This window comes from Patiria miniata, unplaced genomic scaffold (assembly GCF_015706575.1).
Source record: "Patiria miniata isolate m_02_andy unplaced genomic scaffold, ASM1570657v1 HiC_scaffold_14, whole genome shotgun sequence".
Lineage (NCBI taxonomy): Eukaryota > Metazoa > Echinodermata > Asteroidea > Valvatida > Asterinidae > Patiria > Patiria miniata.
The window spans coordinates 11,475,807-11,586,684 of NW_024037052.1; the positions used below are offsets into that span (position 1 = coordinate 11,475,807).

Sequence of the window (110,878 nt, forward strand, 5' to 3'; positions counted from 1 at the left end):
GTCAAGATGACGTCACCCTTTTTTTCTTTTTTTGTGTGCAAATACCTATTAACTAACGAACCAAATACAAAAAGAATTTCGAATTTTGCATGTTGCGTTCATGAGATATGGCTAAAAGGTCCAAAATTTCAAATATTCATATAAAATCGCATGATGACGTCATCATGACGTCACCATTTCTTACCTACAACACATCCCGGTCTACCCACATACCAAGTTTCAACCCAATCAAACTTACAGTTCTGTAGATATAGGACTTCAAAATATGCACGTTTGTGATGACGTCACGTGACCCCTGATGACGTAATCATGACGTCACTCTTCGGGACACAACTTTGCCATAAGGACAATGCATTTGCTTAATTTGAATGATGTATGACAAAGTTCAATGCCAAAACTGTCGTGTACTAAAATCGTGCACAAAGTCTATGGGTTTTTTGGAACAAAAAGAAGGGAGAAAAAAAAAAAAATCAGAACAAAAACAAGACTTTTTAGCAAATTTGCGAAAAGCCAAACTAGATTTATGTTTGTGGACAAACACAGGGCTGTTTCGATATTTTTTTGTGACGTGTGACATATAAAGTTTTAAGCATAAGTTCCATCAAGGAAGGATGTGTAGCTATGTTTATAATAAATGGTGGCATATTATATGTGATTACATTCTCATAGGGCTTTGAATTATGATGTCACATACACGTGATGACGTCATGATGACGTCACATCAATTTTATGTATGACTGTAATTTTATAGTAAAGAACAACTTAGCCAGAGCATACATCGTTGAAAGCAAGTTCACATCTTTCACCAATTTTAAATTACGAGGCACTTCCGGTTTCAATCGGAAGGAAGGGTCACGTGATTTTGCACATAATATAAAAAAATTAAGACCCTGGATTATTCTATCCATTCCTGCAATCGTCAAGTTCAGGTCGCTCACGTTTGATTTTATAGTGATTTTGAAAGATTAAATCTAATCATCTTTAACATGAAGACACGTGACCCATGATGACGTCATCGTGACGTCACTTCAATTTTCATCCATAACACATCCCTGTCTAGGTACATACCAACTTTCAACCCAATCGGACCTGAAGTTCTGTAGATATAGGTCTCAAAAATCTGCACTTTCAATGTGACGTCACATGTCGCGTGATGACATCATTGTGACGTCACTTCAATTTTCATCTATAACACATCCCGGCTTAGGTACATACCAACTTTCAACCCAATCGGACCTGAAGTTCTGTAGATATAGGTCTTAAAAATCTGCACTTTCAATGTGACGTCACATGTCGTGTGATGACATCATCGTGACGTCACTTCAATTTTCATCTATAACACATCCCGGTCTAGGTACGTACCATTTTTCCACCCAATCGGACCTGTAGTTCTGGAGATATAGCCCAATCTGTCAGATCTAGCCGAATTCTGCTAGAAAATGGTCACAATGAAAAATTGCATATATTGTGACGTCACGTGACTCGTGATGAAGTCATGATCAAGGGCGGATCCAGAACACACTTTTGGAGGGGGCCAAAAAAAATTTGGTCCCCCAAAAAAGTGGGTCAAAAAAATTACGGCGTGGGGTTCGGGGCCCGCTTAAGGGCCCCGAAAAAAATTTGGATTCTAGATGCTCTGTGGTGCGATCTGAGGCAATTTCTGACCACTTTAACCAATGTTTTTTGAGGAAAAGATGGTGGTGTACTCATTGCCTGCCTTTATTGCGATGTCACATAAAAAAAAAAAAAAATTGATTTCGTTTTGGGGGGGGGCCATGGCCCCCATTGGCCCCCCCCTGGATCCGCCCTTGGTCATGATAACGTCAATGTTCGGCACACAACTTCAGATGCTGGTCTAAGTGTGTTCCAAGTGTAAAGTCAATCGGATTGATTTTATTGCCCATAGTGCCTTCCACTGTAAAAACGTGTACAAATGCTATGAGGAATGGCTGAAAAGAAGAAAAAAAACAACAACTAGAGCTATGTCTGTTTGATAAACAGAACATAGGGCTTTTCCGTATTTCTTTTTTCTTGTGTCCATATGCAAGAACATACCGTAGTTACAGAACTATCTTCTCCACATATAGGATTTTAAAATATACACCTTTTAACCTGATCCACGTCACATGTCCCGCGATGACGTCATCGTAACAAAACTTGTCAATGCACGTTTTCATTGTGGTCTTGATGTGCACCAAGTGACGTCAATCCCATGAAAGAAAGTGTAAAATTTTGTAAGCGGAATAAAATATTAAATATTAAAAAAATCATAAAATATCAACCAATCACGTCAGGGTGACATCATTTCAAATTCTGCATACTTGTGACATTATCTACCTATCCACAAAGTTTCATAACGAAGGGACCTTCTGTTATATGTGTTTGGGAAAATCGCGTTTTTGATGACGTCATCGTGACGTCACACATTTTAAAAAATTTGTGCACATATCTATTACCTGACAAACCTACTACAAAAGCATTTTTGAAATTTGCATGTTGCGTTCGTGAGATACGGCTTAAAGGTCCAAACATTCAAAAATTCATATAAAATCACACGATTACGTCATCATGACGTCATCTCAATTTTTACCTTTAAAAATGGGGGGGGGGGGCCCTCATGCCATATTTTCAATGGGGAGCGTCAATAAAATCCTAAAATCATTCACACTATATTAACTACAAATGCACCCTTGTCATGACTATTTCTTTAGGGGGAGACCGTTTGCATGTACATCACAATCCTTCTTTTGCTAATGCAATTTTTTTTTAACGGAATTTATTTTGGAGGGGGGCTTGACAAAATTTGGGGGGCTAAAGTCCCCCCTAGCAGCCCCCCCCCCCCCCCCCCCCCCCGTAGAACCGCGCCTCAACGTCACATACGACAGAGCTTTGTCAATGGTGCCATCAAGCCTTTACAATATCCTGGCTTGTGTACTGTCTGACAATGCAGCCTTTGATAAAAGAGATGAAAAGGGCAGAATTCTCCTGGATGAAGATGGCACCAGAATGAATTTGCAAATGAGCACTCATAAGAAGGTTTTGAATCATGCCCAAGATATTCTATTCACAGCGACAGGCTTGCAAACTCCACAACATGTTGGTTTGGCAGTCTATGTGTACCATAAGACAAGAAGTAAAGATATTATCAACGTACTAAACAGGCTTGGCTTGTGCATCAGTTAGGCTGAACTGCAACATCTTTTAACCTCAGTTGCAAATCAGATCACTGACGAAGCCAGAGATGACAACGTGTTCATTCCCTCCAACATAATACCCAGGAATTTCACACAGTTCGCCATTGATAACCTTGACTTCTCAGAATCAACATTGGATGGATCAAGTATGCATGTAACAAGCATGGTGATGTACCAGCCATCGTCACGAGACACAGTACGAGAAGCATTATTTGGTGCAATTCCAGCGTGCATTGGCAGGGAAACAAGTCTCCGTGGTAACAAGTAGAACAACTTCAATCTGAAGATAGTCACCAGAGTCCTTACATGAAAACGCAGAATGCACTCTGGCGACGAGCTTCACATTGACTCATTGCTACAGATGGATGCTTTTGAATGGGAATGAAATAGTCCTTTATTTGCACATACAGTTCCTGGCAACCTTCATCGGCAAGTCTTTGATAGAAATACACTGCCATCACCACAGTATCTGTATCAGATGCTCTTATAACAACCCGTGTATTTTTACACACCGCCGCTTGCATACACAGAGGATGTACTCGGGTTGTTATAAGAGCATCTGATACCGATATTGTGGTGATGGCGGTGTATTTCTATCAAAGACTTGCTGATGAAGGTTGCCAGGAACTGTATGTATGTGCAAACAAAGGACTATTTCATTCCCATTATGATGGTGTCACCTCTTTCAGTGTGAATGAAGCAAAGATGTTGCCTCTTCTTCATGCAATCAGCGGCTGTGACACAAACAGCTTTTTCTTTGGTAAAGGCAAATTAAAATTTGTCAAGGCTTCACCCAGTGTCGCTGCTGACTTCGTTAACATATGTGACCAGCTGGAACAGCAGAGCAATGTTTCTGAGGACTTTGTTGTGCACATTACAACAGTTGCTACCGATCTTCTAACTAAGGTGTATGGGCATAGTGATTTCTCCAGTTTGGACATGTTAAGACGCCACCTTTACGCAAGGGTCCAAGACATAAAGTCATTGCCTCCGACAAATGATGCCTTCCAATAACATGTCCTACGTGCCATTTTCCAAACGAGTGTATGGGTTAAGGCTATGCAGGCAAGACCGTCCCTTCCTGACCCCTTCAAATTCCGATAGAGAGCAACATCTTCTGGGGTTGAACCTGTGCTGATGCAATGTAGTTATCTTCCACCCCACCTTCGAAACAAGCTATTCTGCATCTGGGTCATTCCATGTCAGACCAACGCACTTTTTTACCTCATGTCTTCCGATTTTGATAAAAATTGCTGTGCTTGTAGGTCCTGATGAGCAATGAATTGCACACCAATTTTTAGCCCGATCCGACCTACCATGTGGTCTGGGCAGAAACCACAAAAAACAGACATTTTTAGAGTAAAATACCACCCTTTTGGTAGAAATATGTCAAAACCGTGTCAATTTTCATCAAATATATGCAAATTTGGTATTAAAATAATAAGCATGCATGCTCAAATCAACTCTTTTGTCAAAATTAAATTTTGTGAAAAGGAGGTCATGTGACCTTTAATATGTTATTGTGACCTTTGACCCAATTTATGTAATAATGTATCATTTCGAAAATCAACGAATTAAAAATGACTTGATAGAGCATGTCTTCCTCTATCAGAATCCACTAAAAATCAATTGGGGTCTTTAAAATTTACAACTTTATGACTATTTTTGTACAGTTGTTAGGTTACAAATTAGTCAATTTATAGACTTTACATTAGAAATCCACCCACCCAACTTACTATTCTGTTTGTAAAGGTACTTAAATTAATCTTGGTTTGGGAATTTCTCATTTTTAGAGCTGATGAGGTATAACCAGACTCATAATATAAATTATCAGCAGTGGCGCACCCAGGATTTTGCTTTGGGGGGGGGGGGGGGGGGCTCAAAGCTTTTTGTTGTCAAATTTCTGTAGAAGATTGAAAAAAAAATCAAACAAACAAATTGACAACCTTGGAGGGGGGTGGGTTCAATTAAGCCCCTCGATCCACCCCCCACCATCCCCCCCCCCCCCCCCCCCCCCCCCCGGTGCCACTGATAATTAGTTATCCCACGAGTGTGCTTGGAAAATTGGAATATGGAACAATGCAATGCTGCTGTGACCCATATGCCACCCGACGCACTACATTATTCCGTGTTCCACGAGCCATAACGAATTTATCTTCAAGGAAACTTGACGTCGAATGCGTACATTGCACGTGGCGAGGGATGTAGTTGCATAGTAGATCGGACCGTTCACCAGCAAATAAAAAGAACACAATAGATACATGTACATGTACATTCGATATCTGGGGCGAAATATAGCTGTGCAGTATTATATCAAATCAAACTGTTGTTGCTATAGATGGACTAATCAGGGTCTAGGATTCAAAGTTACCTTACTCATTCATCACTACGCTTCTTGAAATTTAATGAGTCTCACAGAATTTCAACTGGATGTGTGTCCACTGTACTGGGTCCGGGTAGAAAGCATAGAGCTGTTGCGTACCCTAAACAGTAACGGGGGGGGGGGGGGGGGGGGGGGGGGGGGGGGGGCTCGAGGGGCTGGAATCCACCACCCCCCCCCAATCTTTTACAGAAATTTGAAAACAAACAAATTATGAGCCCCCCTCCCCCACACAAAAAAGCAAAATCCTGGGTGCGCCACTGCTGATGATTTATATTATGAGTCTACTCATCAGCCCTCAACATGAGAAATTCCAAAACCAAGATTAATTTAAGTACCTTTAGAAACAGAATAGTAAGCTGTGTGGGTGGATTTCTAATGTAAAGTCTATAAATTGACTAATTTGTAACCTACCAACTGTACAAAAATAGTCATAAAGTTGTAAATTTTAAAGACCCCAATTGCTTTTTAGTGGATTCTGATAGAAGAAGACATGCTCTATTAAGTCATTTTCATTTCGTTGATTTTCGGAATGATACATTAGTACATAAATTGGGTCAAATGTCACGATAACATATTAAAGGTCACATGACCTCCTTTTCACAAAATTTAATTTTGACAAAAGAGTTGATTTTAGCATGCAATTCTTATTATTTTAATACCAAATTCGCATATATTCGATGAAAATTGACACGGTTTTGACATGTTTCTACCGCACAATCATGCATTCTCACACACAATCATGGGTTGGGGATAACCTGAATTAACTGACACAACACTCTTTGTTTAGTGAACTGGGATATTATATTTTTAAAAAAAACCTGGGATATTCCAATACAAATGCTATGAAGCCAACATAGGCGCATAACAAACTAGTCAGTGAACTGCCGGTTTAGCTGCCACTTGGGCAACATTCATCAAATTATCCTATTCTTTCTAAAATAAGTCAAGACTGTACTTGAGGAGGGTTTGCAATGTAGACTTAATTCACTATTGGCCACATTTCACTTAAATATGCGGTGAACCCCGAAATCATTAAATGTTATTAAGCAAAAAATAAACATATTTGCTTTTTTTAAAATAACATTTGGACAGTGAATACAGAAAATTATGTTTGAGCAAAATGGGAAAGAAGTATTGGATTTTACAAATTTTGTTGTGGCCATTATGTAGATTTTGGTGAAAGAAACATGCAGGCAAAAATTTAGGAAAATCAGCCGTAAACATTAAAAATACATAGGGGTTTCTCCTACCTTCTTAGCTATGAGACAAAGCCATAATGCGGTTAAGATTTAAATAGGAGTGTTTTTTCCCTTGTGTAAAGGGGGGGGGGCAATGTTAATATCTGAAAATCATTTGGGGCCAAGTTTGAAAAAAAAATATACCGTTTATGAAAAGAAAAATAATTAAAACTATGTTTTCTCGTTTTTATTACGCAAAAATGGCCGCCATTTTGGATTTTGTCGAAATCGTAAAATAGCCCGAATGTGAACTTTTGCTCACATGCTTATCTATCGCCAGTCACATTCTGAGCCAAATTTCGGTTCAAACGGTCGATTAATGTTGAATTTATTCAAAAGTTCATAGTTAATATGTTTTTTTGGGGGGGGAAAATGGCGGCCATTTTGGATTTTGACCTAAAAATGCATTTTCGCCGGGTTAAATTTTAATCCACCGTCCAGATTCTGAATCAGCAGGTCTTACTGCGTAAAAAAATGTAAAAATTTTGTGGGGAGGGAATTGTGTAGGGTTAACTCATTTTTAGGGGTCTGGATCCCAGACTATAAAAAAAAAAGCCCATTTGGGCTCTTTTGCCAGCCCAACTGTTGAGTCTCATATGACATCATCCAAAATCAAAAATGTGCTTCCGTCAACAAGTTGTCATATGTACAAAACACTAGTAAACACTTAATAATTTGATTGGTTCATCAAACAGCCGTTACATGCGACTCAAAAGTAAATATGAAACAGTCGTAAAACCAGACACACACAATAGGCACTTCCTGTTTCGACCAGAAGGAAGGGTCTTGTGATTTTGCACTTAATACCAAAAATGAAGACCCTGCAATATTGTATCGATTGCCATACAAAACAACAACAAAGCTTTAAAAACAGTTGATTTTATATTGATTTTCAAAGATGAAATCTAGAAATCTTTGGTTGCTTGTATTATGATACTTGATGACGTCATCATGACGGCATTGCCAGAAAGCTCAAGATCCATGTTAAATGTGCTATTTATAGCCAAACCTTCATTACATCTGTCAGGGTTGATTTTCAGCAATTTGTTTAAGTTGAAAGGGTCTTTTTATTATAACTTTTGGTCTGATGACTTCATCAAGTTTTTTTGCGCTCAGGTGTTGTCTGCATTAAGGTCATCATATATACGAATTGGAAGCAATAACCGCAAATTTCGCCACACACATCAACTGAAAATGTGTTTTTGACATTTGTAACCTGTCGCTAGAGGGCGCTCGAACATCTCATAATCGATAATGTTTTGGTGAATTTCAACATTGGCAGAGACTAACATTGTTGAAAGCAAGTTCACGTCTTTTTACAATTTTAAATTATTATGCACTTCCGGTTTCGACCAGAAGGACGTGTCACATGATTTGATGCGCACAAGATAAAATGAAGATAATGTATTATCATATTAATTCCATTAAATTCAAGTTCCGGCCTCTCATGGTTGATTTTATATTGAATTTCAGTGATTAAATCTAGAAATCTTTAATTGCTTGTAATTTGATACTTGATGACGTTGTCATGACGTTATAACAAAAAAGTACATCTTAAGTGGGCTGTGCATTCATGTATTGACAATTAAAGTTCATAGGTTTTTATTTTGACAAACAGTTCTGGAGAAGAATTTGTCTTGAAGAATAACAAAAACAAACTAGAGGTCTATGTCTGTTTCCAACAGAATATACGGCTTTTTCCGCATTATGTTTTTTTTTTAAACTGAGGTCATGTTTTTCTGTTTTGTGCAAAACTGTGTGCATTTACCTTTTGTCTAACAAACCTAATCCAAAAAGAATTTTAATTTTGGAATATTGCGTTTGTGAGATACGACAAAAGTCTTAAAAATTTTAAAATATATATATATAGCCAATGTATATAAAATCACAAGATGACGTCATGATGATGTCACGTCAATATTTATTTGTAACACATCCCAGCGTACCCCCATACCAAGTTTCAACCAAATCTGACTGTTCATGAGATATATAAGAACTTAAAATATACAAGTTAACAATGACGCCTTATGTCTAATGATGACGTCATCGTAACAATACTTGGCAGTGCTCATTATTTTAGTGTGGTTTTAGTCTGTACCAAGTTTGTAAACAATCGGATTGATAAAGTGTTAAATTTTGTAAGCAGAAAAAAATTGGCAATATTAAAAAAATCGTAAAAAAATCTACCGATGACGTCATTATGACGTCATTCAAGATTTTGTGTACTAGTATTATTATCTACCCACCCACCAAGTCTAATGACGATCAGACGTTCCCTTATATGTTTCAAAAAAGCGCATTTATGATGACGTCATCATGACGTCAGACATTTTTCAAAATGTTGTACATATCCCTGTTACCTAAAAAACCTAATACAAAAAGAATTTTGAATTTAACATATTGGGTTCGTGAGATATGGCTTAAAGATCCAAAGCTTCAAAAAATCTATATAAAATCACACAATGACGTCATGATGACGTCACCTCAATTTTCGTCTATAACACATCCCGGTCTACCTACCGAGTTTCAACCCAATTGGACTTACGGTTCTCTAGATATAGGGTCTTAAAGTTTGCACATTTAAGATGACGTCACGTGACCCATGATGACGTCATCGTTATGTCACTCTTTGGGACACAATGTCACTATGGGGTCTTTACATGGGACAAGTTTCATTAGAATACGAGTTTGTTTTAGGTCCAAAATGCCGCAGTGAATAAACGTGTACAAAGTCTATGGGATTTGGGGTAGGAACAAAAGGTAAAAAAAAGAAGAAAAAAAAATCAGAACAAGAACAATGCTTTTCCGCTTTTAAGTGGAAAAGCAATTAGTAAATTCGTACAATAGCAATAGGTGCCCAATAGCAATAGCCCAACACCTAATTATAGACAGTCAAAATTGGGAAGTGTTAATTGTTAAAGGCAATATACAACATTTGCAAATCTAAAAATTAATGTGGCCTGACGTTGCAAACTTAGCAAGTTCTTCTTCAGAGGCTAAAACAGAAATGACAGAGGTACCTACATTAACATGGGGGTGTACTCAAATATGCAGGGCTGAAAGAAGAAACACAAAAGGAGGATTAGGTGGGAAAGGTGTGGAAAGATGCAGGGGCCACTCTTCTGTCACTACCCACAGAACCATTGGTAACATCACTTGTAACACCTCTAATGTCATATATCTCATTTCTTGCAGGGTCTGTGGAGTGCAGTATGTAGGTGAGACTAAGAATACGCTCAAGAAGCGTTTCTATGCCCACCGGTCAACGGTCAACACCAAGAAACTAGACACCCCTGTTGGTCATCACTTCAACCTGCCTAACCACTTCATTTCTTATATGATTTTGCAGGGCATTGAATCTCTTGGCCATCGCAAGGACTCAATTCGCCTCAGCAGAGAGAAAGTGTGGATGAATCGTCTTCGAACTATTCAACCACATGGTCTCAACATCCAACTTGGAAATGATTAATCCTTTTCTTCCTCCATTGTCTTCTGTTACAGATAATCCTCCTGGTCTTCCTTGTTTGTGTTTACCCATCTTCCCCCACCTTTCATCCCTTTCCACCTCCATACTGTTCCCACCCCCCCCCCCCCCCCCCCCCCCCCCCGCATCATCCCCTTCACTCTCACACTCTTTTGTCCGTTCCCACTCCATGTGACCTTTGATCCTTCCCCTTTCTGGTCCCTCCCCTGTCTATACCAGACCCCTTGTGGTTTGCCATCTCCCTTTGTTTCTTTGTTCTCTCATCCACCCTCCCCTGCATCTTTCCACACCTTTCCCAACTAATCCTCCTTTTGTGTTTCTTCTTTCAGCCCTGCATGTTTGTGTACACCCCCATGTTAATGTATGTACCTCTGTCATTTCTGTTTTAGCCTCTGAAGAAGAACTTGCTTAGTTCGCAACGTCAGGCCACATTAATTTTTAGATTTATATATTTCAGGTCCATCCAGTCAGTAAGCAGTTTGCAGTAGTCTTACTTTTTTTCATTTTTAACATTGGCAAATGTTAAAAAATACACACCAAATCATTGTGAAATAACCTTACTGGACTGTTAGTGAATGACAGTCTGAAGCATCCAGTTAAATCATGGCACCAGGTGTGCTGTCATTTTCACGAAAGGTGACATTTTTGTATCAATTTCAAATGATGGTCAGTCGACCAGTGTTGGATAAAAGTGGCTTTTTTTCAAATACTGCCTCCAATTAACCAAATTTAGTCCACATTTTGTCTACCATCAGTTTTGTATTTGTTTTGTATTTGTATGTGCCAGCTAGACCGGTTCCCTAACTTTACAATTTTCCTGCGTCCACAAGACAACTTTTACAAGAACATAAGTTTTGTTCTTGGTTTTTCTAGCATCTACGAACACAAAACTTTAAACAGGTCAGTGTAACAATATTTGCTGTAAGAATACTAACCCCAAAATCCATGAATTTCTGAAAATTACAGCAAAAGTAAATGTTGTATCTTCCCTAAATACAGCATCTGCTAGTTTTTGTTTGTACTCATTAAAACCCTTTTAATGTTGTCATTTTGTTCCTTCAAGGCTAATGACAATGCATTTGTCACATGATCACACAACGTCACGCAGTGGATTGCAAGGGAGACCACCAGAAATGGTAAGTTTGCTCTTGAGAAAACCTTCAATGTATTCCGAAGGACTATGAAATCAAACTTAAATGTTTGGGTATTGTGGTAGTAGACTAAGGACTTTGTGCCTGGATGATATGATATATACACACTTTCAAGGCAATTCTTAGCTTTGTTGCAAAAGGTCCAAATACCTTTTCTATTGCACTTGTCTCACCCGTACAGAATTACTACATATGCATTATTCCCTTGAGGGTGTTAACCATTTGCTAAGATTTAATTACCACAGTACAGGGTTCTCCCTAGGATTTTTTCAAACCTGTGGGGGAAGTTTTGTTGTGATTCACCAACCTGCGAAGCCACGGCGTGGGGTTCGGGCCCGCTTAAGGGCCCCGAAAAATTTTGAACTTTAGAGGCTCTCTGGTGCATTTTAGAGCAAATCTGGGGAGTCTTTAAGGAATATTTTTCCTTAAAATTTAGAGGAGATCTTGTGATATTTTTTGTAATTAGAGAAAAAAAAATCAACGTTTTTAACTTAAAAAAAAAAATCAACATTTCAAAACCTGTGTTAAACCTTCTTGATCTAGAAAGTATGGATTATATTTACAAGCAAGTTTCAAATTAAGAAATTAAGGTGAAGAAAAAAATCACTTTTGCTTCCGACTACATGGCTTTCAAAATAGCGTCGGTAGGTCGGAAAAATTATTTCGCCATTTTTTTGGGCTGCTGATTGAATCATGGAGGAATAAAAACACATGATTGAATGGAGCATATTGAACAAGGAATCATGTAGTTTTGTGCATGGATTATTTTCCTTTGCACCACGAAAATTATCAAGACTGACCATCAGAAGTGATTAAAACTTGCCTCACCTAATTAAAAATATATTTGAGGAGGTTGATTCCACTATGCTTAACGTACATCGATCACGGCCCCTGGCACTGCCAACATTCAGTCTGGCCGGCCGTGCATCGCGCAGTATCAGTGTGAATTACTGCACTGTGTACGGCCCTACTGCTTCTAAGAAGCACGCTACGATGTTTCGCCACAAGTTTGAGCTTTGCAATCTCGTCATTTTAATGGAAAATACATACACAGAAAATAAAGATCACGTTCTGTGAATTAATTTGCAGAAATTCTCTTTCTCCATCGATGTTTGTTTGGTGTTTTTACGATCCAACTTCGGCCGACATCATCATCATGTATGCACGCACGAGGCAGTAGTCACTGGTTCCGGTCCTTCATCATAGCATTGATACTGTTAGCACGCGAAGGGAACCAGTGTACCGTGCTGTATGCGCTAATATATAGCTGGCGGTTGACGCGAAAGACCCGTCATCGTGTGCATTTTGATCACGCATGCATCAGAAATGCGGGATTTTTGTCAAGATTTTGCATGTCAAGATGAAATAATGGTGTATGAAACGATTATGTTGTGCATTTTAATGGCTTGTATAATAATTATATTGTGCGTATCGGGGGCTGAAAAATGTGATCGGCATTTTTGTCGGCGTGTCGGGCCGCAATTCCAGCGTATCGGGCCGATACGCACGTTTGTACGTGGGGAGAACCCTGACAGTACCTTGCTAGCCATTAATTTTTGGTCAGATTTTATTTCCCACAGTATAATGGTGGGCAGGCCGCCCACCATTATACTCCCAATTTCTCTCAGCCTGCACTACAGGAAAAATATGTGTTTTTCTCTGCTAAGTTCTACTAATAAAACTACCATCTGTTTGTTTCCCCAATTTGCTGAGTTTTGGTTGGTTGTCAGTACTTACGGCTCTAGCTGAGTGAGGTTTTGCCCAGACTGCAAATTGCAGACTTCCGTTACGTGGCTATTTACCCAGCCGTTTGCATGAGGCTTTGCACAGGCTGCAAGTAACTCACGCCATACCGAACAAGTGGGGATTGGCATTTGCTGCAGGCTGCTAGCACCCAAACACAACTATAACATGGCTATGAGAAAGTGACTTGTGCCGTACCGAGCGAGTGACACTTTGCACTGGCTGCAAATTGATCACTCCTTATGTTAGAATTTACCTGTCCGCTAGTGTGACACTTCGCATGGGTTGCAAGTAGATCACGCACAAGTTCGCATTGACTGCATGTTGCTAACGTATGGAGGACCAAAAGTGGACAACTCATTTTCTCAAAAATCTGCTAGAACAAAAACAGAATTATGGTTGAAATGGAGTCCTCTTTCTGAATTTTCATTTTTCCGTTATCAACGAATAAGATTTGGATTTTTATTTTTGTTGTACAAAGGTGGTCAAGAAGTGTACAAACTGTGAATTTCTACTAGCAGAAAACTGGAATTACGTTAACGACTAAACCAAAATTTCGAATTTATCCTAGTAGAATATATGGAACTAGAGGTTCGCGTTTGTTGTTACAAATGCAGAGTGGTCGGGTAGACAACCATTTCATTAGACATTGTCCAGTTAAGTTATGAGTATGTTTATGTCAGAAAAAAAAAGGACCAAGAACTTCAACATTTCCAGTACCAATTATTTTGTACAAAAAGAATGCGTCTTTTAAGGTATGATAAATTTCAGTAAACAGTTGGGTACACGTACAAGTTATTTCCGGTTTGATGGCGTCATCAGTCAAAACAGGGAAGGGAGGACACTTGTTTATCATTAAGTAAAAATAACGCATGGAAATATGGAAATTAAGTGTATGTAATAAAAACAGCTAACTTCCAGTTTGATGACGTCACAGTATTTGGAAGCAAAAGGTCAATATTAAGTGTAGCAGATGTCATTTTGGGGGGGCAAAAAACAAACTCATGTGATAGGGATCAAATGATGGATTGAAATTAAAAAATAAAATGGTCATTGTTGAATTCTCCCTACAGTAACTTCCGGTCTGATGAAGTCATGATTATGAAACCGTACAAATTCATTTGTGGTTACTCACGGGATAGATAAGGGCAATATATCATACAAATTTGATTGAGGGCTTTAACATTAAAAACAAATTCAACTGTTTTCTATGTGCTGCTGGAGGGCGCCCTTTTGTGGATGATGTCAAAATAATGTTTTTGTGATTGGCATTCCTCCATAATGTGTCTACATCACTCTACTTACCTGTAGAGCGAATACTACATATGCATTGTTCCCTATGCCGGCAGGCAATTTGCTAAGAGTTTTACATACAATAGCGCCCTCACGTGTCCTACCCACGACGCCCTGTGACATGCGCACCACGTTAGCGTCCTCTTTTTCTCTTAGCCGCAGGACGAGGTACACGTGAAATTTCAACGACCTGAATTTCGCTATTTTATTGGTACCTCTTTTGCTTAGAGAAAGCTATTTCGAAAAGAAAGTATTGTAGAGTTGTTCTAGTGAAGTATTGTAGAGTTGTTCTAGTGAAGGATTTGAGTGAAAGTGAAAGAAATGAGTAATAGGAAGTTGGGGAGGACCGGGTATGTCGATAATGGAGGGACGTACATCCCACCAGACAAGCCCGAGTTCTCGGGGGACTGCACCGGTGATGGTACGTCACCGCGGCAGCAGTCCCCTAGTCGGCCCCTTCAGCCACTGCCGGCTGTCGGAGCTGACGGACCCGTTGACCAAGCGGGGGGCCGTACAACCCCACCGTCTTCGGTCAATGTTCGCGGGTCCGCCCAACTGAAGGGGAAACGCACCGGCAAGACAAAGAAATTGTCTAACGCCGGGGCAATACCCAAAAAGGGACGTACGGCAAAAGGTGGCCCCGCTACGGGGCGCACCGTGCCTGTCCCTGGCCCGTCTACGGGGCACACGCAGCCGGAGGAAGTACTCCTCCATGGCTCAGTGCACCCAGGCCCACCCAGCCCCGTGATTACCACGATGCCTGGGGATGGGCTGTTATATGGCCGGTTGATTGACCGTACAGCACCCGCCTATGTTACCGGCGTGGGGGCGCTGTCGGCCACCCGGGCTATTGATAGCGTAGAACCGAATCCCTGGGATTCCCCCAGAGATTTAACGCTACGCTCGGAGGGCCCTGCCTCCACATCGGATTTCATTCGTTGTTCGGGCATCCCCGTGTCCCCGCAATCCTCGGCAACTACTCGGAGTCGCTCCTCAAAGAAGAAAAAATCAAAAAAGAGCCGCCGTTCCCGCCGTTCTTCGACGAGTTCCAGCGAGTCATCCGGCCGATCGCACCGTGGGAAACGCCACAAGGGTGGCGACCCGATCTCACGCGATGATTTTTTGGAGGCCTTTCACTCCCTCGCGGCCTCATTGTCGGGCCGACAGGGAGATTACGGTCACAGTTGGCCGACTCCGGGCCAAAGGGACATACCGCACACGGTTAGCCGTGCGCCGGAGTCCCCTCCAGAATTACAGCCCCCACATGCCGGTCATCACGGCCGTGGTGGGGTGACTACAGACCAGCGGACAATGCCGTGCACGGAGGGCCGTGCACCGGCGTCCCCGCCCGGTATTAGTCTACACCCATCGGCGTCACTGGACTCTGAGCGGGGCTCGATACCGGGACGCCGTGACGGCGCTGCTTCGCCCCCGGGGCCTGGTTCCCATTCCCCGGTGGCAACTCGCCCCCCGGACTCTGACAATTTGGCGGACGAGAGCGAACTGACCCGCACCATGCAACGCCTATCGGTGGCTGAGACCGAACTCCGCTTGGTCCAACGGGATATGATCAGAGTTCTAAATCTTCCTGCTGGTACCGAACCTCCTCCTCCTCCTGAGCGTCAGTCGTTCAAGAAGCGATCGGGACCGACGGCAGAACCGGTCCGGGCTTTTCCCACAATGCCCTTGGACCGCGTGTGCGTTGACCACATCGACGGTATAATGCACGCAAAGACTTGGAGTGCCTACGCTAAACGCGTAGACTCATATTATCATTTCCCCCAGGGAGATTTTGAGAAATATTTCTCAACTCCGGTCCTGCCGGACTCGGCCATTGACAAGCTCGCCGCTGACCGAGGGACAGCTTCATCCAAGGTTCCTTTTACAGACAAGACCCGTGGAAAGCTGGAAGATGTCACCCGCAGAATGGACTCGGCGGCACGCATGGGTATGCGTGCGACGTCCTTTCTTCTTCTCCTGTCAGAGTACCTGGCACTGGGATATGAAGAAGATTCGGTGATACCAGCCGACATGATGGTGGCTGCTCTCCATTGCCTCGATCGCGGCCTGTGCTCCACTCTCGACCAGTTTGCTAGAGTGTCGACCTTAGCAACATCGTCACGCCGCGCCAATGTGCTAGATGCGCTTTTCCTCCCTTCACCGGGAGCACGAAAGCGTCTCGACGATCTCCCGCTCTCAGGCCCGGACTTATTTTCTGGTAAGTTCCAGGAGGCCATGGAGGCCGAAGCAAAGCGCCTCAAGGCCACGGAGAAAATAAATCTCAAGGAACCGGTCGAGCCGAAAACCGCGGACAAGAAGAAACAGCCATCTTTTGTCATTCCCCGGCGCCGCCCCCCGGTCAGAGCGGCCCGTGGTGGATTTCGTGGGCGCGCCGATAAGGCGGTCGGCCCGCGCTATTCACAACCACATACCGGACAACAGCGTCCCCAGTCGGGACGCGGTTTCCGTGCGCCCACTCCCCGGTACACCGGGGCGTGGCGCAAGTGACTTATGCGTCTCCAGGCGGCCTCCCACCGCTGGACCCGTGGGAGGCCGCCTTCAGGAGTTCGTGGGGTCCTGGGTGCAGGTGACTTCCGACCGGTGGGTCCTCGAAACAATCAGCAGCGGTTACGCGCTCGAGTTTACGAGGACCCCCCCGTCGGACATGCTAATTCGGACAACGCCCGTACCGCCCGACACAGCAAAACGCCGCTCCCTCGAGGAGGAGATCGACGCCCTCCTTCTGAAGAGAGCAGTTCGTGTTGTCCCCCAAGGGGGGACCCGGGCAGGTTTCACGTCAACCTTCTTCTTGGCCCCCAAGAAGGAAACCGGCGTGTGGCGTCCAATACTGAACTTAAAACCCCTCAACAAGTTCATACGTCCGAAACGTTTCCGCATGGAAACGTTACGGACCATTCTTGCATCGATCATGACACCAGCGTGGGCGGCCAGTATAGACTTGAAAGACGCGTACTTTCACGTACCGATCAGGCCGGAACATCGCAAATTCCTACGTTTCCAATACAAAAATACACTGTACGAATTTGTGGTGCTCCCGTTCGGGCTATCCACTTCTCCGCGGGTGTTCACCCGGATCGTGAAGACGATCGGGGCGGCACTGCGGCGTCGAGGGGTCATGATATTCATGTACCTCGACGATTGGCTAGTAGTGGGCCGTTCTCGAGGGGAGACGGAAGCGGCGCTCCAACTAACGTGGCAACTTGCTTCCGACCTGGGATTTCTCATCAACACCAAGAAATCCCATCCAGTCCCCTCTCAGGTTCCCACCTTTCTAGGTGCATCCCTCGATCTTCGCAGGGGACTGGCCCGGCCATCGGAGGACCGCCTGCTGAACCTTCGGCAGTGCGTGTCCCTCTTCCTCCCGACGGTAGTGGCTCCGGCCCGAGCCTGGCTCAGGCTGTTGGGCCTTATGGCCAGTCTGGTGGACTTGGTGGATTTTTGCAGGCTGAGGATGAGGCCAATTCAACTTCACCTGCTGTCTTTCTACAGACCCCGCTGGCACCCGATCGACCATCCGGTGCCCACTACGTCTTGGCTAGTCCCCCACCTTCGTTGGTGGCTAGTCGAGGCCAATATAACGCAGGGCCGTGTTTTCCGCCCGCCCCGCCCGTCGGTTCTTATCACAACCGACGCCTCAGGGTACGGCTGGGGGGCTACCCTCCACCCGCGACAGGTCGCGGGCGTATGGGGCCCCGCACATCAGTCATCTCACATCAACGTCCTGGAAATGCTGGCAGTCACCAACGCACTAAAACATTTCCAGTCGGACGTCAGAGGGCAAGCAGTCCTGGTCCGATGCGACAACGCCACAGTGGTGGCATACATCAATCACCAGGGTGGCACTCGGTCAGGCCATCTGTGTGCACTAACGTGGGATCTCACCCTCTGGTGCATACATCACGGGATAGCCCTGTCGGCAGTCCACATCCCGGGGGAAGAGAACGTCACGGCCGACGCTCTCTCCAGAGGCTGGATCGCCCCGACAGAGTGGTCACTGCTCCCACAGGTGGCTCAGTCGATCTTCAGACTAATCGACCGGCCGCATGTGGACCTATTCGCGTCGCGAATGAACAATCAACTACCGATCTACTGCGCGAGGGGCCCAGATCCCAACGCGTGGCAGACCGATGCACTGTCGGTGCGGTGGGACGGCCTACTGGCCTATGCCTTCCCACCCATCTCCCTCGTTTCTCGAGTGCTGACCAAGATCGAGCAGGAGGATTGCCGAATTCTCCTCATAGCCCCGTTCTGGCCCCGCCAGCCGTGGTTTCCCCGGCTCGTCCGACTCTTGGTTCACCGCCCGGTAATTCTACCGAAGAGGGCCGATCTTCTTTATCAGCCCAGCTCGGGAATCAATCACCGGGCTCCGGGGGATCTTCACCTGACGTGCTGGGTATTGTCACGCGATCCCTCTGCTCAGCAGGCCTTTCGCGACGAGCTGCAACAATTGCAGCCCAGTCCCGTAGAGCCTCAACCAGAAAGGTGTACGATAGCCGACTACGCCATTTCTTTAAATGGTGTAGACGACAATCCATTCATCCCCCAAATACTTCTGTAGGGGAAGTGGGGGATTTCCTCCTATACCTTTTTGACAGTGGGCTCACGACGGCCACAGTTAAAAATTATCGATCGGCCGTTGCCGCGATCCATCAGGGATTTTCGGACGGTTCCTCCGTTTCCGACAACCCTGCAATTAGCCAACTGATCAAGGGGATGTTTAATACTCGTCCCCCAGTACGCACATTAATCCCATCTTGGGACCTCTTCGGTGTATTATCTACACTGGCGAAGGCTCCCTTTGAACCAATGAATTGCTCAACTTTGTTACAGCTCTCCATCAAAGTAGCTTTTCTATTGGCTGTTGCTACGTCCCGACGACGTAGCGAACTACACTCGTTATCGATACAGACAGGACACATCCGGTGGGAACCGGGGGGTGTCCGCCTGATCCCTACGGCCGGTTTTCTCGCAAAGAACCAGTCGGAGACCTTTATGCCCCCGGACATCTTTGTCCCGGACATCAAGTCTTTTTCGAACGAGGCAAACGACAAACTTTGGTGCCCAGTTCGAGCACTTAAGTGGTATGTCAACCGTACGAAGTCACTTCGTACGGGACACGAAAAATTGTTCATCACGACGACCCCGCCCCATGGGCCGGCGTCCCGCGATACAATCACTCGCTGGATCGTGACGGCTATCCGGTCCGTACCGGGCGGCTGGCCAGCGACCCAGGGACCCATTCGAGCGCATGAGGTCAGGGGAGTGTCCACCTCGTGGGCCTTTTTTAAGGGTGTCCCCCTAGGTGACATCGTCAAGGCAGCCTGCTGGAAGAACCCTAACACGTTCTCCGAATGCTACCTGAAGGATGTCCTCCAGGCAGATGGCAAGGCTGGAAGAGAAGTGCTGCTAGCGGCCAGTCGAGCCTCACAGAAGCACTAACGGGTGAGCATATAAATATACATATATATATTGGTATGGGCATTAAGTTTACTTAGGTGTATCTATCATGTGTTCATTCCCATAATGGTTACACCCCCCTGACTTTTTGCGCACGAGCTCTTTGGGTTCCCCTGACGAGGTGAAACCTAGAGCGTCTGGGATGTAGGTTTTTGGTTTGGCGTTGTTTGCCTTTGGACACGCCTCATGTCCTACACCCCTGTAGACATACGGTAATTTGCGTATACCCACCGCCTTACTCGGTGCGAGTCTATGCATATGTAGTATTCGCTCTACAGGTAAGTAGAGTGATGTAGACTCCCCCCCACAGAAGTGTGGTTGGGGTCTACGAGCGAATACTTACCTGTAGAGCACCCCTCCCTCCTTCCCCACTATACTTGATTCCTTGAGTGCTTACGCAAGTAACACTTGAGAAAAAGAGGACGCTAACGTGGTGCGCATGTCACAGGGCGTCGTGGGTAGGACACGTGAGGGCGCTATTGTATGTAAAACTCTTAGCAAATTGCCTGCCGGCATAGGGAACAATGCATATGTAGTATTCGCTCTACAGGTAAGTATTCGCTCGTAGACCCCAACCACACTTCTGTGGGGGGGAATTTGTCTGTAGTAAAATGCTTCCGTTTAAGAGTTAGATTCAGTTTCTATTGTACTTCCGGTAACACCAGAAGTAAAGGTCAAGCAGTTTTGTGCCCGGGAATAAGAAATGTTGCTTTAGGCACCGTCTACAACCTCACAAAAAAACGAACACGATACTCTATTTAGTTCAAGAGATATAGGTCAAAGTATTTTGTCAAATCGTGCAATCAAATCGCTTGTAATTTGATACCTGATGACGTCATGATAACGTAACAACAGTTATAACATCTTCGTAACATGGTACATGTTCACACTAGGTGTTATGATCATACCGTAAACAGTTTGGAAGAAATTGTGCTTTGTTTCAATTTCAGGCTAATGTATTCATTTGAATTCACCTAAATTTGACCTTCTGGTAGACCCATAAGTAAAGGTCAAGCGAGATTACGTACACGACAAAAAATGTTTATCAATTTATGGTCTATCTGATTACAACGTTGGAGCTTAATTGATCATTTTGTTGAAGAGTTATAGATGAAAGGAGATCGTCATTTTTTCAACGAAAATCGCTTGTAATTTGACACCCGATGACGTCATAATGACGTCAGTGTAACATGCACCACTCGGAATGAGGGTCAATATATGTTAAAAGTTACAAGTTCATATCATATACCGTTTAGGAGAAAACCCGCGAACGTGCTATGCAGAAGAAGAAAAAAAGAAAGAAAGAAAGAAAGATTAATCGCAACAAATCCAAAGAGTGGTCGGGTTGTGCCCGACCACTCAATTTAAGGTTTGATATCCAACAACATTGGAATCATTGGCATGTGTTTTCGTGTTCCGGAACTCCTGTATTGGAAGTTGGGTGTAGAATGGATCATAACTTCCCATATAACTGATGCTGCTTTGTGTGTCTGTGGGCTGGTCGATTGATTGTGTATAATGTGCCAACATTATGGTTCAGTGTTTCTATGGCTCCATGCACAAGTACCCCATCTCTGGCCAGAAAAGGAGAGGCGGGGGTGACCTAGACTGGTTCCTGATCCATCCACTGCATATTTTGAATGTATCCAAAGTTATTGGCGGCAGGGATTAGTCTCAGCGACCATCTCAAGTTGAATTCGAACGCATTCACGCACCAACAACGCCTGACGCTCATGCGAAGACGCGGTGGCTATTACTTTTGCACATACAGGAAATTGTGCGTACTTCACACGCAAACCAGGACAGTACAGTGTGCGTACGCTGTGTGTCCCATGCAAGGCATACAAAATAAAACCTAGACACGACATTAATTGACCTATCGCCGTTCGCGAATGGGTCACGCCCCTTAGACAACCCTATGGAGTTTTTGTACACTATATTAAAGTTTTGTCTGTCTCAGATGTTGCGCGTTCCGCGTCCATTTTGTATATCATGTAATTGGACAATATTTCACAAACCGCGTTGACGCAATTCTAATGCGATTGTACCGCGATAGGTCAATTGCTTTATGTTGTAAATTCTGTGAACAAAACGGGCTGCGTCATGCGGCCTGGCCAGATGCGCGAATGTCATGTGGCTTTGTTTTACGCGCAAACTTTATACATTTTCCATATATGTTCATGCCAGTGTAGCGTGAATATGCGACTCCATCAAATATTGACTCATTGGTAGTATTGCGCATGCGTAAGTACGATAATATGCTATTTTTAGGATCATAATGGGAGAGTGACCTGTCACATGTGAGGGATTAACCAATAAAAGGGAAAAGAGTCAGATTTTCATAGGAGTTGTATTTTCATTTGACACCGGTGTCTATCTATCTATCTATCTATCAGGCTACGTCCATCCGCTGTCGAATGAAGCCCTCCTCATGACGTTTCCAATCACTTCTGTTTCTGGCTGTCCTAGTCCAAGTCGCTGTTCCCATATATGTAGTTATATCATCTCTCCATCTTTTCTTTGGTCTTCCTCTCCTTCGCTTTCCCATTCGTGGTTGCCAATCTGTTAATCTGCATGTCCATCTATTATCCTGAATTCTTGCTATATGCCCTGCCCATCTCCATTTTGCTTCGCTGACTTTTTCTATGACATCTTTCACCCCAGTTTTCTGCCAAATTACTTAATGTTTTACTCTATCTCGTAGGGATAAGTGAAGCATCTGTCTTTCCATAGCTCTCTGTGCTGTTGTGAGTTTCTGTTCAAGTTCTTTAGTTAATGACCAAGTTCCTGATCCATAAGTCATAGTGGATAACACACACTGATTGAATAGTCTCTTCCTTAGTGATATTGGTAATTTGTTGTCTGTTAGCATGTCTTTGTGTTGACCAAATTTCATCCACCCTGCTTTGATTCTCATCATCACCTCTTCTCTCGTGGTGTCCTCCATTTTCAGTGTCTGTCCAAGGTACTTATAGTTGTTCACCTTCTCTAGTTTCCGTCCCTCTATTTCAATATCTTCCTGGGTCTCAAAGTTTGTCATGTACTTTGTTTTGTCTTTATGCATGGTTAAGCCAATTAGCTTGCTCTCTTTGTTTAAGCTGGATAGCTGCTCATCCATACCTTTAACAGTTGTTGAAATCATTGCCACATCATCAGCGAATCGCAGGTCTGTGAGAGGTTCTCCGTCAATATTAACACCATTATCCAAGTCTGTCTTTCTAAACACTTCCTCTATAGTTGTAGTAAATATCTTTGGAGAAAGGGTGTCGCCCTGCCTTACGCCTCTCTGGATGTTGACAGTCCTGGATACATCGTTGTCAATATAAATACGGGCAGTTGCATCAGTATAAATGTCTTCTAGAATTCGGACATATCCTTCATCAACATTCACCTTTCTCAAGGCCTCGAACATGGCAGAATGTTCGACAGAGTCGAATGCCTTCTGGTAGTCGACAAATCCTAGGCACAGTTGGAGTTGGTATTCACAAGCCTTTTCAATCAGTTGATTGATTGCATGTAGGTGATCTGTTGTTGAGAAGCCAGCTCTGAAACCAGCTTGTTCTCTTGGTTGGTTGTCGTCGAGCGCATCTTTGATTCTGTTCTGGATTATTTTTGTGAAGAGCTTATATAGATGAGACAGAAGGCTGATTGGACGATAGTTTTTGACATCTGCTTTATCTCCTTTCTTGAACAGAAGAATCATCTTTGCTTCTTTCCATGATGTTGGTATTTTCTGGGTTTCAAATATCTGGTTGAATAGTTGGGTTAATTGTTGTAAAATCTCATCTCCTCCTTGTTTAATGATGTCGCTAGTGATTTCATCAATGCCCGGTGCTTTGTTGTCTTTCATTGAATTAAGTGCCTCTTCTACTTCTCTTGTAGAATTGATGGAATATCTGTGTTCCTTATTGAGTTGTTTGGAGCTACTTGATGTTGTAGACTCCATGAAATATGGATTCATTAGTAGTATTGCGCATGCGTAAGTATGATAATATGCTATTTTTAGGATCATATATGGGAGAGTGACCTGTCACATGTGAGGGATTAACCAATATTAGGGAAAAGGAGTCCGAGTTTCATATGACACCTGCGCCAATGTTGTGCATCACTTATTATTTTCCCGCATGCGTATGGGACCAAAAGATTTCAAATAACACTTGCGTAGTGAGACTGCTCTCTTGCGCTACGTGTCACGCCCATGAAGGGCGTTTGCGTAATACACACAGCATTTTGCTCACAGGCGCAATAGCAAATGTCGTGTCTAGGTTTTATTGTAGTAGTGCAGTGGTCGTTGAAAATGTGCCTGTTCGGAAAGGGCAAATTGCTTTGCTGCTGGTATTAGTTGCTTGTAGCATTTTTGAGAACTGCTCATTTCACATGTTAAACGCACACTCACGTCACAGGTTGAACGCACATTTTTGACATGTGGTCAGACATACAGAGATTCTTCGAAATATAGTAACAAAACATGAGAAAGAAAAGTGCAATTGTTTATTTACCCATTGTTGATAATGGATTCCCCCCCCCCCCCCCGCGAAGCGCCCATTGGTGATAATGCAATAGCTCCCCAGTGAAGGTCAGCTGTGATGATGTACGTGCACTCTCACACAGGCCAAATCTTTTATGAGACAATGGAGCCAGCTACGCGTCTCTTTGTTTACCAAACTTTACGCACGTTGTGACATCAGTGGCGCCATACTCTTGCGAACACAGGCAAAAATCTTTCATTAAGGGGCCAATTTGCGGTTTTTGCAGCTTTTTTCGAAAAGAATCTCTGTGTGTCTGTCTGTCTGTACTCTAATTATCTCCAGAACCAGGCACTGTATGAAGTAGAAACTTGGCGGGTGTATTGCTCGGGACACCAGAATGTGCAGTGTCAAGTTTGAAGTTGTTTGGATGGAGTGTCAAACTTGACACTGCACATTCTGGTTTATGATATTGGTTTATGGTATCAAACGTTCATATTTCTGCTAGAGGAAATTTGCTCTTGTCCTTTTCGTAGAGCAATACTACTTATGCATTTTACTTATACCGGCAGGTATTTCACGCTAAGAGTTTTATATACTAGCGCCCTCTGGTGTCCTACCCATCATGCGTGCCTCATGAGCATCCTCTTTTCTCTTAGTGGCAGGTCGGGTAGGACGTGTGTAAAATAGCTCCTGTTTTTCCTCGTCAATTTACTACCCTTTTTCGCTTAAGAGAAGTTTATAATTAAAAGAGTTAATCAACAGTTTGTAGAGTTTCTCATCATCTTCTTGTTTTGGGAGAACCAATCTGTCACTAACCGGGGAGAATTGCTCTCGTACCGGACAGACCGAGTTCTCGGGGGACTCTGCCGTTAATGCTGCGTTGTTACCATGGCAGCAATCCCTCGTCCAGCACCCTCAGCCACTGCTGGCTGGGGGCGTTGGCAGTTTCGTTGACCAGTTAAAGGGACCTCGGTCTCCTTCTCCGGTCAATGCAAACAGAACACCCATACAAAATGCATGCTCTGGCAAGGTTTCTATAAAACATACTTCATGTACCGGAGCAAAACCTAAAAAAGGGCCGACAGGGCAGGCGTGGCTCAGGTACGAGCGCCGCTAAAGCCCACGGCCCTTCCTCGAGCACCCGGCAGCCTGAGGGGACTAACCGCCACCCTTAAGTGGGCTCTAGTCAGCCGTACCCTCCCGACACAGTGCCGAGTACCACTGGTTGCCGGGACAGGCTTTTTGCACGGGCTATCGGACCGACCAGCGCTCGCTCAGCCTACGGGGCCTGAGGCGCTTTCGGCCGAGTATGATATGAGCGACACAGCAGGTTGCCCGGGGGTACCCCAGCCCGACGGCCCCATTCTATCTCGCTCTGAGGGACCATTCTGGGCATCGGATTTGGTCACAGTTGGGTGGTCCAAGCACAACAAGATATATTTTTTGTACAATATACATGTACAATGTATACCATACGTGGTTGGTCGTACACCGGGAGGCCCAGCCTACAACGAGCGCTTCACATGCATCGGCCGTAGGCCACGGTTGGGTGGACCAGAGATAACGGGACCTACTGCACACAGTTACCCGTGCGTCATGATCCCGCCTGTGTTGAGTCTTCACCCATTGATGTCTCTTGTCTCCGAGGGAGTTGTCCAGCCATAGCCGCGTGGTTCTGTACAACTCGCCCCTCCAGACGGCTCTCGTTCACCGAAGTCAACTCGGCCCTTACAATCGGCTGATTGATGCGATGATGAGGAATAACCAGACCAATTACAGCGGCTGTCCATCGCCCAAACGGAACTCCGTTTGGTGCAGAGGGACGTGATACGGTAATTACCCTCCGCCGATGAGCCCCCTCCGCCCCATCATAAATCTTTCAAGCGCAGGACGGGCTCCACATTTAACAGTGACAAAGTGTTCCTCATACTCAAGGATGTGTTGGATCAAGTATGTGTGGAACACATCAACAGCAGTATGACAGCGGAAAATATGCGTCCATTTCTCAGGAGGGAACAGGATTACTATCATCAGCCCGCTTCGTTTTTCTCATTTTAATTCGGGCGATTTATTTTTAAAAAGAAGGAAAAAAAAGAAGCACGATCCCACCGTGGAAAATGCTACCGGGATGAGGACTCGGCTTTTTTAGCCCACTCATTGCAAGCCTTGCAATTGTTATCGGCTTCATTGTCGACCCTATGTGCCGATTATATCTGTCGGGCACCGTTGATGAAACGGCCGGTCAGTTGAGTTACAAGCCGTGCTCTGTACAGTAGACACGGTTGGGTGGCTCGAGGACAAAGGGACATGCCGCACAATGCTTAGCCGTGCATCGATGTTTCTGCCTGCAAAGGTACAGTGTACGGTGTACATTTGCATGTAATGTCCATTGTCTCCGAGGGAGTTGTTCAACCACTGACTGTGGCTGTGTGCAACTCGTCCCTCTAGATGTGCTAGACAATTCTCGTTTACAGAGTCAATTCGGTCATTAGATGGCAGCTGCTCTTCACAATGAACCCCAGCCTAAACACAACTTCCATTCCATAGCCTCCATCTTTATCCTGATGAAGTACAGTTGTACGTTAGGTTTAATCTTTTAATCCCAACTCGACAGTATCAGCAGACGTGTTGACCGCTATTTTCACTGTCAATTCCACGGGTTGTACACGGTACTCTTTTAGTTTTCATGAATGCAGACCCTAACGGCCTCGGCCCGCCATTTCACATGCTTGATGAACTGTTTCTCCCGTCGAAGGGCGCCTGCCAAGGATTTGAGTCCCACCTTCTAACGGACAAAAGAATCTTTTTTTTTGCGGGGGATGTCGATGTTTCCATCCATATTGATCGATGACGACTACTCAGATGGTCAATCTCAGAAAGTCGTGAACCCCATGGTCAGGCTAGTGCAGGTGAAGAACAAACTGCTATTTTTTTTCTCAGCTGCATACCTCTTGAAGTTTACCGTGGTGATTTTGTGTGGTCGAGCTATCAACAATTTCCGTGCGCCACATAGACTTGTGCCTTTGCTGGTAACAAAGACTTTGATTTGCCTTCAGTTGTTTTGATGACTTCCATAAGTGACTTACCTAACTCATGACGACTTCCACCTGTCTGTCTCATGGGAGCTCGTCTTGGAGACTTTAAGGCTGAAATTAATACCATCAGGCCAACGCAGTTGGTGCAGGATCTCGTGGAGTGGCTATGTATGTCTCGAACGGAAGTGAAGAAATAAGAGAAGACTTGGGGAAGAAGTCTGGGTTGTTAGTGAACTTATACATAAATATCCCAGTATGGAGTTTGTTAATGTCAGCGATAGTGAGAGTGTGCAGTTGTGAGAAGAGGGGGGCTGAGTGTTCTCTGGGGGAAGAGAAAGTACATATGCGGATAGCCCTTTTTGTGATATGAATAAGGAATTCAATTTAGAGTTACTCACAGATGCCCAGACAATGTTACAGTAGTTTTAATAAGGAAATATGAGGATGTTGTAAAGAAGAACAAGCGTATGAAGCAGGGAGAAAATGTTGAATTTTAGAAATAACACCAGAATTACGACAAATAACCTTATTAACGGAACAGATATGATCCGACCAAGATAGTTTGTGGTCGATGATGACACCTAGGAATTTGGCCAAGTATACTCTTGCTATCGAAGTGTCATCGATGATCACTGGCGGCAAATTGATGTTTTCAGGGCGCTGAGACTTGGAGAAAAAGATGAAGTTTGTTTTGGCATGGTTTATGGAAAGTTTGTTTGCCTTTAACCACAAAGAGACCTGACAGAGTTCAGTGTTAAGTGTGTTGAACAAGGAGGAAAGCTGAGGACTGGAGTAGAAAATAGTTGTATCATCTGCAAACAAAGTGAAAGATAAGAGGGGAGAGGAATAGTGGAGGTCATTAATATAGAGCAGAAATAGAAGTGGGCCAAGAATGGAACCCTGGGGAACGCCATGCTTAATATTTAAACGATCAGAATCGCAGCCCTTTAATAGAAGTAAACTGGTATCTATTTTAGCAAGATAGTCCACAAGCCATTGCAGTGCGACTCCCCTGATGCCAAAATGTTCAAGTTTTAAAGAAGAATAGAGTAATCAATTGTGTCCACTTCAGGGACTCCCTTACCTGTTAAACCTACCATTTGCATATTTCTCTAAGCCTTAGGCTTCCACGCTAGATTTTAATACCACACAAGGGCGCCCTTCGTCGCCCGCTCCCACCTACCGCCAACTCGTCCTCTGTTCTCTAGCGTTCATGGAAGACGGACGTGTTTTCGAATCTCCTACGGACATATCATCTGCTAGAGTGTTTTTTTGTACATTTTGAAAGAAATTTGTGAGTTATTTCTTTCATGAGTTATACTACAAGATTCGGTGCTTCTGGTAGAGTGCCAGGTTTTGTTTTTGTTACGATTACAGGTTAGTGTACGGAATACGTTTACTGTTGATTTGTTAATAAAGAAGTCAAACACGAGGTGTGTCGTTTTCTTCTTGTTTTATATACCGCATGGTGTGCTTGCGTTGTTTTGTATAATACGTTCAGAATAAAATAATACGCACAGAGTACGCTGGTTATCTGTTTATTAATAAAAGAAATACACGGGTTGTGTCAGGTTTTCTTTGACGTTGTTTTGTGAATCTACAGTTTATTTTCACGTTAGTAATGGCGGACACACGTCAATGTTCTTCTAGTCGGCGTATTAAGCCCCGCCCCAAACAAGATTTGCATGATTTATGCCCCCGTTGCAGACCGTGTAACCGGCGAGTGCCGTGCTCGGTTTGTAAGAAGTGGGGGTCAGCAGAGTGGGAGGCCGTAGCAGCATGGATGCGTTCCCGGTCTCCCTCGGGTGATTCGGCAGCCAGTGTGTCTTCCGGGGCACCGAGCAAGGCGACATCGGCGGGACAATCACCGCTTTCTGGGGTCATGACTAAAGGGTCTCTGGCCACAAGTAAAGCATTGGGCAATACTACTAAATCCGTGCCGGTGAGGCCTCCGGAATTTAGTTTAGTCACTGGCACCGAGAGTCCGAGCCTTACCACTCAATCGGGGGACATGCCCGAAGCAGGTTTGAGTGTGGGATCCGACACGGCGCCCCCAGCCGGGCAGCCCGTGCTCGCTTCCAAACGTAAGCCGGGGAAGAAAAAGGATAATTCCCGGGCCGAAGCTATGCCGGCGGGGCATATAGCGACGGGCCACGTTAGCCCCGGTGTGACCAGAACAGCCCCCGAAACCGGTGTGGTTCCCGGTGGGTCCGAGGCAGGGACCGGTGCGACCGACACCGGAGCCCGCCCGAAGATGGCATTGACAATCGTTTAAGCGCCGGACCGCGCCGGTCGAACCGAAGGAATTTTTTCCGGTTCTTCCGTTTGATCGGCTGTGCGTCGATCGCATGAACACACTTTCGGAGGTAAAAAAAATACGTCCGTTCGTGCGCCGTGAAACTCGCCCGTTCAGAGTACCTCAGGCGGACTTCGATAAATTTTTATCAGTACCACCCATGCCCGCTACGGTACGTGATAAAATCGCGGCGGATTCGGGTGGCCGAAGTTCGGCTAAATCACCTTTTCCATCAAAAGATAAGAATATTTTTGAAGAGTCATTACTGAAGATTGACACAGCTTCACGTGCAGGAATTCGAGTGGCATGTTTTCTGACTCCTGTCAGAATACTTGGTGTGTTCTTGTGAGGCAGACTCGCCGGTGTCACCAGAGGCAACTGAGACAGCATTTCGTTGCCTTGACGACGGGCTACGGCTGTGCATGGACCAGTTTATGCGGGTGTCCTTGATGACGTGTTGGATACAATCTTTGTTCCCTCTGATGGTTTGAGGTCCAGCCTGGAATCCCTCCCCCGACTGAGTTCCAACTTGTTTGGAGGGAAATTCCAAGAGATCATGCAAGCTGAAGCGAAGCGGATAAAAGCTATGAACAAGATCAATCTCAATAGACAGGGTCCAAAGGGCAGCACTCGTCCGGCCAGAGGTGGCAGTGCAACGACTAAGGGCAAGACATTCCCCCGTAAACCGTTGAAGCCATTTGCCTCCAACCCATCGGGCTCGTCTTACAAGGCCATTACAACAGTGGGACAGAGTCAGGCCTTTGGGTCGCATACCCGGGGTAGAGTTGGCTTCACCCCCCGCTCCAAAGCTTCGCGCGGAGGTTACCGGGGCGGTGGTTGGCGCCGGTGACGGCACCCTTCCCACGGCCCCCTATCCAGGGCCCGTAGGGGGTCGACTCATTGCAAGGACTTGGGCCCTTTTGTGCAACGACGGTTGGGTACTCAAAACAGTAACTTCCGGCTATGAAATAGAGTTCACAAGTACTCCCTCGTCTGCGTACCTACCGAGAGTAACACCGATTCCATCTGACAAGACCAAGCGTCACGCTCCGGAGTCGGAGATATCTGCCCTCTTAAAGAAAGGGCAATACGCAGAGTGCCGACAGAGGATGCGGCTTGAGGATTTTTCTCGACATTCTTTCTAGCGCCAAAGAAAAAAACGGGAGAATGGCAACCGATTTTGAACCTTCGGCCGTTAAACAAATATGTCCGACCCAAACGGTTCCGGATGGAGTCGCTGAGGACAGTTTTGGATTCATAACCCATTTCAACTTGGGCGGTGTCGATCGATCTCAAAGACGCCTATCTACATGTACCGCTGTGGAACGAACATCGGGCATCCCTTCGTTTTCGTTACAATCAGCAGACTTACGAGTTCCTCACGCTACCCTTCGGCCTTTCCACTGCCCCGAGGGTATTCACACGACTGGTGAAGGTCGTAGCTGGAATCCTCCAACAACGTCAGATGCAAATCTTTGTTTACCTGGACGATTGGCTCATTGTGGGGGAGACAAAGGAGGAAACGAGTTGGGCACTCGAAGTCACCTGCAACATCATTTCAGAGTTGGGGTTCCTGGTCAACGTCAAAAAATCCCAACCAAACCCAATGATGCACCCAGTTTTCTTAGGAGCAAAGTTGGACCTCCAGCGAGGGCTGGCTTTCCCAACCGAGGAGCGAGTCCAAAATCTTGTGGACTGCATCGCCCTGTTCCAGACTGCCAGCGTGGCCCCGGCAATAGCCTGGCTTCGGCTATTGGGCCTAATGGCAAGCATGGTGGATGTACTTCCATGGTGCAGGATGCGGATGAGCCCACTACAATTACATCTACTTGCCCACTACCGACTGTGCATTTACCAAATCCAACGGCCAGTGCCAATCCCAAACATGATTCGCCCCCATCTGGACTGGTGGTCTCAGCGAACAAACGTCAAGGCGGGACTGATTTTTCCACAACCACAGCCTTCTGTGACTCTGGTGACGGATGCCTCCAACACAGGTTGGGGGACACATATTGGAATAGAATCAGCAGCAGGGTCTTGGTCCCAGGCGGACAGACAGTGCCACATCAATATCCTGGAACTGCTTGCGGTCTTTCGGGCTCTGAAGCACTTTGTCGGACGGGTGACAGGGGAAGTAGTCCTCATAAAATCGGACAACTCCACCATTGTGTCTTACATAAACTGCCAGGGCGGGACACGGTCCCCGCAGTTGTGCATGCACACGTGGGAGCTCCTGCTGTGGTGTCAAGCGAAACAGGTTACGCTTACAGCGGTCCACCTGGCGGGGAAACTGAATATCATGGCGGACGCTCTGTCCCGGGGGAAGGTCCTTCCAACGGAGTGGACTCTTCGCCCGACAGTAGTTCAGTCGATCTTCCAAGTATGGGATCATCCTCACATCGATCTTTTTGCATCGGCACTGAACCATCAGTTACCGGTGGATTGCGCACGCAACCAGGACCCAAAGGCATGGGCTGCAGACGCGTTTTCCATCAGTTGGAAGGGCATGCTGGCATACGCTTTTCCACCAATCTCACTCCTGCCAAGAGTATTGACAAAGGTTGAGAAAGAGGAGTGCAGAGTCATTTTCATCGCTTCCTTTTGGCCGTGCCAGCCTTGGTTTCAGAAAATCGTTCGGATGTTGTGCAACCCACCGATAATTCTTCTGGGGCGACCAGACCTACTGCGTCAGCCGTGGTCTCTGATCCCAAGCAAGCAAGAATCGAGCTTCATAAATTTTGCTTTGTGGAGTTCTACCCCTCGATAACGGAAAAGCTTCTCCTGAAGGCCCTAGGGTTCGCAGAAAACTACGAGAACATTAGCAGCAAGGAGAAAGATATCATCATCCACGCGGAACAGACAGTGGTATTCAACGACCAGGTACCGTGGAAAAAGCGTAATGTAGACAGCAAATTCGATGTCACGATGGGCAGTTTCGACGGCGCGGAGTCATGCGAGCTGGTCGTAGCATGTATGCTGTCGATCCTGAATCCAAAGTACAGAAATAGAGTGGGACTATACAGGGACGACGGTCTGGCAGTATTCAAAGAGACCCCCAGAAAATAGAAAACATCACTTTACTTACATGTCCTATCTCTGATTTGGTTGGGCTGATCAGTCGACATGATGGTTTGTTACCGAAGTTGTCCTTGTGGTCCTTCAAAGTAATGAAGACTTCCCTCTCGGCCAATTTATCTATGCGGTCGCCCAGTCCAAGACTTTTAGCAATTCTTTTCACTTCGCGATTTATTTCCGCTACTTCGTTTTGCTCGGTTTTCTTGAACGTTTTGGTGACATTCGCCCTGACAAGATTTACATAGTCGTCTTTTTCCATTTTGTAATAATTTGTAGTCTTATCAGCCTTGACGGTAAGCTTATCATCGTTCCTAATCGTATTGATGTCTTCGTTCAATTTGTGTTGAAACTGGCTAGTGGTCTTCTCAAATTCGACGTTTTGAATCAGACTCACCAAATTGTCTTCGAATTCTCTCAGTTCCGGGATGACTGGTGGTGTTCTCCGCGACTTAAATCCATATGTTTCCTCCTTCTCCGCCTTTTCTTTGTTCAGCTCCGGATTCAGAAAGAAGAATGATCTCCATCTAATCCTTTTGATGAACATTTCCGTTTTCTCGATCAGGCGCTTGAGGTATGTTGTTCTCGATGCTACTGGAATATTCTTCGTCGAATATTCAATGTTCACTCTTTCCATTTTGAAGTGCGACGTCAGGAGAGTGCTCAACTATAAAAAATAGGAGCTAGTATATCCAATGAAATCGTCTTCTATCACAATTCACAGTGCTCGATACATCTCTGTAGAGCTATAACCATGCAATAAATTCAGAATATGAGTTAAACAAACAAAGTGCTCAACCGGAACACAGTAAAGTTATCGTACAGCTGCATGCCAAACATGAAGGCAACGATCCAGTCAATCAACAAACGAAAGGTAAAACAAGAGGACGACGTCGGTGGTAGAACATGCAGTTGCCCCTGCAATGCCGAATGCCCGCTGAACGGGGAGTGCCTCAGCAAGAACATCGTGTACCAGGCCACCGTCACGAGCGAAGGCAGGAAGGAGGCATACGTCGGGCTGACATCCACAACCTTCAAGGCGAGACTGGCGAACCACAAGCAGTCATTCAGATTCGAGAGCAAGAGGGCGCAAACAGAGCTAAGTAAACATATATGGGACTTAAAGGACGAGGGGAAAGACTATGAAATTAATTGGGACATTGTTCTGAAAGCACTGCCATACTCTAACGTAAACAAGAGATGCAATTTGTGTATAGCAGAGAAGTACATAATCATATGTAGGCCAGATCTAGGTACACTGAATAAGAGAAGCGAAATCGTCTCCAAGTGCCGGCATCGAGACATATGTGTTCTTACTTCAGTGACGTAAACGCGTACTAACTTCAATGACATAACGCGTGCGCGCGCGCTTGATTCGAAATAAGGTAAGATGCTACTTGTATTCTATTTTTCGTCATTCTGCTGATGAGTGCCTTATGGTACGAAACAGTCTGTCCAGAAGAGAGATATGCCAAAGTTTGTTTAACTCATATTCTGAATTTATTGCATATATATAAATATATATATATATATTTATATGTATATGAATAACACAAAGAAAATATGGCAATGAAATGGGAACAAAAAATGAAGCATTGCAAACTTATATGAAAACAACAAAAAGCAAAAAAAATTACTGTAAATTAAAGCGAAATAAATTAAAGCAAAGCCAAGCACAGATGATGATACCGAGACGAAACGGAGGCATAATACAGGAACAATGCTGAACATAGAGATGGCCATGGTGAGATAGCGGTTAGTAGGACTTATACCACCCGCTCAGGATAGGTAGAACTCAGCGAGGGCCCCGGTGTTATTCCGCCACTTACCGGCTACTTACCGTCTTGATAGCAGCGTCTCACTCGTGCAATATTTTCAATGGGGAGCGCTGATAAAATCCTACAATCAGGCACACTATATTAGCTAAAAGTGTACAAATGCACCCTTCTCACGACTATATATTTAGGGGGAGACCGTTCGCATGTACATCACATTCTTACATTTGGCTTGTGCAATTTTTTTTTATGGAATGTGTTTGGGGGGCTAGACAAAATTGGGGGGGGGCTACAGCCCCCCCCCCCAGCCCACCCCCCTGTAGAACCTCCTACCCCACCCTTCTCGGTGCCATGAGTATTTGACTTAACGCTTGAGAAAAGAGGATGCTCACGAGGCACGTATGCCGCGGGATATTATGGGTAGGACACCAGAGGGCGCTACTATATAAAACTCTTAGCGGGAAATACCTACAGGTATAGGGAATATACATAAGTAATATTCTACAGGTAAGTATTCGCTCGTAGACCCAAATCACACTGCTGTGGGGGGGGGGGAGAGATTTGGTTTGTACACTTTTCAACTGCCCATATACAAGAGAATTAAAAATCCAATTTTGTGATAATATCCAAAATGTATATATGCATGCTTTTTCTTACAAGATGTCCTCAAACGTTTGATAAGATGATTTGGTCATCCAAGTCTCTGTCAATAGGCAACTCATCTGATGAGAAGGGTTCTGGATAGGTAGATCCTTTCAATTTTTTTTTTTTTTGACTTTGTGGGGCAAGGGGGGGGGGGTTCATTATTACAAACCGTTAAAACATACCGCAAAACTTGTTTTTCCATTCCTCTAATTGGAATGCTTTGACGAAGACAAAGCAAGTCTTCCTCAGAACCTCTGACTTTTTGCGGGTATTTCCAAGTCAAAAGGATTGCTACACTCAAACAACAAAACAAAAAAGTCCTTTTACAATGTAGTACATTTTGGTGTAACTCCAAAATAAAATACTGAGCACCTCTGGATCAATTAACGACATAAATTTGCTCAGGCATCCAACAATACTCTTTTTTGGGGTCCAAAACGATGAAAACATGTACAAAAATCATGCAACTTATGAAAAATTATGCCGAAAAAAGTTGTATTTATGTGTGTGAACATCTCGTTTTTTAAGCAATCTTCCAACAACAAAAAATCTCAAAAATAATATTTCTTTTTCTTTAACCTTTTCCCTTACTGTATACTTTTCATGTTCTTTTAAAGGTTCAGTGAACAAATAAAAGGTTTTTAGCTAATGTCTTCATTTTGAATTCACCTAACTTTGACCTCCGGTAGACCCAGAAGTAAAGGTCAAGCAAATTCACGTACAAGACAAAAATGTTCAGCAATTAATGGTCTATCTGATTACAGGGTTGGAACATAATTGATCATTTTGTTCAAGAGTTACAGATGAAAGAAGATTGTCATTTTTTAAACGAAAATCGCTTGTAATTTGACACCCGATGACGTCATAATGAAGTCAGAGTAATATGCACCACTTATGATGAGGGTCGATATATATTGAAAGTTACAAGTTCCTATCATAAACCGTTTAGGAGAAAACCCGCGGAAACGTGCTGTACGGAAAAGTGGTCGGGTTGTTCCCGACCACTCAATAATAGGTTGGTCCATCCTCTTCGCTCATACTGTTTGTCAAGATGCTGTCCACATTTGACCGAGAGTAGTTTTTGAGTTACACTAAAATGGTATACGGAGGCTGCCTTTATTGCGACACCAAAAAAAAAAAATTGGGGTTTTTTTTTGGGGGGGGGGCATGGCCCCCATCCCCCCCCCCCCCCCGATCCTCCCTTGGGAAGGCCCTTCTTTTAAAGAAAAAGAAAACCAGAGTTGTTAATTGAGATATTGTGTACTACATTTCGATTTGCAGTAACACCATGTGGTAATAACTACCGTAATTTCCTGCGGATAAGGCGCGCGGCGGATAAGGCTCGCGGCGGATAAGGCTCGCGGCGGATAAGGCGCAGGTCCCTAAAATCACCACAAAAAAATTCAAACGCCAACAGATAAGGCGCACCGCCGCATAAGACGCATGTTTGACCGTACACAGAAGAACACCAGCGTCACCCGGTGTCGGTACATCGCCACAAAGGGGCCATTGTGTTGCCTTAGAACGATCACACTGTTCGGAGGATGAATTAAACCGTAACCACATTGGCTGGTCACATGTAGAGCCATGAAGAAAAGACCAATGTAAATTGATACCGACCTTCATCCATTCAGCCAACGCGCGCTGTGCATGCTTGCTTGCGGTTTCCGATCCTGGCCTTCCTTGGCCTTTTGTTAATGCAGTGCGGCCCAATCAGCGGCCAGAAATGATGGTCCACGCGCTGTCTGAAGATATTGCAACACGCACGCTGGCTCAGATTCGTAGACTTGCCCAGTCCCTCCGAGCCAGATGTTGCGCCCTCTACCGGTGACTAATACAAAAACTTCCGTCGCCTATATGTATATACCATACGAAAATAATCCCGTCACACCGGGGGAGACGTAACAAAAATGTTTTATTATATTTTTTAAAAATTGTTGTAATGTTTTTTTGTATTTAAAGTTCTTTTCCTTTATTTCAAACCTATAATTTGTTAATCACGTTCATAAGATATTTGTTTAATACATCGCTTCTCTTAGTGTTAGTTTTGTTTTCAAGATCATTAAACTTATTTGATATCTTAAAACAAACGAAAGTGCAACAAATAAACATTAGTACTTCATATTATCCTAAGTCTAAAGCAGACTTCGAAGATATCCTGTACAATAAACACCCTCAACGTTCACACAATAGAACTTGAGTGAATGCGATTTCCAAACGTTTAAGTAATGGGAGACTTTTGACTAGTTCTAATTTATCGCAAGAGGGCGTGCTTCAACGGTCCCGGAAGTAAAGAGTTCGTATTTTGTTGTCCTTGATTCGTGCACAAGCAGTGCACCTCATTCAATGAAACCTTGCACCAAATGCCTGGATCTTGCTGTGCCGTGTTCGGATGTTGCCACCGCGGAGGGCACACATTTCCCAAGGACAAAAAAATACGAAACCAGTGGAGACGGGCCATCAAAAGGGATAGTTTCAAACCCATACGACCGTGGTGGCCAACGGCTAGCAGTCTTGTGTGCAAGGCGCACTTTTTGGACTCCGATTACGAAGAGAAGTCAGTGCTGGGTAAGTTTAAAACAAAAACTATTCATAATTTCCCCCGATTTTTCAGCAATATTCAATGATGATCATGGCATGGTATGAACAGGACGACAGTGTAGTACTAGTAGCAAAGACGATATTTCTCTAATGTCCGCGTCTGCAATTGTAAAGTTGCACTGTGTTTCTTTGCTGGACATGATGGATATCCATGCATAAATTTGTACTGGCAAAGACAAAGTGGCATAAATGTTGCAAATACTGCCTGGTTGATTTTCCACTAATGGTCGAAATGAATTGTGGGAAGGAAAAAGGAACACTGTCTGTTTGTTCCTGTTTCCTTCCCATGGTGCCTTTTGTCCATTGTGCAAAATCAACCAACCAGGCAGAATTTGCGATAAGTGTTAGGGAATGTTCATATTAAAAACAATAACAAAGAAACACAGAGTCTCATTGCTTGCTCAGATCTCTCTTTTGCAACATCAACAACATCTCATTCAATGGGAGACTTTGAGACGCTTGGTGGTAGCAAACATACAACATGGTCCAACACGACTGGTCCGCTATTGTTAGCATTGTTTTGAGTACCCGTACCTTTACACTGCACATGTAGTACGACAATACTCGGAATTGAACTTCTAAGAGGGATTGTACTTTCTGGAAGAAGAAGCGCACATTAACTCAAACATGATAAAAACAATAGTGGACAATTGACATGTACGTGGAACCATTACATGTATGTTTGCTGCCACCAAGCATCTCAAAAGTCTACCATTGAATTTGCACAGATTTTTTTAAAAACTTTGCAATGTTATTACACATGTTAAGAGTCCTTAATTAATCAACACAGAATACAATAGGGCCTAATTAAACAGAGATACCTTTACACCCACTTGAAACGCTGAAAACATAAATGTACAGGGATGAGATTACCAAGCCAATTAGAACAAGAGGGCTGAAACTTAGATGAAAGGTCTGAAAGATAAATTGTATTTCAGACAAAAGTCTGTAAAATCTCTTCTATGAATGTTCATGATTAGTTTGAGAGGAAGCTCTTGCCAACCAACCACTTTTGCATTAATGCAACTTATCTAAGTACTTTTATCATGATGTTTCAATTGTTAATTGCAGGTTTCAAAGTGAACAAGAAAAAACTAAAGAAAACAGCTGTCCCAAGCCAGTTTGCATGGAGTAAAGTAGAACCCTCTTCACCAGCACTGTCAAGAGAAAAACGACTGAAGGAACGGAATGAAAAGAGAAGGCTTGAGAAAGAAGAAGTGAAACAGGATGAATGCAGAAAAGGGGAATCAGCTGAGAATGATGCCGTCGTGCAAGATCTTAATCTTGCCATGCAGGTTGACATCGAGAGTGTTCCAGTCATTCAGGAGGTACACATTCAAACTGATCCCCTGCCCAACTATTCTACGTGCACTTCCGAAACACAGACAGAGTCTAATCGTGGGTTTACGATAGAGGATTTCAAGACTGATTCAGCAGGAGTGCATTATTACACAGGTCTTCAAGATTACCTCACATTTTCTGATGTTTTAGCTTCATTGGGGCCGAGTGCATTTAAGTTGACATACTTACACGGTGTACGACCCAGCATCTGTGTACCAGATCAGTTTTTTCTAACTGTTATAAAATGCAGAAGATACACGCCAAACTTTGAACTAAGTCGTATGTTCAAAATAAGTGAGTCAGAAGTTTACTGTATCTTTGTAACCTGGATGAGATTTATGAGTCTTCAGTGGAGAGAGGTGGATATATGGCCCAGCAGAGACTGTGTTAGTTTTTATGCTCCATCAGATTTTAAGAGGAACTTCCCCACTACACGGACTATCCTTGATGGGTTTGAATTTCCTGTAAAGAAACCCAAAGCTCCCACTGCTCAGCAAGTCACCTTTTCTACATACAAAAATCGCAATACAGCAAAGTCAGTTCTTGGAGTGACCCCAGGGGGTCTTGTCAGTTATATGTCTTGTGCTTATGGAGGTTCAACTAGCGACCGACAAATAGCAGAACGCAGTGGACTGACTAGGAGAACAGATCCAGGAGACGCCATCATGGTAGACAAGGGATTTGATATCCAGGACACTTTTGCACCAGTAGATGTCACCATAAACATCCCAACATTCTTCAGGAAGAAGAATAGAATGTCAGGAAAGAGTGTTTTAAGGGATAGGAAAATTTCCAGTAAGCGAGTCCATGTTGAGAGAATTATTGGTCTTGGCAAAACGTACAAAATTCTCACACAGCCACTCAATCAGACAGAGATGACTCTAGCATCTAACATCGCATTCGTTTGTTTCATGCTGCTTAACTTCAGAAAATGCATCATTCCAAGCAGTGCCTAAGGAGGTTTTCCTCAGTAGATTTTGGTAGTCGTACCACCATGGCATCCGCATTTCTCTAATTGGGCGATTCCATGAAAAAGGGGACATGGTTGTAAAATGGAAATTTACTTATATCTTCAGAACTACAAACATCACAACAACAAGTGTGGTATTAAATTAATGGGGACAACAAGATCTTTCATTTGAGTGGCATGCCAGTGGGATGGAATGTAGTTCAGTGTGATTTTTGTCCAAAAAATTGTTTTGGGGCTAAAATGGTGGATTTTTGTGGTCATTTTTGCACCTTGTTTTAACATATGAAACACGCATGTTTAATATTGTGATTTTTTTATTTTAAGTCAGAGAGAAAGCTAGTAGGTGAGTTTTACCAAGACAAATCGCAATTATTCCAACCTAATTTTCCATTGGCAGTGTAGCAAACATTGATGTTTCACAGAGTGTAACGTTTGTCACGGAAATTGTAACGTCCGTCACAGGCTTAAATGGCGGATTTCTTCTAAAACCATGTGATTTTAAAAATTGAATATTTTGTGCAGGCTACCTCAGACCAGCACACACTGATGGAAATACTAGGATTTTTCGCAAGTGTGTAAAATTCACAGGGATTTGAACTGAGTGTCAAGAGTCAAAGGTGCTTGTCTTTTAAATGTAACATCCGTCACAAAAATGTTTTGAAGTTTAATGAAGGTTGACAGAAACTCAATATCTTGCGTTCCATGTAGTTAGTGACTTGTTGTGCTATCATACTGTAACTATTAACTATGGTTAAAAATATGCAAGACAAACTGTTGGCTATTTTCAGTGCGAATGTAACATTCGTCACAATTTGAAAATGAATGTAAATTTTGAAGTGGTTTTTAAATGCTGGCTGGGAACTCATTAATTTTGTCTTGTGCAGATTTAAGCTAGACTTTGCCCAAGTCTTTGTTTTGATGCCTTCAAGTAGAAAAAAGTCAAAATTTTACATTTTTCCCAACAATTGTGTTCATCATATTCACCTTGTGATATGTGATATGTGAAACACCCCTCTAGCCTTATTATTAATGGTATGAGTCTCATGTGTACAGTACTAAAATCCTCAAATGTATGGAAATTGGCATGTGTGAAATGAAATGTTGATTCTATGGAATACGGACTCATTGATTGTATTGCGCATGTCTATGTCATGTGACGATGAATACTGCCTTGTATGATTGTTAGAGTTGATAAAACAGGAGTCAAAATTTCTTATAAAATTATGAAGGTGTTTAAAACAAGTTGGTACCTTTATCATCTTTTGACCAATAGAATTGGTAAACTGTCTGAGGTATTTATGACTAGACTTTATACAAATCTGACATGCTGACAAAAAAACAAGGAGTTTCTGACTTTGAAATACATTTAAATTTATTATAATTTACTATGCACACGTTAGAAGAACATAAGTTATTGACATACATATTTTTTCATTAAATAAAAATACTAACTTTGTATCCCAGAGCATCTAATGTACATACATGTATGTATGTATTGAACTATAATTTATTGTGCACACATGGCAGAAGAAAAAAGTTAGTGACATAGAGATATTTTTTCACCAAATAGAAACACTGTAAGTCTGTATTCCAGAGCATACATATGTATGTATTGCATTATAATTTATTTTGCACAGGTTCGAAGAAAATAAGTTATTGACATACACAATTTTTTATTAAATAAAAACACTAAGTTTGTATCTCAGAGCATCTACTGTACATATGTATACATGTATTGAATTATAGTTTATTGAGCACACGTGGCAGAAGAAAAAAGTTATTGACATACATATTTTTAAATTAAATATAAACACTGTAGGTTTGTATTCCAGAGCATACATATGTATGTATTGCATTATAATTTATTGTGCACAGGTTCGAAGAAAAAAAGGTATTGACATACATAATATTATTTTAAATAAAAACACTAAGTTTGTACCCCAGAGCATCTAATGTACATATGTATGTATTGAATTATAATTTATTGTGCACACATGGCAGGAGAAAAAGTTATCAACATAAGATATAGTTTTTCACCAAATAGAAACACTGTAAGTTTGTACCCAGAGCATCTAATGTACATGTACATGTATTGCAACAGTTTTGTGAGCTAAAACATGTCACTAGTCAAGTTGACATACATTTCGTAAATAATTTTCAATATATTTATCTTCTATTAATTTCTAGTTAATAGGGCCCTTTGCAGACGATTCATGTACATGTATCTACAGGGTTCCTGGCCATGCTGGAAATCAGGGAAAACCTGGAAAATGAGTTTCCCTTTTTCCAGATAGGGAATTTGAGAAAAAATGCCTCAAATCAGGGAAAGGTCAGGGAATTTGATTGGCCCAAAATAGAAAGTGGTCAGTTTGTTATATTATGTCTCATGTCCAAACAGCCAATCCACTGAATGATTGGCTATGGTGGCTTTTTGGTGTGGAAATAGGTCAAAATAAGTATTCTAGAATTGTGAAAATTCATCAGATAAAACACAGGGGAAAATCAGGGAATTTTGTTTTCATGAAATGCTAGGAACCCTGACTTATAACAGGCCATCAAAGGCATTTACATATATAGAATGTTTGATGCCATGCACTTTAGATAAAATATAATACTGTTACATGTACATGACAGTTATATATCAAACACTAAAAAAGGGATGGTCTCAAAAGTTTTCCATTGAATCCAAGTAAAAGAAAAACAGTTCTTGCGTTTGGTCTGGTTAACGAATTTTGTTTGTCATTAGCAGAGAATAAATGAAAGTGTGACAACTACAGTACATGTACATGTATGTCCACTCCATGACTAAAACATTTGAAGCTCAAGAAACCAGGACTTCTTTTCTGTGATGTTTTCTTTTGCCTTTGTCTTAGGAAAAGTCATACTTGTCAGTAACTCTGTACAGAAAAGTTTCAAGCAATGCTGCCTTGAAAAACTGTTCGAAGAAATCCCGGAGTCTGATTTTGAGTTCGTTTATAAACTCATCATCTCGGGGGATGTGCATGATCTTCATATCTTTCGTTGTCCACACAACAAAATCACACCATTTCCTTTTTGTACACAACAAATTCCCCTGTACCTGGTAATAATAGTTGTGACTGTGTTTTAATGCCATTTTTCCAGAGCTGTCCATAAATAAATAGGGCACACTTGTTGGAGTTACTGCACTGTCTTTACATGTGTAAGGACACTTCACTTCAATAATCCTATCATCATCAACAAGGCCATCTGGTGAACATGCCAAATATGGGATTTCCATGCACACATGGATTCCACAACTTTTCACCAAATTACCTGTCTTACTGCTGTAAGCCTCCACAGCTACAGATTCATACTTCAGCCCATGATCTGTGGGTTTACTGGAAAACTCTGAGATAGTTGTCAATGACCTAGCCATTTTTTCAAAGTCTGTTCTAACCCCTGACTTACATATTCGGCCAAAGTTGGAGGCATGAAGTCGTTTTCTTCTTTCTTCCTTCCAAAACTTGTTTGTGCTTTGTCCCCTTGTAGCTTCTTCAACCTGTTCTAGATCGTTCTCTGTGATGTTGGTAACATTAAGACTCTTAAGAAAGTATTCTTCATGAGTTAGTTCCAGGTAATCATGAGTCACTGCAAAGATATTTGCAGGTGCATATAACTGCCGAATTGGCAGATCTTTTGCTTGTGAATTTATCCACACATTTCTGAAGTGATCATTATACTCTCGTGTATTTCTATATTGAGCAGGTCTTGGGTCAAAATTATTAAGTCGTTGAAGCCCCTCAGATTTACGAAGTTTAATTTGAGACATCTGCAAAGGGGAGCCATCATATTTCTTGCTCTGATGATGGGTTTGCAGGACTTCTGTACAAGTTTGCATTGTCAAAACCCCTTCTTTTTGTTTATTTAGTAAGGGCAAACAGAGCCAGACCGACATGCTTACAGTGAGCATTAGGGCCAATACCAACAGAACACTCACACTGAGTTTCCTGCACTACCCCATACTTGTCTAACTTTACATCTACTTTGTATACCAACGTCTTCTTCATTTCTGCTGCAACTCTAGCTGCTATGTATATATGGTCACCCTCGCTGCTGTGACGCAATGAGAGAAGAAACCTGTCCCGATACATCGCCTCTGGCTTGCCATCTTCAGACTTCCCAAACTGTTGTATGAAGGCCTTCAGGGTGTCATTTGTTACATGTGGAATCTAAATAAAAGAAGAAAATCCTTAGTAACTTGTGAAAATGTCATCCAAACATATCCAAATTCACTGACACAGTGCTTTTGGGGGTGGGTATAATAATAGCGAGAGTCCTGTAGCCTGTTGAACAGGTACATGTATGCAAGAAAGAAAGAAAAACAAACCCTTGCAAACTCTTTTGAGCTATTCATTTATGTACATAATGATGAATGGGACCAACAATGTCTGAAAGACTCCCAGAAATGTCTCTTGCTAAAATAGTATCTTGGCTGAGTTTGAATTACCTAGACTCAATTGTATGCAAGACTCTGTGGAGACATCAGCAGACCTGAGAAAGTAATTTGATTTCATAGTGGATAGATCACTATGATAATTTCCGAAATTCAAGTGACCTACACACAAGAGCACACATACATGTACATGCACAGCAGGCAAAAACTCTGACACATGGCTACCCAGCACATTTCCTGCTGTGATTTTCATTTTTATCTGTTGATTAAATAAGTCTACTAACCTGGCTGTCTCTATTTACGTCCTTGTATGTTGACAAGTTGGGCATAGAAAAAGTATACACCTCCTCGGACTCCTCCAAATCACATCCTTGGCCGAAATTAAAATTTCTGTCGTAGCACTCAAGTCTGAAAATAAGAACAAATTTAAGAACATTTTAGAGACTCTAAATATTACTAGGCTCTAGCCTATCTAGGTCTGTGTTATAAAAAAACGCAGTGGCTATAGTTACGGTACCCATAACGCAACCCTCAACGGCTATCATTACGGAAGCTGTCTAGTTCCCCAACGTACTGGTATTCAACATCACAGGCACACCTTGGTCTTCTACCAACTGAGCTATCGACACACTCGAGCAAAATGGGGAGTTGTAGGCTAGGCCTAATTTATACGTTCGCCTTGTTTTTTTACAATGCTGTACCGATAGCATTTTTGAAGGCTGCGTTATGTTTACCGTTTACCGTAACTATAGCCACTAGGCCTACGTATAAAAAAAAATAATGGAATTGATTTTTTTAAAAAATCCAAGAGCGCTTTAATTTGAGGAAAATAGGCTAACATAAAAATATTGGCAAAGTAAATACATGCATTATAAATTGCAATTGACAGGGGAACATGTAGACCGGCCGTTTATGCCATGGGCGGAGAAAATCGTACCGCTGTACTTCACACAAAGTTGCAGTGCATGGAGCGACCGACCGCCATGTTTACCGGCCACCACGCAAGCCTGAGCCTGCCGCGCCGGCGGTGGCCATTTCGGACAATCACGCTCACAAAATTGACCTTCGACTTTGACGGTCTACTCAGGACCTTCTGATGGGCCATTATTTCTTCAAAATAACTAGGGCCTAATTTTCTTTGTACGTGCGCTCGAAAGACTTTAAATGTCAAAAGAAATGGTAGGCCTAGCTGACAATAACTGTTGACAAAATAGGAAGCGCTATCTGCACTAGTAAGTAGTATAAAGCCAAGGTTAACAAAGGCTAAGCCAGGCCTAACGTTAGTCCTCGACTTACCTCTCGACGAGTTCCTTTTTTCTGCCAGATGTTTTGGCGTTTCGCCTCCTTAGTTCCTCCTTCAAGAGAGCTATTGTCATAGATCCATAGGCACGGGCTGCACCCTGCATATTTATATATTGGTACGAACCTCGTTAATAAGAGGCTAAATAAAATACTCGAGCAAGATTAGCGCAGCTGCGCCAGCGGCTGATTATTGCAATGAAACTGCAACATTTTCTTCCTCGCGCCAAAAATTGCCTGGGACCGCTATGTTTGCTGCCCTCTACGACACTGTCCGTCAAAAGTCTCCCATTCTGATTGCAGCATTTTCGGAATGAAAAAACGGCCACAAAGAAAAATGTTTGTAAGACGGCATTGTTGAAATGAAAGCACGATCACTAAGGGGGATCAATGCATTGCGGCATTGTTGGAATGAAAGCACGATCATGGGGGATCAACACATCGCGGCATTGTTGGAATGAAAATACGGTCACAATGTCTGGAGAGTTGAGCCTTGGTTGACCGCATTATTGATTGCGGCATTGAAAGAATTCTTCACACAAAGACCGTCACTTTGAACTCAAGTGACACCAGATAAGGCGCACCTGTAGATAAGGCGCAGCGATGTTTTTGTGGTCTAGAAAGTCAGATAAGACAAGTCTTATCTGCAGGAAATTACGGTACTGCTTAGAAGATATTAGTTCTGAGAAGAACTTGTCCTGCTTATTATCAACTTTGCTAAGTAGTTTTGTTCTGTTAAGAACAGTCCTGCTGTAAGTTCTATAAGAACTACCGCAAACCGAAACGATACCGATACCCCACCATGCAAAGCCTCAAATCTTATATTGTGTACTACAGTTGTTGACAATTGTTGAAACAAGTATTCTGTGTCATTATCTTGTTGTTCCAAACAGACAAAACTACAAAATAAACTGTTAATTTTATGTGTTCATGTACACTTTAACTACATCAAACAGCAAAGAACCATGTCACTTATGTTGGTAATTAAAGCTATAGTCCATCATTTGCAGCCATCTGAAAAAATAACTGGCGTATTATTGTTGAAAAACATACTTGGTTGAAAGATAGTAAGTGGACTAAACTCCCTGTGAAATTAACCTTTCTAGCAAGCTATCATTTTGAAGTAATCAACGAAAGAAGGCCTTTTGCAACGGTGCGTCTTAAGACGCACTGTAGGAAAATTTAAATTAGTAGTTCGTTTTGTTATTCGGCGCAGCTTGCGCAAGCATTGGCACGATGCACAGGAGGGCGCAGTTGCTATAATTCGTCGGATCAGTGCGCGACATCGCGTATAGCTGCGATTCAAAACAATTCAAAACATGATTCAGCAACTTTTGATTTGAAATTGAGATCCTAGAATGCTTTTTTTCTCGGAATATACAGCTGAAGCGCACTGAGCTGAAACTTAATCAGGTTAGTTGTTCAGTATCCTTCATTAGATTTGAACACTTTTGTTGCAAAAACAAAATGCACAAATGATGGACTATATCTTTAAGTAATTTGAGTGTCAAAAAAAATAAGTTTTAACGTCAAACATTACCAATGAGGACATTTAGAAATGACAGTGCTGGTGCACAAAAAGAGTCATGAAAATAAGCTTCTCGTTGATTGAAGGTAAAACAAAAGGTCCAATTCTAATCATTGGTGGCTTACTGACATCTTTGGTAATAACCCTCCCCCCTCCCCTATTTACAGGTAGTAACGGATGACAATGGTGCTGTTGATGTGCACATTATTAATAAGCGCTTCACAGTCTGCAGCATCGATGAGATCCAGCAAATGACAGAGTTATTAAACAAATAGATTGGCTTCTACATGTATGTTCAGTTGACCAGCTGCACATCACAGTGAAGTTTTGCGAAGTCAAACAAATGGCTTGTTTAATTTAAATTTGTAAAATGTTATTTTTAAAACGTTCCGACAAAGTTTATAGTTGATAGAGAATAAAAGATATTTTTTCAACATAAAGAGCCAGCAGCCGATTTCACAGAACATTACGTAATGGCGCAACTCCACTTGCGCCACATTTCACACTGATGCGCAGCATTTCATGCTGCGCAACATTTCACTCATGACACATTTCCTAAAGTCCTCGACTTGTAGGGTAGCGACTGCAAATGACCTATTTTACCAGCAAATCGTGATCGTCGTGAAGCCCGTTATCGTTTGAAGTAAAAGAATTTTTATTTTACCAGTGACAATAATATTTTGAGTTGCTGCACGATTCTGAAGAAAGTTTTTTTTTTCCTAGGAGAGTGGGGCCAAGTCATGCATAATTCAGTTTTTCATTTGAATCATTGTAAGGAAACTTAGGTTCTCATTCTCTCTTTTCCCTTCAATTAAAATTTCCTAAACGATAAATTTAGATCAGAAAAATAGTCACATTGAAAATGAGCAGTGACAACATGGATTCAAACCAGGGATCTTTGTATCCATAGCTCATCTCGCTATCCACTAGGGTACTAGGTTACATTATACAACACCTGAATAAATCCCCGTCATCTGATTGGTGAATTGTAGATCACGTGACATATTATTATTCGGTATAATGCACGGTGCGACCATGCGTTATACCCATGCGTTATACCGTTTCACTTTGCGCTTGTTCCGTGACGCGGTATTTGCGTGCAAAATGCATGCTGGTGTGCGCGTTCAGCGTAGCGCGTATTGTTCCAAAGAGCCAGCGCTTACAGCGTTGGGTTCAAACATTTTCGTGAAGGGGTAGTTCAACATCTTTAAAATCAAAATAAATTGTAGTTTATAATTTACCAATCAAATGACGAGAATTTATTCAGGTGTTGTATAAAACAAATAACGAATGTTTTACGTTCGTGCGATGGAAAGAATAATTTCATTCGGTGACAGATTGAATGTTCTATTCCACTCGGCTTCGCCTCGTGGAATAGAACATTCAATCTGTCAACTCATGAAATTATTCTTACCATCGCACTCACAAACATTCGTTATTTGTATATTAACGCATTTTAAAGTACATGTATGAAATTGCGTTTATGTAACTGGTTGATTAATAACAACGATGCTTTTAATATCATTGTTCTGTTCTCATGAATAAACACACTGACCCGATCACTGAATAATTCATGACCTGCTGAATTATTTATTACTTGGCCCCAACCGTCCTGGGAATAAAAAATAGGCTGGTGGGCTGAAGTGATTCAACGACTGTTTCGTGAACAAACTGCTGTTATCCTTGTCCAAGATGTTTAGATTTTTTAAAACGTTGTGCAGCTACGCCACGTTTCGTTAAAAAAAGATCGTAAATTTTTTGCCCATTTGCACTATAAAATTGCACGAGCTACGCAATTTTTCGTGAAATCGGCTACTGACTTTCAAATCCAGACTTTCAAACCGATTAAAGAGACTAAGCATAATTTCAAGTTCAATAAAAGTCAGTGGCAGATAAACAAAATATTATTCCTTATTAGCAGCCAGATTTTCAAAAATAGACTTTCAAATCAAGTGCATGTGTTTTCCAAAAAGTGTTATAGAAATAAATAAAATTCTGTATGAAATGATGTTTATTATGTAAATATAGGTTTTCCTGGACAATTTCGGAAAATGTGTACACGAATTTGTAAAAGAAGCATTCGTTTTTGTGCGAAATAGAATGAACGTTCCAAATCTCTGCTTCTATTTAACAAATGATAATTCTTTTTCCGTGAAAGTGCATTCAGTCGTAAAAAATCAGCGTACGATTTCCCGAATGTGCTCTGCATTTAGTGTATTGACAATTCATTTTAGCGCGAAATCGAAGGCACATCCGCAATCCTGTTTTCCTTTTAATTTATCATCAATCTTTTTCGCTAAATGTGCAGCCGATTTCCCTCGCAGTGTTATTTAACATATGCCTGGTCAAGCATTGGAATTCATTTATGCATTAAATTAACAGTTGTGGAATGGTTGATTGAATGATTGAATTTTTGAACATTCAAAAAGTCCCCATGCAGATCCCATGTAACGTGACACGTGATGTGTCCCTTTACCGTCTCAATAATATGGCTACGGTACAAGATTATTTTGAGTGATTTCATATTGGCCATGTTATATATCATATTCACATTTCATTTGCCTACATTTCACATAGGCGTGTATATAAGAACAAACACATTAATGATCAATAAGGCATACATTGATTAATTAATGAATCAAAGTTGTATCATGATTTGTATAGGCCTGTATAATTTATTTAAATTGAATGCAGAAAATGCGAATTTAAATTGTAACAAATGAAAAAGAATGTTCAATTCAGCCTGTGTCACAATAGACAATCGATTTTCTGCGAATTGGATTGCACATTCGTAATAATCGGCAACACATACGTCAAACCGAAAGCCTAATCCCGTATTTGTAATCCCTTAAATGAAACGTTATGCACATTCGTTCATTTGATTGATGCAAAATGAAATTGAATGCTAGTTATTGCGAAAATGAAACCAGGATGTACGTCGTTCTCAAACTCGGCGCCAAATTGAATTTATGTTTCACAAATTTAATCACACATTTTCCGAAATTGTTCCGGGAAAACCTATACTAATGACCATCAGTAATTGGCTTGCAAAACGAAAAAAAAAAAAATAAAAGTAAGTCACTTGTTAAACTCATTATTTGTTAAATTAATCTACTCTTTTCAACGTTGTCCCCCCCCCCAAAAAAAAAAGTGCCCCCAAATCGGCAAATACTGCATGCAGCAGTACAGCTTGTGTATACAAGTATGCAGTTCTTCACAACCACATGCACCCAGCCCTACTTCAGTTAACTGTACAAAATACGGTAAATTTGTAAGATGCCGAATTGCGCACAATAAGGAGTTTATTGTGCCAAATTAGGGTATTTTTTTAGACATTTGGGTATTTAAACCATCTTTTGAAGTGACACCCCCCCCCAAAAAAGACCGTAGTTTTTCAGATTTGTGTGCCTTATTGTGCGCCATTCAGCATCTTACGAATGGCGTGCTGCAGGCATAATTTTTTTACATTTACATGTGATCTGTAATTTCATTTTTTTTTTTTTATTAATGAAAATTAAGTTGTACTAGAATATTTATCTAGTACAAGTTAATTTTTTCCATTTTTTTACCAAGTAAGGTTAACTTGGACAAGAAAGCTTATTTTCCCTTTATGGTGAACAAACTTATTTTCCCTTTATGGTGAATTCAGCCTATTGTATGTACATATTAATTTATTAGCTTAATTTGTAATTATGGGTTCCAGGTCTTGTACAAGCATATGCTTTTTACCTGGATCCCTCATATCATTGTTTGTCATTCTTTATATAGTTTCCTGTTTATTATGTTGTTTGTGCTATGATATGAAAAATATAAACCATAACCATAACCATAACAATATTCCCAAAACGCCTGTCTCTCAAGATTTTTTTTTTTATGCCCTGCCGGCGAAGCCGAAGGGGCATACTGTTTTCGCCTTGTCCGTCCGTGTGAGCTTGTCTTACATACGCAGTGTGGACTTCCGAACAAAAGACGTCCACATAATGTAGGTAGCACCGACGTTGTGTGGACTTGCCCCACGTCCACACAGTGTTTCCCCATTTCTGGAAAACAGGTTTAGAGGCATTTTTGGGTTAGGTTTATCTGTAGCAGAATGAAGAGAAACACTAAAGGGAATCATAGAAAAAAAATTGGGTTGAAAGAGTTTTCACAGTTTCAGAAAAATGAGTTTTTTCACTGGTTTTTCTTAACTACACGAAAGCAATGGAAAGTCCACACTAGTCATCTGAAACAAGTATGGGTGTGTGCGTGTGTGTGTGTGTGAGCTCAAATTTGTATCCTTGTGGAGACATTTCCACAATAGGGAAAGATTGTATAGGTCTCCACAGGGCAATTTCTATAGATGGGTGTGTGTGTGCGTGCATATGCCTATTGCAGTACTATGTATGGGTTGTGCGTGTGTGTGTGTGACTGGGCGTGTTGGCATTGCAGACCTTGTGTGGACTTGCAAAAGCTTGCACACCAACGTACTGTAGACAAGCCGTTCTTGTGTGGACTTGCACACGTCCACACAGATTTACTGCATATTTTCCAATGAGACTCTATGTAGAGATGAATTAACTGTCCAAAATGAGGTCCACACTTTGAAGCTTAGTTCGCATGAAGTGTTTGGTACAATGTGGACTCTGATAGTTATAAGAAATGTCGCCCTCTATCATCTTATGAGAGAGTGTGGTCCTGTGACCTTCATTGCTGGGCATGCTCAGTGCATAGGTTTGAGGAGGCAGCCATTTTGTTGTCAACACAACTCCAGGGGTAAGTCTCTAGCTCATGTTATCTTTCAAACTCGAAGCATGGCAGGACCTGCTTATTCAGCAAATAGTGTTAGAATTCAAGTGCTACAAACTTATGTGCGAAGACTAATTCTCTCACTTATTTTTCTTTATGTTTTGGTTTTCACTATGACTTTGTATCTGGGTTTAGAGGCATTGTTTTTTCATGCATGTGACTGCCATTCTGATCTGGTGAAACTGATTGATGCTACCGGTAGGCCTTTTGGTTAGCAATTTTTTTATGGTTTTTGTAGGATTTTTGGTGAGAATTCCTTGAGTTTGTACTGAAAATGTTTACAATGTAAGCGCAGAACTTGCGGTTTATTTGTGGTAAACATGCTGCCCGGAGCATGCACAGTTGTGGACACAAGGAGTATGTTAACGGAATTTCCGCTTCCTCCATCACTTGAAAATATGAAAAAAATGTTTTACAATTTGTTTTGCTTTGGTAGTAGAATTAATACCCTGGACGTCAGTTGTAATGCTATGAAGATGTGATCCAACCTGGGCTAACTGCTGGCATATATTTATTCAGTGGCTATCGTTACGGCGATCGTGTATCTACGGGCCTGGTTCCTAAAAGGGAATAAAATCCACTGTTAAATTATTTGACCTACCAAACTAGTTGGCGACATTAAGAACATACAGGTAGCCCTGTGTCATAGATAAGGGCAGGGTTTGAATTTTTGAGGAAGTTTGGCGGTGAAGTGACGATGACAACGACAAAACGCAACACGAAAATAAAGATGGTGATCACCTACTAGCCATGCTAACAATGTATGTCAAACGGGCATCGCCATCATGATCCTAAGAATTGAAACTAGCAACACAGAAGGGGACACGTTTACTTAAAAGTTGGAGAGAAAAAAAAAAATCCTATGAAGGTTGATTTTTTTCTTTCAATATCTTTCATTAATGGCCGTCACAAAATTCACAACATAGCTAAACTGACATCATGCATGACTGTTTGAATATCCTCCTCTATTCAAATGTTATGCAAATCTGCCCCATTGACAGAGGATCGTATGTTTATGAATATATCTACTCAATTGGTGAGGTGAGTTTCATTTTTGAAAGACTAGAGAAAATGGTACAAAACTGGATGGGTACTGGATATAGTATGTCGAAAATGCCCCCCCCCCCCCCCCCCCCGCTATGTTTTGAATGCGTTATGTCCTCGACATAAGTACGACTTACGACAAGATACATTTTAATGAATCCAAATACAAAGTAGGCTATATAAAAACTTGAACTTTTTTTATTTCTGAAGTTTAGCAGGTATGACTTATCGGAATTTACGTAGCTCAAAGAAATGCCTTCCACCACTGGAAGTGGCGCAGAAACATATTGAACTTAAAACTGACCAAGAAGGACTGGAATGTCATTTCATCAATGAGGCTATTGGTAAGAAACACTTTGCTATTTATGTTCAATCGTGTACATGTATGTATGTATGTATGTATGTATACTTTAAAAATGAAGCATTATTGGAAAGATTGCCTTACCTGGACATCACTTCACACCCCTTGTTCAAAATCTATGAGATGTGCCAAACAAATTCTAAGTTTAACCTGCATGCATGTAAAAGTGTCACATATTTTTCTCATCTAAATTTGCATTTGATGCTTGGGAAAAGGTAAAAATTAGAAATGTCCAGGCGAGAAAGTCTTACCGCTTTAGTCAATAAATCACTGACATATGTTGTTTCCAATAAACTTTTTCATCAGTCACATGCAAATTTGCATCCATTCATAAATTTATTTCCAAAAAAGAAGAAGCTAGAACATGTTACATCTGTAGATAAAGTTCAAAAGTTCAACCACTTATTTGGCAATACTCCACTAATGGTAGCTGAACTCGAACTGAACTAATGTGCGGAAGGCTTTTGCAGAACTGATCCCAAACTTGCCATCTTTATAACAGCACAACATAGGCAATACAGCATAAAAAAAAGTTATTTTATCTTTTGTTTCAGGACGAGGTGTTTTCACTCATCGACAATTCAAGAGAGGGGATTTTCTACTTGAATATTGTGGTGAAAACATTGGACTTAAAGAGGCAACCCACAGAGAGGCAAGCTACGCGACGAAGGATGGAAACTTCATGTTTTTCTATAAGGATGGGAGAAATACACGATGGTAAAAATCTCTTATTCACTAGGCCAAAAACAGGAAAAAAATACTTCTGCTTCCGATTGCATGGCATTTGAAAAAAGGGTAGGTACAATGTAGGTAGGGAATTTTTTTTGGCCAATATTGTTTGTGTGTACGATCATATGGAGGCGTCTGCGTGAAGTCAAGGGTAAAACGTAGAAATTAATGGTTTTGGTTGGGTTTTTTTTTCTCATTTTTCCCATAAAGAAATTAGGGTAGGGGCTGTCAGAATAGGGTAGGTAGGGAAACCGGAAGCAAAAGTATTTTTTGTTTAGCCTCACTCCTCTCACCACCAGAACAGATGATGGAGAGTGGACTTGGCTTTCTTTTTAGTGATTTGTTGTGTCATTTCATGGCAGTAAGCTAATGAGCAAACTTTTTTTCACAAATGTTTTCAATGAGCAAGATTTCTCGGGTTCACAATTTCAGAAGAATGAACATCTTACTGCAATGACATCATGGCACCATCACTCCTCGGAAAAAGCATGGCAAATTGTAAATGTTTAAACAAATGCAATTTTCAGTAAAATTAATCAAAAAGGGATTTCAATTATTTCATAAACTTAAGAAGATTACAAAGTATCACAAAATAAGTTCCTTAGAAATATTCACTCCATGGGCCCTTTAAGTAAAAAGAAAATGTAAAAGACTAATGGGCAGTCACACTGGCCTATCAATTCTGAATTAGCTGAGCTGACTTAGATTTGTTGTAACTCGATAACAAATCTGACTCAACCTCATGACTTTTTCACTGGGAACTCTCTGTTTTTTTTCTCAAACTTATGAAACTGCATCTTGCTCGTCATCTCGATTTAAATAAAATGTAACGAGTTGAAGCTATTAAAGTTTATATAAGCGACATAAAGATCCTTGTCATTTGATTAGTGGAACTCACATCCCGTGACATTCGTTATTGCTCCCATTCATGCCGGGCTCAAAAGTCCCATTTGCCCATGGGGAATGGGAAATACTATTCAACAATTAGGAGTCATTCTTGTTCCATGACGCGGTATTTGTGTGTAAATGCGTAGCGCATATTGTTCCAAAGAGCCAGCCCTACAGAGTTGGGTTCAAACATTTTCGTGAAGGGGTGGTTTGGAAGAGAGAAATACATTTTCCACCAGTTTTATGTTGAAATAAAAGTTCAAATATATCAAATGACAAGGACCTATATGTCAGGTATATTATACAAATATTGCGTGGCTCAGAGTGAAACAGGAGGAATATTATCGCAAGGTTAAATCTGGACTTTCCATTTCACGAGGCAAAGCCGAGTGAACTGGAAAAGTCCAGATTTTACAGAGCAATAAAATCCCTCCCATTTCACAATTTAAAGCCACTCAATATTTGTTTTATATACATGACATATAGATCCTTGTTATTCAATATATTTGAATTTTTATTTCACTACAAAATTGATGGGAAATGTATTTCTCTCTTCCAAACCACACCTTCATGAAAAGGTTTGAACCCCACTCTGTAGCGCTGGCTCTTTGGAACAATACTCGCTACGCTGAACATGCGCACCAACATGCCTTTGCACACAAATACCATGTCTTGGAACAAGAATGATCCTGGTGACTTCCCCATGGACGGATAGTACTTTTTGAGACCCCACGTGAATGGGAGTAATAACGAATGTCACGTGATGTGAGTTCCACTAATCAAATGACAAGGATATGTATGTCGATTATATACAAAACAAATATTGAGTGGCTTCAAATTGTGAAATGGGAGGAATATTATAGCTCGGAACACTCTGGACTTTTCCATTTCACTCGATTTCATCTTATGATAATGTTCCTCCCATTTCACTTGAGCCACTTAATATTTGTATAATAAGACTGTACATGTACATTTTGAACAGTTGCAACTTATGAGCTATGTACCTACCTTGCATTCAAGGGTGTAGAAAATGGAGATCAAACCTGAAGAGCCTGTTGCTTTTGTTCATCTGGACATTTCTTTCAATGTTATTATTATTTAAATTGAGCAAAGAAATGTTGACCTAATCAGGATCATTGTTATTTTTCTTATTCAGCGTGGATGCTACAAAATCAAGAGGGCTTGGGAGAATGGTAAATGATGGGTGTGGGAGAGAAATTAACTGCAAAGCCCAGTTAGTTGATGACCATCTGTGCTTATTTGCCACAGAAGATCTGCCCATTGGCGCAGAGCTGCGATATGATTACGGGATCCCCAATCTACCATGGAGAAAGGTTTGAAGTTAATTGGTTTATTTGTTGTACGTATTTCCAATACAACGTAGGTTTGTTTGCAATTCTTTGGCCTGTTCAAATATCAGATGAATTGAATTAGGCATGGAGTTGGCTTCAACAGCATATCAACGTTTGAAGCAAAACCCCATCTCCTCATAAAGACAAAGTTACCCTGTTGCCAAAAACAGATTTGAACAAATCCTGGCAACAGTAAAGGTAATGGTATTATAATGTTACCAAATGTACATGTGTAGGTGTTTACACTATGAACATTCCCATCCCTTAAATTCACATTAAAAGACCACTTTGACATGAAGTTAATCCCTTGGGCTTTTTTATAGGAATATTCCTGTGAGGAGTTTTTCACGTTTATTTTAATACCTTGTATCTGTATTCGCTAATCCCTTCTATTGAGCCCTGCTAGTATGCCAGCAATGCAGTCTATTCACCCTGCACCAGGTAGCGGACAAAGCAATGTATCCTCTTAAATCATTTCAGCTTCAATCCTCACAAATCCTCCAAAACGCCTGGAGGATTGAGGAAGGTTAGGGTTAATAGACAACATAACATTTTGATTCTTTCAGTTTATTGTATACATGTATTGTAACACATGTCCACTACAAAATAAAACACTGTTAAAATCTGTGACTAATTTTTCGTAGTGGAGCACCACACAATCTCTTGATTGCTCATGTATGTATTTTATCTACAGAAAACTGTGAGTACCAAGTCCAAAGATCTAGAGGACCCCTTTCCTCAACTCACATTTTGTGGGTTGATAAAGGTATGTTTTATTGTGAATAAAGTAAACTGAGTAAAGTTTAGGTTGAAAATTAGTTTTTAAAAGTTTGTGGCTCTGAAATCATCTGTCTCACAGCACTTTTTGTAGTTTTTCATGAAGCCTGGTTTGATTTTTCTATTTACATGGGCTACTGCATCTTTGATATCTGTGAAAAATTAGCCTATCATTTGTTCAGCTTTTTATATCGTTTAAGAACTTCAGTGAAGGGCATAACTGTCATTATACCTTTCAACTTACATTTGTTTTGCATCAGTATTGCTGGGGCCTGTAGACCGTGTCTTTCGGTCAGATGCCTGTCACTTAAGATCTGCACATTAGGAAGTGATTCTTCTTTATTCCTTGTGAAATGACTTACATAAATAAGCTGGCAAACTTTGTCTAATGTCTTTGTACTTTTCTTTTCAGGATCATGAGGATGTGATGTCAGGTACCTCAATAGCAACAGGTAATTGTGTGATGATGATGATGGTTTTCACATTCATGTTATTCCAAAGAAAATATGGTTCTGTTTGTTAGGAAAAAAACTTGCAAAAGAACTTTGTATTGTTTAGGAATTAACATTAAATGTACTGGGGGTATTAGACATTATTTAGGGAACAATATTTAGTGGTTATTTGTTTTTCTTCTAAAAGTGGTGTTTTGTTGTTGTGATATGATTTTCTCAAATGCCATATTAAAATTAAATAAACAGGCATTTATGGCAGCTGTGTTCTATTTTTAGAATGCATGAATATTTCAAAGAACAAAAGACAACAAATATTGATTGCTGCCTTAAATCCCTTGAATATTCCCTCAGTAGTCTTTACAGTCCTTGAATACAGTCTTGTGAGTCAAAAAAAGCGGAACCCGAACCCAGAAAATATATTTTGTATTTAAAACGAATATGTAGCACCAAAAATAATAACGACTGGGAAGCCAAATCCAGAAGCTAATTTTAGATGGAAAAAATAATTGAAATTGCTCAATCCGTTCAAAGAATATCACGATTTAAATGCAATGACCCTTTAACGTTTAGAATTGTGACAACGATTCTTGAAATCACATTTTTTGGACGAGATAGGATTTAGGGTCATTTTGTTTAAATGGTGTTATTCCCTAAACGGATTGACAAATTTCAGTAATTTTTTCATCTAAAAGTAGCTTATGAAATTGGCTTTCCAGTCATTATTAATTGGGTGCTACATATTTTTTTGAATATGAAATATCATTTTTGGGGTTTGTGTTCCGCTTTTTTTGACTCACCCCGTAGATGTAAAACAAAAATGAACCTTGGTACATAGTGTTGGATGTGATTCTTTAAAGGAATGTGTTTTATATTGTCCTTGTGCAAAAGCAGACCTCCAAGTTCAGTACGTTATAGTTGACAGATAATGGGTCAATAGTTGACAGGCCACGGGCCAATGACAGCCAAAACTCTCTGAGAGTTGTAGCATTTTTGGCGAGCTGCGAAGCAGATGCGAGCCTATGTAATACCAATTTCCGTCCGTCTGTCCGGGCGCCCGTCCGGACGTCCGGCCGTCCGCGTTCAGATAAAAATGTTGAAGTTTTTGGTTCTAGTTAACTTGGGGAAAAAAATTAAATGCAGTTGTCAGGTATCATCTCTAGGCCTATAACTTCAGTTAGGTTCATATCATTGCAGTAAATTTTATGATTTTATTGAGGAACTTTAATTCAAGGAAATGTTAAAGTTTTTAATTGTTACATGTACACGTATACTGGTATAACATGTACATGTGTGTATACCGGTATAACATGTACATGTACACTATGCATTTTGGGGATGTGCATGAGCTTCTGGTTTGATCTTTTAGTTTATGGGGTTGGAGTAGGGATGGGGTAGGGGAGGGTGGGGTGGGGTGGGTCGGGGGATAGGGTTGGAGTTAGGGTTTGTGTGAGTAGGATGAGTAGGGGAGCTAGGATGGGCGGGGCGGGGCAGGTTGGGGTGGGGTGGGGTGGGGAGAGGAGAGGGGTTGGAATACTGGGTTTGGGTGGGGTGGGGATTTGTAGGGGTGGGGTGGGAACAGGTAGGGAGAGACAGGTAGGGGGAGACAGGTAGGGAGAGGATGGGCATGGATGAAGGGGTTGGGTTAGGAGGGGGTTGGGCAGGGGGCGGGATATAGGATCGGAGTAGGGGTTGGGTTGGGGATGTGTAGGGATGGGTTGTAGGGGTTGGATAAAGGGAGGGGGCAGTATATAGGGATCAGAGTAGGGGTTGCATGGGGTCAGGTGGGGATGTATGGGTGGGGGAATGGGGTGGGCGGGATATTGGAATCGAGTAAGGGTTAGGGTGGGGATGTGTAGAAGTGGGTAAGGACAGATAGGGGAAGATAGGGTAGGTGGGTGTAGGGGGTTGGGGTTGGGGAGGGTACGGGTCAGGGGAGGGGGAAGGAGATAGGGATTGGAGTTTGGGTGGGGTTTGGATGTGTAGGTGATAGGGTGGGGATGATTAGGGGAGGATGGAATGGGTGTGGGTAGGGGGTTGGGTGGGGGAGGGGGGGGGGTGGGGATGGGGTAAGGTTTTGGGATGGGGTAAGGTTTGGGGGAGGTGGTGATGGTGCTGTGTCTACATGTACATGTATACCCATTCTTGTTCTGCATTTGTGGCGACTACACAAGAGTTTTCCCATGGTAATACAAGTATGGGGAGCAGAAGACACTGATGGGGATGCAAAAATCCACAACTGGGTCCTAATTACTCTAACAATGGAAAACTCCCCCATAATACAGTGACGGCTAACCTATATTCACATGTATTTATTAGGTAATCTGTTGACTTTTTATGTTGACATTTAAAAACTGACCCCTACACCTAGGCACATCAACAAGAATCCTGATCCCCTTCCGTCATGCCCATCCCCAACCCTACCTTCAGCCTCCCTTCCTGCCTTGGACAGCGAGCCATGGCGGCTTCGCCGTTCTAGTTTTGTTTGCTTTATGCATGTTGAGGACAGCTACTTACTGTAAGTGATGAAAAAAATCATGCAGTTAGAAAGCATCTTGGAAAATAATAGTGCAGCATTTTATAAATCCTGATTCTCATTTCTGTGTTATTTTTGTACCGTAATCAATTCCAGCTGAAATGATAGGTGAAGAAACTGTACAGTAAGTGAATTTAATATTCACCATGATGCCATATCCTGCACTGCATGTAGACTCAGTTTGTGCTCTTCAGAGTTTGCACTCTCCATAGTTTGCACTCTTCTCTTTAAGATTGCTGTCTCTCTTACATTCCACCAAATGTAGCATCAACATGTATCATATATCCACTCTTACACTGAAACATTTGACACTTAACTTGTCCATCTTGTTAGTGTCGGTTTTGTCCTTATTCGTCTAATAATTTGTGACCTGCTGCAGCAAAATCAGGAATGCCATCATTACAATTGCGTTAACTGGTCTTGGTATCAATAGAAAGCTGAATAATCACTTCTATTTAGGGTTTAGATTTTTAAAAAGTCCTCTCAATCATTCCTCATGTTGCTATGGAAGTCCCGCTTTGAGCGAGCTCAAATGAGGGAAATTCACCCTCTTGTTGCAATCGTGTCCTGAATCTGTTTTCATAGCCTGCTTCCCACTTGCATTCATCTTGCATGCATTTGATACCCTTTCACTTGTAGTGCCCTTTCTTTCACTCCACATTGTAACTGTGTATCTGTTTAGAAACCATATTTAGAAATTAGAATTTAAAGAGCTAACTGATCCCACAATCTAATTTCTTGTTTTATAGTGTCATCTTTGACAACACTTACCAAATTTATTTCTCCAACAGCTCCTGGTCTACCAGTGCCAAATCTGAAGGAACAGGTTAGTGCTTGTAACGTTGTTAACTGCATAATACAGTCAGGTCTGATTGAAAAGAGTTGTGCTGTAAATGCATTTGCTAGTTACAGCTTATGGTTGCACAATGAAGGAAAACACTAAATGCATGCTTCTGCAATCTGATAATTCGGTTAAGGGAAGTCCTTTTTCAGATATGTTGCATTAAGATTAATGGAAACTTATCACTGGATCTTCAAAGTGTACCAAGTCCCTAGCTCAGAAATGAGATAAAACAGAATAACAAACAGTTAACTCTCACCCTAATTGTTTGTCATGTAACGTTATCTTTGACATTCATAATAGGTTTCCGTCACTACCCGGTCGAACTCTAATTCCTAGGTTTCTTTCAGTATGCAATTGAGCCCTTTGTATTATTTTTAACTTGATCATCTAAGAAAAATGGAATTATATGTAACACAAGCAGGATCAACTTCACGGTGAAGGCCCTATGGCTAAGCGCTCCAAACTGTTATTGGCATATGTCTTACTACATGGGTCCACACAGTGATGGTCCTGTGACTGATCACACACCTGTCTGTTATTGGCATATGTCTTACTACATGGTTCCACACAATGATGGTCCTGTAACTGGTCACACACCTGTCTGTTATTGGCATTTGTCTTACTACATGGGTCCACACGGTGATGGTCCTGTGACTGGTCACACACCTGTCTGTTATTGGCATTTGTCTTACTACATGGGCCACACAGTGATGGTCCTGTAACTGGTCACACACCTGTCTGTTATTGGCATATGTCTTACTACATGGGTCCACACAGTGATGGTCCTGTAACTGGTCACACACCTGTCTGTTATTGGCATATGTCTTACTAGATGGGTCCACACAGTGATGGTCCTGTGACTGATCACACACCTGTCTGTTATTGGCGTATGTCTTACTACATGGGTCCACACAGTGATGGTCCTGTGACTGGTCACACACCTGTCTGTTATTGGCGTATGTCTTACTACATGGGTCCACACAGTGATGGTCCTGTGACTGATCACACACCTGTCTGTTATTGGCGTTTGTCTTACTACATGGGTCCACACAGTGATGGTCCTGTGACTGGTCACACACCTGTCTGTTATTGGCATATGTCTTACTACATGGGTCCACACAGTGATGGTCCTGTGACTGGTCACACACCTGTCTGTTATTGGCGTATGTCTTACTACATGGGTCCACACAGTGATGGTCCTGTGACTGGTCACACACTTGTCTGTTATTGGCATATGTCTTACTACATGGGTCCACACAGTGATGGTCCTGTAACTGGTAACACACCTGTCTGTTATTGGCGTATGTCTTACTACATGGGTCCACACAGTGATGGTCCTGTGACTGATCACACACCTGTCTGTTTTTGGCATATGTCTTACTACATGGTTCCACACGGTGATGGTCCTGTGACTGGTCACACACCTGTCTGTTATTGGCATTTGTCTTACTACATGGGCCACACAGTGATGGTCCTGTAACTGGTCACACACCTGTCTGTTATTGGCATATGTCTTACTACATGGGTCCACACAGTGCTGGTCCTGTAACTGGTCACACACCTGTCTGTTATTGGCATATGTCTTACTACATGGGTCCACACAGTGCTGGTCCTGTAACTGGTCACACACCTGTCTGTTATTGGCATATGTCTTACTACATGGGTCCACACAGTGATGGTCCTGTGACTGGTCACACACCTGTCTGTTATTGGCATATGTCTTACTACATGGGTCCACACAGTGATGGTCCTGTGACTGGTCACACACCTGTCTGTTATTGGCATATGTCTTACTACATGGGTCCACACAGTGATGGTCCTGTAACTGATCACACACCTGTCTGTTATTGGCATATGTCTTACTACATGGGTCCACACAGTGATGGTCCTGTAACTGGTCACACACCTGTCTGTTATTGGCATTTGTCTTACTACATGGGTCCACACAGTGATGGTCCTGTAACTGGTCACACACCTGTCTGTTATTGGCATATGTCTTACTACATGGGTCCACACAGTGATGGTCCAGTAACTGGTCACACACCTGTCTGTTATTGGCATATGTCTTACTACATGGGTCCACACAGTGATGGTCCTGTAACTGGTCACACACCTGTCTGTTATTGGCGTATGTCTGACTACATGGGTCCACACAGTGATGGTCCTGTGACTGGTCACACACCTGTCTGTTATTGGCATATTTCTTACTACATGGGTCCACACAGTGATGGTCCTGTGACTGGTCACACACCTGTCTGTTATTGGCATATTTCTTACTACATGGGTCCACACAGTGATGGTCCTGTGACTGGTCACACACCTGTCTGTTATTGGCATATGTCTTACTACATGGGTCCACACAGTGATGGTCCTGTAACTGGTCACTAACCATTTGTTATTGACATACATGTCTCACTGTTACTACAATAAACAACAACAACTCCGAAGACTTCATGCTTTTTGTTGTTGGTTGTTTGTATAGATGAGCTCAACAAGGCACCGAAGGGCAGGCTAGAATATACGAGAAGCGGCAAGCATGCCTTTTTTGTGGCAGTATGGTTTCCAAGGCAGCCAGGCACATGAAAGATATGCACGCTGATGAGTCTGAGGTGAAACATGCCAAGGCCAAGGAGCCCAAGTCAACTAACAGGCGACCTACTGTTGAATTTGAGAGGCTCCGTTTGAAAGGGAATTTCTACCATAAATATGGAGGTGCTGTCATCTGGTGTGGGTCAGATCATCGTTGCCAGAAATCCTCCCTTCGGTCAAGAGGTCCAATCTTCAGATAACCTGCCATGCCCATTTTGCATGTTCTGTCGGCAATGGTCCATCATCAGATATCCATGGTGGTAAGGGGTGACAAGTTAATACTGGCCTTCGGTAGGAATCTGATTGCAAAGGTTTGACCTGGGAAAGCTCAGTACGTATTAATTGTATTGGACAGTTTGAAACATGGGAATGTTTCTTTTTTGGGGGAGTAGCTGAATTAAACCTAAATGTTTCAGGCATTTTTAGTTTAATTTGGCAATATTCATGTGTATGTTATCCCATTGTATTGAAGGGGATAAGAGTTTCTTTGGGTTTACCAGAATTTGGAACTATCCTCTAGTTAACGGATGTATTGCTTATTGTATCATATTTGTTTAGTCATTCAACTAAGTCATTCTTTTTCTGGTGCCATTTGATTTGTTTCTGGTGCCATTTGATTTGTATACAGACTCGACCTGGTACAGATAAGGGGAAAGAGAGGTCGCGCAGTGCCTGTGCTTCTGACCAGTGGAAGTCTTGATGGAAAACCGTGAAGCAGTTGGGGCGCATAATTCGAATCCCTATATATTTGCTCGCACCCGAAACTCCTTGAAACAAGTGAGAGGATGGGATTGCCTAACTGCTGTTGCCAAGCAGGCTAATCTGCAAGAGCCTCCTGCAGAAACGAGCACAAAGCTGAGAAAGTATGTTGCAACGGTGTCTCAGATTATTAGACCTAAACAGCAATGCGCTCGACTGGCTAGCAAGGCACCTGTGCCACGACATAACTGTCCACAGGGACTTCTACCGCCAACACGAGTCGACACTAGAGCTTGCGAAAGTCAGCAAGCTACTTCTTGCTGTAGACAAAGGCAAGATAGCAAAACTGTCTGGCCGAAAACTTGATGATATTGATTTGGAAGGTAAAGAACCATTAGGTGCATTAATTAGGATTCTCGTACTGTGACCTGGGACTTTTCTGGGAATATGGATGGACCTGAGATATTTGCATATTATTGCAAATATGTTAATTTCCTTTTAAATTGTGGTTTCATTTTGAAATATGACAAAAGTGTTCAAAAGCCCAAATTGACACTAAAGTTTGTAGTCCAGAGTGACGATAAGATTCAACAATCTGAATAGGCAATAAAAAGTGATATTTTAAATTTCTATTTATTGGCCCTAATTCATTTTAGAATAATTAGTCTTTGGACAGTAGAAACCTTGTTTTCCATTTGGACAATCAGTCCTTCAGGTAATTAATTGGACTAAATTTGGACTACCAAAGCTTTTGACTGTAATGAAATTTAGGACTAAAGAACCTTAAACACTGTTGTATCAAATGATCAGATAAAAGAACCTTAGTTTATTTTTGGACCAATAACCCCCGGTAGATTGGGGCTTTGGACTATTTGGCAGACCACTACACAAATGTATGGTGTTTACCTTGGAATAATTTCGGGAAGAATGCTGTTTTGAAGTTCATGTCCTGTTGAAAATTTGAAAACAGAGAAAGTGCCAGTTTTAGAAGAGCAAATGTCCACAAAGGGACCTTATATCTGAACAAATCGTCGAAGATACTTTATTATAGTTATATTAATATGTTCTGGATTTAAAAATCATCAAGTTAAAAATTAGCCCACAGCATTTTGGGCCCTTTTTCCATTCAACCTGTACCAAGGTGCATCATCTTTTGTACGAGAAGGTCACATTTTACTTCCTTCGAATGATTCTTTCCAATGCCCACTGTCTATTCCTACATTATGTTTAATAAGAGCCTTCAAAGGGTATTATATGCCACTAATACCAAAGGACAACTTTTATTCTATTTCAAGGTGTTTTGGCTGATGAATCATCAAGTGAAGAGGAGGATGCAGGTACGTAAAATAATTTTGTTATCAGATTGAGATTGCAGATTAATTTTCATAGAATAATTGAGGTATGTGTGGGGGGGGGGGGCGCATTATACATTTAAAGTTGCAGGTTTATACATGTCCACATTCTCTTGTGTTTAAAAACATCATAAATACATAGCCATAAACTAATACCTGGGACAGTTTAGCGGTTCCTATTGGCATATGTCTTACTACATGGGTCCACACAGTGATGGTCCTGTGACTGGTCACACACCTGTCTGTTATTGGCGTATGTCTTACTACATGGGTCCACACAGTGATGGTCCTGTGACTGGTCACACACTTGTCTGTTATTGGCATATGTCTTACTACATGGGTCCACACAGTGATGGTCCTGTAACTGGTAACACACCTGTCTGTTATTGGCGTATGTCTTACTACATGGGTCCACACAGTGATGGTCCTGTGACTGATCACACACCTGTCTGTTTTTGGCATATGTCTTACTACATGGTTCCACACGGTGATGGTCCTGTGACTGGTCACACACCTGTCTGTTATTGGCATTTGTCTTACTACATGGGCCACACAGTGATGGTCCTGTAACTGGTCACACACCTGTCTGTTATTGGCATATGTCTTACTACATGGGTCCACACAGTGCTGGTCCTGTAACTGGTCACACACCTGTCTGTTATTGGCATATGTCTTACTACATGGGTCCACACAGTGCTGGTCCTGTAACTGGTCACACACCTGTCTGTTATTGGCATATGTCTTACTACATGGGTCCACACAGTGATGGTCCTGTGACTGGTCACACACCTGTCTGTTATTGGCATATGTCTTACTACATGGGTCCACACAGTGATGGTCCTGTGACTGGTCACACACCTGTCTGTTATTGGCATATGTCTTACTACATGGGTCCACACAGTGATGGTCCTGTAACTGATCACACACCTGTCTGTTATTGGCATATGTCTTACTACATGGGTCCACACAGTGATGGTCCTGTAACTGGTCACACACCTGTCTGTTATTGGCATTTGTCTTACTACATGGGTCCACACAGTGATGGTCCTGTAACTGGTCACACACCTGTCTGTTATTGGCATATGTCTTACTACATGGGTCCACACAGTGATGGTCCAGTAACTGGTCACACACCTGTCTGTTATTGGCATATGTCTTACTACATGGGTCCACACAGTGATGGTCCTGTAACTGGTCACACACCTGTCTGTTATTGGCGTATGTCTGACTACATGGGTCCACACAGTGATGGTCCTGTGACTGGTCACACACCTGTCTGTTATTGGCATATTTCTTACTACATGGGTCCACACAGTGATGGTCCTGTGACTGGTCACACACCTGTCTGTTATTGGCATATTTCTTACTACATGGGTCCACACAGTGATGGTCCTGTGACTGGTCACACACCTGTCTGTTATTGGCATATGTCTTACTACATGGGTCCACACAGTGATGGTCCTGTAACTGGTCACTAACCATTTGTTATTGACATACATGTCTCACTGTTACTACAATAAACAACAACAACTCCGAAGACTTCATGCTTTTTGTTGTTGGTTGTTTGTATAGATGAGCTCAACAAGGCACCGAAGGGCAGGCTAGAATATACGAGAAGCGGCAAGCATGCCTTTTTTGTGGCAGTATGGTTTCCAAGGCAGCCAGGCACATGAAAGATATGCACGCTGATGAGTCTGAGGTGAAACATGCCAAGGCCAAGGAGCCCAAGTCAACTAACAGGCGACCTACTGTTGAATTTGAGAGGCTCCGTTTGAAAGGGAATTTCTACCATAAATATGGAGGTGCTGTCATCTGGTGTGGGTCAGATCATCGTTGCCAGAAATCCTCCCTTCGGTCAAGAGGTCCAATCTTCAGATAACCTGCCATGCCCATTTTGCATGTTCTGTCGGCAATGGTCCATCATCAGATATCCATGGTGGTAAGGGGTGACAAGTTAATACTGGCCTTCGGTAGGAATCTGATTGCAAAGGTTTGACCTGGGAAAGCTCAGTACGTATTAATTGTATTGGACAGTTTGAAACATGGGAATGTTTCTTTTTTGGGGGAGTAGCTGAATTAAACCTAAATGTTTCAGGCATTTTTAGTTTAATTTGGCAATATTCATGTGTATGTTATCCCATTGTATTGAAGGGGATAAGAGTTTCTTTGGGTTTACCAGAATTTGGAACTATCCTCTAGTTAACGGATGTATTGCTTATTGTATCATATTTGTTTAGTCATTCAACTAAGTCATTCTTTTTCTGGTGCCATTTGATTTGTTTCTGGTGCCATTTGATTTGTATACAGACTCGACCTGGTACAGATAAGGGGAAAGAGAGGTCGCGCAGTGCCTGTGCTTCTGACCAGTGGAAGTCTTGATGGAAAACCGTGAAGCAGTTGGGGCGCATAATTCGAATCCCTATATATTTGCTCGCACCCGAAACTCCTTGAAACAAGTGAGAGGATGGGATTGCCTAACTGCTGTTGCCAAGCAGGCTAATCTGCAAGAGCCTCCTGCAGAAACGAGCACAAAGCTGAGAAAGTATGTTGCAACGGTGTCTCAGATTATTAGACCTAAACAGCAATGCGCTCGACTGGCTAGCAAGGCACCTGTGCCACGACATAACTGTCCACAGGGACTTCTACCGCCAACACGAGTCGACACTAGAGCTTGCGAAAGTCAGCAAGCTACTTCTTGCTGTAGACAAAGGCAAGATAGCAAAACTGTCTGGCCGAAAACTTGATGATATTGATTTGGAAGGTAAAGAACCATTAGGTGCATTAATTAGGATTCTCGTACTGTGACCTGGGACTTTTCTGGGAATATGGATGGACCTGAGATATTTGCATATTATTGCAAATATGTTAATTTCCTTTTAAATTGTGGTTTCATTTTGAAATATGACAAAAGTGTTCAAAAGCCCAAATTGACACTAAAGTTTGTAGTCCAGAGTGACGATAAGATTCAACAATCTGAATAGGCAATAAAAAGTGATATTTTAAATTTCTATTTATTGGCCCTAATTCATTTTAGAATAATTAGTCTTTGGACAGTAGAAACCTTGTTTTCCATTTGGACAATCAGTCCTTCAGGTAATTAATTGGACTAAATTTGGACTACCAAAGCTTTTGACTGTAATGAAATTTAGGACTAAAGAACCTTAAACACTGTTGTATCAAATGATCAGATAAAAGAACCTTAGTTTATTTTTGGACCAATAACCCCCGGTAGATTGGGGCTTTGGACTATTTGGCAGACCACTACACAAATGTATGGTGTTTACCTTGGAATAATTTCGGGAAGAATGCTGTTTTGAAGTTCATGTCCTGTTGAAAATTTGAAAACAGAGAAAGTGCCAGTTTTAGAAGAGCAAATGTCCACAAAGGGACCTTATATCTGAACAAATCGTCGAAGATACTTTATTATAGTTATATTAATATGTTCTGGATTTAAAAATCATCAAGTTAAAAATTAGCCCACAGCATTTTGGGCCCTTTTTCCATTCAACCTGTACCAAGGTGCATCATCTTTTGTACGAGAAGGTCACATTTTACTTCCTTCGAATGATTCTTTCCAATGCCCACTGTCTATTCCTACATTATGTTTAATAAGAGCCTTCAAAGGGTATTATATGCCACTAATACCAAAGGACAACTTTTATTCTATTTCAAGGTGTTTTGGCTGATGAATCATCAAGTGAAGAGGAGGATGCAGGTACGTAAAATAATTTTGTTATCAGATTGAGATTGCAGATTAATTTTCATAGAATAATTGAGGTATGTGTGGGGGGGGGGGGCGCATTATACATTTAAAGTTGCAGGTTTATACATGTCCACATTCTCTTGTGTTTAAAAACATCATAAATACATAGCCATAAACTAATACCTGGGACAGTTTAGCGGTTCCTATTAGTCGAGAGGCTGCCATGTGCGGGTGTTTTCAGCAAGGTTTTAAAACACTCTGCCTAGTGTCTCGCTAAATGTGGAATTTTGTGGGAAAATGCCCATACGGATTTATTGGTTGAAATTTGACACGCACCAGTAGTACGCATGGGAGATGTTACCAGTGAATCCTTTTATGTATGAGTCATATTCACAAGTCACTATCGCTGCTGCCTATCGCCTAACATCACACCACATCACGTGTCAATTCCATAATTATGAGTAAATAGTTAGTGCTACTCAGTACTCACATGAGGTGCAAACCATTAATAGCTGGAATCAAGTTTGAAAAAAAATTAAAGTTTCAAACAAAATCACTGGAAAATTGAAATTATATATATGTTTTGACACTTGACCGAAAACAGTATTTATTTGATTTATTCCTGAGAGAGTGATATATTTTGGAAACGTGATGATTTCTTCACTAATAGATCAGACATGTTTCCGAAAATGTAAAAAAAACTTTGCGATTCATAAATTCTTGCCTTAATTTGTTTCAATTTACGCAGATGTTTGCAAAGACCCGTCATCAGGTGGCAGGAAGCTGGGCACTCAGCAGGTAAGGTTCTGCTTATTTTCTTTCCTTTGGATCTGTCACTGATCTTCATTTTTCACAAGTAGATGAGTTCACTTTATAAAATTGAATTGAATGGGGTAGTTGTTTAAATAAGTGGGGGGAGTGGAATAAATTAACATTAAAAAGTGTCGACTCGACGAAATTCTAAATTTCCAGTGTGAAAAACAGTAGCTTCCATTTCACAATTTAAAGCCGTTTAATATTGTTTTATATATACAGATCCTTGTGCTTATTCAAATAGCCCCTTCATGAATGTGACGTTACCGCAAGACAGGTGCAGTGCGCAAATTCCTTGCGCGCTTTGTCACGTAACTCTTTGTGACGCCATTTCTTATAAACGCCAAGTTGCCTATTCAACTTCATTCTCGGTTGAGCAACCTTATCTCGCTGACATACGCATTTTGTTCTCCGTGCAATATGAATCCTAACCTGATAATGCAAATCAAGAGATACTATCGGCCATCAGATCGTTGGCTAACTCGATAGACAGTAAAGTAGATTCAGCCTTTAAGAGGCAGCGTACCCTTGCCGACAGTCCACCAGACTTTAAAAGCGACGGTAACAAGGACCAGTTTCGCCACGAAGAAAAGCTCTCCAGCCTAATTGACTCGGCCTTAGCATCGTTAGACGCCGGAGACGTCAACGCAGCCAGAGAGGCCCTCAAGCAAGCCAGCACAGAAATCAAACAGCGGCAGAAGCTGATCAGGTTGGCCGATCGTTCTTCCCAAGGTTGGGCCACGGTTAAAGAATACGTCACCGACAATTAAGCCGACGACTCGGACGATGAGAAACGACTTAGAAAGGCGGAGAAAATGGCGACCAGCAAGAAATCAGAAGCCGCTAAGAAGTCCAAGGCCAAGGCTCGCAATCCTGTACGTCCTTACCCTGCTGCGAGTTCTTTTCGTACCTACAGCCGGTACACATATCGTCAAGATTTCCGGTCCTGTTTCCAGTGCGGAATCGCAGGACATATCCGATCCAACTGCCCCTCTCTTCGGGCCCTCCAACAGCCTCAGCGCCGGTCACAACCTTCAGCCACTGATACCACCACAGCATAGGGACTGGGAAGAGCAGGTCTCAACTACTCCTGTCCCATCCGGTGTAAAGGGTAAGCTGAAACCTCGCTTCTTATTTTGGCGAGACATACTTAAGTGTAGTATTTTTGTACAAGAGGTTATTTCAGATGGATACAAGATTCCATTTTATGTCACTCCTCCTCTTGCTGTTTTGTCAAACAATAAGTCAAGTCTATCCCATGCACAATTTGTGGAAACTGCCATCGCGGATTTGCTCGCAAAGAATTGTATCACGCAAGGCACTGTTACCCCATACTGCTGCAATCCTTTGACTGTCGCAGAAGGTAAAAAGTTGCGATTAGTGCTTGACCTACGACACCGGAATAAGTACATTTGGAAAGAGAAATTCAAGTACGAAGATCCCACCACATCGCTCCGTCACTCGATTACAATCAGTACTACTTTTCTTTTGATCTTGAGTTGGGTTACCATCATGTCGATATCTTCCCATCTCATCAAAAATATCTCGGTTTCTCTTGGCATCATAACGATTCAGTCACCCGATATTATACCTTTACTGTTCTTCTTTTCGGTTTAAGTAGCGCCTGTCACTTATTCACCAAATTAAACAGGCCTATAGTTGCACCATTGCCGTCAAAACGGTATCGTGGCCTTTATGTACATCGACGACGGACTCATTGTCTCCCCCGACTTTGAGTCAGCTTCAGCCAATGTTTCCTTTGTGCGCAACCTCATAACCTGCAGCGGATTCGTTCCTAGCAAAACAAAATGTGTCTGGTCACCCACTAAAACAATTCAGTACTTGGGTCTTACCATCAACTCCGACGCATTTCGCTTTCAGGTACCACAAAGCAAAATTCACAAGATTCTCACGTTCATTTCATCCGTGCTGGATTCCCACCAGTCCAACCAAGCCATTCCCGTACGAGACTTAGCGCGATTTACCGGTCACATAATTTCATCCTCATTAGCACTCGGTCCAGTCGCTAGATTTAAGACACGTTGTTGCTACCACGCCATTGATTCGCGTCACTCTTGGTCCGATTAATTTGTTCTCCCTGCTGACGCCGTTTCGGAACTCAGATTATTCTGGCTCACGCAATTACAGTCCCTGAATGGTTTTACCATACGAGGCAGGCTTAGTCCACTCTTTGACTATCTATTCCGATGCAAGCGACACGGGCTACGGTGGTTACGTCGAAGGTCACCCTTACTTTTAAGTACACGGTACCTGGTCCCCAGTAGAGCAACGAAAAAGTTCTACTTGGCGCGAACTAGCCGCAGTAAGTCACGTACTTAAGCAGTTGCAAAAAGCAGTGACAGGCCAGAACGTCAAATGGTTTACCGACAATTCCAGTGTCCCAATTATCATTCAGTGTGGCAGCCCCAAACCCAACTTGCATGAACTCGCAAAATCAATATTTCACATGGCCTTGTTACCTGAGTGGGTACCTAGAAACGAGAACAAACTCGCCGATGAAATCAGTCGATTTCGAGACTTCGACGACTGGTCTATCGACCGGGGATCATTTCGGTTTATAGATAGTCTATGGGGTCCTCGCACTATTGACCGTTTCGCCATCACCTCATAACGCTAAATTCACGCGGTTTAACTCCAGGTTTTGGTGTAAAGGCGTGGCTGAAGTCGATGCATTCTCTCAGAATTGGTCGGGCGAAAATAATTATTTTTGTCCTCCAGTATCCTTGATTATACAGGTCTTCAAAAGAATTCTCTCTGACAATGCCACCGGCACATAAGTCGTACCACACTGGCCCACGTCTTCCTTCTGGCCAATCATTTGCCCAGATGGCATACATTTCCATAGTAGGGTGGTCGATTGGAGATGGATGAATATTTCATTCAGTCCGTCTTCCTTGGGTACAAGTTCAGTGTTTTGCCAAACCCCATCATTCGCTTCCATAGCAATTCATTTTGATCCCTCATTAGCGCCACACACATGGTTAAGACTAGGCACTTGCCCTCAGCGCGACTCTCACCCGTGAGTACTGTTTGCGTATTTAAGCGGACTTCGTTCCGCAATTTTGTACCCGGCCATTCCTGGTCGATGCCAATTTGCGAGCATGAAGTGTAAAAGTATGGTTTATCGTTGTTGGTACAGTAAAACATGATACTGCGACCCGTTTAGTGGTCTGATTGCATACTTAATGCATTTTGTGTAGTATATTACATTTTTGTATTGTTTTGAGATTCCCATATCGTTTTTCCTTTCCCCCTTTTTTGGCGTTCTCAGTGTGGTAGGCGGCTCTTTCTACCAATAGTACTCCAAAATTGTGTACTTGTGTTCTTATTACTCTTCACATGATGAAGATACATGTATAGTAAAAAAAAGAATTTTCTTTCGGAAGAATGAAGAAAGAAAATGTATTTTTTTTAACTTCCATTGCCAAAACTCACAAGCATTATTTGCACACAAAAATGGTTTGGATTAGCCAAATTGTTTACTGTCCTTCAGGTAATTAATTGGACTAAATTTGGACTACCAAAACCAAAACACTGTTGTATCAAATGATGAAATAAAAGAACCCTAGTTTATTTTTGGACCAATAACCCCCGGTAGATTGGGGCTTTGGACTATTTGGCAGACCACTACACAAACCTATTGCGTTTACCTTGAAATAATTTCGTGAAGGATGCTATTTTGAAGTTCATGTCCTGTTGAAAAGTGGAAAACAGACATAGTGGCAGTTTTAAAATATCAAATGTCAACAAAGGAACCTGATATCTGAACAAATCGTCGAAGATACTTTATTATAGTTATATTTATATGTTCTGGATTTAAAAATCATCAAGTTAAAAATTAGCCCACAGCATTTTGGGCCCTTTTCCCATTCAACCAAGGTGCATCATCTTTTGTACGAGCAGGTCACATTTTACTTCCTTTGAATGATTCTTCCAATGCCCACTGATATCTTTGCTGGATTTGATAACTTTCCTAAATCCCCTTGTTCCCACAACAAAGATCAATCCCATTATGAGTTCAATTTTCTCAATTTTGAAAAAGAGTCAAAGGCATCGCCAATAACACTGTCTATTCCTACATTATGTTTAATAAGAGCGTTCAAAGGGTATTATATGCCACTAATACGAAGGACAACTTTTATTCTATTTCAAGGTGTTTTGGCTGATGAATCATCAAGTGAAGAGGAGGATGCAGGTACGTAAAATAATTTTGTTATCAGATTGAGATTGCAGATTAATTTTCATAGAATAATTGAGGTATGTGTGGGGCGCATTATACATTTACAGTTGCAGGTTTATACATGTCCACATTCTCTTGTGTTTAAAAACATCAAAAATACATTGTCATAAACTGGAAAATTGAAATTATATATATGTTTTGACACTTGACCGAAAACGGTATTTATTTGATTTATTCCTGAGAGAGTGATATATTTTGGAAATGTGATGATTTCTTCACTAATAGATCAGACATGTTTCCGAAAACGTAAAAAAAACTTTGTGATTCAAAATTTCTTGCCTTAATTTGTTTCAATTTACTCAGATATTGCAAAGACCCGTCATCAGGTGGCAGGAAGCTGGGCGCCCAGCAGGTAAGGTTCTGCTTATTTTCTTTCCTTTGGATCTGTTACTGATCTTCATTTTTCACAAGTAGATGAGTTCACTTTTATAAAATTGAATTGAATACCCATTCAATTCAAATTGAATGGGTATTCAATTAAACTTTTACAAAAACTTTTTAAACAATTTATTCACTTCTTCCCCCCCCCCCCTGCTTATTTAAACAACTAAGTGGGGGGAAGAAGTGAATAAATTTACATTAAAAAGTGTTTTTTAAAGGGCAAGCGAGGCACGTCAACTGCGGGTACGGTATTTTTGGAATTTTTTTTTTTTTTTTTAAATTAATGTTAAGCAAACAATTTAAAATCATGAAAGCATGTTACCAATGAAGGATCTGGGGGCAAAAGGGACCAACCTCCCAGCCCTCCCCCTGCCAAGAATGAAAGAAAAAAAGCAAAAACACAGGAAAAAAAGAAATGCTTTGGAAATTTCACGAAAAAGAGACATTTTCATTTCCCATCCTTCAAAGCCACAAAGCTCAGATATAGAAATTTCAGATCCCCCCCCCCCCAAAAAAACCCCAAAACACAATGAAAAAAACAAAATCTAAAATTGATGCCCAAACACCCAAAATAAGTGTGCTGGTTTCCCCTTGATTTCCATGTATTTCCTCCCCCAATCCAGCAATTTATTTTCATGTCATTCCTTTGACAGCTAAAAAGTTACAAATGGAGCCCAAAAAGCCTAGTAGTCATGGTCGCACAAAGGTCATGGCTACTACATTTTTAAAAAATGACTTGAAGATTTACAAATATTTGAGTCAAAGCAATTAGTTTGCAAATTACTGATGGTTTCAATATCCCAGAGCACTACGCATGTATGTCGTGTGAAACCTATTGTACCTTTCATTTCCTGTTTGTATTGATGTAATAACGGTACCGTGTGCACACTTCACAACACTGGTCTTTCTACGTTGTTGTTTTTTAAGGGGAAGCCAAGCACATCAACTGCAGGTCTTTCATTTTTCATTTTTATTTTTTATAACATTAAACAAAATTTCAAAAGCACAAAGCAATGTGTTGTAGGGATGGGGGCGCAGCAGGGGCCATGAAACCTCCTCCTTCAACCTTCCCTTTTGCTGAGAAAAAAAAAATCAAGAATCAAAAACACAGACAAAATGAAAAAAGCATGACTGGGTGGGGATAATTTTAATTTCCCATCCTTTTGTGTGCAGTCCAATCCTCAGATTGCTCCAATCCTCAGAAAGCCCACAAAATAAGAAAAGAATTGTTCAAATCCCCCCCCCCCTAAAAAAAAAAAAAAAGGACATAAAGTACCCAATTTTTTGGCCCCACCCAATTTCAAGTGGATTTGAATGCTCCGAAAGGCGTGTATTTGATTGCAGTGCAGAAACGTCTGTCTGTTTTGAATTTTAAACAGTGCGTCTGAAAATACGTAAGCCATGGACAGGAGAAGAGAAACAGGCGATCTACCAGCACCTCGGGGGACACATACGGAAAAATCAACTGCCAGGTAAAGCAGTCTGCGAAAGTGTGATAGCAGCACATCCCCGAACATCCCCGATTTTTTTTTTTTTTTTTTTTTTTTATACTTTCCAATGGCCTCCTGTGAATGTGATAAAATCTGATGCCCCAGTATGAGTTTTCTTTTACTTTGTGGATCATTCATAAGAGAAGAATGAGTAGTTACTGGTCTTTTTAAGTCTCCAGTTGGAGGTTTAGTGATTTGTGACAAGAAACTTGATAGGTTTATGCTTTTTCGATCAGTCTTAAGAGAGGAATTTTTTAAGTAGTGCCTGATCTCTCTAAGTCTGCAGATGGAGATTTATGTAGGTGCGACAACTCCGATACCCCCAGAACATGAGTTTTCTTTTACACTCCTGTCTGTTATTGGCATATGTCTCACTACATGGGTCCACACAGTCATGGTCCTGTGACTGGTCACACACCTGTCTGTTATTGGCATTTGTCTTACTACATGGGCCCACACAAGGATGGTCTTTTAACTGGTCACACACCTGTCTGTTATTGGCATTTGTCTTACTACATGGGTCCACACAGTGATGGTCCTGTAACTGGTCACACACCTGTCTGTTATTGGCGTATGTCTTACTACATGGGTCCACACAGTGATGGTCCTGTAACTGGTCACACACCTGTCTGTTATTGGCGTATGTCTTACTACATGGGTCCACACAGTGATGGTCCTGTAACTGGTCACACACCTGTCTGTTATTGGCGTATGTCTTACTACATGGGTCCACACAGTGATGGTCCTGTAACTGGTCACACACCTGTCTGTTATTGGCATTTGTTTTACTACATGGGCCACACACTGATGGTCCTAGCTGTAACTGGTCACACACCTGTCTGTTATTGGCATTTGTCTTACTACATGGGTCCACTCAGTGATGGTCCTGTAACTGGTCACACACCTGTCTGTTATTGGCATTTGTCTTAATACATGGGTCCACACAGTGATGGTCCAGTATCTGGTCACACACCTGTCTGTTATTGGCATACATGGGTCCACACAGTGATGGTCCAGTAACTGGTCACACACCTGTCTGTTATTGGCATTTGTCTTAATACATGGGTCCACACAGTGATGGTCCAGTATCTGGTCACACACCTGTCTGTTATTGGCATACATGGGTCCACACAGTGATGGTCCAGTAACTGGTCACACACCTGTCTGTTATTGGCAAATGTCTTACTACATTGGTCCACATAGTGATGGTCCTGTAACTGGTCACACACCTGTATGTTATTGGCATATGTCATACTACATGGTTCCACACAGTGATGGTCCTGTAACTGGTCACACACCTGTCTGTTATTGGCATATGTCTTACTACATGGGTCCACACAGTGATGGTCCTGTAACTGGTCACACACCTGTCTGTTATTGGCATATGTCTTACTACATGGGTCCACACAGTGATGGTCCTGTAACTGGTCACTAACCATTTGTTATTGACATACATGTCTCACTGTTACTACAATAAACTACAACAACTCAAAAGACTTCATGCTTTTTTGTTGTTGGTTGTTTGTATAGATGAGCTCAACAAGGCACCGAAGGGCAGGCTAGAATATACGAGAAGCGGCAAGCATGCCTTTTTTGTGGCAGTATGGTTTCCAAGGCAGCCAGGCACATGAAAGATATGCACGCTGATGAGTCTGAGGTAAAACATGCCAAGGCCAAGGAGCCCAAGTCAACTAACAGGCGACCTACTGTTGAATTTGAGAGGCTCCGTTTGAAAGGGAATTTCTACCATAATATGGAGGTGCTGTCAACTGGTGTGGGTCAGATCATCGTTGCCAGAAATCCTCCCTTCGGTCAAGAGGTCCAATCTTCAGATAACCTGCCATGCCCATTTTGCATGTTCCGTCGGCAATGGTCCATCATCAGATATCCATGGTGGTAAGGGGTGACAAGTTAATACTGGCCTTCGGTAGGAATCTGATTGCAAAGGTTTGACCTGGGAAAGCTCAGTACGTATTAATTGTATTGGACAGTTTGAAACATGGGAATGTTTCTTTTTTGGGGGAGTAGCTGAATTAAACCTAAATGTTACAGGCATTTTTAGTTTAATTTGGCAATATTCATGTGTATGTTATCCTATTGTATTGAAGGGGATAAGAGTTTCTTTGGGTTTACCAGAATTTGGAACTATCCTCTAGTTAACGGATGTATTGCTTATTGTATCATATTTGTTTAGTCATTCAACTAAGTCATTCTTTTTCTGGTGCCATTTGATTTGTTTCTGGTGCCATTTGATTTGTATACAGACTCGACCTGGTACAGATAAGGGGAAAGAGAGGTCGCGCAGTGCCTGTGCTTCTGACCAGTGGAAGTCTTGATGGAAAACCGTGAAGCAGTTGGGGCGCATAATGCGAATCCCTATATATTTGCTCGCCCCCGAAACTCCTTGAAACAAGTGAGAGGATGGGATTGCCTAACTGCTGTTGCCAAGCAGGCTAATCTGCAAGAGCCTCCTGCAGAAACGAGCACAAAGCTGAGAAAGTATGTTGCAACGGTGTCTCAGATTATAGACCTAAACAGCAATGCGCTCGACTGGCTAGCAAGGCACCTGTGCCACGACATAACTGTCCACAGGGACTTCTACCGCCAACACGAGTCGACACTAGAGCTTGCGAAAGTCAGCAAGCTACTTCTTGCTGAAGACAAAGGCAAGATAGCAAAACTGTCTGGCCGAAAACTTGATGATATTGATTTGGAAGGTAAGGAACCATTAGGTGCATTAATTAGGATTCTCGTACTGTGACCTGGGACTTTTCTGGGAATATGGATGGACCTGAGATATTTGCATATTATTGCAAATATGTTAATTTCCTTTTAAATTGTGGTTTCATTTTGAAATATGACAAAAGTGTTCAAAAGCCCAAATTGACACTAAAGTTTGTAGTCTAGAGTGACGATAAGATTCAACAATCTGAATAGGCAATAAAGAGTGATATTTTAAATTTCTATTTATTGGCCCTAATTCATTTTAGAATAATTAGTCTTTGGACAGTAGAAACCTTGTTTTCCATTTGGACAATCGGTCCTTCAGGTAATTAATTGGACTAAATTTGGACTACCAAAGCTTTTGACTGTAATGAAATTTAGGACTAAAGAACCTTAAACACTGTTGTATCAAATGATCAGATAAAAGAACCCTAGTTTATTTTTGGACCAATAACCCCCCCGGTAGATTGGGGCTTTGGACTATTTGGCAGACCACTACACAAATGTATGGTGTTTACCTTGGAATAATTTCGGGAAGAATGCTGTTTTGAAGTTCATGTCCTGTTGAAAAGTGGAAAACAGAGAAAGTGCCAGTTTTAGAAGAGCAAATGTCCACAAAGGGACCTAATATCTGAACAAATCGTCGAAGATACTTTATTATAGTTATATTAATATGTTCTGGATTTAAAAATCATCAAGTTAAAAATTAGCCCACAGCATTTTGGGCCCTTTTTCCATTCAACCTGTTCCAAGGTGCATCATCTTTTGTACGAGAAGGTCACATTTTACCTCCTTCGAATGATTCTTTCCAATGCCCACTGTCTATTCCTACATTATGTTTAATAAGAGCCTTCAAAGGGTATTATATGCCACTAATACCAAAGGACAACTTTTATTCTATTTCAAGGTGTTTTGGCTGATGAATCATCAAGTGAAGAGGAGGATGCAGGTACGTAAAATAATTTTGTTATCAGATTGAGATTGCAGATTAATTTTCATAGAATAATTGAGGTATGTGTGGGGGGGGGGGGGCGCATTATACATTTACAGTTGCAGGTTTATACATGTCCACATTCTCTTGTGTTTAAAAACATCATAAATACATAGCCATAAACTAATACCTGGGACAGTTTAGCGGTTCCTATTAGTCGAGAGGCTGCCATGTGCGGGTGTTTTCAGCAAGGTTTTAAAACACTCTGCTAGTGTCTCGCTAAATGTGGAATTTTGTGGGAAAATGCCCATGCGGATTTATTGGTGGAAATTTGATACGCACCAGTAGTACGCATGGGAGATGTTACCAGTGAACCCTTTATGTATGAGTCATATTCACAAGTCACTATCGCTGCTGCCTATCGCCTAACATCACACCACATCACGTGTCAATTCCATAATTATGAGTAAATAGTTAGTGCTACTCACACGAGGTGCAAACCATTAATAGCTGGAATCAAGTTTGAAAGAAAATAAAAGTTTCAAACAAACTCACTGGAAAATTGAAATTATATATATGTTTTGACACTTGACCGAAAACAGTATTTATTTGATTCATTCCTGAGAGAGTGATATATTTTGGAAACGTGATGATTTCTTCACTAATAGATCAGACATGTTTCCGAAAATGTAAAAAAAACTTTGCGATTCATAAATTCTTGCCTTAATTTGTTTCAATTTACGCAGATGTTTGCAAAGACCCGTCATCAGGTGGCAGGAAGCTGGGCACCCAGCAGGTAAGGTTCTGCTTATTTTCTTTCCTTTGGATCTGTTACTGATCTTCATTTTTCACAAGTAGATGAGTTCACTTTATAAAATTGAATTGAATGGGGTAGTTGTTTAAATAAGTGGGGGGAGTGGAACAAATTAACATTAAAAAGTGTCGACTCGACGAAATTCTAAATTTCCTGTGTGAAAAACAGTAGCTTCCATTTCACAATTTAAAGCCGTTTAATATTGTTTTATATATACAGATCCTTGTGCTTATTCAAATAGCCCCTTCATGAATGTGACGTTACCGCAAGACAGGTGCAGTGCGCAAATTCCTTGCGCGCTTTGTCACGTAACTCTTTGTGACGCCATTTCTTATAAACGCCAAGTTGCCTATTCAACTTCATTCTCGGTTGAGCAACCTTATCTCGCTGACATACGCATTTTGTTCGTGCAATATGAATCCTAACCTGATAATGCAAATCAAGAGATACCTATCGGCCATCAGATCGTTGGCTAACTCGATAGACAGTAAAGTAGATTCAGCCTTTAAGAGGCAGCGTACCCTTGCTGGCAGTCCACCAGACTTTAAAAGCGACGGTAACAAGGACCAGTTTCGCCACGAAGAAAAGCTCTCCAGCCTAATTGACTCGGCCTTAGCATCGTTAGACGCCGGAGACGTCAACGCAGCCAGAGAGGCCCTCAAGCAAGCCAGCACAGAAATCAAACAGCGGCAGAAGCTGATCAGGTTGGCCGATCGTTCTTCCCAAGGTTGGGCCACGGTTAAAGAATACGTCACCGACAATTAAGCCGACGACTCGGACGATGAGAAACGACTCAGAAAGGCGGAGAAAATGGCGACCAGCAAGAAATCAGAAGCCGCTAAGAAGTCCAAGGCCAAGGCTCGCAATCCTGTACGTCCTTACCCTGCTGCGAGTTCTTTTCGTACCTACAGCCGGTACACATATCGTCAAGATTTCCGGTCCTGTTTCCAGTGCGGAATCGCAGGACATATCCGATCCAACTGCCCCTCTCTTCGGGCCCTCCGACAGCCTCAGCGCCGGTCACAACCTTCAGCCACTGATACCACCACAGCATAGGGACTGGGAAGAGCAGGACTCAACTACTCCTGTCCCATCCGGTGTAAAGGGTAAGCTGAAACCTCGCTTCTTATTTTGGCGAGACATACTTAAGAGTAGTATTTTTGTACAAGAGGTTATTTCAGATGGATACAAGATTCCATTTTATGTCACTCCTCCTCTTGCTGTTTTGTCAAACAATAAGTCAAGTCTATCCCATGCACAATTTGTGGAAACTGCCATCGCGGATTTGCTCGCAAAGAATTGTATCACGCAATGCACTGTTACCCCATACTGCTGCAATCCTTTGACTGTCGCAGAAGGTAAAAAGTTGCGATTAGTGCTTGACCTACGACACCGGAATAAGTACATTTGGAAAGAGAAATTCAAGTACGAAGATCCCACCACATCGCTCCGTCACTCGATTACAATCAGTACTACTTTTCTTTTGATCTTGAGTTGGGTTACCATCACGTCGATATCTTCCCATCTCATCAAAAATATCTCGGTTTCTCTTGGCATCATAACGATTCAGTCACCCGATATTATACCTTTACTGTTCTTCTTTTCGGTTTAAGTAGCGCCTGTCACTTATTCACCAAATTAAACAGGCCTATAGTGCACCATTGCCATCAAAACGGTATCGTGGCCCATATGTACATCGACGACGGACTCATTGTCTCCCCCGACTTTGAGTCAGCTTCAGCCAATGTTTCCTTTGTGCGAAACCTCATAACCTGCAGCGGATTCGTTCCTAGCAAAACAAAATGTGTCTGGTCACCCACTAAAACAATTCAGTACTTGGGTCTTACCATCAACTCCGACGCATTTCGCTTTCAGGTACCACAAAGCAAAATTCACAAGATTCTCACGTTCATTTCATCCGTGCTGGATTCCCACCAGTCCAACCAAGCCATTCCCGTACGAGACTTAGCGCGATTTACCGGTCACATAATTTCATCCTCATTAGCACTCGGTCCAGTCGCTAGATTTAAGACACGTTTGTTGCTACTGCGCCATTGATTCGCGTCACTCTTGGCCCGATTAATTTGTTCTCCCTGCTGACGCCGTTTCGGAACTCAGATTATTCTGGCTCACGCAATTACAGTCCCTGAATGGTTTTACCATACGAGGCAGGCTAGTCCACTCTTTGACTATCTATTCCGATGCAAGCAACACGGGCTACGGTGGTTACGTCGAAGGTCACCCTTACTTTTAAGTACACGGTACCTGGTCCCCAGTAGAGCAACGAAAAAGTTCTACTTGGCGCGAACTAGCGCAGTAAGTCACGTACTTAAGCAGTTGCAAACAGCAGTGACAGGCAAGAACGTCAAATGGTTTACCATCAATTCCAGTGTCCCAATTATCATTCAGTGTGGCAGCCCCAAACCCAACTTGCATGAACTCGCAAAATCAATATTTCACATGGCCGACGAATTCAATTGCGTCTTGTTACCCGAGTGGCTACCTTGAAACGAGAACAAACTCGCCGATGAAATCATTCGATTTCAAGACTTCGACGACTGGTCTATCGACCGGGGATCATTTCGGTTTATAGATAGTCTATGGGGTCCTCGCACTATTGACCGTTTCGCCATCACCCATAACGCTAAATTCACGCGGTTTAACTCAAGGTTTTGGTGTAAAGGCGTGGCTGAAGTCGATGCATTCTCTCAGAATTGGTCGGGCGAAATTAATTATTTTTGTCCTCCAGTATCCTTGATTATACAGGTCTTCAAAAGAATTCTCTCTGACAATGCCACCGGCACATAAGTCGTACCACACTGGCCCACGTCTTCCTTCTGGCCAATCATTTGCCCAGATGGCATACATTTCCATAGTAGGGTGGTCGATTGGAGATGGATGAATATTTCATTCAGTCCGTCTTCCTTGGGTACAAGTTCAGTGTTTTGCCAAACCCCATCATTCGCTTCCATAGCGATTCATTTTGATCCCTCATTAGCGCCACACACATGGTTAAGACTAGGCACTTGCCCTCAGCGCGACTCTCGCCCGTGAGTACTGTTTGCGTATTTAAGCGGACTTCGTTCCGCAATTTTCTACACGGCCATTCCTGGTCGATGCCAATTTGCGAGCATGAAGTGTAAAAGTATGGTTTATCGTTGTTGGTACAGTAAAACATGATACTGCGACCCGTTTAGTGGTCTGATTGCATACTTAAATGCATTTTGTGTAGTATATTACATTTTTGTATTGTTTTGAGATTCCCATATCGTTTTTCCTTTCCCCCTTTTTTGGCGTTCTCAGCGTGGTAGGCGGCTCTTTCTACCAATAGTACTCCAAAATTGTGTACTTGTTTTCTTATTACTCTTCACATGATGAAGATATAGTAAAAAAAAAGAATTTTCTTTCGGAAGAATGAAGAAAGAAAATATATTTTTTTAACTTCCATTGTCAAAACTCACAAGCATTATTTGCACACAAAAATGGTTTGGATTAGCCGAATTGTTTACTGTCCTTCAGGTAATAAATTGGACTAAATTTGGACTACCAAAGCTTTTGACTGTAATGACATTTAGGACTAAAGAACCTTCAACACTGTTGTATTAAATGATGAAATAAAAGAACCCTAGTTTATTTTTGGACCAATAACCCCCGGTAGATTGGGGCTTTGGACTATTTGGCAGACCACTACACAAACCTATTGCGTTTACCTTGAAATAATTTCGGGAAGGATGCTATTTTGAAGTTCATGTCCTGTTGAAAAGTGGAAAACAGACATAGTGGCAGTTTTAGAATATCAAATGTCAACAAAGGAACCTGATATCTGAACAAATCGTCGAAGATACTTTATTATAGTTATATTTATATGTTCTGGATTTAAAAATCATCAAGTTAAAAATTAGCCCACAGCATTTTGGGCCCTTTTTTCATTCAACCAAGGTGAATCATCTTTTGTACGAGCAGGTCACATTTTACTTCCTTCGAATGATTCTTCCAATGCCCACTGATATCTTTGCTGGATTTGATAACTTTCCTAAATCCCCTTGTTCCCACAACAAAGATCAATCCCATAATGAGTTCAATTTTCTCAATTTTGAAAAAGAGTCGAAGGCATCGCCAATAACACTGTCTATTCCTACATTATGTTTAATAAGAGCGTTCAAAGGGTATTATATGCCACTAATACCGAAGGACAACTTTTATTCTATTTCAAGGTGTTTGGCTGATGAATCATCAAGTGAAGAGGAGGATGCAGGTACGTAAAATAATTTTGTTATCAGATTGAGATTGCAGATTAATTTTCATAGAATAATTGAGGTATGTGTGGGGCGCATTATACATTTACAGTTGCAGGTTTATACATGTCCACATTCTCTTGTGTTTAAAAACATCAAAAATACATAGTCATAAACTAATACCTGGGACAATTTAGTGGTTCTTACGCATGGGAGATGTTACCAGTGAACCCTTTATGTATGAGTCATATTCACAAGTCACTATCGCTGCTGCCTATCGCCTAACATCACACCACATCACGTGTCAATTCCATAATTATGAGGAAATAGTTAGTGCTACTCACACGAGGTGCAAACCATTAATAGCTGGAATCAAGTTTGAAAGAAAATAAAAGTTTCAAACAAAATCACTGGAAAATTGAAATTATATATATGTTTTGACACTTGACCGAAAACAGTATTTATTTGATTTATTCCTGAGAGAGTGATATATTTTGGAAACGTGATGATTTCTCTTCTAATAGATCAGACATGTTTCCGAAAACGTAAAAAAAACTTTGCGATTCAAAATTTCTTGCCTTCACTTGTTTCAATTTACTCAGATGTTTGCAAAGACCCGTCATCAGGTGGCAGGAAGTCGCGGCCCCAGCAGGTAATGTTCTGCTTATTTTCTTTCCTTTGGATCTGTTACTGATCTTCATTTTTCACAAGTAGATGAGTTCACTTTTATAAAATTGAATTGAATACCCATTCAATTCAAATTGAATGGGTATTCAAATAAACTTTTACAAAAACTTTTTTAACAATTTATTCACCTCCCCCCCCCCCCCTGCTTATTTAAACAACTAAGTGGGGGGAAGAAGTGAATAAATTTACATTAAAAAGTGTTTTTTAAAGGGCAAGGCCAGGCACGTCAACTGCGGGTACGGTATTTTTGGAATTTTTTATTTTTTTTTTAATTAATGTTAAGCAAACAATTTAAAATCATGAAAGCATGTTACCAATGAAGGATCTGGGGGCAAAAGGGACCAACCTCCCAGCCCTCCCCCTGCCAAGAATGAAAGAAAAAAAAAGCAAAAACACAGGAAAAAAAGAAATGCTTTGGAAATTTCACGAAAAAGAGACATTTTCATTTCCCATCCTTCAAAGCCACAAAAGCTCAGATATAGAAATTTCAGATCCCCCCCCAAAAAAAACCCCAAAACACAATGAAAAAAACAAAATCTAAAATGATGCCCAAACACCCAAAATAAGTGTGCTGGTTTCCCCTTTATTTCCATGTATTTCCTCCCCCAATCCAGCAATTTATTTTCATGTCATTCCTTTGACAGCTAAAAAGTTACAAATGGAGCCCAAAAAGCCTAGTAGTCATGGTCGCACAAAGGTCATGGTCGCACAAAGGTCATGGCTACTACATTTTTAAAAAATGACTTGAAGATTTACAAATATTTTAGTCAAAGCAATTAGTTTGCAAATTACTGATGGTTTCAATATCCCAGAGCACTACGCGTGTATGTCGTGTGAAACCTATTGTACCTTTCATTTCCTGTTTGTATTGATGTAATACTGTACCATGTGCACACTTCACAACACTGGTCTTTCTACGTTGTTGTTTTTCAAGGGGAAGCCAAGCACATCAACTGCAGGTCTTTCATTTTTCATTTTTATTTTTTATAACATTCAACAAAATTTCAAAAGCACAAAGCAGTGTTGTAGGGATGGGGGCGCAACAGGGGCCATGAAGCCTCCTCCTTCCACCTTCCCTTTTGCTGAGAAAAAAAAATCAAGAATCAAAAACACAGACAAAATAAGAAACTTTAATGAAAAAAGCATGACTGGGTGGGGATAATTTTAATTTCCCATCCTTTTGTGTGCAGTCCAATCCTCAGATTGCTCCAATCCTCAGAAAGCCCACAAAATAAGAAAAGAATTGTTCAAATCCCCCCCTAAAAAAAAAAAAAACAGGACATAAAGTACCCAATTTTTTGGCCCCACCCAATTTCAAGTGGATTTGAATGCTCCGAAAGGCGTGTATTTGATTGCAGTGCAAGAAACGTCTGTCTGTTTTGAATTTTAAACAGTGCGTCTGAAAATACGTAAGCCATGGACAGGAGAAGAGAAACAGGCGATCTACCAGCACCTCGGGGGACACATACGGAAAAATCAACTGCCAGGTAAAGCAGTCTGCGAAAGTGTGATAGCAGCACATCCCCGAACATCCCCGAGATTTTTTTTTTAATTTTTTTTTTTATACACTTTCCAATGGCCTCCTGTGAATGTGATAAAATCTGATGCCCCAGTATGAGTTTTCTTTTACTTTGTGGATCATTCATAAGAGAAGAATGAGTAGTTACTGGTCTTTTTAAGTCTCCAGTTGGAGGTTTAGTGATTTGTGACAAGAAACTTGATAGGTTTATGCTTTTTCGATCAGTCTTAAGAGAGGAATTTTTTAAGTAGTGCCTGATCTCTCTTAGTCTGCAGATGGAGATTTATGTAGGTGCGACAACTCCGATACCCCCAGAACATGAGTTTTCTTTTACTTTTGGATCATTCATAAGAGAAGAACAAGTAGTATGGTCTATCTAATTCTGTGATTGGTTTATTGGAAGTAGCTAACTGCCTTGTCCCTACATTTAAGTCTATAGTTGAAGTTTCAACTAATATCTGATAGCCAGGAATGTGATATCTTTTTTGGGACCTTTTGATCACTCATCATAAGAGAAGAACCTGAGGAGTAGCTAATGGCCTGCTGAGTCTGCTCTTGAAGGTTATTATTGATTAATGACAGAAATCTTGAATGCCCAGAACTTGATTTGCTTTTTGACTGTTTGGATCAATCATAAGAGAGTAGTGCTTCTTGTTCCCTCTAATTCTTCGGTTTGAGATTAAGTGATGTGTGATCTATCTGATTCCCCAGAACATGAGTTTTCATAAAAGAAAAATATTCCGCTTGGAAGTCTTTTGATTTGTGACATGTTTTGATGGCCCAGAACTTGAATTTGTCATTTCTTTTATATCATAAATACGAGAAGAAACGTATTGTTAGGTAACAGTTTTGTCTCTACATGTAAGTTTATTGTTCTATAGTTGGCGTTCAACTGATAGCTTAGAAATCTGATAGCCAGGGACATGATTGGTTTTGGACTTTTTGGATCAATCTTAGGAGAACCGTATGAGTAGCTAATAACCTGTTAAGTATGTAGTTGGAGGTTTAGTGAATTGTGATACAAATTTTAATAACCCAGAGCTTGATTTGCTTTGTGCCTGTTTCAACCAATCATAAGAGAGGAATCTTATGAGTAGTGCCTGGTGTTCTAAGACTGCAGTTGGAGATTTAGTGATGTGTGACAAATATCCTGATACATAATAGCCAAGAACATGATTCACTTACACTTTATCAATCACAAGAGAAGAATGAGTAGTTGTTGTCATTTTCTCCAAGTAATTTGGGTGATATGTGAAAGATCTCATTATAGCCCAAAACTTGATTTCTTTCTTTTTTGCAGTACTCGGACGTATTTGAGTAGGGCTGTGAAATTGTTTGAGATATTTGTTAATAACTATTGTTGCAGATTTTTCTTTGAATTGCTCATAAACGAAATATCTTCAATTTAACGCCTGGTTCATTCGATTTAGGTTGAAATTGAAGATCACGCAGATCGGCATTCGACAATCAAAATGATTCATTCTATTTCACTATACAAGCATTCTAACGCATTTTAGCTTCACTCGTCCCTATCAAAGATGCATTCATATTAAAAGTATCGAGTTGTTCATTCAATTCAAGATGATCGGGCATTCGTTTTCATTAATGGGCAAATATATTTCACATTTTGTCAAACATCTTTTAAGACTTCATACGTGTCTGTATTCCTAAGCTTAAATCATTTGATGACTTCAAACCGTAGACTGACTTTCTTTCTTACTTGAAGGGTATGTGCAATGAATTTTTCTGAGGAATTCTTTTGCGCAACTTTGTGAAATGTAGGAAAACTACACATTTAATAACACTCTTTGTGTTAATCTGATTTTGCAAATGTGCACTTCTTTAAATTTAAAAGTTTCCATGCTTTTCCGGACTAACGCTGTTAATGTGATGTCATTTCAGGAAGACACTGTTTCAGTTAAGGGTTTTTTCTTTCAAATTATTCATACAAAATTTGCTAATTGAAAACATTTGTGGGAAAGGGTTGGTCATTGTCTTACTGCCATGTACTGACACATCATTATAATCATCACAGGTTTTCTAATGAATATGAAACTTTGCATTAGCATAAAAACGGAGAAGGCACCAAAACCTCAAAATAGAAAATAAAACTTGCAAATAAGGTTAAATGTGACAAAAAGATGTATTTTCAAGGTCAATCAAAGTTGACCTATCAAAGAATTATGTCAAGGTTTCCTTATTGATAAAGTTGTTGCGAAGTAGTAGTTTTTGCAGTTTTGAAAACGGAGATACTTTTGCAAGTAATTTTACGTCAAATGTTACATATCTGTAAAACTAGGTAAACTGATTATGTGTAGAATATTATTGAAATGAAGAAGACTCCGTATTGTTCAAAAACTGTGCAAATGCATTCTCGTTTTTTATTCAACGTTCAGCCAATTTTGCAATGTACATTTTTTGACTCGCTTGCTTGTTGGGTTCGATGTGTATATAAGTGAAACAATTGTTCGTTAAAGAGAAAAATAAATGAAATAAAAATCTTTCCCAATAATTTTTTTTGTTGTTTGGTAGTCCCGTTATTTTTCAATTGTTTTAATAATTCTTTAAATAAATATAAATGAAATATCTGAAGAATTTTTGTAATACACTTTAACGATATTCAGAATTTATTTAAAGTTCAAGTTCATCACCAAGTCTTAATAGTGATATTTTTTTTTTAATTGTGCATTTCTGAAGTTTTTTTGATACACATCAAGAAATCTTAACGATTTGTTTAAATTTACTCAAGTTCAAGTTCATCACCAGTTCTTGACGGTGATTTTCTTTTTTAAATTTTATGTGCATTTTTAAAATATTTTTTTCATCACAAATTTTTCTCCGATTTCTTTTTTTGTTCAAGTTCAAGTTCATCACCAAGTCTTAACGGTGTTTTTTTTTTTAAATTGTGCATTTCTGAAGATTTTTTATTCACGTCACGAATTTCTGAACGATTTGTTTAAATTGATTCAAGTTCAAGACGGTGATTTTTTTTTTAATTTTTATGTGCATTTTTAAAATATGTTTTCATCACAAATTTTTCTCCGATTTCTTTTTTTTTCAAGTTCAAGTACCAAAATAATTGTCTGAATTTCTGAAGAAAATTCGAAATTTTAACGGATTTTTTGTGTGTTTTATCCCTATAGCTACGGTTGATTTTAGATAGACTACTGTTTTCGAGGTGTATGAGGCGTAGGGTATCACATCCTAACCATCGTTATCATAGCGCAATCTCATTGCCTGAGCCTCGCACAAGAAACATACGATCCATTTCTGCCTCAATCGTCTTGAATTCCGTCAGATTTGGTTACATTCTTCAAGTTCAAGTTCAGAAACTATTCTCTAAATTTCTGAAGAAAATTCGAAATTTTAGCAGATTTTTTGTGTGTTATCCCCTAAAGCTACGGTTGATTTTTAGATAGACTACAGTTTTCGAGGTGTATGAAGCGTAGGGTATCACATCCTAACCATCGTTATCATAACGCAATCTCATTGCCTGAGCCTCGCACAAGAAACATCCAAGCACCGATCCATTTCTGCCTCAATCGTCTCGAATTCTGTCAGATTTGGTTACATTCTTCAAGTTCAAGTTCAGAAACTATTCTCCAAATTTCTGAAGAAAATTCGATTTTTTAGCAGATTTTTTGTGTGTTATCCCCTATAGCTACGGTTAAATGTGACCTGGCAGTTGAAGAAATTCCTCACCACCAGTCCAATCCTGGCCTACCCAGACTTCAGCAAGCCTTTCTTATTGGACACTGATGCCTGTGACGAGGGGAAACGGAGCCGTTCTTTTGCAGGCTTATAATGGCATGAAAGAGGAGTCTGTTATTGCCTGCTGAACTCTCAGCAAGGTAGAAAGACGATACGGTGTCACTCGGAATGAAGAACTTCTTGCTTTTGTCACTTACCTGCGTCAATTCAAACACTACCTTTATGGGAAAAACTACTTCCCCCCTTCATCCAACGAAGTAATACTGTCCATATACCTTGCTGGAATACAGACGAGTTGAGGAAGGCTCAACATACCGATCCATTGCTGGCCTCTGTCATGATGTGGAAGGAAACCGGTCAAAAAAAGAGAGCTGTCAACAGTGAGTGCTGTGGACGTTGTGACAAAAGAATACTGGTTCCAGTGGGATCAGTTGGAGCTGCACAATGGTGTTTTCTACAGACGATGGAAAGACTGCTGTTGGTTCCTACGGCACTGCAAGATGAGGTAATGGAACTAGCACATGATGGACCTGATGGTGGTCATTTGGACAGCAATAAAACATTTCAGAAGGTCTGGAGCAAGTATTTATGGATAGGATGCGCTAGTGATGTCAAGGTATATGGGTCCGTCAGTGTCCAAAGTGCCCTATAAAGAAGTCACCAAATCCCAAGCGGTTTTTTTTTTATGTTTTCGCCTATAGCTGCAGTTGGTTCAAGTTATCGGCGGAACGAGCGTCATTCATGCTTAAATGCTGGGCTCTGGCTACATTTCTGCACGCATTTCACATCTGAAGCACGTGAAACAGAGCTGCGACAACACGGAAAGCGTTATCAGCAGAAATGGATCGTTGTTTGGATGTTTCTTGTGCGACGAGCTGATTATTAATTTGCGCTATGATAACAACATCGAAAACATTAATCGATGTCAAACTTACCGCAGGCTATAGGCAATTACAAAAAAAATCGGCTAAAATTTCGAATTTTCTTCTGAAATTCAGAAAATATTTTCTGAACTTGAAGAATGTAACCAAATCTGACAGAATTCGAGACGATTGAGGCAGAAAATGGATCGTTGCTTGGATGTTTCTTGTGCGAGGCTCAGGCAATGAAATTGCGCTATGATAACGATGGTTAGGATGTGATACCCTACGCCTCATACACCTCGAAAACAGTAGCCTATCTAAAATCGACCGTAGCTATAGGGGATAACACACAAAAAATCTGCTAAAATTTCAAATTTTCTTCAGAAAATTAGAGAATAGTTTCTGAACTTGAACTTGAAGAATGTAACCAAATCTGACAGAATTCGAGACGATTGAGTCAGAAATGGATCGTTTGCTTGGATGTTTCTTGTGCGAGGCTCAGGCAATGAGATTGCGCTATGATAACGATGGTTAGGATGTGATACCCTACGCCTCATACACCTCGAAAACAGTAGCCTATCTAAAATCGACCGTAGCTATAGGGGATAACACACAAAAAATCTGCTAAAATTTCAAATTTTCTTCAGAAATTTAGAGAATAGTTTCTGAACTTGAACTTGAAGAATGTAACCAAATCTGACAGAATTCGAGACGATTGAGTCAGAAATGGATCGTTTGCTTGGATGTTTCTTGTGCGAGGCTCAGGCAATGAGATTGCGCTATGATAACGATGGTTAGGATGTGATACCCTACGCCTCATACACCTCGAAAACAGTAGCCTATCTAAAATCGACCGTAGCTATAGGGGATAACACACAAAAAATCTGCTAAAATTTCAAATTTTCTTCAGAAATTTAGAGAATAGTTTCTGAACTTGAACTTGAAGAATGTAACCAAATCTGACAGAATTCGAGACGTTTGAGTCAGAAATGGATCGTTGCTTGGATGTTTTCTTGTGCGAGGCTCAGGCAATGAGATTGCGCTATGATAACGATGGTTAGGATGTGATACCCTACGCCTCATACACCTCGAAAACAGTAGCCTATCTAAAATCGACCGTAGCTATAGGGGATAACACACAAAAAATCTGCTAAAATTTCAAATTTTCTTCAGAAATTTAGAGAATAGTTTCTGAACTTGAACTTGAAGAATGTAACCAAATCTGACAGAATTCGAGACGTTTGAGTCAGAAATGGATCGTTGCTTGGATGTTTCTTGTGCGAGGCTCAGGCAATGAGATTGCGCTATGATAACGATGGTTAGGATGTGATACCCTACGCCTCATACACCTCGAAAACAGTAGCCTATCTAAAATCGACCGTAGCTATAGGGGATAACACACAAAAAATCTGCTAAAATTTCAAATTTTCTTCAGAAATTTAGAGAATAGTTTCTGAACTTGAACTTGAAGAATGTAACCAAATCTGACAGAATTCGAGACGTTTGAGTCAGAAATGGATCGTTGCTTGGATGTTTCTTGTGCGAGGCTCAGGCAATGAGATTGCGCTATGATAACGATGGTTAGGATGTGATACCCTACGCCTCATACACCTCGAAAACAGTAGTCTATCTAAAATCGACCGTAGCTATAGGGGATAACACACAAAAAATCTGCTAAAATTTCAAATTTTCTTCAGAAAATTAGAGAATAGTTTCTGAACTTGAACTTGAAGAATGTAACCAAATCTGACAGAATTCGAGACGATTGAGGCAGAAAATGGATCGTTGCTTGGATGTTTCTTGTGCGAGGCTCAGGCAATGAAATTGCGCTATGATAACGATGGTTAGGATGTGATACCCTACGCCTCATACACCTCGAAAACAGTAGTCTATCTAAAATCGACCGTAGCTATAGGGGATAACACACAAAAAATCTGCTAAAATTTCAAATTTTCTTCAGAAATTTAGAGAATAGTTTCTGAACTTGAACTTGAAGAATGTAACCAAATCTGACAGAATTCGAGACGTTTGAGTCAGAAATGGATCGTTGCTTGGATGTTTCTTGTGCGAGGCTCAGGCAATGAGATTGCGCTATGATAACGATGGTTAGGATGTGATACCCTACGCCTCATACACCTCGAAAACAGTAGTCTATCTAAAATCGACCGTAGCTATAGGGGATAACACACAAAAAATCTGCTAAAATTTCAAATTTTCTTCAGAAAATTAGAGAATAGTTTCTGAACTTGAACTTGAAGAATGTAACCAAATCTGACAGAATTCGAGACGTTTGAGTCAGAAATGGATCGTTGCTTGGATGTTTCTTGTGCGAGGCTCAGGCAATGAGATTGCGCTATGATAACGATTGGTTAGGATGTGATACCCTACGCCTCATACACCTCTAAAACAGTAGCCTATCTAAAATCGACCGTAGCTATTAGGGGATAACACACAAAAAATCTGCTAAAATTATGAATTTTCTTCAGAAATTTAGAGAATAGTTTCTGAACTTGAACTTGAAGAATGTAACCAAATCTGACAGAATTCGAGACGTTTGAGTCAGAAATGGATCGTTGCTTGGATGTTTCTTGTGCGAGGCTCAGGCAATGAGATTGCGCTATGATAACGATGATTGGATGTGATACCCTACGCCTCATACACCTCGAAAACAGTAGCCTATCTAAAATCGACCGTAGCTATTAGGGGATAACACACAAAAAATCTGCTAAAATTATGAATTTTCTTCAGAAATTTAGAGAATAGTTTCTGAACTTGAACTTGTAGAATGTAACCAAATCTGACGGAATTCGAGACGATTGAGGCAGAAATGGATCGTTGCTTGGATGTTTCTTGTGCGAGGCTCAGGCCCAATGAGATTGCGCTATGATAACGATGGTTAGGATACCTCATACACCTCGAAAACAGTAGTCTATCTAAAATCAACCGTAGCTATAGGGATTAAACACACAAAAAATCCGTTAAAATTTCGAATTTTCTTCAGAAATTCAGACAATTATTTTTGAACTTGAACTTGAAAAAAAATAAACAAATCGGAGAAAAATTCGTGATGAAAAAATATTTAAAGAATGCACATACAATTTAAAAAAAAAAATCACCGTCAAGAACTGGTGATGAACTTGAACTTGAATCAATTTAAACAAATCGTTAAGAATTTCGTGACGTGAATAAAAAATCTTCAGAAATGCACAATTTAAAAAAAAAAATCACCGTTAAGACTTGGTGATGAACTTGAACTTGAACAAAAAAAGAAATCGGAAAAAAATTGATAAAAAATATTTTAAAAATGCACATAAAATTTAAAAAAGAAAATCACCGTCAAGAACTGGTGATGAACTTGAACTTGAATAAATTTAAACAAATCGTTAAGATTTCTTGATGTGTATCAAAAAAACTTTAGAAATGCACAATTAAAAAAAAAAATCACTATTAAGACTTGGTGATGAACTTGAACTTAAAAAAAATTCTGAATATCGTTAAAGTGTATTACAAAAATTCTTCAGATATTTCATTTATATTTATTTAAAGAATTATTAAAACAATTGAAAAATAACGGGACTACCAAACAACAAAAAAATTATTGGGAAAGATTTTTATTTCATTTGTTTTTCTCTTTAACGAACAATTGTTTCACTTATATACACATCGAACCCAACAAGCAAGCGAGTCAAAAAATGTACATTGCAAAATTGGCTGAACGTTGAATAAAAAACGAGAATGCATTTGCACAGTTTTTGAACAATACGGAGTCTTCTTCATTTCAATAATATTCTACACATAATCAGTGTACTTAGTTTTACAGATATGTAACATTTGACGTAAAATTACTTGCAAAAGTATCTCCGTTTTCAAAACTGCAAAAACTACTACTTCGCAACAACTTTATCAATAAGGAAACCTTGACATAATTCTTTGATAGGTCAACTTTGATTGACCTTGAAAATACATCTTTTTGTCACATTTAACCTTATTTGCAAGTTTTATTTTCTATTTTGAGGTTTTGGTGCCTTCTCCGTTTTTATGCTAATGCAAAGTTTCATATTCATTAGAAAACCTGTGATGATTATAATGATGTGTCAGTACATGGCAGTAAGACAATGACCAACCCTTTCCCACCAATGTTTTCAATTAGCAAATTTTGTATGAATAATTTGAAAGAAAAAACCCTTAACTGAACAGTGTCTTCCTGAAATGACATCACATTAACAGCGTTAGTCCGGAAAAGCATGGAAACTTTTAAATTTAAAGAAGTGCACATTTGCAAAATCAGATTAACACAAAGAGTGTTATTAAATGTGTAGTTTTCCTACATTTCACAAAGTTGCGCAAAAGAATTCCTCAGAAAAATTCATTGCACATACCCTTTAAGTAAGAAAGAAAGTCAGTCTACGGTTTGAAGTCATCAAATGATTTAAGCTTAGGAATACAGACACGTATGAAGTCTTAAAAGATGTTTGACAAAATGTGAAATATGTTTGCCCATTAATGAAAACGAATGCCCGATCAACTCCTTACTAATGGTTTAGATGAAATTGAATGAACAACTCGATACTTTTAATATGAATGCATCTTTGATAGGGACGAGTGAAGCTAAAATGCGTTAGAATGCTTGTATAGTGAAATAGAATGAATCATTTTGATTGTCGAATGCCGATCTGCGTGATCTTCAATTTCAACCTAAATCGAATGAACCAGGCGTTAAATTGAAGATATTTCGTTTATGAGCAATTCAAAGAAAAATCTGCAACAATAGTTATTAACAAATTTCTCAAACAATTTCACAGCCCTACTCAAATACGTCCGAGTACTGCAAAAAAGAAAGAAATCAAGTTTTGGCTATAATGAGATCTTTCACATATCACCCAAATACTTGGAGAAAATGACAACAACTACTCATTCTTCTCTTGTGATTGATAAAGTGTAAGTGAATCATGTTCTTGGCTATTATGTATCAGGATATTTGTCACACATCACTAAATCTCCAACTGCAGTCTTAGAACACCAGGCACTACTCATAAGATTCCTCTCTTATGATTGGTTGAAACAGTCACAAAGCAAATCAAGTTCTGGGTTATTAAAATTTGTATCACAAATCACTAAACCTCCAACTACATACTTAACAGGTTATTAGCTACTCATACGGTTCTCCTAAGATTGATCCAAAAAGTCCAAAACCAATCATGTCCCTGGCTATCAGATTTCTAAGCTATCAGTTGAACGCCAACTATAGAACAATAAACTTACATGTCGAGACGAAACTGTTACCTAACAATACGTTTCTTCTCGTATTTATGATATAAAAGAAAGGACAAATTCAAGTTCTGGGCCATCAAAACATGTCACAAATCAAAAGACTTCCAAGCGGAATATTTTTCTTTTATGAAAACTCATGTTCTGGGGAATCAGATGATCACACATCACTTAATCTCAAACCGAAGAATTAGAGGGAACAAGAAGCACTACTCTCTTATGATTGATCCAAACAGTCAAAAAGCAAATCAAGTTCTGGGCATTCAAGATTTCTGTCATTAATCAATAATAACCTTCAAGAGCAGACTCAGCAGGCCATTAGCTACTCCTCAGGTTCTTCTCTTATGATGAGTGATCAAAAAGTCCCAAAAAAGATATCACATTCCTGGCTATCAGATATTAGTTGAAACTTCAACTATAGACTTAAATGTAGGGACAAGGCAGTTAGCTACTTCCAATAAACCAATCACAGAATTAGATAGACCATACTACTTGTTCTTCTCTTATGAATGATCCAAAAGTAAAAGAAAACTCATGTTCTCGGGGTATCGGAGTTGTCGCACCTACATAAATCTCCATCTGCAGACTTAGAGAGATCAGGCACTACTTAAAAAATTCCTCTCTTAAGACTGATCGAAAAAGCATAAACCTATCAAGTTTCTTGTCACAAATCACTAAACCTCCAACTGGAGACTTAAAAAGACCAGTAACTACTCATTCTTCTCTTATGAATGATCCACAAAGTAAAAGAAAACTCATACTGGGGCATCAGATTTTATCACATTCACAGGAGGCCATTGGAAAGTGTATAAAAAAAAATATTAAAAAAAAAATCTCGGGGATGTTCGGGGATGTGCTGCTATCACACTTTCGCAGACTGCTTTACCTGGCAGTTGATTTTTCCGTATGTGTCCCCCGAGGTGCTGGTAGATCGCCTGTTTCTCTTCTCCTTGTCCATGGCTTACGTATTTTCAGACGCACTGTTTAAAATTCAAAACAGACAGACGTTTCTGCACTGCAATCAAATACACGCCTTTCGGAGCATTCAAATCCACTTGAAATTGGGTGGGCCAAAAAATTGGGTACTTTATGTCCCGTTTTTTTTTTTTTAGGGGGGGGGGGGATTTGAACAATTCTTTTCTTATTTTGTGGGCTTTCTGAGGATTGGAGCAATCTGAGGATTGGACTGCACACAAAAGGATGGGAAATTAAAATTATCCCCACCCAGTCATGCTTTTTTCATTAAAGTTTCTTATTTTGTCTGTGTTTTTGATTCTTGATTTTTTTTTCTCAGCAAAAGGGAAGGTGGAAGGAAGAGGCTTCATGGCCCCTGTTGCTTCATGGCCCCTGTTGCGCCCCATCCCTACAACATTGCTTTGTGCTTTTGAAATTTTGTTGAATGTTATAAAAAATAAAAATGAAAAATGAAAGACCTGCAGTTGATGTGCTTGGCTTCCCCTTAAAAAACAACAACGTAGAAAGACCAGTGTTGTGAAGTGTGCACATGGTACCGTATTACATCAATACAAACAGGAAATGAAAGGTACAATAGGTTTCACACGACATACACGCGTAGTGCTCTGGGATATTGAAACCATCAGTAATTTGCAAACTAATTGCTTTGACTCAAATATTTGTAAATCTTCAAGTCATTTTTTAAAAATGTAGTAGCCATGACCTTTGTGCGACCATGACTACTAGGCTTTTTGGGCTCCATTTGTAACTTTTTAGCTGTCAAAGGAATGACATGAAAATAAATTGCTGGATTGGGGGAGGAAATACATGGAAATAAAGGGGAAACCAGCACACTTATTTTGGGTGTTTGGGCATCAATTTTAGATTTTGTTTTTTTCATTGTGTTTTGGGTTTTTTTTTGGGGGGGGGGGGGGAATCTGAAATTTCTATATCTGAGCTTGTGTGGCTTTGAAGGATGGGAAATGAAAATGTCTCTTTTTCGTGAAATTTCCAAAGCATTTCTTTTTTTCCTGTGTTTTTGCTTTTTTTTCTTTCATTCTTGGCAGGGGGAGGGCTGGGAGGTTGGTCCCTTTTGCCCCCAGATCCTTCATTGGTAACATGCTTTCATGATTTTAAATTTTTTGCTTAACATTAATTAAAAAAAAAAAAAAAAATTCCAAAAATACCGTGCCCGCAGTTGACGTGCCTGGCTTGCCCTTTAAAAAACACTTTTTAATGTAAATTTATTCACTTCTTCCCCCCACTTAGTTGTTTAAATAAGCAGGGGGGGGGGGGAGAGGTAAAATAAATTGTTTAAAAAGTTTTTGTAAAAGTTTATTTGAATACCCATTCAATTTGAATTGAATGGGTATTCAATTCAATTTTATAAAAGTGAACTCATCTACTTGTGAAAAATGAAGATCAGTAACAGATCCAAAGGAAAGAAAATAAGCAGAACCTTACCTGCTGGGCGCCCAGCTTCCTGCCACCTGATGACGGGTCTTTGCAAACATCTGAGTAAATTGAAACAAATTTAGGCAAGAAATTTTGAATTGCAAAGTTTTTTTTACGTTTTCGGAAACATGTCTGATCTATTAGAAGAGAAATCATCACGTTTCCAAAATATATCACTCTCTCAGGAATAAATCAAATAAATACTGTTTTCGGTCAAGTGTCAAAACATATATATAATTTCAATTTTCCAGTGATTTTGTTTGAAACTTTTATTTTCTTTCAAACTTGATTCCAGCTATTAATGGTTTGCACCTCGTGTGAGTAGCACTAACTATTTCCTCATAATAATGGAATTGACACGTGATGTGGTGTGATGTTAGGCGATAGGCAGCAGCGATAGTGACTTGTGAATATGACTCATACATAAAGGGTTCACTGGTAACATCTCCCATGCGTACTACTGGTGCGTGTCAAATTTCAACCAATAAATCGGTTTGGGCATTCTCCCACAAAATTCCACATTTAGCGAGACACTAGGCAGAGTGTCTTAAAACCTTGCAGAAAACACCCGCACATGGCAGCCTCCTTCCCGAAATTATTTCAAGGTAAACGCAATAGGTTTGTGTAGTGGTCTGCCAAATAGTCCAAAGCCCCAATCTACCGGGGGTTATTGGTCCAAAAATAAACTAGGGTTCTTTTATTTCATCATTTGATACAACAGTGTTTGAAGTTCTTTAGTCCTAAATTTCATTACAGTCAAAAGCTTTGGTAGTCCAAATTTAGTCCAATTTATTACCTGAAGGACAGTAAACAATTCGGCTAATCCAAACCATTTTTGTGTGCAAATAATGCTTGTAAGTTTTGGCAATGGAAGTTAAAAAAATATATTTTCTTTCTTCATTCTTCCGAAAGAAAATTCTTTTTTTTTTACTATATCTTCATCATGTGAAGAGTAATAAGAACACAAGTACACAATTTTGGAGTACTATTGGTAGAAAGAGCCGCCTACCACGCTGAGAACGCCAAAAAAGGTGGAAAGGAAAAACGATATGGGAATCTCAAAACAATACAAAAATGTAATATACTACACAAAATGCATTAAGTATGCAATCAGACCAATAAACGGGTCGCAGTATCATGTTTTACTGTACCAACAACGATAAACCATACTTTTACACTTGATGCTCGCAAATTGGCATCGACCAGGAATGGCCGTGTAGAAAATTGCGGAACGAAGTCCGCTTAAATACGCAAACAGTACTCACGGGCGAGAGTCGCGCTGAGGGCAAGTGCCTAGTCTTAACCATGTGTGTCGCGCTAATGAGGGATCAAAATGAATCGCTATGGAAGCGAATGATGGGGTTTGGCAAAACACTGAACTTGTCCCCAAGGAAGACGGACTGAATGAAATATTCATCCATCTCCAATCGACCACCCTACTATGGAAATGTATGCCATCTGGGCAAATGATTGGCCAGAAGGAAGACGTGGGCCAGTGTGGTACGACTTATGTGCCGGTGGCATTGTCAGAGAGAATTCTTTTGAAGACCTGTATAATCAAGGATACTGGAGGACAAAAATAATTAATTTCGCCCGACCAATTCTGAGAGAATGCATCGACTTCAGCCACGCCTTTACACCAAAACCTTGAGTTAAACCGCGTGAATTTAGCGTTATGGTTGATGGCGCAACGGTCAATAGTGCGAGGACCCCATAGACTATCTATAAACCGAAATGATCCCCGGTCGATAGACCAGTCGTCGAAGTCTTGAAATCGAATGATTTCATCGGCGAGTTTGTTCTCGTTTCAAGGTAGCCACTCGGGTAACAAGACGCAATTGAATTCGTCGGCCATGTGAAATATTGATTTTGCGAGTTCATGCAAGTTGGGTTTGGGGCTGCCACACTGAATGATAATTGGGACACTGGAATTGTCGGTAAACCATTTGACGTTCTGGCCCGTCACTGCTTTTTGCAACTGCTTAAGTACGTGACTTACTGCGGCTAGTTCGCGCCAAGTAGAACTTTTTCGTTGCTCTACTGGGGACCAGGGTGCTTATTCACAAAGCACCCGTAAATGTTTGCGTTGCGGGGACCCGTAAGTGGAAGTTAAGGGCACGTAAGACTTGCGTTAAGTGGTATTCACGAAGCACCCTTAGAGTTCCCTTAGTGGACCCGCATGTTGCGGGCACTCGCAACTAATTGGTTGAACATAAAAAAAACACATGCCAAGACATTTTATCCCATTTCAGAGTTCTTGCTCGTTGTAAAAATTACAGGCAGAGTCGATTAAAGATTAACTTGTCTTTGTTTTCTTAGCAAACAATCAACACCAATCAAGCATGTCTTTAAGAGCATGTTCTTCCACTCATTTAAAGAAAATTAAAAATGAATCACTAAAATTTACCAATGCTTTCAGAAGTTATGCATGTGTTACAAACGTAGCCCATTTTTATAGCTGTCCTTGAATGTCATTGGAAGCTATTGAGTTTAGTGAGAATCATATTACAGACAAACTTTAAAATGCCAACAAGACTTTAAAGGAAACACGCAGTGGAAATTCAGCTCATCTTGTTCTCTTGCACATTATTATGTGTCACAACAATACATACAAGATCGTAATACTTGTTTTCGTTGGAAGTGACAAGAAAGTGGTAGTTTTTCAATTGTTAGCAAATCCTTTCATCAAATACAATCGCATGTAATGGGCGCCATTTTGCTTTTGTCGCACAAGAAACTCCTTGTCAAAAGTGCATATGAACAGTACAAACATAATTCCTTCAAAGTCACCCACAAAAAAAAGCTTCGAAAAAACTAGTGGCAACTGCTAGTGTCCAAACAAGCTGTTTAACATGATAAGCAAGTAAAAAGTGGAACTTACTGCAAGAAAATAAAGAAAGTTTGATAGATACACAAAGCTGTAGAGACACTTTTGTTCTGCTTTGAATGATATCACGCTGTGGCTCATGAATATGGACATTTTCAATAGCATAAAAATTGAAATGTTGAAATTTCTCCCTTTTACTACTACAAAAGAAGGTTGAAAGTCATAGTAACATGGCAAGAAATTTGTTTTAAATCTATTTAAGTCATACAAATCTTTTTGCAGGTTCCCTTTAATAATTGAACTCAAGACAGAAACCACTGTCAGAATGTATGCTTTCAATATATAAGAAACAAGTTAGCTCTATTTTTTTTTTTATTGATGGTGATTTTTGTATCCTTTCCCATGCTCTCGTTCATTCAGTGGAGGTGGGAAAGTCCACGTTTCATTGTACTCAATGGGTGTTCAGTTTGCATCACGTGATGAATGGTAAACAAGTTTGTGATCGTTTTATTGAAACAGACATAACTTAGGATTAGACTGTGCAATTTAAGTGAAATGTTCACACTTAAAATCCCATAAGATGTATTTCGTCCCATAAAAAAATACAAAGGGCGGCAGTCGCTTCCCAAAAGTGGAGGACATACCTATTACGGCATGGAGCGGGCCCCGAAAGTTTTTGGATTCTAGATGCTTGCTCTGTGGTGCGATCTGAGGCAATTTCTGAGCACTCAAACCACTTTTGTGGGCAAAAGATAATCTTTTAAACATCATTTTTTGAGTTTGGAGTCATTGAATCAGCTACTATAGAATCATTAAGGAAGGCTACAACTTTTATTCGGGGATAGAAAAAGTGGGGGGGGGGGGGGGGCAACGATATGATATCCGCCACTTAAAAAAAAAAAAGTGGGGGAGGACTTGTCCCCCACCGATTGACGCCCATGAAAATGGAACGCGCCAAATATTTTGAACACATTTTCCAAATTCGGTCACTTTCTTTTTAACTCATCCTATAGTTGGTTCAACCGGTCATGGAAGATGAACCGGCACGTCGATTCAGTTCGTAGATCCAAAATACATGCCAAGAGTGCCGCCATTGTGACAATCGAGATGATCCACGCAAGTTATGGTGTGCTTGCGGGACGTCTGGAGGTCCCGCAAATTTACGGGTGGTTTACGGGCACACGCAGATTTAAGGGGGCTTCGTGAATAACCCGCAAGTGCTTAAGTGAGGGTTGCGGGGAAGTTGCGCGCCCGCAAGCATTTACGGGTGCTTTGTGAATAAGGACCCAGGTACCGTGTACTTAAAAGTAAGGGTGACCTTCGACGTAACCACCGTAGCCCGTGTCGCTTGCATCGGAATAGATAGTCAAAGAGTGGACTAGCCTGCCTCGTATGGTAAAACCATTCAGGGACTGTAATTGCTGAGTTCCGAAACGGCGTCAGCAGGGAGAACAAATGAATCGGACCAAGAGTGACGCGAATCAATGGCGCGGTAGCAACAAACGTGTCTTAAATCTAGCGACTGGACCGAGTGCTAATGAGGATGAAATTATGTGACCGGTAAATCGCGCTAAGTCTCGTACGGGAATGGCTTGGTTGGACTGGTGGGAATCCAGCACGGATGAAATGAACGTGAGAATCTTGTGAATTTTGCTTTGTGGTACCTGAAAGCGAAATGCGTCGGAGTTGATGGTATGACCCAAGTACTGAATTGTTTTAGTGGGTGACCAGACACATTTTGTTTTGCTAGGAACGAATCCGCTGCAGGTTATGAGGTTGCGCACAAAGGAAACATTGGCAGAAGCTGACTCAAAGTCGGGGGAGACAATGAGTCCGTCGTCGATGTACATATGGGCCACGATACCGTTTTGATGGCAATGGTGCACTATAGGCCTGTTTAATTTGGTGAATAAGTGACAGGCGCTACTTAAACCGAAAAGAAGAACAGTAAAGGTATAATATCGGGTGACTGAATCGTTATGATGCCAAGAGAAACCAAGATATTTTTGATGAGATGGGAAGATATCGACGTGATGGTAACCCAACTCAAGATCAAAAGAAAAGTAGTACTGATTGTAATCGAGTGACGGAGCGATGTGGTGGGATCTTCGTACTTGAATTTCTCTTTCCAAATGTACTTATTCCGGTGTCGTAGGTCAAGCACTAATCGCAACTTTTTACCTTCTGCGACAGTCAAAGGATTGCAGCAGTATGGGGTAACAGTGCATTGCGTGATACAATTCTTTGCGAGCAAATCCGCGATGGCAGTTTCCACAAATTGTGCATGGGATAGACTTGACTTATTGTTTGACAAAACAGCAAGAGGAGGAGTGACATAAAATGGAATCTTGTATCCATCTGAAATAACCTCTTGTACAAAAATACTACACTTAAGTATGTCTCGCCAAAATAAGAAGCGAGGTTTCAGCTTACCCTTTACACCGGATGGGACAGGAGTAGTTGAGTCCTGCTCTTCCCAGTCCCTATGCTGTGGTGGTATCAGTGGCTGAAGGTTGTGACCGGCACTGAGGCTGTTGGAGGGCCCGAAGAGAGGGGCAGTTGGATCGGATATGTCCTGCGATTCCGCACTGGAAACAGGACCGGAAATCTTGACGATATGTGTACCGGCTGTAGGTACGAAAAGAACTCGCAGCAGGGTAAGGACGTACAGGATTGCGAGCCTTGGCCTTGGACTTCTTAGCGGCTTCTGATTTCTTGCTGGTCGCCATTTTCTCCGCCTTTCTGAGTCGTTTCTCATCGTCCGAGTCGTCGGCTTAATTGTCGGTGACGTATTCTTTAACCGTGGCCCAACCTTGGGAAGAACGATCGGCCAACCTGATCAGCTTCTGCCGCTGTTTGATTTCAATGCTGGCTTGCTTGAGGGCCTCTCTGGCTGCGTTGACGTCTCCGGCGTCTAACGATGCTAAGGCCGAGTCAATTAGGCTGGAGAGCTTTTCTTCGTGGCGAAACTGGTCCTTGTTACCGTCGCTTTTAAAGTCTGGTGGACTGTCGGGCAAGGGTACGCTGCCTCTTAAAGGCTGAATCTACTTTACTGTCTATCGAGTTAGCCAACGATCTGATGGCCGATAGTATCTCTTGATTTGCATTATCAGGTTAGGATTCATATTGCACGGAGAACAAAATGCGCATGTCAGCGAGATAAGGTTGCTCAACCGAGAATGAAGTTGAATAGGCAACTTGGCGTTTATAAGAAATGGCGTCACAAAGAGTTACGTGACAAAGCGCGCAAGGAATTTGCGCACTGCACCTGTCTTGCGGTAACGTCACATTCATGAAGGGGCTATTTGAATAAGCACAAGGATCTGTATATATAAAACAATATTAAACGGCTTTAAATTGTGAAATGGAAGCTACTGTTTTTCACACTGGAAATTTAGAATTTCGTCGAGTCGACACTTTTTAATGTTAATTTATTCCACTCCCCCCACTTATTTAAACAACTATCCCATTCAATTCAATTTTATAAAGTGAACTCATCTACTTGTGAAAAATGAAGATCAGTAACAGATCCAGAGGAAAGAAAATAAGCAGAACCTTACCTGCTGGGCGCCCAGCTTCCTGCCACCTGATGACGGGTCTTTGCAAACATTTGCGTCAATTGAAACAAATTAAGGCAAGAAATCATGAATCGCAAAGTTTTTTTTACATTTTCCAAAATATATCACTCTCTCAGGAATAAATAAAATAAATACTGTCTTCGGTCAAGTGTCAAAACATATATATAATTTCAATTTTCCAGTGATTTTGTTTGAAACTTTTATTTTCTTTCAAACTTGATTCCAGCTATTAATGGTTTGCACCTCGTGTGAGTAGCACTAACTATTTACTCATGATTATGGAATTGACACGTGATGTGGTGTGATGTTAGGCGATAGGCAGCAGCGATAGTGACTTGTGAATATGACTCATACATAAAGGGTTCACTGGTAACATCTCCCATGCGTACTACTGGTGCGTGTCAAATTTCAACCAATAAATCCGCATGGGCATTTTCCCACAAAATTCCACATTTAGCGAGACACTAGCAGAGTGTTTTAAAACCTTGCTGAAAACACCCGCACATGGCAGCCTCTCGACTAATAGGAACCGCTAAACTGTCCCAGGTATTAGTTTATGGCTATGTATTTATGATGTTTTTAAACACAAGAGAATGTGGACATGTATAAACCTGCAACTGTAAATGTATAATGCGCCCCCCCCCACACATACCTCAATTATTCTATGAAAATTAATCTGCAATCTCAATCTGATAACAAAATTATTTTACGTACCTGCATCCTCCTCTTCACTTGATGATTCATCAGCCAAAACACCTTGAAATAGAATAAAAGTTGTCCTTTGGTATTAGTGGCATATAATACCCTTTGAAGGCTCTTATTAAACATAATGTAGGAATAGACAGTGGGCATTGGAAAGAATCATTCGAAGGAGGTAAAATGTGACCTTCTCGTACAAAAGATGATGCACCTTGGAACAGGTTGAATGGAAAAAGGGCCCAAAATGCTGTGGGCTAATTTTTAACTTGATGATTTTTAAATCCAGAACATATTAATATAACTATAATAAAGTATCTTCGACGATTTGTTCAGATATTAGGTCCCTTTGTGGACATTTGCTCTTCTAAAACTGGCACTTTCTCTGTTTTCCACTTTTCAACAGGACATGAACTTCAAAACAGCATTCTTCCCGAAATTATTCCAAGGTAAACACCATACATTTGTGTAGTGGTCTGCCAAATAGTCCAAAGCCCCAATCTACCGGGGGGGTTATTGGTCCAAAAATAAACTAAGGTTCTTTTATCTGATCATTTGATACAACAGTGTTTAAGGTTCTTTAGTCCTAAATTTCATTACAGTCAAAAGCTTTGGTAGTCCAAATTTAGTCCAATTAATTACCTGAAGGACCGATTGTCCAAATGGAAAACAAGGTTTCTACTGTCCAAAGACTAATTATTCTAAAATGAATTAGGGCCAATAAATAGAAATTTAAAATATCACTTTTTATTGCCTATTCAGATTGTTGAATCTTATCGTCACTCTGGACTACAAACTTTAGTGTCAATTTGGGCTTTTGAACACTTTTGTCATATTTCAAAATGAAACCACAATTTAAAAGGAAAAACATATTTGCAATAATATGCAAATATCTCAGGTCCATCCATATTCCCAGAAAAGTCCCAGGTCACAGTATGGGAATCCTAATTAATGCACCTAATGGTTCCTTACCTTCCAAATCAATATCATCAAGTTTTCGGCCAGACAGTTTTGCTATCTTGCCTTTGTCTACAGCAAGAAGTAGCTTGCTGACTTTCGCAAGCTCTAGTGTCGACTCGTGTTGGCGGTAGAAGTCCCTGTGGACAGTTATGTCGTGGCACAGGTGCCTTGCTAGCCAGTCGAGCGCATTGCTGTTTAGGTCTATAATCTGAGACACCGTTGCAACATACTTTCTCAGCTTTGTGCTCGTTTCTGCAGGAGGCTCTTGCAGATTAGCCTGCTTGGCAACAGCAGTTAGGCAATCCCATCCTCTCACTTGTTTCAAGGAGTTTCGGGGGCGAGCAAATATATAGGGATTCGCATTATGCGCCCCAACTGCTTCACGGTTTTCCATCAAGACTTCCACTGGTCAGAAGCACAGGCACTGCGCGACCTCTCTTTCCCCTTATCTGTACCAGGTCGAGTCTGTATACAAATCAAATGGCACCAGAAACAAATCAAATGGCACCAGAAAAAGAATGACTTAGTTGAATGACTAAACAAATATGATACAATAAGCAATACATCCGTTAACTAGAGGATAGTTCCAAATTCTGGTAAACCCAAAGAAACTCTTATCCCCTTCAATACAATAGGATAACATACACATGAATATTGCCAAATTAAACTAAAAATGCCTGTAACATTTAGGTTTAATTCAGCTACTCCCCAAAAAAGAAACATTCCCATGTTTCAAACTGTCCAATACAATTAATACGTACTGAGCTTTCCCAGGTCAAACCTTTGCCATCAGATTCCTACCGAAGGCCAGTATTAACTTGTCACCCCTTACCACCATGGATATCTGATGATGGACCATTGCCGACGGAACATGCAAAATGGGCATGGCAGGTTATCTGAAGATTGGACCTCTTGACCGAAGGGAGGATTTCTGGCAACGATGATCTGACCCACACCAGTTGACAGCACCTCCATATTATGGTAGAAATTCCCTTTCAAACGGAGCCTCTCAAATTCAACAGTAGGTCGCCTGTTAGTTGACTTGGGCTCCTTGGCCTTGGCATGTTTTACCTCAGACTCATCAGCGTGCATATCTTTCATGTGCCTGGCTGCCTTGGAAACCAAACAGACAGGTGTGTGACCAGTCACAGGACCATGACTGTGTGGACCCATGTAGTGAGACATATGCCAATAACAGACAGGAGTGTAAAAGAAAACTCATGTTCTGGGGGTATCGGAGTTGTCGCACCTACATAAATCTCCATCTGCAGACTTAGAGAGATCAGGCACTACTTAAAAAATTCCTCTCTTAAGACTGATCGAAAAAGCATAAACCTATCAAGTTTCTTGTCACAAATCACTAAACCTCCAACTGGAGACTTAAAAAGACCAGTAACTACTCATCTCTTATGAATGATCCACAAAATAAAAGAAAACTCATACTGGGGCATCAGATTTTATCACATTCACAGGAGGCCATTGGAAAGTATAAAAAAAAAAAAAAAATTTAAAAAAATCGGGGATGTTCGGGGATGTGCTGCTATCACACTTTCGCAGACTGCTTTACCTGGCAGTTGATTTTTCCGTATGTGTCCCCCGAGGTGCTGGTAGATCGCCTGTTTCTCTTCTCCTGTCCATGGCTTACGTATTTTCAGACGCACTGTTTAAAATTCAAAACAGACAGACGTTTCTGCACTGCAATCAAATACACGCCTTTCGGAGCATTCAAATCCACTTGAAATTGGGTGGGGCCAAAAAATTGGGTACTTTATGTCCTGTTTTTTTAGGGGGGGGGGATTTGAACAATTCTTTTCTTATTTTGTGGGCTTTCTGAGGATTGGAGCAATCTGAGGATTGGATTTCTGGCAACGATGATCTGACCCACACCAGTTGACAGCACCTCCATATTATGGTAGAAATTCCCTTTCAAACGGAGCCTCTCAAATTCAACAGTATGTCGCCTGTTAGTTGACTTGGGCTCCTTGGCCTTTGCATGTTTCACCTCAGACTCACCAGCGTGCACATCTTTCATGTGCCTGGCTGCCTTGGAAACCATACTGCCACAAAAAAGACATGCTTGCCGCTTCTCGTATATTCTAGCCTGCCCTTTGGTGCCTTGTTGAGCTCATCTATACAAACAACCAACAACAAAAAAGCATGAAGTCTTTTGAGTTGTTGTAGTTTATTGTAGTAACAGTGAGACATGTATGTCAATAACAAATGGTTAGTGACCAGTTACAGGACCATCACTGTGTGGACCCATGTAGTAAGACATATGCCAAAAACAGACAGGTGTGTGATCAATTACAGGACCATCACTGTGTGGACCCATGTAGTAAGTACTATGCCAAAAACAGACAGGTGTGTGATCAGTTACAGGACCATCACTGTGTGGACCCAAGTAGTAAGACATATGCCAATAACAGACAGGTGTGTGACCAGTAACAGGACCATCACTGTGTGGACCCATGTAGTAAGACAAATGCCAATAACAGACAGGTGTGTGACCAGTTACAGGACCATCACTGTGTGGACCCATGTAGTAAGACATATGCCAATAACAGACAGGTGTGTGATCAGTTACAGGACCATCACTGTGTGGACCCATGTCGTAAGACATATGCCAATAACAGACAGGTGTGTGACCAGTCACAGGACCATCACTGTGTGGCCCATGTAGTAAGACAAATGCCAATAACAGACAGGTGTGTGACCAGTCACAGGACCATCACTGTGTGGACCCATGTAGTAAGACATATGCCAAAAACAGACAGGTGTGTGATCAGTCACAGGACCATCACTGTGTGGACCCATGTTGTAAGACATATGCCAATAACAGACAGGTGTGTGACCAGTTACAGGACCATCACTGTGTGGACCCATGTAGTAAGACATACGCCAATAACAGACAGACGTGTGACCAGTTACAGGACTATTACTGTGTGGACCCATGTAGTAAGACAAATGCCAATAACAGACAGGTGTGTGACCAGTTACAGGACCATCCTTGTGAGGACCCATGTAGTAAGACATATGCCAATAACAGACAGGTGTGTGACCAGTTACAAGACCATCACTGTGTGCATCCATGTAGTAAGACATAAGCCAATAACAGACAGGTGGGTGACCAGTTACAGGACCATCACTGTGTGGACCCATGTAGTAAGACATATGCCAATAACAGATAGTGTGTG

At 41.2% G+C, this 110,878-nt stretch overlaps 4 protein-coding genes and 2 long non-coding RNA genes across 21 annotated transcripts in view; 4 read left to right on the forward strand and 2 right to left on the reverse strand.

The window, feature by feature from the left end:
- The window catches only part of LOC119722055, a 27,168-nt gene extending 15,411 nt beyond the window's left edge, over positions 1-11,757 (forward strand). Inside the window, exon 3 of the long non-coding RNA XR_005270382.1 lies at positions 11,363-11,757. This is a non-coding gene — a long non-coding RNA (uncharacterized LOC119722055). The remainder of the gene's footprint in view (positions 1-11,362) is intronic.
- Positions 11,758-36,727: 24,970 nt separating this feature from the next.
- On the forward strand, positions 36,728-40,154 carry LOC119721789. The gene is made up of 2 exons (XM_038191747.1): positions 36,728-37,824; positions 38,929-40,154. Exons 1-2 carry the CDS (start codon positions 37,620-37,622, stop codon positions 40,152-40,154), a joined length of 1,431 nt encoding a protein of 476 aa, XP_038047675.1. The 5' UTR covers positions 36,728-37,619.
- Positions 40,155-44,049: 3,895 nt separating this feature from the next.
- On the reverse strand, positions 44,050-45,988 carry LOC119721790. Its single transcript, XM_038191748.1, has 3 exons — positions 45,879-45,988; positions 44,867-44,990; positions 44,050-44,358 (listed from the first exon to the last, which is right to left on the reverse strand). Exons 1-3 carry the CDS (start codon positions 45,986-45,988, stop codon positions 44,050-44,052), a joined length of 543 nt encoding a protein of 180 aa, XP_038047676.1.
- An 8,177-nt stretch (positions 45,989-54,165) lies between these two features.
- On the forward strand, positions 54,166-65,981 carry LOC119722056. Of its 2 annotated transcripts, XM_038192046.1 has the most exons (9): positions 54,166-54,316; positions 56,373-56,550; positions 57,263-57,334; positions 57,758-57,797; positions 60,427-60,454; positions 61,122-61,156; positions 63,657-64,023; positions 64,392-64,845; positions 65,758-65,981. In XM_038192046.1, the coding sequence occupies exons 1-7, from the start codon at positions 54,282-54,284 to the stop codon at positions 63,755-63,757; spliced, it is 489 nt and encodes a 162-aa protein (XP_038047974.1). In that variant the 5' UTR covers positions 54,166-54,281; the 3' UTR covers positions 63,758-64,023; positions 64,392-64,845; positions 65,758-65,981. The 2 variants fall into 2 exon arrangements, with proteins under 2 accessions (XP_038047974.1, XP_038047975.1); XM_038192047.1 differs by lacking the exons at positions 60,427-60,454; positions 64,392-64,845; positions 65,758-65,981 and having other exon boundaries at positions 63,657-63,709.
- A 1,385-nt stretch (positions 65,982-67,366) lies between these two features.
- LOC119722057 lies at positions 67,367-89,087 on the forward strand. Of its 11 annotated transcripts, none has more exons than XR_005270386.1 (16): positions 67,367-67,753; positions 68,122-68,575; positions 69,488-69,529; positions 70,266-70,315; positions 70,553-71,441; positions 74,505-74,546; positions 74,895-74,943; positions 76,352-76,444; positions 77,993-78,429; positions 78,727-79,179; positions 80,094-80,135; positions 80,864-80,913; positions 81,151-82,037; positions 85,146-85,186; positions 85,769-85,818; positions 87,248-89,087. It is a non-coding gene; the product is annotated as an uncharacterized LOC119722057 (long non-coding RNA). The 11 variants fall into 11 exon arrangements; XR_005270384.1 differs by having other exon boundaries at positions 77,993-78,358; XR_005270393.1 differs by having other exon boundaries at positions 77,993-78,358; positions 80,876-80,913.
- A 7,250-nt stretch (positions 89,088-96,337) lies between these two features.
- LOC119722060 lies at positions 96,338-109,929 on the reverse strand. 5 transcript variants are annotated; one of them, XR_005270398.1, is made up of 9 exons: positions 109,698-109,837; positions 109,252-109,344; positions 108,446-108,793; positions 107,697-108,149; positions 106,743-106,784; positions 106,011-106,048; positions 104,884-105,773; positions 99,633-99,682; positions 96,338-98,194 (listed from the first exon to the last, which is right to left on the reverse strand). XR_005270398.1 is itself a non-coding variant. In XM_038192048.1 (7 exons), the coding sequence occupies exons 4-7, from the start codon at positions 108,076-108,078 to the stop codon at positions 98,186-98,188; spliced, it is 483 nt and encodes a 160-aa protein (XP_038047976.1). In that variant the 5' UTR covers positions 108,079-108,149; positions 108,517-108,793; positions 109,252-109,344; positions 109,698-109,929; the 3' UTR covers positions 96,338-98,185. The 5 variants fall into 5 exon arrangements, 1 of the variants encoding a protein (XP_038047976.1); XR_005270395.1 differs by having other exon boundaries at positions 108,517-108,793; positions 109,698-109,836; XR_005270396.1 differs by having other exon boundaries at positions 108,517-108,797; positions 109,698-109,836.
- Positions 109,930-110,878: the final 949 nt, after the last annotated feature.

Coding starts and splice junctions, on each gene's coding strand:
- LOC119722056 (XM_038192046.1), top strand. CDS start 54,282: ATGTTTTTCTATAAGGATGGGAGAAATACACGATG. Junction 54,317..56,372: donor GATGGGAGAAATACACGATG/GTAAAAATCTCT, acceptor TTTCTTATTCAG/CGTGGATGCTACAAAATCAA. Junction 57,335..57,757: donor CATTTTGTGGGTTGATAAAG/GTATGTTTTATT, acceptor TTTTCTTTTCAG/GATCATGAGGATGTGATGTC.
- LOC119722060 (XM_038192048.1), bottom strand. CDS start 108,078: ATGGAAAACCGTGAAGCAGTTGGGGCGCATAATGCGAATCCCTATATA. Junction 106,785..107,696: donor TGATGATATTGATTTGGAAG/GTAAGGAACCAT, acceptor TTCTATTTCAAG/GTGTTTTGGCTGATGAATCA. Junction 99,683..106,742: donor AAGTGAAGAGGAGGATGCAG/GTACGTAAAATA, acceptor CAATTTACTCAG/ATGTTTGCAAAGACCCGTCA.
- LOC119721790 (XM_038191748.1), bottom strand. CDS start 45,988: ATGCAGGGTGCAGCCCGTGCCTATGGATCTATGACAATAGCTCTCTTG. Junction 44,991..45,878: donor AAAAAGGAACTCGTCGAGAG/GTAAGTCGAGGA, acceptor TCTTATTTTCAG/ACTTGAGTGCTACGACAGAA. Junction 44,359..44,866: donor ACGTAAATAGAGACAGCCAG/GTTAGTAGACTT, acceptor TCTTTTATTTAG/ATTCCACATGTAACAAATGA.
- LOC119721789 (XM_038191747.1), top strand. CDS start 37,620: ATGCCTGGATCTTGCTGTGCCGTGTTCGGATGTTGCCACCGCGGAGGG. Junction 37,825..38,928: donor CGAAGAGAAGTCAGTGCTGG/GTAAGTTTAAAA, acceptor TGTTAATTGCAG/GTTTCAAAGTGAACAAGAAA.